The sequence below is a fragment of the Protomyctophum bolini genome (genome assembly GCF_963924005.1).
Source record: "Protomyctophum bolini genome assembly, chromosome: 6".
NCBI lineage: Eukaryota > Metazoa > Chordata > Actinopteri > Myctophiformes > Myctophidae > Protomyctophum > Protomyctophum bolini.
Window position 1 is genome coordinate 39,801,249 of NC_137867.1, and position 144,179 is coordinate 39,945,427.

Here is a 144,179-nt window from a genome sequence, read left to right on the forward strand (position 1 = left end):
TAACCCATTCTGACCTGAGATCAGATTCATACGAGGTTTCCACTGGACTACACTGGTCTGATGAACCCATTCTGACCTGAGATCAGATTCTAAAAAATGTCAGTCGTTCTTCGATTTTTCAAAAATAGCAGACCTACAAGCTCATATCGCGCCACTCGGTGGCGCGATATGAGCTTGTAGATCTGCTATTTTTCAATAGGTAAAGCATAACATGATGCTAACACCAAAATGGGTGCCCGGTCAGAATGGGTTAATTTTCCCCGCGCGTTTTCTTTTTTTTTTTTTTTTCATTAGAGGTGTCGACCAGGCAGGAGACATTTTTTCCCTGACACTTTGAGCAAGCCCGCCGACACAATCCTGCACCGTTTGCTCGAAAAGAAAATCCCATTTGTCCTTTGTCAGCACAAACACTTTAATTTGAGGCTTTCACTCCTGAGTAAGCAGCCGATCCCCTCAGAAGCCCGGAGAGACACAGGAAATGCATGTGGGTCCTTCTCTCTCTCTCTCTCCCTCATCAGCAGAGGAGCTGCTGCCTCATACCACACATGGCCTCCATGTTTTATCAATCAGCGATGCCATGCATAAGTCAAAAGGAAGGGTTAAAAAGAAGTGCAGGCGTGTCCGTTTATACTATAGTCAACGGCCCTTTTTTTTAAAGAAGTGATGTATCATCCTACATCATCATAAAATGCTCCATTCATTGTCAATGGGAATAGAGTGCCGAAGTCCTGACGTCACTCACTCATCCCCTGGTTCACGGAAGTTTTTCTCTATGGAGAATAACATGGGGTCATCTTAAAATCGTCTCATATAAGCATTGTGGTCCAAAAATAAGCAAACTGTCTCTCTGTATCGTTTGACAGTCAGCCCCCCATATTTGATACAGTCTGTTTCTAGCGAAAATGTATCTAATTCAGTAGCAGTGACAATAGCTATTTAGTTTAATAATAATAGTTTTCTCAGTCAGTTCCTCATATCTATAGACTATAGGAGTGAAATAGCCGGGATGATTTGCTTATTCTTCAATCACAGTTCTTATAGGCGATCTAAAATTCCCCCATGGGGATTACATTGCAAATAAAAAGTACATGAACCCGTGGACTTAGTGCCCTCTACCGATATTGACGTCAGACTTCGGTGCTATCTAATGTTTGTGTAGGACAACGTTTGTGGACAGACTGCCAAAAGCTGGATATAGGAGGGGCCCTCAAAAACATTGTAACATGACCGACATGAACGCAAGGTGGCAATTGTATTTTGAATGTAAAACACCAAAGATTTTGATGACTATTACTTTACGTTTTGATTCGTTGGCTTAGTCGTTTTGTATCAATTCAATTCAATTCAACCTTTATTCAAGACACTCACAGGGGGGTCCATAGGGCGGAACACATAAAACATAAAAACACAAAATTAAACAAACTATAAATAAACAAAGCATAAACAAACAAACAGGGGGGACTTATCTCTGTACATACAGGCTAGAACGCCAGTGGCTCCACAGCTTAGCCTTAGATGATAGTCTGACAGAGCTCTTAGCAGGGTTAGAAAGTGATGCAATGATGCTGTTCCCCGAGTCTGTTAACCTGCACATAAATCTATACATCAGGTTTCTAGTCATGTGTCTATGGAACGTCATGATCATTTCATGAAGCAATTTGTATTTGTGCTGAACGGTTGCATTTTCCCACCCACGTCCAATGTTATCAACCGATAATCGCCAACCATCAAGACCACGCATTCTGCCTACTAGACCTGTACGTGCCCGTCGTGCACGTGCTACTTGACAAAGTATAATGATGTAAATCAATTTATAAAAATATGGAGATGCAATGTTTCTGCCCCGACCGTGAGAATATGCAAAGTGTCGCCTTGTGGGAAGCAAGTTATTTTCATCACGATATGGGTACCTCACGATACGATATCTGTGGCGATATTAGGCCCTCGATAATGATAATATCACAATATTCGAAATATGGTAGGTAGCCTGGCACTACCTGGGCCCTCCTCATCAAAGCCTGTACACTCAAGACACTGCCACCGCTGCCACCCTTAGATCTCCATATGGAGCTGACCTGTTCTGACATTCCATATGTTGATCTGACCTCATCAAACCCTGTACACTCAAGACACACTCCATATGGCCAGTGCGACCTCGGGCGTCTTACTGGGTATTATCATGGTTAACGTCACTTAGAAGGCATCTAAAGTGTGTGTGTGTGTGTGTGTGTGTGTGTGTGTGTGTGTGTGTGTGTGTGTGTGTGTGTGTGTGCCATGCCATGCCATGCATAGGTCACTGAGCTCAATATGTGCCATTTTATATAGATGTGCACAGCAAGAATCTTCAGTGTTTAGTTTGACTCAGAGGTTAACAGTGATGATTCTGCTGTGTGTTTGGCATATATCATTTTGAGACCCACCGTGTTGATTAGAACAGTGGTTCCCAAACCTTTTCACGTCAAGGACCCCCATAAGAGAATATTTTCACGGCTCTAGCAGTGATTCTCAACCATTTTAATTTCAAGCACCAGCAGTTTGACATGCATATTAGTCTACGGACATTTAATTGCATTTCTATTTTACAAATTATTGTAAATTTATATTGTAAAATAACGGGTCCACCCACTGTTCATGATCACTGTTGCTGTGTTTATGTGAATGCATTTTATATAGTATTTTAATGCATCTGTGTATTTTATGTAATGTTTTATTGTTGTAACTGACTGCCAGTGTGCCAAAGACAAATTTCCATTTCATGTAAATTTAATGGACAATAACGTTTTCCTTATCCTTATCCTGGGGGTCCCCGGACCCCACTGGATTAGAAGATTAGATTTCAGTACACTGATTTTGGTTTAAGCCAAAAACTAATTGTTTGTTTGTTTACCAATATGTCAATAACACAGTTGCAGTGGCTGAGGGTTATACTACTACTATACTTATACAAGAAGTTGATGATTCAGGCCTTATATGGTTTCACTCGAGCCCTGCATGGCTCCGTCAGAAATTCAGCATTCCTAGAGTACAACAGCTTGGGGTTTTAAATACGTAAGGTATTGGTTTTCAGCATCTTCTAGTGTGACGAACAGAGATTTTGACTTCCGACTTGTGTTTGCAGCGATCAGCATGTACCTCTCCAGGTGTGATGAGGACTTAATTAGCTGGCTGTTTGTTGGATTTGGCTGCTTCTTGTGCGGGCGGTGGTTGCATAATGCGCGCGGCGACGCCAGGGCAACGAGCGGGGCTAAGTGCAAACCTCTGTTCTCGTAATTGCACAGCTGTTTGGCGGCGCACCGCTCCCTGTAATTGCCTTCGCCGTCGTGGCGTCTCCGCGGAGTGGAGCAGAGCAGCGGCCGCAGGTGACAGAGAGAGAGAGGGAGAGGGGGGGGAGAGAGAGAGAGAGAGGGGGGGGAGAGAGAGAGAGAGAGAGAGAGAGGGGGAGAGAGCCCAGGCAGGTAAAAACGGGACTGAGGAGGAATCTGTCTCCGCCATGATGATCGGCAGTGGAGGCATACGGGGACAAGTGGGACGGATGTTTTGACAGCAAGATGCCTCCAGGGCGCACCGGCATGCACCTTGGCTCGTAAAGGCACGCACTCGCACGCATGCACAGTACAGTACAGTATACACTGAACCGTATAGGCAGTGTGTGGCCATTAAGTCCTACACAACAGCACCACACAGTGGAGGAAGAGGAGCAAGGCAGATGATGCATGGGAGCAAGTGGTTAATGGGGACACAGTCCGTCGTGCACGCTCCAATACACACCTCACTCTCATCGGGTTGGCGGCGCGTTAAAACCGGAGCGGACAAAACATAAAATGTAACCGAATACGGCATGTTTTCTCTGCACGCACGCACGCACACGCAAGTGCACGCACGCACGCACGGTCATGAATCTAAGCTCGACAAGTGTTTTCAGGACCACGGACAGCGCCCTGGAGCATCCCTCGTTGGGATTGATGTATTTTCCCTTTAGAGGACCACTTCACCACTTTTCAACCTATCTTCATATAATTACTCGTTACTGCTCATAACATCATCAGCGCTAGCCCCTCCTATGTCCAGCTTTGTGCGTTAAAATGAAAGAAAAAAAGAAAAATCACACCCGTGTGAACATCAATTTATGTTAGAGGACATTTGACATTGCTACATAAGGTGATCCCTTATTGGCCAAGGGCTCCCACCATGATTGTTTAGCCGATTTGCTCGTTTAGGCTATATACGTAAGTTTTCCCTTCAACGTCAACGGCGTTTAATGTTTTGATGTTTAATATTTAGCGGAAGTATCAGCTCTTATCATCATACATCACCATGCATCATCTCATACTGGCCGTTGCCTGTGATTGGTTAGCTGATTTGCTCGTTTACATACGACGTAGAATTTTCCTTCAATGGCGTTTTCTTGTTTTGATGTTTAATTCATATTTAGCTAAATTCTGACATAATTTCTCCGTTCATTGTGAATGGCAAATATTGAGTCGTGTAGGGACAAAAGCTGTTGTATTTACGTGTGTGAGACATAATTATTTCCAAATGTATATTTCCCAGTTTCTTTAAATTTGTGTATTTATTTCCTCACCTTTTTCTTTATACCTTGGCCGAGCTTTGCATAGCGTTTGTGCCACATGGGCCCTATATAAGTGTGAAAAGAACGGTTGGCCTTAGACTAAAGACCACCTGCCGAAGCGCAGGTCAATGCAGGAGACGGGATTCAGTGGCAGTCAGTGTATGATTGCGGCCTTATGCCCCACCCGGACGAAGAGGATAAGTAACAGAGGAAGAAAGAGACAGAGGGAGGGAGGAGAGAGAGAGAGGAGGTAGACAGAGAGGTTACTAGATGTGAGAGAGGTTTCTCGTTCCGGATATTCAAACACACTTTAAGGCAAAGAAAACTAATCTCAGCACTATGGGGGACCGGGCCTTCTGCTCAGCTGCTCCTCGGCTGTGGAATGCCCTCTCGACCGCCTGAGAGAAAGCACCACAGTACGTTGATGCTTTCAAAAGGGGACTAAAGACCTTCCTTTTTAGGCTTTTGCCTTAATGGATTATATATGCCCTGTGTGCTTTTATAACCCTTTTAGCTGTGCAAATTTAACCACTGATTAGAATGCATTCATTGTTTTGATTCTTACCTTAGTCCTTTTAAATATGTCTTGTATATGTACAGTAGCACTTTGAGATATGATTCAAATGTGTTACAAATAAAATGTATTATGATAGATGAGTAAGTAGATATACAAACCTCTATCTTATATGCCAGCATTCTTCCTGGTGGGTGCTCTGCTTTGGGGTGGGGGCTTGTCTGCCTTTTTGTAATGAGTTGGTGCCTATGATAACTATTGTATAGTTATAGTTATAGATATACGAAGTACGAACCTCTAGTGTGTGTGTGTGTGTGTGTGTGTGTGTGTATATATATATATATATTTGCAATTTAGGCATTTAGCAGACGCTCTTAATCCAGAGCGATTTACATTAAGCAGTAACAAAAAGCATGGCATACATCACATATAAAACGTATATATAATATTATATAAAAGTAGTTATCATGAAACATGCGTAAGCTAAGAACGTAACAGTGGAGTATATGTAAACTATACCATATTATACATGTGTACTATAAAGTGCTATGACTACATGAAATGCAATTCTAGTGCTGTCTACGTAACATGTTTAAAATACTAATAAGTCTACATAAAGTGCTATATTTAAAATACTATCTAGTCTACATAAAGTGCTATCTAAGGGAATAGTGCTATGGGCAGGGCTGCACACAACTTTTTGGTCTAGTACTCAGAGGAGCACCTGGAGGAGTTTCTTGGTGCTCCTAAAATGCGGCGACCCGTCTCGCCGGATGGATAAAAGAGGATGAATAACTTATAGCGAAACGATATTTATTGGATAGTGGGGAGTCAATGGAGGGTATTGTAACTCTAGATCTAGCCCTAGAATGGCTCTTGTTGTAGATTCATCCCATTATTGAAAAAATCTAAATTTGCTAAAATCTAGGTCCATGTGTGGTCCAGCCCTATGGAATGCATATTATAATAAAAACAACTTAATACTTCCTAAGGATAATATGAGCGTCAAAGCAATATTTAGATTTTTTATTATTTTGTATTTAAATAACCGATCTACTAGCTCACAACGTGTTGCGACAGCACAAATTGGCCAGTAGCCACTTTGAGTGGCAGTCGGTGGAAAATGCTCTCACCACAGAATTGACTAGTATTCTGGCCATAATAATCATTCTAGGCGGCCCCGGCTGTTGGTACGCAGAAGCGCTTCCCGGCGCTTGATTGACAGCGCATTTTGAATTTTGACGACGCATGCGCGGTGGCGCACCACTTATGTGCAGCCCTGGCTATGGGCCATGGTGGAGTCTGAAGAGGTGGGTTTTCAGACTACGGCGGAAGATTGGGAGTGAGGCTACAGTTCTGATAGTGATGGGAAGTGCATTCCATAGTTTTGGAGCCAGAAGGGAGAAGAGTTTGGGACATGTGGAGCATTCCCTGCTTAAACGGACAGACAGATAAACATACACACAAAGCTGTTCATTGGTGCAGCTGCACCGCTCAAAAACACGATTGGGATGAAGGAGTCTTGTCACACATATGTCTCCTGACATGTGGGACAATGAAGGTTGGAGGGGGAGGAGGAAAGGGAGAGGGCCTCCAGTCAGTGGTCCAGGATGCAGAGGTTGCCGGACACAATTTTATTTTCCAGCAATGAGCCAGAGGGAATATTGATCCGGTCCCCCTGATTGGCTACGATGATTACCGTTCCCTTCAGCGAGACGTGTTTGCCGAAGGTGACATCCCCGGACACTGTGAGGTGGTCCAGCTCCATCATGTCGGGGATGCTCTGAAACCTCTTCAGGTACTCCTGCACATTCGTGAAGTAGCTGCCCAGTTTGACGTGGGGCGTGGCGGGGACCTCTCTCCTGACGTTCATGGCGAGAAAGCCCCCAGCCTCCAGGCTGTACAGGTTGGACATGACCAACAGCAGGTCCGAGGTGGTCTTCACGGGCAGGAAGCGGCTACGCGGCACCTTGATGCCCATGGCGTTGTGGAAGCACGCGACGGCAGCGCCCACGGCGGTCTCCAGCTGGATCACATTCTGACCCCCTGGGCGCAGTGTCTTGGGGTTGACTATGATCTCCATGTCTATGGCATTCCGTTCCTGCAGCCTCTTCATGGTGTTCAGAGAGAGCCACAGATTGTTGGTGTTGAAGATTTTGAACTTTCGGATGGATTTGAACTCCTCGATGTGAGCCTCCGGCACCTGGGAAATCTCCAACAGCCGCAGTTTACCCTCGTACTCGATCAGGGTTCCGCCCTTAGTGTCGGCTTTGGTTTTGTCCGTCACCTCCATGATGAAGTCGCAGTGCTTGCCATCGGACGGGCTTACCAGGCGGCGCAGTATGTGGAGGTCCACGGAGGCGCCCAGGTTGTCGATGTTGGACACAAAGACGTACTCCTTTCCCAGGGCTACGAGTTTGTTCAGCAGGCCGGAGTCGTAGAAACTGGTGAAGATATCTCCGTGGCCAGGCGGGTACCAGCCATCTGTGTTGTGCTGACCACCGGTCATGTTGTTGCCCGTCGTTGCCACCGGAAGGAGGGACTCCTTGTCGATACGTGGATACCTGCTCTGTTTGAACGTGTGTATCTTGACACGGCGATGAGCATACTTGTGCAGAGTCTTATCGGTGTCCTCGTCCGTGTTGAAAGAGTTCATGAGAACGAGAGGAATGTCCACACCGTACGTCTCATTCAAATGCTCTATCTGTTGCACGGTGAGGTCCAGGAAGGTGTTCATGTTGCGGACTGTGATGAGGCTCTTTGGGCCATTGCACCCCATGCTGGTCCCCAGACCCCCATTGAGTTTCAACACCACAAGCTTGTTGAGACTGTCGACCACTGCACTGTTGTCCGGGAGGCCGTGAGCAGCCATCTCATCGTAGGGCTGGATTAAGTGTTCGGTGGGTTGCTTTATCTTGTTCCATTCCACAGATGGTCCCTTCTTCGCCTGAAGGAACCTGTGGAACAGCTTCTCGAAGCGTTCAAGGTTTGTCCTGTCCAGCTCCCCCGCGTCCAGTAGCTTCTCCAGTTCTCCGTGCATGGAGCTCTCCAGCTGTTGCCGCATCACATCCATGAACTCGAACATACCGCCGCTGGCCGTGTCCATACCTTAAGACTGCTGTGTTTACTTGTTTCAATAACCCTTTGTGTTGGTGATGTCACAGTTACAGTGGTTCTTCCAACTATGATTCTGCAGTCTTGTGACATCAGGCATGCCCATATTTGGGCATAATCCAGGCAACTGGATTATGCTGATGTTGATTTTTCTTTGCATTGCTACGGTATATCAGGCCTATATGAGCATGCATGCACGCCAATGTGGCAATTTGCCATTGACAATGAAAGGAGAAATTAGGGTCATACAGTATGTGCCTCAAATATGACATAAATGTGTGGCAACACAAACATTAAATGCCATCGACAATGAAGGGAAAATTTACGTCATATGTAGACGAGCAAATCAGCTAACCAATCACATAAATGCAGTTGTTCATGAGATGATGTATGATGATGTATAATGATAAGAGCACTCCTCAATTTTTCAGTGGTGCAGCTATAGACAGCTATGTGTGTGTGTCCCTGTGTCCGTCCGTGTCTGAGCACGGAAGTAGCATATTGTCACCACCAAGTGTCACTGTTGTGCAGCCTAACACATACAGAGGCAAAGGAGGAGAGCTTGTGCAGTACAGTACAGCATCACTCACTTCAGACGGGTCTGATTATTTTTAAACAATGCAATACTGCCTCATCAAAGTTGGCACTGTGACTTTATATATTGTCAATTCCTTGACTGAGAGGGGTGTGTGTTTGAGGGGTGTGTTTGAGTTTCATTGGTTCAATATGTTTGAGGGGTGCTATAGCTCCTCCTATATGCATAGCATTATGTGTTTGTGTATGAGCACGGAATGTGTTCAGCTGATTGGCTGAGCACGGTGTGATGTATGATGATAAGAGCGTCCCTCACTTCACACGAGTGATTTTTTTTAAATTTATATCGTGAGAATGATGGCTTCCATTATCGTATTGCAACTTTTCAGGAATAGAAAGCCTGCAGTTTCTATTAGCTTGGTCTCCCAGCGATGATGTCACTGGAAGACGGGTTTCTGAACTGCCCACATGAGCCCTAGCTCCTATGAGACACAGACTGAGTTGTGACATCACATTCCGGCCAATCACTTTTGGCGTCCTCACTTTTCTGTCCGCACATTTTGAGGGGCGCTAGCCTCTCCTATGGCCAGGTTTGAATGTTTGTGTGAATTTTAGCAATTATTTGATTGGCTGAGCAAAGTACATTGTACGTTGAGGATAAAAACTGAGGGCAGTCAATATTGAAGACGGCAATTGTGATTGGCCGGGATGATAGAAAAGTGAGGACGTGTGTGATTTTTATCCTCACATTCCGTGCTCAGCCAATCAAATCATCGCTATGGGGTACACACAAACACACAAAGCTGGGCATAGGAGGTGCTAACGCCCCTCAATTTTTTTATTTATTAAGGACCAATTATATGAAGATATAAGTCCCTCTGTCCAATGCCCACCCTAGGATTCTGCAGCCCACATGCACCGCAGGGGTCTTCCTGTCCACATGACCTACACCAGTGGTTCCCAAAGTGGGGTCCGGGGACCCCCAGGGATCCTTGAGGGAGTTCCAGGGGGTCCCCAGCTAAATGATAATTAGGAACCAAATGGACCCTTATGGGTCTGTAACTCTGAGACCCGTTAGGGTCCACTTGGTTCCATTTGTTGGAACAGTTAAATTAACATTGATTTTACAACATAAATTGGGGTCCCAGAGATAGAAATTCCATTAAATGGGGGTCTATAGTCTAATATGCATGTCAAACTGGAGGGGTCCTTGAAATTAAACAGGTTGAGAATCACTGCTGTCTCTTCCCCCACCTCAGAGCCTCTGGTGTCCCACAATGGGAGATATCTGGTGTGGAGGGGCTTTCCTTCTTCACCTGGTACAGACACAATAAAGCCTTGATTTCCATGTATTATTCTTTGTATTCATCATGGTGCCATTTCTGTCTACAGAAATGTCCAACACGCATAAGGTTGAGATTGGAATGCTGCAGGGGAGTGTGGTAAGTCCTTATATCATTCTCTATTATTATAAATGACATCTTTGTATAATATGCATCAGTAGATGTTGGAAGATGGGTACTGTTGTAAAGTACTGGACCCTCGTCTGGTTTGACAGACAGGTAGTGTGTGCAGGCTGGGTGGTGTGTGATAATCCGGTTGATGTATTCCTTTGGTACGGCGACTGCGGTAGAGGGCCCGGGAGAACAATAACGCGACACGAGACAGTATCACGCTAAAGGTTCACAAAGTTTATTACACAAACAGGAACATATAGTGCTGGATCATAATGACGTGACAACAAGATATGAGACATAATAACGTGCCTATTGCAGCAAGGCTGACCTTGCTGTCACGGAGATGTCTCTCGTAGCCTAACTAAAGTATGCTACAGTTCAGGCAGTACACAATACATATCAAGTACACTGCGTCTCACGTTCAAGTACACAGACATGGGCAACTCATGCTTATCATAACAGGTACTGTAACCACTATAATTACTGCAAGTATAAGGCAAGGAAGGTGTGACGGGGCCTTTAGTCTACCCTGGGGATCTGTGTGTGTGTGGCTGTGCCTTTAACCAGTGCTCCATTGGAGGGTGGAGCCAGAGATGATTAGTGGGAGGGGAGACACCTGGCCATTGTCTCTCCAAACACTATTTAAGAGACCTGTGCTCTCACAACAGTTCAGATCTTTGTTTGTCCACAGGCTGAAGGAAGCGGCTGCAGAGGAGAACTCTGTTTGTTTTTGGTTCTAGATTTTGGGAAGCATGTTTCCCTGCCTATTCAAGTTGGATTGATACCTTGAGTATGTAAATATAATATATACTTTTATAATTTTTTGGATTGTCCTCCGGTGTGGTTTCCCCTTTTTCGTTATGGCCTCAGAGCCAGCCATAACATGGCGGCTCGCCTAAAGCTAAAAGTTTGGTAAGCTACAAAACGTTGTTGTTGTAGTTTGGGCTGCTTGTGTAGTCAACGAGCAAGCCGAGTTCAGGTTCGTACGTATCCTTGGTGGCACCAGGGGGGTTAGATCCGTGGGAATAGGGGAGTCTGCAGTGACGTCAGCATTGGGGATTCCCTATTCGGGTTCATTTGGATAACCATCGGAGGTTTGGCTTGTGGTCACGGTGCTTAGAAAGAAAGAGCAGATTTGTTCGCGGACCTGGTGACGAGGCCGTCGCGTTATGATGACGAAACCGGAAATCAAGACATGCTCTGGACTTCTAGGGCTTCTGGGAAAATTAGTTCAATGCAAGTGAACAGGGGGGTTTGTTTGGACTACAGCATGCTGTGTGCAACATGCATAAGGTTTAGATTGGGACGCTGCAGGGGCGTGTGGTAAGTCCTTATATCATTCTCTATTATTATAAATTAAATGTACATCTTTGTATAATATGCATCACTAGATTTTGGAAGATGGGTAGCCTACTATAACCACTATTGGTATATAATTACTGCAAGTATAAGGCAAGGAAGGAAAGTGTGGTTTTAGTAAATGAGTTCTATATTCATACAGAAAGTAAACACACAATAGTATGTATACTGTACAGATGTTCACAGACTGGAGGCGTGCACACATAGACATCAAAGGGGCTTCAGCCCCTGTCCATTTACCCGTCTGCAAAACAACTGCCCTCTCCAAGACCACGAATGCAGCATTTACTACGGCCGGTGAAAGAAATGCAAATGCCACTCCTTTCCATGCCAGCATTCTAGGAGAATTGCTTTTTTCCCCCGAAGTCTCCTGAACTTGAACACAGTGTTTTGCGTTTAACACATTTATTTAGAAATCCATGTCGTTACACCGCATCTCCACTAGCTAAAGAGTGCTGGGTTGCGCCCCGAAAATAGCTGATCTACAAGCTCTCGTTGTGAGCTTGTAGATCTGCTATTGGTCCAAAAGTGCCCTCTTACGGGATTTTAGCCCCTGCCCCTCTAATAGTACGTTTTAACAGCGGGCGACAGCCAGACAAGTGCATTATTTGTCAACTACTGGCGATAGAGGCGATAGCAGGCGATAGTGGGCAACTATCATCAAATAATTCATCTTTTGGGCGACGTCGCCCGGCGATAGTGGGCGATCGGGCGATAGCCGTTGTTCTCCCGCTGCTAAAACTTACTGTAACACACTGTGCACGTCCCTGTTCACAGATGGATCAAAAGACCCAATACGAGACCACGCTGGTGCTACAGTTGCTTGGTGGGGTCAACCTCTCTGTCTTTTCCCCCACCTCGGAGGCTCTGTGGTGTCCCACACTGAGAGATGTCCTGCAGGGGAGTGTGGCAAGCATGTCCTATATTTATATCATTCTCTATTATAATCTGTTGATTTTGGAAGATTGATATTTGCAGATGATGGGGCTTCTGTGGAAAAGAGGGAGACATCGGAGCCATATATATTTAAAAAACCACACCTGTGTGAAGTGAGGGGCGCTCTTATCATCGTACATCATCATGCACAAGATTAACATGCAGGCGGGAGAACATTTTTATGGATTGTTGTTGCAATACGAGGCAAAACGTTCTACACGTTATACACGCATCAGCTACCTGGTGCGGGTAGCTGATGCAGCATCCTTAACCCATTCTGGACGGGAACCCCATTTGGTGTTTTAACCACCAAAGTGCTGCACTATGAGCTTGTAATCTTTGAATATATATTCTTTTTTTTTAAAGTAGAGTTTAGGTCTAAATGGATAAACAGTATACTGTGTGTGTGTGTGTGTGTGTGTGTGTGTGTGTGTGTGTGTGTGTGTGTGTGTGTGTGTGTGTGTGTGTGTGTGTGTGTGTGTGTGTGTGTGTGTGTGTGTGTGTGTGTGTGTGTGTGTGTGTGTGTGTGTGTGTGTGTGTGTGTGTGTGTGGTACTGAGTATGTCAGGTCTGGATTATTGGAGGGTTAGAGGAGGTCCAGACCAGACCACAGCCTCCATGACTGTAAAGGAATACAACCTGTGTGTGCCCTACATGTCCATGCAGGATCAATGCTTGACTGTGTCTGTGTGCCTCAGCCTTCTCCAAGCAGACCAGTTGACTGCAAACTTGCCTTTGAACTGTGTGCTTTTTTTATTACTAAAATTGCACAGTTTACTTTAATATTACATTCTTTCTCCCAGATTTAAGCCACGGGAGCGCCCAGACCACAGTAATATAGTAAGAGAGCGTTGACTCCCATTGTAAGAATGGAATGCGGAACTGCTCATTCTATCTCAATGGGATAGTTCCAGCCATAGGAGAAATGTTTGGAACTATAGCCCATATAGTGTGGTACGAGGCGTCAAAAAAACAGCTCCCGTAGGATTTTTGTGCTAAAATTGTTTTTTTTGCAGATCTTGGTTCTATAGAGTCCAAACTATGAGAAAATGATGGGGTTCAAATTTTCCCGACCCCCACCCCGTTTCTGGGGGGGTCATCTATTTGGGACCTCCCAGAACAGTATGCCAGCCAGTTAATGTCCGATTTTCATAATATTAGAATAGTTTTGTATGTTTTAAAACATTCTGAGTTGATTTCTTAAACTTTTAAAGTGGTCAGAAGAATCTTTTTTGACTTTTGGTAGGGGTGTTTCCTCACCTGGGACCTCCCGTACTGACCCCTGGGCCTATTCCAGTTCTCATTACATTCCTCGCTCTGCTCCTGCTCCAGAATATTGTCAAATTAGATCATAAATGAAGCATAAAAGTATTTGTAGCTGGGCTCTGATATAAAACAATGGTAGTAGCCAATACGAGGGGTCTTCCACAGGGGGCCCATGACCCCTAGGGGGTCCTCAGAGTTACTATACAGGGGCCCACCAAATCATTGTGGGATAGGAACTTTTTTTCTTTTTTTACATTAAACCACTTGAACCATAGCATCCCTTTTCCAAGGAGAACTTTAGCCAACAATAGCTGATCTACAAGGTTGTAGTTTGAGCTTGTAGATCAGCTATTTTCAAAGTAAGGTGCCTCAGACCCAAGTGTAGCAAATATTGCTGCTAAATAAAGATCAGCCAACATCAGCCAGGCTGCTGCTGTCTTTCTCTTTTCTCTTTGTCTTTCTGTTGTCGGTCAGGTGACTGGGAGGGCTACTTGTCATCCTTAGAGGAACTCATCAAGTATTTCTTTGCTCGTGATCTCCTTAAATATGCTCGACTATCTTGCCCAAATGAACGCTCTTGAACAGGATGACCCAGAAACATGGAACGCACTGAAGTCAGGTGAATTTGTGGTGGCAACTGGCCAAGTCAGAGATACCGTTCACTCATCTCTTCACAGATCAAGCCCTTGAGCAGGAAATCAAGAAGCTAAAGGGACATGGGGTGGATGGTTGGACTCAGTAGAGATGAAGCAGCTCTGGACCGACTAGTCACTACCACACCTCATCTTTCTGGTCTAGTGAATCAGTACCTCAACAGCTTCCCAAAAGCTTCCAGGTCTTCAAGGAAAGAACATTATCAGCTCTCAGGAGAGATTGCATTGTGGTCAAGAGAAAATGCTCTCAAGCAATGTAAATTGATTGAGTTGCACTGTGGAGGCAATCTGATCAAAGACAACACACCATTGAAGAGTCTGGTTTCATCAGCGCTTGTGTCAGATGGGGCAAGAAATGACATTCTTCCTGGGCCTACACAATTTTCCTGGGCTTACACAATTTTTCTGGTGCTGACTGGGGAGGAAACTTAGTTGGAATCTCCAAGAAGACATGGGTCAATGCCTACTTGAGGCTTGATGATGATGATGATCCTGCCATTAATTGCTTCAAGGACCTTGGAATGGGTTCCATTCCTCCTGAGCTTGTTAACGGCAAGCTTCCATCACCATTGGAGTCATTGGAGCATTTTGCATGCCGTGTTTATAGTCCAAAAGGTCCAACAACCTTGCCATTACTCAGATTGGAACTATTTCGGTCAAAGAACTTGGAGGGTGAGATGCTACCTCCAACTCGTGCTGCACTGCTACCACATATCCTCTGTGCCAACTACGTCACAATGCGGGATAAGTCATTCATACCTGCCAAATTGCCCTGAGCTTCCACCAATCGAACATAATGGATGGAATTCAGATAGTGGAGGGAATGTTCCAGTCAGGTGTCTTGCCCTCCCTACTCCAAAAGCAATACTTGAGCTCATCAAATGTGGTTGCAAAGCAGGTTGCAAGGGACGGTGCAGCTGCTCAAACAATAACCTGCCTTGCACTCCTCTCTGCAAATGCTATGGTGGAGACTGTGTCAACACTATTAGGGAGGACATTCAAGATGATGATGACGAAGATGAATAGATCCTGCAAATAATGTATTGTAGGCATAATTGACCATGGGCTCTTTAAGAGGATAGGTGTGTGTGTGTGTGTGTGTGTGTGTGTGTGTGTGTGTGTGTGTGTGTGTGTGTGTGTGTGTGTGTGTGTGTGTGTGTGTGTGTGTGTGTGTGTGTGTGTGTGTGTGTGTGTGTGTGTGTGTGTGTGTGTGTGTGTGTGTGTGTGTGTGTGTGTGTGTTGTGTTGTTAGTGTGAGTGCAGTGTGTGAAATAAATGGACACATTCTGCATGCCCAAAGTGAGAAGTTGCAATACCTTTATTCCCTGCAGTAACATCTGTCAACAATAATGGTAGAATACTAATAAACTATCAAAGTACTTTACATAAACGCAAGATATTCCAATACTATTCGAAATACTTGCAAATCTGTATATATGGGTGCAAGAATAGGGGAAAAACTAGTCCCGGCCCCCTGTGGAAGACCCCTGGTATTAACTACTACTCATTTTTGTAATCAGTGCCCAGCTACAAAAGCTTTTAATGCTTTAAGTATTATCTAATTTGACATTGTTCTGGAACAGGAGCAGAGCGAGGAATGTAATGAGTACTGAGATGAGTCCGGGGGGTCCCGGTGAAGAAAGACCCCAACCTAAAGTCAGAAAAGATTATTCTGGCTACTTTCAAAGTGTAATAAATCAACTCAGAATATTTAAAAACCTATAAAACAACCCTAATATTATGAAAATCGGACATTAATTGTCTGGCGTACTATTATGGGAGGTCTCAAAATATATGACCCCCCCAAATAAGGGGTGGGGGTCGGGAAAATTTGAACCCCATCATTTTCTGACAGTTTGGTCCCTATGAAAGCCAAAAAAGCACTTTTAGCAAAAAAATAATCCTACGGAAATACACCTCGTACCACACTAATAGGGTAAAAACTGGTCCCGGACCCCCTGTGGAAGACCCCTGGTATTAGCTACCATTCATTTTTGTAATCAGTGACCAGCTACAAAAAAATGTAATGCTTATATTATTATCTAATTTGACATTGTTCTGGAACAGGAGCAGAGCGAGGAATGTAATGTGTAATGAGTACTGAGATGAGTCCGGGGGTCCCGGGTGAAGAAAGACCCCAACCAAAAGTCAGAAAATATTATTCTGGCTACTTTCAAAGTGTAAGAAATCAACTCAGAATATAAAAAAACCTATAAAACAACACTAATATTATGAAAATCGGACATTCATTGTCTGGCGTACTATTATGGGAGGTCCCAAAATATATGACCCCCCAAAAAAGGGGTGGGGGTCGGGAAAATTTGAACCCCATCATTTTCAGACTTTTTGGTCCCTATGAAAGCCAAAAAAGCAAAAAAATCACTTTTAGCAAAAAAATCCTACGGAAATACGCCTCGTACCACACTAATAGATCAAAGCATGTCGCTACTCTCCTACTATACACTCTGGCCCAGATCCATTGAGATGAGAAGAATTGTGCTAACTCAGATTCAAGTACACAGTGGTTCCATACTTAGTTCATACGATAGGATTATTTATTAGGCCGAACAATTCTCTGATTTCCATCTGAATTGTATACATCGCTGCTGTTTATGTTCATGCTGTGACATGATTTGTCATTCCGTCTTCTGGCGGCAGACAGCGGCACAAGGGTGTGCTCTTTCCCCCCATGAATTAATTAAATGCCATCTGGTTGTTTGTTGTAGCTTGATCGTAAGCCATAAATATTTATATTAATGATATATTTATACTCATGTGCATGTGTAATGATGACACAGACGAGATGCTACCGTAGACAACGGTCTCTTGACTGTAACCGCTACAGTCAAGAGACCGTTGTCTGTGTTCTGACCGTGGTGCCTGCTGCTGTGAAACAGCATCTAGAAACAATATAGTCTCGGGTAGCCGGACAACTGTTCCACAATCTCCGATTGTGCGAGACTAAGGGTCAATATAGCAGTTAAAATACAAAAAAGGCCTGGAATTCAAAAGTATGATACCAATACTTTTGTACAAAAGTATTTGTATCAAAAGTACCGAAAGTAGAAAGTATACATTATGCGGTTGAATGTTCCAATTCACAAGGTACTATAATGTATAACATTATTTTTTGAAAATAGCAGATCTACGTAAGTGCTCACAAAGTGTGGCATTGTGACGTGCTGTGAGCTTTTAGATCTACCAGTGGTTCGTATAGGGGGTTCCAGGTGGTCCCAAGCTAAATGACGGAGAGGTGGTAACCAAATGGACCCTAATAGGGCTTTAACTCTTGAGAGCTTAAAATGGACCCTTACGGTTCCATTTGGTTTCATTTTCATTTTTAAAAAGAAACATATGAGTGGTGTGGGTGATGGCTCATTTTGCAAGCCACTCCTGACCTGTCTCCAAACTAATGTGAGTGTACAGTAGGTGCGACTGCCACCTGTGCATCGACTTGATGCACAGGTGGCAATAGGAAGAATCAGCCATCCTCACACTCACTTGAGAGATGAGAGCAATCCAATCTGCTCTGGCTTGTACCATTTTGCCACACTCTAATTAACGTTTATACCCCCTTGTGTCGGATGGTAGCACCAAGCCACAGTGGTGGCTGGTAGCATCACCTTGCTACACATACCTAGACGGCAAAATTAAACTTTCCCAAGAGTAAGGAAAGGCATGGACCTTTCCTTGCCTCGAGTCTACAGTACATATACTGTATATGTTCTATGGCAGCTCAAACAAAAATAGTCGTAACTCGCTCAAATAAAAAAAAAGACGGATTTAATAACGGGTTGGTTTATTACAAATGTTATCAACGTGGCTATGATTCAGGATAATATCTACTTAATATATATTTTTTAATATGAACGTCATATAAAAGCATATATACATAATATATACACGACAACCACATGCAATACAAAATGGGTATTGGGAGGAAGTAGGACGGGGATGAAGTGGAAAAGGGAAGGTAGTGATCGATGACTCTCAGACTATATGAATAGGATGCAGTAACCTCAACGGGACCTTCTCCACATTTTAGGGAAGCAGCTGATCAGTGTCCAACAGGTTCCACAAAGTGGACCACACAAAGGATGCAGCTGCCATTAAAAGCCCAAAGAAGTAAGTCTATTTAGATTTTCTGCTGCACTTTTGTTCCAAATTAACTCAAACCTTGGTACATATATGATATGAGAAGGTTATCAGACCTTCCATATTCAATACTGTTTTGTTTTTTTTAAGTTGGGTGGTATCAACAAAAATGGCCATAATCCAAAGAACACGACGAACCACATTCAGGAGGCTTCAATGAACATTTCTACGAAAGCCTGTTGACTTCTGCATTTAAGGTATTGGGTTTTCAATTACTTATTGCGATTTGGGACAGCCATTGTATTCATCCCGAACCGTGGCCGTGGTTGCAATGTGTGTTTGTGTTTTTGTTAAATGTGATGTTTTCTGCATTAGTTATTCAATACAGACACATGTCCCTAGGCCTCAGTCACACATTGGAAACAGAGACAGAACTTGTGTCTTCTGGGGGGGAGAGGGTCCTGCCACTTGGCTTTGCCAATTTACAATGTTTATACTGTATAATGATGCAATCTATATACTGTTATAGCCTGTGCAGTTTTACCAGAGCCCTGTCTGTCAGCATTTAGTGCTTCCACACCTCTCCGTCACAACGAGGACGTAGTAAGGGTTGGATTTTTGAGAGGCAAAGTTTAGGTTGTGTTGAGCGGCAACTAAAGCTGGGTCACTGGAGTAAGAGCAAAGAGTGCATGCTATATAAAAGAGAATATAGTCCTTCATGCAGCTGAAATCAATTGGAATTTGACCCGAGGCACTTTACTGCATGTCATCGTGGTATGCACTTTTACTCAGTGAGCCACACCAGCTACAGTACTTTTTAGTATTTTTCTAATAGATTTGTTTTTGGTATTAATCTACTGTCTGCCACCCACAGTTGGCAGGAGATTTAATATTTTCCCCACTGCTTGCGTGTGCATGCTTGCGTGTGTATGCTTGCGTGTGCATGCTTGCGTGCGTGTGCGTGTGCGTGTGTGTGTGTGTGTGTGTGTGTGTGTGTGTGTGTGTGTGTGCGTGTACACGGTAATAAAATCTATACAACTTTACCCTCTACGGACTCACCTCTTCAAACTCCACCTTAGCCCGCCCCGTAGCACTTACTTGTCTTTCTTTTTTAAATGTTTTTTTTTGCAGCTTTTATTTTATATTTTTATAGAGGGACAGACAGTAGGCTGACAGGAACTTCAACTGCGCCGTGGCTCCGCCCTGTCGGTTGTCACGTGCATTGTTTTTTAGCCATTAAGAAATTGAAGAATGTATTGAATGAAAAGTAGAAAGATTGCCATCTGTAAGTTATATTTGTCTTTTTGTCTTTATTGATAGATTTGTACACTATTACGACAGGAAAGGCGGAGAGAGATGGGGGGGAAGACATATGTCGTCAGGATCGGGACTCGAACGTGCGACACGCAGCCTAGGTGCATGGACCGCTCGACCACAGCCCAGGCTCATTTGTAAGTTTTTATCTTTGTTATCTGTGTTGTCTCCAACAACACAACAACTGCACTAATGACTGTCATGATTATTCATTGACAGTCATGTTCCAGGGCTAGCTCCTACAATCGACCTACTGCATGCAGTAGGTCAGGAATCCTGAAAAGTTAAAATTTTATGTTAATTCAAATGCATTTATGTTAACTTTCTTAACTTTCTGAACTACAAATACATTGCATTGGACATACAAAAAGACAATGATGTTGTAATACTAATCATTCCGCTACTAATATAGAAGTAATTCAAGTGGATCATGTTTGCATGTCTGGACTGTGGGCCGCATTAAGTGAAGGTGGGGCCGCATGTAGCCCCCGGGCCGCCAGTTGCCCATGTACTGTATGCTCTATTATACAGCAAATCTACAGGTATGTAGAGGTCCCAATTGTACTAAGTTAAATATGCAAGGCCCCCTGCTGTGGCTGCTTCCTACCAGTCACACCTCTTGGGCATGAATCCCTCCAACCCCCCACAATCCCCTCCCAATTCAATTCAATGGAGCTTCATTGGCATGAAGAAAACACATTGTAGGTCTGCTATTTTTGAATGGCAAAAAGTACTCTAAAATAGTACACACACACACACACACACACACACACACACACACACACACACACACACACGCACACTGTCTGTGTGTGTGTCACACACACAGACACAGACTAGTCATTGGTTAGACTAGTCATTAGTCCTACAACCTATCTCAAACCCCCACCCTAACCCTAACCTCCCAAGGGGCAGCACACCTAAACCTAACCTTAACCCTCTCCCAACCGGTCGTCTTAACGCACCCCTCATCAACCGTATGTCTAACCAATGCTATGTCTAACCAAAGGATGCCTCCCACACAGACACGCTCACACACACACGTACGTTGCACTGACTCCTACGCACACTCACAGACACGGAGAGAGTTATCAGCATTGCTCCTGTTTTTTTTTTTAAGTCGAAGGCTAAAACTAAAAGGTCAACAAAAAAGGGGTGTATCGATTTCTGTAGGGTAGTATTAACCATTGCATATACTGTATGGGTCAGACCATAAACCCATCAGATGCTGTTTATATAGTGCTGTGACTGCTATACCAGTCTAATTGTAAAAGTAAAAAAAAAAACTTGATAAACATGGCTGTTATTTTACTTTCTAGAAAAGTAAGAACATAATATACATACTCAGGTGGGCGATAACATTATTTACGACACAGTATTTACGAGAGAGAGAGAGAGATAGAGAGAGAGAGAGAGAGAGACTTGAATAAAGTAATTATTCTGAATGTAAAAAATAGGGCTATGAGGCGGTTTGAGCCATAGCATAATTATTGGTAGTTATTACGAACCAGGGCCCCCACACAAGCCCTTATTTGCCCCCACAATAAGCGCATGTTGACCACACTGGCCACACATTGGCCCCCCACATGCCTTTATGTTTTTGTTTGTTTGTTTTTTCAGTCCACATAAAGGCATGTGTGGCCAATGTGGTCAACACGCGCTTATTGTGGGGGCCAATTAGGGCTTGTGTGGGGGCCCTGGTTCAATTTATATTAGTTAACTAAAATGTATTTTGTCGGGCCTTAATGCTGTCGTAATGGCTATATACATCTGAAAATAGCAGATATACAAGCTCACAACACGTCGTGTTGCGACACGTTGTGGGCTTGTAGATCTGCTATTTTCAGCATTCAACCAAGTGTAAAATGACTTATCTTATACTGGATCTCTTGTCCACTAGTCCCTTGTCTATAGTTTTTATTTGTTGATGAAATTGTCAATATATTAAAGTCTTACTTTTTGTCATCATAGCTTAGTTTTCATGTAGCCTAGTTTCCATTCAGTCAGTGAAAAAGGTTAGCCAACGAACATTTTTCGCCATAGTATTATTCGACTAAATCAACACTGCGGTGCAATACTGTAATACAATTTACAATTTAGGCATTTAGCAGACGCTCTTAATCCAGAGCGACTTACATTAAGCAAGAACAAAAGCATGGGAATACATCACATAAAAACATTCATCATGAAACATGCGTAAGCTAAGAAAGTAACAGTGGAATATCTATATAATGAAATTTATACGTATAAACTTTACATATATACTACTATGCTATACATATGTACTATGGCGTGCTATGACTATATACAATGCAATTCTAGTGCTGTCTACATAACATGCTATAAGTCTGTTTCAAATGCTATCTAAGTCTACAGAAGTGCTATCTAGGGTAGAGTAAGTGCAATAGTAAGTGTAATACTGTATCACCCTAATATATCAACATAAACACCCTTTACATCTATACTGTAATACTGTATCACCCTATATCAACATAAACACCCTTTACATCTGTGTGTTAAAAATATATTTAACCAATGAAAAGTATCTCCTAACTCCAATTGAGTTGGTTGTTTTTTAGTTTTTTTTGTTCATTTCCTGGCAAATGAACAATAGGTGCTTTCTTCCATGCAGACAGAAGAGATATTATGTTGATATTATGTTGCAGCAGAGTTGTGCCTCATGCTGCCACATGGTGGCGGTGTGTCAGTATGTATGTATCAGTCTAGACCTGAGTTAAAAACATTCACTTTGAAAGAATATATATTCAAAGATTTGCGCCACATTTTTACGATTTTTCAAAAAGGCAGGAGGCCAAGGACCAGTTAGCCCAGTAGTTCCCAAAGTTGGGATCCCGGGACCCCCAGGGGTCCTTGAGGGAGTTCCAGGTGGACCCCAGCTAAATGATAGTTTGGAACTCTGAGAGTATACAAATGGAACCAAATGGACTCTCAGAGTTAAATTAACATTGAGTTAAGTTAAATGAACATTGATTTTACAATATGATATAAATTGGGGGTCCCAGAGATACTGGGGGTCCTTGTATTTAATAATGGGTTGAGAATCACTGCCATAAAAATCTTCTCTTATGGGGGGATTTCAATTCAGTATTATTATGCAATGTGGTCCCCTGGAGTGAATGTGGAAATATAGTGGCCCTCTCCATATTCACAGTTGCCCACCCCTGGCTTAGCGGACAAAGGGTTGAAGCAGGGACCCCCACAGTAATACAGAACATGGAATTGTTTCATTGATAGCTTCATAGACTTGTTTGACAGCAGTGTTTTATTGTGTATAGAGGATATGCACGTGACATCATCATCATACCCAAGAAGTTTACACCCTCAATACTCGGTACTTGGTCTGCTCTATGTTAATCTGAGTTCCCACAAGTTTCCGCGAGCTAGCTCCCGCATTACAAACGGAAAGGGCGAGGAAGCTGATCTAGCCTACAAGCTCACTGTGAGTTGTAGATCGGCTATTTTTGGCTATTGTTCCCCTCAAAATTGGCATGCTAGGGTTGAAGTGAATCATTTAAAAACAAGAATTGATAACAGGATCTGTCCAGGTGACTCTGTAACTCTGAGAGTGTAGCCTACTACAAACTCTGAGACTGTACAAATGGACTCTTATGTGTCCATTTGGTTGTATCTCTCAGGCAGCCCATTCTGGGCGACTGTGGCTCAGGAGGTAGAGCAGGTCGTCCAATGATCCGTGGGTCGGCGGTTCGAATCCCGGCTCCTCTTGTCTACATGTCTAAGTGTCCTTGGGCAAGACACTGAACCCAAAATTGCTCCCGATGTGCTGGTTGGTGCCTTGCATGGCTTCTGCCGCAATCAGTGTATGAATGTGTGTGTGAATAGATAGATAGATAGATACTTCATTTGTCCTTTCAGAAATTTGTTTTGTGCACAGCAGTGCATAAAACATATGCAAACAAACAGATCACACAGTACATAGACAATAAAGAAACAGTGCCAACAGAAGGCCACCAGTCATAGTTACAAGAGGCATCACATCACACTTTATGCACGGAACTGAGATGGGGCCTGCTTGTTCATAAGTCCTATACTTATGGGAACAAACGATCTTGAGGCCCTTTAGCCTGCAGGGAAGGTACCATGTACCGTCGCCCTGATGGTAAAAGATGGTATTGGCTGTGTAACAGGTGCGTGTTGTCCCTAGTCTCATACATTGAGGTCATACTCTCAAATCGTACCCCAGCTATTTTGCTGGACACGCTGATGATTTTATGGAGTTTGTTCTTATTGACCAATGATAATGAGCCATACCATGAAACAAAACTAAATGTCAAGGCACTCTCCACAAAGGATCGATGGAAAAGTGCCATAATATTTTTTTCAACGTTATTCTGTCTCAGTCTGCGCATAAAATGCAGCCTCTGCTGACCTTTCTTGTAGATGGAATGAGTGTTGGAATTCCATGTCAGCTTGGAATCAATCGTTGTACCAAAGTACTTATATTCCTCCACAATCACTACCCCATCCCCACCAATGACAATTTCCTGGTGTGCATGAGCACCAGTCCTAAGGTCCAATATGACCTCCTTAGTTTCTTTTATATTAAGCTGGAGGAATTTACTCCTGCACCAACTGGAAAACTTGTCCACTGTTCTTCTATAGCTTATCTCATCATCCTCAATCAGAACAACAATAGCTGTGTCGTCTGCGAATTTAACAATACAGGTGTTATCTGACTCACTCCTACAGTCGCTTGTGTACAGCGTGAACAATACCGGTGAAATCACGCTCCCTTGCGGAGCCCCCGTGTTGGTCGTAATGGGGAGAGATATTGCTTTATTCACCTTGACCTGTTGTACCCGCTCAGTCAGGAATGACTCCACCCACCTGATGATATTGGTGTTAACACCCATATCAAAGAGTTTCCTCATCAAAATATGAGGTCTCATTGTGTTAAATGCAGAGGAGAAGTCTACAAAGAGTACCCGAGCATATCGTTTCTTTTGAGGTTTATCTAGATGGTAGTAGATTTTATTAAGCATAAGAAGAAGAGCATCATCAGTGCCCCTCCCCTTTCTATATGCAAATTGCAAGGGGTCCATTTCATGTTGCGCATTATTAAGGAGGTTATTTAAGATAATGCGCTCCAAGCTTTTTATTAACAATGTTGTCAAGGCAACTGGCCGATAGTCGTTAAGGACTTTGGGATTAGACATTTTCGGCACTGGAACTATAAGCGAGGTCTTCCACGCTTTTGGTATATAGTGTGTATCTAGCGATACCTGGAACATGTGTCTCAGTACAGGGCTGAGCTGCTCCCTACACTCCTTAAGCACATAACCCCTTATAACCCGGTGCTTTGCGTGGGTTAATTCTATTGAGGGTTCTACGCTATTATAATAGTAATTGACTCACTACTGCTGAATTGTTCCCTTAACAGATTGCGTTCAGTGGAAAAATCTGAAGTGTCAGATCTGCCATAAAAGGTATTTAGCTCATTGGCAAAAGACATATCATCACTAGTGTTGGGTCTGTGAATGGGTCTATGTACAGCGGGGGTCCCCGCGGAGGTCAGCGCGGGGGTCCACTCGGAGGTCAGCGTGGGGGTCCACGGACTAGAATCTCTTGGTGAAATAACATTGGCGAGCGACGTGATAAAGACTAGGGTGTTGTTGTTGCAACTTGCTGGCTGCAATGCTATCCCAATCTCATTGGCTGAGCTATCCCCTTGGCTGAGAGGTCGCTATAGAGGCAAAAAGTGTCTGGTTGCCTAACTTGCTGGCTGCGCGCGACCGTTTAGACGATGGGTTGTTGCTGGCATTAAAAGTGTCTGGTTGCCTATAGAGACGAGGCAGCCAATCAGGACGCCAGGTCGTGACTACAGCATCCAATGAGAAATTGGTCGCGGAAGCCATCCCGAGAGGAAAGAAAAAGTAACGTTCCAATAAAGATTTGGCTGCCCCACGTTAACTCTACAGGACCCCCTGTTGAAGACCCTTGTGTTACTGTATGTCCCATTAGCAACAGTAACATTTACTGTAAACCCGCTAACATTTACTGTAAACCCCCCCCCCCCGGCCCCCACCCTGTTAACTTGGGGTTGTTGATGAGGCTTTACATTTAGTTTGACTTGGTTCCACAGATAAATAATGTGAAGCATGACTACAACCTCACAACGCCTCGCAATGCAAAAGGCCCCACACTCAAAGTAAAGATACAGTTGTGCTACAAAAACAAAGACAAGATGTTTCAGGGCAAATAATGGCAAAGTTAGTGTGACAAAATGTTCTTCACAATTCTCTTATTGTGTTGTGTCTCAAAACCCATCTTGGTGCAGGAGGTAACAGGATATATGCTTCTGTAAAACCTTCCCTTTTTTTATTGAAAGTTTATTTTCTTTAATAACTTTCCCATTGCCAGATTTTTCATCTTGGAGTGAGCGAGACATTTTGAGGTTGACTGTAGAAGTACAAACTCTTGCCAAGGCGTTACAATAGGACAGACACACAGGAGGGGAAGGTCATAAAGAAAATTAACCAGGCTGTCAGAATTTCAAACCTTTCAGCCCATGTGTCTATTGTGTGGGTTTGTTCGTCATTTTACACACACGTCCCATAATGTTTACGTAAATGCTCGGGATACATTTTTATAACTAACCGTACATTAAATTAGATTGACATGCAGTGACCTTGGGGAAGTACTGTATACTGTACCAAATGTACAGCTTGCACTCCGAAAGAAGAACTCTGTGTTTTATTGTAGGCTATCTCTGTTGTCAGTGGGGGAAAGTAACTATTAAAGTAGCCTACATTTGTCATTAATATACCTTAGAGTAGTTGTGTGGAAATAATAAAAAAAAGTCCCCCCATTCTGTGTTTCCTAGAACTGTAAGTATGAAAAAAATCATACTTCTAAAAATGTCCCCAAAGGACCCCCAGAATTATCTGTATTTGGCCACGGACCCCCATCTGAAAATATGTTGTTCCAGGGACCCCCCCAGAAGCAAAGATTGTCCATAGACACCTGCTACTGTACATGACGAGGTGGCAGGCTGGCAGCCAAGGATATGGAGTTTGTATTAAGTATTCCCACCCGGGGCGTCATGTTTCTTTCCTTTATCACGTTCTGGCTTGTTTCTTGTCTGTATAAGTTACAAGATGTATTTATATCAGCCACATGACATGAAGAATCCCATATACTTGGCTGCTATATGACGTAATGTTCAACAGCCATGTACTGGCTGGGTTGTCCGTGTTCTAGAAATGCACAGCAGATGTTGCGTGGGTCTCACTTGCAAGCATCTTGTGTGTTTTGTGTCGTGTGGAGATACAAAACAAAAGGCCTGTGTGTGAACAACACATTATATCATAGCCTACAGCGGATATTATGTTTGTGTGCCGCGCGGCATAGGGGTTGACTCAGGACAGACAAAGCTAGGGCACAGTCACGTTGACGTTCGACAGAGGCAACTAAAGTTAGTGCGAAGCGCCCGTATGCCTCGTCCCTCTGTCTCTCCTCCCTTTGTTTCACCTCAACGCCTCCTCCGCAGTACTGTTTATGTGGCTGCTTTTAACGGCGGTCTCCGGGGCGACGCTGTGACCCCTGCTGTGGCTGACCAGGTCCCCCAGTAGCAGGTCCCTTGATTGATGGTCAAAATGGGCCGTCGTAAAGACTATCTGCAATGGCCAGATTAGGCCAGACAAACATGGCCTCCAATGGCAGAGGCGGGCAGCTAGGAATGTTTGTTTATGAGGGAACATTCCGCCATTTTCTGTGCTGCACAGTTTTACCCCTGCAGAGTACCCCGCCTCCCCGGCCCTTTAATAATGATCTGTGGATGTAGCACACATTAGTGTGGTCCATATCGTGTAAATTGGTCAGGTTTAGGTGAACCATCCATTTACATTTGCATCGCTGCATTTCAGAAATGGTATGAATTGCCCACTTCTCCCAAAGTACTCACAAAACGGATAAAAAGAAAAGCCTCCCTCTCCACATACATCACGTGGTAATATGAGTGCTTTCTTTCCGAGACTTGGAGCCCTATTTTCGCCAGTGCCTTACACCTTATCTCTAAACTACTTTGCCTTTATTTACTATTTTGAAAAACATTTTAACTGTTGTTGTTTTTCAACTAGCTGATCGACAGTTTATAGATCAGCTACATTTGAAATATACAAAAATCACCATCGATCATTGTCATCGTACATCATCATGACGTAACATGTCGATCTGCTCGTCCACATTCTCCTTTCATTGTCAATGGGAATTTAATGTTTGTGTAAAACAAAAATACCGATTTGCTCGTCCACATATGACGTAAATTCTCCATTCAAATCTTTGTGTAAGACGAAAATCTACACTAATAGCTGAATATAGGAGCGATTAAAAAAAAAAAAGTTTAAACATTAAAAAAAGGCAAATAAGTTTAGGAATAAGGGGTAAGGTACTGATGACAATAGGCCCTTTGATCTATTTCCCATGTAATTATTCAGTATGTTAACATGCTATGCCAGTCAGTCTCATTCCATGGCTGCCTTCCAGATGAGCAGTTGGGTGAGACGAAACCAATTGTGTGTGTGTGTGTGTGTGTGTGTGTGTGTGTGTGTGTGTGTGTGTGTGTGTGTGTGTGTGTGTGTGTGTGTGTGTGTGTGTGTGTGTGTGTGTGTGTGTGTGTGTGTGTGTGTGTGTGTGTGTGTGTGTGTGTGTGTGTGTGTGTGTGTGTGTGTGTGTGTGTGTGTGTGTGTGTGTGTGTGTGTGTGTGTGTGTGTGTGTGTGGAGGTGGTCCACCCGCGTGCGTGCGCGGGTGGAGGTGGTCCAAGACTGCACCAGTGATGGACCGATCGCTTCTGGGAAACGCGTTCATCCTCTCCCTCCACATGTAGGTCACCAGCTCTTTTGTCTCTGACGGTTTGAGAGCCCCAGCCAAGTTGTTTGGCGTTTCCATACCATTCATAGAGTCCCTGGGTTGTCATGGAAATACAATGGGTGGCAATGGCAGCAGAGATACAGTGGAAAGAGAGAGGGGGGAAAAAAGTGCAGTAGGAGGCAGCTCAATGACTCCCCCCGGGTTCCCTTTGTCCACTCTCACTCACTGTGCCCAAAATCTGTTGTTTAAATGGAAGCTATTGACCATATAGTTTTTTTCCCGCAAGAACAGTATGTGTTGACTCGGGGCAAAAAGCAGGAGAGGTCATATAATGCAAAGTGATCATAATAGATGTGCAATTTAGAAGTTGTTATTTATTGCACGGCTGTGTCGTAAATGACCGCAATCTGTTGAATTCGGTCAAACGTGCGGATAAAGGGATTCTAGATTTACGCGTGGTCGTGGAGTTTGTTACGTTGTTTTAAAGCCCTTGAATGGCTTCCCAGTCTTTTTTTTTCCCAACGTCGCCCGCTCAGTCTTGTCTCGATCGTCCCCTGAAGAGAGTGGTGGTGTTTACTGAGAGGGGAACAGGGCCTACACATGGCGCCTCTGAAAGGGGTCTCGAATACGCAGCTGTTTGCAGACGGAACACAGAGCCAAGAATTTATATACCTAAAGAGACATGTATTCAGTGCCAGCACAAACACAAAGGCGCAATCATTTACTAATGTAGTGTTGGTGTTGTATCTGTGCAGATTATAATGGTAGCGGGCCGGCCTGCATGTCATGGATCAATATCTAAGAAAAATAATTTTGAATACAAATAAACCTAAGCCTTTAATTGATTTGTCTTCTTAAAAAAAGCCTTGTTATGAGTGAAGCCTGTAGCCGCGATTCATATAGGTCATGTTTTGCAGTCTTGTTGATTAAGTATAATTTAGGAGAACTGCATGCGCCGGTGTTTGTCGACCCATTGTTTTATTGATGGTTGCATAACATTACAAATCATACCAGTATGTATGCCAGTTACTGTATGCCGTATACCCTAATTGAAATGGATTGACATCATTGCATGCAATTTGTAGTTTATAACTGCTTATGCTGAAATATCGCCCCTGTAGTCACAATGTGTTTACAGTACATGCCTATCTAGATGTACAGTATATTATCTTCTAATAAACGTGTGCAGACTCATCTGCTGGAAAGTACTCATAGTCAGTTATGGCAGCTCTTAAAACCAGGGCCAGCAGGACTTAGGGCTGATTTCCAACTCTGACAGTCTTGATCAATCCAGCCATCTCCCAGTTGCATCCAACCTCCACCATTGATTCTAAAAACGATATGGTTTTTCTGCAATCCAGCTGGAGGATTCCATATTCATGTTGTAATATGAATTATGAATGCAAATAAAGTAAGACATTTAGCCAAACTAGCACATTTCCCACCCCCCGTTTAAATGTTACAGCTGACTCTTCTGTCTAGTCCCTCTGATGGTGTCTGTCACTTGAATGAACCAAAGTTCTTTTCAAAAGGTTGATTTGCATTAGAAACAGACGCCATGACGTCAGTCCGTTGGCAGGGAGCTCCACTCAAGAAAAGGATGCTTCCGCTTCCGCTAGATTCAAAACCCTGACACGTCTTCGCTTTGACATATTTAGGCTCCCTTTGCCATACACAAGCATGTTTTTATGTCGTTTTTATACATATCAACGAAAGAGTCAAAGTCATATTGTGTTTTATAATCAATTAAAATGATTAGTCTGATTAACCACTTAAGGCCTGTGTCACACAAGTGTGTCCGAAAATAGCTGATCTACAAGCTCGCAAGCATCACAACATGATGCATTGTGAGTTTATAGATGTGCTCTGTGATGAAGGGCAGTGATGCAGATCAGCCAGTTAATGCTCGCAATGGTGCCGCTATATAGGACGTCCTTAGGATGCCGGGAGGGACTGAATTTCTTCAGCCGGCTGAGCCGACTATACCCGGTTATTAAGTTAGGAAGGGATCTGCTCTACCACAAGCATGCACACACACACACACACACACACACACACACGCACACCACACTTCAATTAATGTTCTAGTTGCCAACTTTTAGTTTACATCATATAGCTGAAGGTCGGATTGGAGAATTTGAATAGATGGAAGAGTAAGAGTTGGTTTCTAATAGCCTGGGCATATCTTCCTCATAACATTTTGAACTAAATTGACTGGCCAGGGTTGGTACAAGATGGCTTGAATCTTATTGTGAAGATCATGTGAGGCATTTCTATTTGAGAAGAGTGCTTAAACTGTTAATTAACTAGAAGCTTGTACGCCTGCGGCACGCTCATGTCTAACGCTGCGCATGTGGCAGTGCGATCTGAGTGAGACACACGCACGCACGCGCGAGCACACACACACACACACACACAAACACACACAAACACAAACCGTACATTTTGAAGGAAGGCAGACATCGATGTCTCTTTGGCTATTTTTTCCATGCTGGGCAGGTTGTGTGTGTGTGTGCTCTGTAATCGGTCCATCACATCACTAACGGGGAAATTGCGAACAGCCACAAAGCTGGGTTGAAAGCGTAGAGGTAAAGTCAGTGACGTATCACGGCCACAAAGCACAGGCGGAAATGGCACTCATACTCCTCAATGTCCGCATACGTCACAGTCTATGACTTGGCCAACCGAACCGTGCACAAAGTGCACTCTTCTCAATTGTAATAATAGATAGCTTGTGTTCTTAACTTCTTTGTAGGGACTTCATTCAGAAAATACATGTACCTCTCCCTGGTTGGAAGGTGCCTGACCTCCAACTCAAATGCCGGTTGTGGCATCAAGCTTATTTATACTTTTTTGAGTGCCTTTTCTTTAGCAAACGTAGCAGCTGAAGGTTGGAGGAGCCCCTAGCTCCTCCTTGCCTGCCGTTCCCCCTCCAAATAACGTTTTATCAACACTGTAAATGGTGCATTTATATAGCGCTTTTATCCAAATCGCTTTATTGTGCAATACATTCACCCATTCACACGCACACAATCATAAACCGATGGTCGGTGGAAACCATGCAAGGAACCAAGCTGCACATCAGGATAGCAATTAGGTTAAGGGTTCAGAGTCTTGCTCAAGGACACTTCGACACTTACTCCTACCCATGAATCAGCCTAATCCTAATCCTAAACCTAATCCACACCCACAACACCAGATAGAGCTCAACAAACCATGTGCAACCCAGATTCGCCACAAACAAGCGACAACATTTATTTCGCTCCTATGCCACCAAAATGTGGAACGCTCTACCAACAGTCATTAAGACATGTGAATCCCTTGACTCCTTCAAAACCGCTCTCAAAGGGCACCTACGGACGGCTGCAATTCGTAACTGGCCCCCGTAAAATCTGAATCCCCCACCCGCCCCCTTTTTCCCCTCACTGTATATGTTTTATTTTTCTCTTTTTACCTCCTCTATGATGATTTCCGGTTTTTAGCTATATGGAAGTGTATATTTGTATGTCTGTTATTCAACATTTTGGTTTTAAGATGTTGATATTCATTTTGTATTCATCCTTAGACCCCAAATCACACCTTGGAAAGCATGAGTGTCTATTTCAAACAGTGTCAAACAAAAGTGTTTTTTGACTGGGGGGTCATATTTGACAGCAGGAATTGCCTGTCATAATTTGACCCCCCAGTATTAGGTGGATTAGGATGTTGTTATTCATTCATCAGCCAACACTCCCCACTCACAGGTAGTTACCCCCCCCCCTTTGATTTACATCAAAAGGGCATGTGAGCTCAAACCCACAATTCAACATTTTGGTTTTAAGATGTTGATATTAATTGCCTGTCATAATTTGACCCCCAGTATTAGGATGTATTAGGATGTTGATATTCATTCATCAGCCAACACTCCCCACTGACAGGTTGTACCACCCACCCCCCAGAGAGAATGTATGGGGCCTTAGTCTTACTCCTCCCAGCCAACAGACACATAATAAAACTTCAAAAACTAAAAACTACTATAAACACAAGTTTTCAAATACATGTAGTGGAGTAGAGGTACAAGTTTGCCTCTGAGATGTAGTGGAGTAGAAGTACAAGTATTGGACATTGGAAATACAGTAAAGTACAAATACCTCAGCAAGGATCCTTTTTTTGTCTAATCAGAGTGTAAAGACCAGGTGGTGGCTTTTAATGTGGTGGTTAAGTTTTATATCTAAACCTCTAATGTCTTTTACTGCAGTGCAGACACTGGGGAAGGTATGTGGAACTGTGCTATCTATTGTCTGCAGTCGAAGCAAAGCAGAGCTGGACGCTGGCTGCCTAATTCCACTGCTCAGTGAGACCATTACTATGTTTACATGCAGCACTAAAAAACAGCTTAACTCTGGGTAATGTAGTTAAGGTATAGGAGGACGTCAAGCTAGCCATGGCATACGTTGACATTTAGTCCTCTGTAATTTCATTTAAACTTCCAACACTTGCAGTTTAGCAGTCACTGCGTTGGCTGAATTAAACTCCTTTATGTGCTTTATTCACTGAATTAAAGACAGGTTTTCTCTCTGATATTTGTATATTTAATATACTGTCTGTAGGCCTATAATATAGAGTTTCATCAAGGTCTGACAGTGAGTGATCACTAGTGAAGACTTTTTAGAGTTTTGTCGAGTTTGTCACATCAATGCATGACAAGGCATCTGGCATTTGTCCATTTGAATCTTACACTGAAGAAGCATTTAAGAAAGTATTTGTTTCCAAAATAAATACAAGAAGAAAAATTGGCAAGTAAAATGCTGACGTTGTCACAGCAATGTTTAAGCTTAGGATGAGTTGCTTGTGATTTCAAAAAGCTGACATCCCATAGGAGCGGATCGAGGACTATGGCGCCAGTGAGCGAGGGGCTCCCCGGGCAGCCCTTCTCAGCTTAGATCCCACATTTGTTGATGTGCGCCTGTGGAGTGTCTTTCACGCAAGTTCAGACACACAGAGAATACTAATAGCTTCCTTTGTCTTAATCAGGGTTTTTCGTTTTTTTTTAGTTTGATCAGTTTACTCTGGGAATTAGTGATGGCTTTTTTGTGAGAGAGAGAGAGAGAGAGAGAGAGAGAAGATTTTCCAACTTTAGATGTCTTTAGATTTGTGTATACAGACCGTATCCATACAGCATAATCCATGAATGTCTGTATACACACCAGTGTATGGTCTAATAAGACACTATTGTTCCGTGAACAGATTCCTCAAGAGCTGTCTAAAGCAGGTCACACAAGTGTCGGACAAAAGCGGTCCCAACTTTACTGGCGTACTGTACACTGATTACACGAGTAGTAACACACTTTTATTGACCGTGAAGTACACCAATAAAGACATCTTTAAATTAACTTTAGAGTGTCCTTATAGTACGGCATAAATAAGGCACAATGTGGTAAAAATGCCTGCCTCCCCGCCGTGCTTGATGAACTCTCTGAGCCTGAATGCTTGACACTGCTTGCGTAAGTAAGGTTCTTTTAAAAAATGACCCTATTTGCACGACAAAGCCCTGGCTGGATTCAGGGTGCTGGGAGGTGGTGTGGTGTGTGTGTGTGTGTGCTGGGTGGGGTGGGGTGGGACGGTGGTGTGAGGGGTGGTGGTTATTGGGGGAGAGCCAGGAGGTACACGGGGGCCGCTGGATAGACACACACACACACACACACACACCACTGTGATCTCTGCTCTGTTCTGTTGTATAGCGGTCTGCTTCCACGGACGGAACCCCTCCTGGAGTTTGGGAGAACAGAACAGGCACTCTGGACATGCTGAACGTCAGGCTGGGCAGACATTTGACTAGGCGACTGGACTGGATTGGGGTGGTCTGCTCGTCCCGTGCATGTGGAATTATTATCGTGGCCAGATTACAAACCACCAGAGTCTTTGCCATCTTGAAGTAACATTGAAATTCTTCAACCAGGGGAACGTGGTTACTTCAGATCTACAGTAAGCCTGGACTCTCGCTATTATTATTATCCCATTCTGGGCGGGGAACCCCTTTTGGTGTTTTAAGCATTATGTTATACTTTAGCTATTGAAAAATAGCAGATCTACAAGCTCATAGTGCGGCACGTTTTAAACAAAAATCTTTGCTTCTGGGGGGTCTCTGGAACACCATAGGGTCGGTGGCCAATTACAAATAATTTGTGGGGTCGTTGACATGAAATATTGAGCACCACTGATACAGAAACATTAGGTATTTCAGAAAACTGTCATGATTTAGAAGACTTATTTTTTGTATTTCGACATCGGGCCTAAATGGGTTATGGAATATCTCGTCCTGTCCTGTAGTCTAAGGTATTCTAATAGGCTGTAGTGTATTCTGCATGTCTTGTCAGTTTCATTTAAAGAGTGCTATTGAATTTGAGTGACCAAATACAGTATACGGCTAGACCGCTTTTGATTTGGTACTCCTGTGGATCTGACTGTGAAATACAGTTCACAGATGTCTGGTTTGAAATGATATTAAAATATTCTTTCTGACATAAACTCTTAAGTTGTTTTGTTTCAGTCTGGGATCACACCAGCTCAGAGATGACTGCTGCTATGCTGATTGGGCTACTGCTCTTTTCAATTCTGGTAACTCCTTTCCACATACTACAATATATATATACAGTTACAGTATGACAAAAAGAAAAATGTCTGTTCCGGAATGCTTTATTATTTGCTATGAAGATAATTGTATTAACATTTAAATGTAGGTCCGAATTCCTAATCAATACTGGTAACTGTTTCATACAGAACTAGTGTCAAACATGATTGGCAACATTAAACCATAATGCAGGGGTTCTCAACGTTTTTGGCTGGGGACCCCCGGAAATGCTTTTTTTATAATGATAAATCTGTTCACATATCAAGTCTGAATGTATACTATAATCTGTTGCACGGCGACATTTACTGTAATAAAATAAAGCGTACTGTAAGTGCAGGTGCTGTGCACTGGAGAACCAACACATGCTGCAGCAGACAGAGGGACGGGCCCACATGGTGAGTGATGCTCCTGGCATTGCATTACTAAATACTGCTTATTCAACTGTTTGGACTTCCCAAACACAGTCTTTAATAATTCGTTTTTTACATTTTAGCTGTCCACCCATAACGTGTGTGTGTGTGTGTGTGTGTGTGTGTGTGTGTGTGTGTGTGTGTGTGTGTGTGTGTGTGTGTGTGTGTGTGTGTGTGTGTGTGTGTGTGTGTGTGTGTGTGTGTGTGTGTGTGTGTGTGTGTGTGTGTGTGTGTGTGTGTGTGTGTGTGTGTGTGTGTGTGTGTGTGTGTGTGTGTGTGTGTGTGTGTGTGTGTGTGTGTGTGTGTGTGTGTGTGTGTGTGTGTGTGTGTGTGTGTGTGTGTGTGTGTGTGTGTGTGTGTGTGTCCCCTTGCCCATGCAGAAGACAAGCGGCTGGTCCACCTCACATCGGAATGGGCCTACCAGCTCATCAACGACTCCTTGCCCCTGTCCCGGGCGGACGCGTTCTGCGTGGGACATTTCAGCTCCCTGGTCACCCCCGGTCAGCTGGAGGAGCAGCAGGGGGTCTGGGAGCTGCACAAGCAGGCTGGCCTGCACTCCCCGGTCTGGGTCAGGGACCCCAGCAGAGCTCAGCTCTCCAAGCCCGTCGCCCTCGCACGCCAATGTGAGTGGAGCCTCTGTGCAGTGCTTATATGCTGTATAGTTCAGGGGTTCTCAAACCTTTTCAGGTCAAGGACCCCCACATTGACACTTATTAGACCGCAGACCCCCATTTGAAGAGACATGCCAGGGACCCCCATAAGAGAAGATTTTGACGGCTCTAGCAGTGATTCCGAAGCATATTAATTTCATGGACCCCCAGTTTGACATGCATTAGGCTACGGGCACCCATTTAATGGCATTTCTAATCTCTGGCACACCAATTTATATTTTAAAAGCCTATGTTAATTTAACTCTGAGAGTGTACAAATGGAACGGGTCCATTTGGACACTCTCAGAGTTAGTCCCATAAATGGTCCATTTGGTTCCTAACTATCATTTAGCTGGGGACCCCCTGGAACTCCCTCAAGGACCCCTGGGGGTCCCCGGACCCCACTTTGAGAACCACTGTAGTTGGAGTATATTTGGGCATGGGGGTCATTATGGACTTGAGATATTTCTAATATAGCATAAATATCAGATATACAGAGTCACAATGCATCACAATTTGCTCTATTGTCAAAAGAAAACATATGTTTTACATTACCAAAGTGTGGCAAGTGTCATAGTGTCAAGTGTATATTCATAGGGTGTAAGTGGTTGAACAAATCACTTAGCCTCCAATTGCAGTAGATGGACTGCTCAGTATACACTAGTAGTGTGGCTGGAGACCGTGGTTGTGCTTGGCAGCTCCCCGATGACATAGCTGAATGTGGTGACGTGACTGTGAGGCAGAACCTTGTACACTTTGTACCAGCTCAGTGGCCTTGTGGTTAGAGTGTTAGCCCTTTGACTGGGAGGTCGGGGTTCGATCCCTGGCCGGCCGAGCAAATACTATGAAAAATGGGACCCAATGCTTGGCACTCAGCATCAAGGGTTGGATTAGGTGTAAGTCCCTACGACATACTAGTGTCAAGGGGTGTACTTGTACATCAAGCTGCCTCAAGCTACATAAACAGGAGATAGGCTCCTGCCTTATGGGCCTCATGGCTCGGCAAGGTTTACTTACTTTACTTATATATGTACACTTTGTACAGATGAGTCAATGATTCTCCTTCATGCCCTTGCTTGTAGATTCGCAGTTTCCAGCTCTGAACTTCCCCAAGGAATCCCCAAAGGGCTTCGCCCGCGTCAACATGTCCTTCCCGGCGCTGCCGGCCGTGAGCGTGTGCATGCGCGTCCAGTGGGACCCCGAGTGGGACCAGGTGTCCACCATCTTCTCCTACGCCGCGCCCGTCTTCACCAACGAGTTCCAGCTGCGCGGCCAGGTTGACAAGAAGGGCCAGCGCATCCTGCTGGCACTCATCATCCAGGGCCAGCACCGCCCGTACAAGTCGTTCCTGCCCAACGACGGGGCGTGGCACCACCTGTGCGTCACCTGGCGCAGGAGCGACGGCTACTGGGCAATCTACGTGGACGGCCAGAGGAGGGACACGGGCTCCGGTGCGGACACGCCCCGGGACATCCACGCAGACGGGATACTCATCCTGGGGCAGGACCAGGACTCGTTCGGCGGAAATTTCACGGAACCCTTTGTTGGAAATGTGACGGACCTGAACATTTGGAATATCTCCCTGGAGAAAGGGCAGCTGCAGGCGCTCAACACGTGCCTGCCCCTGACGCAGGAGGTGCTTTTCAGGTGGAACACCAACAACATCAGTTTTGATTCCGTGGTGAAGGAGGTTCCAGCCATGATCTTCTGCCCAGGTACAGTCGGCCTCCCTACACACACACACACACACACACACACACACATATACATCACACACGTTTTATTAACACGACAACAAGAGAGAGAGAGAGAGAGACTATAAGTGTAAACACATCTCTTTGCATAAGTGATGCGCATCCCATAGGTTGTGATGGCCCTTCATGGCCCTTTGACTTTTATTGTAGACGGATTGTGACAAATCTAGCTAATCTGTTACTAATCTATTATCAGTCAGGTCCTCCTCCTTTTGCAATGTAAAATCCATCTATACGGTACTACACAGTGTTAGGGCTGTCACGATTATGCATTTAAGTTAATGATTCATTGTCACACGTGTATACACGTCTTTAGAATCAAAACCACGGGGTCCCTTGGACGTGTACGTCTTTTTTCATTCATATCAAACAGTTTTATATATATCTTTTATTATTATTATTTTCGATCTTCAGTGATCTCCTTGTGTTTCACACATGCTTGCTGCCATTCACATCCTTGTTTACGGCCCTAAAGTGGCTCATAACTCTCAATCTATGGTGCGAATAACATAAAAAAAGTTGCCTGGAATTGTCTGAGGGGAAAGTTTTGAAAATTGTCTGTACAGTCAGTATGGCCACCATTGACATCCTAAAAAGTTTCCTTTTGCATGTGACAATCCATTCAAATAATTAGTTTTGCATAAAAACACTTATTGGGCTAAATTTGGCCATAGCCACTTGTGCTGACCTCATCACATTTGTGATGACGGCTATGGCCGTTTTTAGCCCAAAGAGTTTTTTTATGCAAAACTAATGCTTGGAATGGATTCAGCATCATGAAAACCCTCTAGTCACATGCTACTTAAAGCACATGTATGCATATATACTATATACAGTAGTGCTATGTCTACATAAAATGCTATAAGTCTACATAAAATGCTATCTAAGTTACATAAGTTGAGCCTTTGCATACGCCTGTATTAAGGTCGTCGGGGCTAGGACAAGTGCAGTTCTGATTGTAATTGGAAGTGCATTCCATAATTTTGGAGCCAGAATAGAGAAGAGTTATGGACGTGTGGAGCGTTGTCCCGGTGTTTTAGTGAAGGTTTTTAGTGAAGCTTCCCTATATGTAATAATTGTGACAGGCCTAGTCTTTCGGGAGAAGTAGAAAACATTTAATTGGAATTTGAATTCAGACCTTCATCAGCCATGAAGGATGCCTAAACAACCGAAACGTTGCTCAATGAAATGCTGTAAGTGAAGACAGTGTGTGTGGGATTCCATTTTTTCTACTTATCCAGTTCCAGTTATCCGACGCACCTGTCCTTTTTCCTTCTAGGCCTATATAGGGCTCCAATTTCGTCACCCTTATCCCTAAACTTCTTTGCCTTTTTTTTACTATTGTGCAAATCATTTTTGAATAGTTAAAATGGCCAGTCTACAAGCTCACAATGTGTCAATGTAGATTGGCTAGTTGAACTATTCCATTTTTCTTTTCAAAATAGTAAAAAAAAAAGGCAAAGAATTTTAGGGATAAGGGGTTTAGCGGTGACTAAAATGGAGCCCAGAGTGTTTCTGAAATGTCTCAACCAGTGGCATGAACACTGAAGTGACACAGACACGTACGCACGCACACGCGGAATCCGTATTGTCCAGCTCCTCCTCCTCCTTGTGTGTCTCTGACCGTCTCGCCAATGAAATCATTCTGGGTGATTTCCCCCCTAAAGAGCCCCTGTTAACCCAGTTATAGTGTGAGACCCTCACCATAACACACCACCACCACCACCCCGAGACCCTCTTATCTCTCAGTCACCGGAGGAGACATGATGTTAGCATGGATGACTACCCACAGTGGAGCACACAGCTGGGAGGCATTGTTGCCTCCCAGTAGAAGTAGAAGTAGAAATGGAAATACTCCACTAAAGTAAAACGACCTAAATAATATTGTACTTTATAATCCCTTTAGACCTGCGAACTGATTCTCCAAATGTCTTCTAAATCATGACAGTTTTCAGGAAAAAAAACTCTGTTTCTATGTCAGTGGTGCTCAACCTTTTCTACGTCAAGGACCCCCAGGATTATCTGTATTTGGCTGCATCTGAAAATATGTTGTTCCAGGGACCCCCTCAGAAGCAAAGATTTGAGTTAAAAACGTTCGCTCTGAAAGAATATAATTATATTCAAAGATTTGTAATCACGATTTTTAATAGCTAAAGTATGACTTCATGCGTAAAACACCAAAAGGGGTTCCCGTCCTTCCTGAATGAGTTTTACTACAGTACTTGAGTAAATGTACTTATGCACTCCACCACTGGGTAGGGGGGATTCCCACATGCCAGATGCAAGAAGAAGAATAGGGTTTGAGACATTCGGGGCATAACAAAAGCTTGTCTCACTAACTGTGTGCACGGAGAGGTTTATGACCATGTGAAGAGCATACCCATTTAGCTAACTTGTTTGGTGCTTTGTTTTAGTCGGCGTGACAATGACAGATTGAGGTAGTTTTCTGTGTTTTTTTTTTGTTTTATTACTTTCAACCAGTGTTTCTGCTGCCATGTCTGCTTATTCTAAGCCAGTGGTTCTCAAACGTATTCATGTCAAGGACCCCCACATTTACACGTATTAGCCCACATTGGACCCCCGTTTCAGTTGAAAAGATATGGCATGCAGTGACCCCCATAAAATAAGTTTTTAAGGCTCTAGCAGTAGCAGCAATGATTATCAAAGAAATATATTTCAAGGACCCCCATTGACATTGACAGTGATTAATCGGTCAACACATCGGTATTGGCCGATTTTTGTTGTTTTTAGATTAATGGGCATCGGTTCGATTAATCAATCAGACCGATTCATTAATCGGTCCGATTAATCGGTCTGTCTTTACAGATAAACAAGCCCAAAGTAACAGCTTGAACAGATCTACAACTCACAGCTCACAATATTAAATAAAAAGGTATTTAGGTTAAATCTGACTTGCCTAAGCCTGCAGTGCAGACACCCCGTTACGTGTATTTTTCAGAATGGACAAAATTATTATAATTTTTCAATACAGAATGAGTAATATCGGTAATATCAGTTATCGGCCCATTACAGCAATTAATTATATCGGATATCGATATCGGCCAAAATGTCTCATCGGCACATAATTGACATGCATTAGATTACGGACCCCCATTGAATAGCATTTCCATCTCTGGGACCCCAATTCATATTGTAACATTAATAAAATAAATCAAAGTTTCTTGACTTTGAAAAGGACTTTTTGGCACAAGCTTCCGTGTGTGTCACCAAAGCTTGCCTAGGATCCTCTGGAGATACAGACGCCCCAGAGCCGATGTCTATGTGTGTCACCCATTTTTGGCGGGAACCCCTTTTGGTGTTAGCATTATGTTATGCTATTGAAAAATAGCAGATCTACAAGCTCATAGTGCGCCACCGAGTGGCGCGCTATGAGCTTGTAGGTCTGCTATTTTTGAAAAATCGAAGAACAACTGACATAGAAACATGGCTTTTTCAGAAAACTGTTAGGATGTAGAAGACATTTTTAGAATCTGATATTAGGTGAAAATTGATTAATTCAACTGAGAGAGACACGGCCAGCTCGCCATGTTTGCCACTACGTGGCTTTCTGCTTGGTGGATTTCTAACCTATAATGTTTTCAGATGCATATGTTAGCGTGCTGATTACATTTAAAATGAGTAATACTAATACACTGTCTGGATGTTGTCTTGTTGTCGTCATATGTTAGCGTGCTGATTACATTTAAAATGAGTAACACTAATTAATGCACTGTCTGGATGTCATCTTGAATTAGATTAAAAACGTATTAGTTCTGTAATCAAAATGATTTACAATTCAGGCAGTGATTCAGCTGTGATTGCAGGAACGTGCAGCTATATGGGAATCAAACAGGCGAATGGAATCAAGATTAATTTATATTCATAAGGGTACTTATCACGCTGCACGTTTTCATTCAAAGGAAGTAATTAAACTGGGCTTTTTATGGACTTTTGATGGACTGCATAAGTATGTGCATTTCTGTATAGTGTATACTGTATACTGTACGTGCATGCTTGTGTTTAGGAGAGAGGAACATGTGTTTGTCAGTTTGTCAGAGATTGTGCGCTGGAATAAAGTAATGTTCCATTGTGTGTGTGTGTGTGTGTGTGTGTGTGTGTGTGTGTGTGTGTGTGCAGTAGTGGGTCCACAGCAGAGACAGCTGCAGGGCTGCAGGGTGCTGGGCAACTGGACAGAACTACAGCATCCTCTGTATGGTTTGGCGGACTGCTCCAAACCGCTGCCTTTCATCTGCAGGAGCAGCCGAGGTGAGCACACTGTTAACTGGCTTTAGAAAGATTGGTTGATTGATTGAAAACACGCTCAATCGTCACCTCCTAAAGGTAACCTCAGTAAAACTATGCCTAAACCTAACCTTATTCCTAAACCAACCCGACTTCACAGAAATGCGTAAATAATTACGGAGTTGCAATTCCGTACATACACGCCCAGAAAAACCCCAAAGGTCCAGAGGGCAAAGAGCAGGTGCTCTAGCACCACCTAGTGTCTATCTGTGCACGCCACTGTCGGACGGGGCTGAGTCGGCCCTACCGACCTTCGCAACGCTCGACACGGCAACTCGCAGGCGATTGTGGTGTCTCCCATGGCTAAAGTTTGGTTGAGACGGCGCGGTAGTTTGGTAGAGACGGCGTACGGAATTGCAATTCTGTACATATTTGCTTATTTCTGTGAGAATGGGTAGTAGTCCTAAACATAAACTCAGTAAAACTATGCATATAAACCATACCTATTCCTAATCTTAACCTCATTGAAACTATGCCTAACCCTAAACGTATTTCTAACCTAAACATGTAAAACAAGAATACGCTGGGGGCGGGTGATCCGAGAAATAATTGGGGGCGAGTGTGTTTCAGGGTGAGCCTTCCGGTTGACCATTGATTTAATACTGTATTAGTCAGAAATGTAGATAATGTATAGGACCAAGGTACAGTCAGACATTAAGGCTAAAATGATCCACATGAACCCTAGAAGCCCTGGTCTAAGCATGTCATAAAATGCAATGCTTTAGTGTAAAAGCGTAAAAGGAGGAGACCAATTATAGCCCCCTGGGGCAACCCTGGTCAACTAGGGTTTAAGTGGTTCATATATTAAAAGCCTCTGTCTGCTTCTTTGTACCCTCATGTGCCCCTCCCTCCCTGGCCTGTAGAACACAGCATTATAGTGGCAGTAGCTAATGACATGTCGTCACATTCTTAAACCTAATGGCAAGGTCATTTTGTGAGGAATTTTATTGTTTTTGGCCTAAGTCAGCTCCTCATGACACTGGCCAATTAACTCTGGTAAAAAAAAATCACCAAAGTGCTAATTGAAAAGGAGCATGCTGATCCGGCCCCTTTTAGTAAAACAAATGCCTATCTCAACAGTGTGACTTGGGTCAAAATAAGAAAAAGCCACTTTTCTTTTCTTTTTTTTAATTAGGCAAAAAACCCTTACGGGTCCATTTGATCTCATTTCACACTCATGAGTTAATGATCTACACGGATTCTTATACTGGATCCATCCATAAGGATCCATTTGGTTACCAACTCCAGCATTTAGCTGGGGACCAGCTGGAACCTCAAGAAGGACCACTAGTTGAAAACCACTGACCTAAAGCATGGTGTGTGTGTGTGTGTGTATATATATATATAGCTCCCGCATATACCATATAGATGTTACAGTATGTGGTCTTTCTCATAGAGCGTTACCTCAAGATTACGGAGATAGCGAAGAATCAGAGCTCTCAACCTACTGCCTTCATGGACCACCTGATGAGTCTAACCAACAACTCCAACGTAAGACAAATCAATTAACACCTCCTTTTTTTCTTTTCTAAAGCTCTCCAAAGTTCTATATGAGCACTATTGATCCAATAGGTGTGATGGAAATATGTTTTAATAATGTATTTAAAACTATGATTGACTATGATTTTGACCTCGGCCAGGATATTTCAAAGCAAATCCTTGGTTCAAATCCTTGGTCAGTTATTAGCTCAAGGTTTTGCTTTATTGTTACATCTTGGGTTAATGGTGCATTTATATAGCGCCTTTATCCAAGGCATACTTGGATTGTGCATTACTTTCACCCATTCACACACACATTCACACACCGATGGCGGAGGAAACCATGCAAGGCACCAACCTGCACATAGGGAGCAATTAGGGGTTCAAAGTCTTGCTCAAGGACACTTTGACACTAACTCTGGGGGAGCCCGGGTTCGAACTGGGAACCTTGCGGGTTCCCATTCGGGCACTCTACCACCCTACCCCTGAGCTTACTGCCCCTGTGTACAGGTACATAAGAGTGAAACTTATTTTGGTTTGGCTGAGAGTGTAAAAAAAGAGCAAACAAGGAATAAAAAAGTATCATCATGCATGTACATGTGCATATGTTTTCCTTGTAGTAGCAAAGGTAGGTGAACTTTGTGTGAACATCTTCACAGTAGCGTTTTCCTTTGCCCTGGCTCGCTCTGGTTCTTATCAATTCCTTCACGTATCAGATTGTTTGGGGAATGAATCTGATATGTTGCTTTTTTGTCTATTGTCCAGTAGCTTTAAGAGTGCGAGAGCGTTTTCCATGCGGCAGCATATCTCAAGCAGTCTGCGGTTACTTGGGATGGCTTGAATCCTTCATTTTATTCCTTCTAATTAATGAATTACACTGCAAAAAAAGGGAAGCCAATAACTCGTGTGATACAGTATTAGCACTGTGAAAGTCAAGGTCTCCTGGCTGGTTGTATGAATGTGGCATATATATATGAATAGGCCTTGATGGGTGGTCTAGTCTCTGTGGATGTGCTGCTCAGCCTTCCAGTGGCAGGGTGAAGGTTTCCCCATATGAATGTACAACACCTGCCATTTTTAGGTAGCACTGGCCTCTAGATCAGCCAAAACAAACATGATGAGGTGCATGTGCACAGGTCAGGACCGCCCATGCCTGCCACCAGTCACACTCACAGGCTGTTCAATTTGACCCATGGCTGCAAAGCATTTTTCTACCCTCGTACCAACGACTGGGACCAGGTATCCAGCCATTAGTACTTCACAACAGGTATTGAATTTGCACCAAAATGTGGCTTTCACCCTGAAGTCAGGCAGGGGCGTGCAGAGAGTGTTAGAGATCGAGGCAGGAGCTGAAATCCCGTCATGCTGCAATGCATGACGTACCTGTCCTGTACCTGTGTCTACTTCTCACGATGCTTTGTGGGCTCAAATTAGTCCACTAAATAGGGTCACTATACATTCGAACACCACTATAAAATGGCATAACGTGTAATCACTATACAGAGCGAGTAGGGAGTGATTTGGGACACTTGTCTCAGTCGATCATGTCAACTTATTGACCACACACAGGCGCTCACATCGTAGTTCACCCCAAAAAATACTTATGTTCTATCAAGTGTTGTTTTTGGCAGCACATTTTGATTTTAGATTTGGTCTTTTGAAAAGTTTTCATTCAGTTTTAGTCACATTTTAGTCATCTGGATTTTAGTCTAGTAGTTTTAGTCGACTAAATGACATGAGATTTCAGTCGACTAAATCTACAGTTGATTTATTCGAACAAAATGTGTTTGATACCGTCGTAATAACTTTATTTTTTTCACTTGAAAATAGACAATCTACAAGCTCACAACGCGTCACAGTGCGACGCGTTGTGAGCTTGTGGATCTATTTTCAGCATGCAACCAAGTGTAAAATTACTTATACTGGATCTCTTGTCCACTAGTCCCTTCCTAAAAATTTTGTCTAGTTTTTATTTGTTGACGAAATCGTCAGTATATTTAGTCTTAGTTTTAGTCATCATAGTTTAGTTGTCATGTAGTTTCCATTTAGTTTTCGTCAGTGAAAAAAGGTAGTCGACGAACATTTTTCGTCTTAGTCAACGAAAACAACACTGGTTCTATTAATTACACAAGCCTTGAATTCATGGAGCCTAAGCCAATAATTTGATGACCGGCAGAGGCTCCGGTAGGATTTACTAAAAATCATTAACATGGTGAATCACATCTTGATGACATTATCAAGATGTGATTCACCATGTTAAAGATTTCTTTCAGACCTCCATTTATATAGGACACACAGAATGGGAAATGTTGAACATGAGTGGAATGCCCCTTTAACCATGTAACACCCGGATTAATTTCTACTAAAAATAGATTTCAACCTTACTACTACTTTTTACTACTAGGACTTATCAGAGGTTTGCCTGGTGGGTGGTGATGGGTGGTGATCCACCTGAACTGAAGCAGTTGTTGTATGATAGGGGAGGGGTTAGTCACTATATCACTGCTTTTTTCATTGGCACGTTTTGAATGTTTGAAGGTTTCAGCCTCCAGGAAGAAACCCTAAATACAAAGGGAAGACATCATTGCACATAAACAACCACACCAAGGGGTCTCATGAAGTAGCCTACTGTCACCTCATAAACACATGGAAAACTGGAAAAAAATGCAAAGATCATGGCACTCCATTTAATAGATTGTTACAGGTTCAACCCAACCGATTAATTAACAGCATTTAATAATAATAATACCCGTGTAAAGTTGTGATCCCATCATAGCATCAGAACAACATGCTTCTCCGTTGATTATACTACTAGTAAAGGAACTTGAATTTCCGCACTCATGCATGTGTGGTGCACGTGTTTCTGTTTAGTTTCTGTGTTCAGGAAGTGAATGTGATATTGTTTATTGATGTTTTTTGGTGTCTTATAGTCCCATAAGGGATGGGTATTTATGACAAGAGACGAAAATAATTCATTCATTGTTAATAATAATAATAAGTGTGTGTGTGTGTGTGTGTGTGTGTGTGTGTGTGTGTGTGTGTGTGTGTGTGTGTGTGTGTGTGTGTGTGTGTGTGTGTGTGTGTGTGTGTGTGTGTGTGACGCTGTGCGTGCGTGTTTCTCCAATCCCAGGCGATGGGGGAGACATCGACACTGAGCCTGGGTGGCATGTGTCATCTGCTGGACATGTCCAGGCAGGCCCTGGAGGACACCGCCCAGGCAGAGGGAGAGGGGGGCGGCGGGCTGCAGCCGGCCGACATGCTGTCCCTCGTCCAGCTGCTGTCCTTGGCCGCGGAGCTCCCTTCCGGAGGAGGAGGAGGAGGGGTCAATGACAGCAGCAACGCGGAGGAGCTCAGCCGGCACTTTGTCAGCCTGGCGGACGGCATCATCAGCCAGGACAACGCCCCCAAGTGGCAGGCCATCAAAGAGGTATAGGTTGTTTTTTTATTAAGTGGCTTTGTGTGTGCCTGGCTGGGTGGCTACCTGTGTCTGAGCACGGAAATAGAATTTGCGCAGCAAAGGTCGGATCGGGAGTCGAACACGCGACACGCTGGATTACCAGCCTATAGGTGCCCGGACCGCTGGGCCGGCCCGGGCCCAGGTATGTTTTATTATTATCCACCATTATGGCGGAAAGTGGGCTACATTTACTCGATTACTGTGTACACTGAGGCTGAGGCCGATTCTTTAAATACGATAAATCGGATCGTGAGAAATCGGTATTGGCAGTCTGGCAGATGTAATAGTCCAAAAACATTCTGAACTGTGCATTCTGCATAATGAGTACTAGCTACTTTTAAGTACATGTTGATGCTACTACTGTACCTTTGTACATACTTTTGAATGTTTTTACATTGTGGTATTTTCACTTTAAATTCATACGATTTGTCACACACGTTACCGCAATGAAATTTGTTCTCCGCATTTGACATCATCTCTTGGAGCCGTGCCGCGCTCGGGAATCATTTTGATTTGTTGATTTGACCCCCTCAATCCAACCCATTGATGCTGAGTGCCAAGCAGGGAGGCATTGGCCCTTTCTGAAACCAGTCCCTTGACTTGAAGTGCTCTCGGGAGGTTCCCTCGTCAGGATTTCATTAATATGGAAAAAGGAAATACAACGTGACTGTCAAAAATGACATGTCATATACATCCATGGTGTTTATAAATCATTGTTAAAAGTTGTTTTGTTTGTGTGGTTTCATTTATAGTTTTTCACGGTGGGGTAAATAAAGAGCCCTTGTGAACATCAGTTGGAGCGTTGCCTATTCTGCATCAGATGAAGATTGTTTAGGAGGAGTTTATTTATCAATTATTTGTGGTGGTACTTACATTTGTAGTTCACGGTTTCCATGCGGACAGAGAGCAGGGCTGCACAAGGCAATCGAGTCTAGATCGGCACAGACTCGCTCTTGAGGGCTTTATAAGCCACTTACACTCAAAGCTGCTTGGTTTCGGACGACACTTAATATGGCGCAGCCTCGCGTGAACGTGCATATCGAGTGCAAGTGTGTATAGGGCGAGTGGCGAGGAGCTGGTTTCAGAAAGGGGGATTGGGTCCCATTTTCACAGTCTTTGGTATGACCCGGCCGGAGATCGAACCCCCGACCTCCCAGTTTCAAGGCGGACACTCTAACCACAAGGCCACGGTCTGGTTGAGTGCAAAATCAGAGTAGGCTACTAGTTCTTTCACCACCGGTATCCACACTGCAGTGAGATTCAGAGTAGGTTGTCGTTTCAGTTTCGAGCCACTAGAGGTCAGTAGGGTTACATGCATATACATGTTTTTTTTTTTTTACATCACTGTCTTTCACCAGACCCCAGGGGTCCTTGAGGGAGTTCCAGGGGGTCCCCAGCTAAATGATAGCTTGGAACCAAATGGACCCTTAACTCTGAGAGTGTACACATCAAACCATTCCATTTGTACACTCTCAGAGTTAAATTAACAGTGATTTTACTAAATAAATTGTGGTCCCAGAGATAGAAATGCCATTAAATGGGTGTCCGTGGAATAATGCATGTCAAACTGCGGATCCTTGAAATTAAAATGGTAGAGAATCACTGCTAGAGCCATAAAAATGGGGGGTCCCTGGTGTATGTTTTCAAATGGGGGTCTGCGGGCTAATTATTGTCAATTTGGGGGTCCTTGACATGAAAAGGTTTGGGAACCCCTGGTTTAATACACATTCAAACTAAACTATATATTTCACCAGCCCCTGTAAACTCCAGCAAATGCCTGCTTGCCTGGCTAAAATGATGCATCGAAACATTTCATTTTCACATGCAGTGCATGCATATATGGCACTAAAATAAAAATACACGTCAGGAAAAAGTAATCCTGCAGGCCTGCTATTGGTTCACAATTGGTATAGATTGCGTCCATTCGCAAGCCTCTTAATACGGCAACTCTTTTCAAATACAGTACAACTAAAAGACAAATCTATATATATAAAAATGAATGGATCCGTGATCGATATTACTGTTACTTATATGGCAAGTGCTCTGCCTATATGGTCTCCTCTATCAGCGTTCACCTCTAGCCAATACTCCCCCCCCCACCCCCACCCTCCCCAAGGACTCTCAGAGCTCCAAGGCCACCTTTGCCCAGACTGAATGGATAAGAACACTGAAACACTGTGGTTCATACACACTCTCTGTCTGTCTGTCTGTCTGTCTGTCTGTCTCTCTGTCTGTCTATGTCTCTGTCTATCTCTCTCTCTCTCTCTCTCTCTCTCTCTCTCTCTCTCCTCTCTCTCTCCCCCACACACACTCTCTCTCTGTCTGTGTCTGTGTCGCTCTCTCTTGCAGAGTACTTTCTGTGCAAGGGCTGAGCTCTTAGGTGAGGTGTATTGAATTGGTGAAGGGGGGAGTTCAAAACAGACAAGGGCTAAAAAAGAAAAATCAATGATTGTGCCACACATTATAGGCCCTCTTCATTGAAATGGCGCGTGCGTGCGTGCATGAGCGAGCGCACCCTCTCCAGCCAACTGTTGTCGACTGTTGCAGGCCGTACAACAACAAAAATGTCCATTGAAAGCGGCTGCCGATTGTGCCTTGTCGTTTTGAAAGGCCGTAATGAAATAAAGCTCTCCCATCCATCCATCCATCCATCTCTCGTAGCTGCATGCTTTCGAGGAGGAGGGCAGATCGGTTGAGTGCGTTGTGCAGCCTGTGACCGCTGCGCTGCTCTGTGTGTTTCAGGTGGTCAGCGGGCCCATGGACGTGGTCAAGAGCATTGACCGCATGGTAGCCAGCCTGATGCCTCAGCTGATGGCGCGGGACGACAGCCTGCTCATTCACACGCCCAACATCAGTGAGTTAAGACTGTGTGCGTGCGGCGCGCGAACACAAACGCACGCACGCGTACACACATTCTCTATTTAAGAAATTCTTGAACACAAACATTAGTAGCTTTACAATTGCTTTAGGTTACAGAGCACGGATATAGGAAGCATACGCACGCTCAGAAATTGGCATATCAGGTCGATGATATTAATTTTAAAATATTGGTCAGGTGTCATGCGATGAGTCACTTATTGTGATACGTTGTATGTACCCTTACTGTTTACATCAACACATTAAGTTATAGGCTAAATAAAATAAATATAGGTCACCAGTGTTAAAGAATAACAGCAGTTATTATCATGAAATGTTCATGTATGATACCTACTTAATTGTGACTTTCCTGTGATGATTATTGTGATGGTTTAGGAGGCTTTATGATCCAAGGGAAATATTTAGCCTATATCTAAAATATGAAAGCATCATGATATAATAACGTACTGAATTCACAGTGCATTATATGGTGATATTTTGTGAGCTTCAGCTATTAGAGTTAGGCTTTTGATGTGCTTGCTTATGATGCCGTATTCCTGTATGTCCAACCATTATGCTAACCAATTTGTATGGTTGAGTATGTTAATACAATTTAATTAGTGCATCATCAGTGGTTCACATTTCAACCCTGTTGCAGTGTTGATTTTGACATAGTTTTGGTCACATTTTTGTCACCTAGAATGTTTTAGTAAGATTTTAGTCCGCTAAATCTACAGTTGATTTAGTCGACTAAAGTGTATCTTGGCGGGCCTTAATGCCGTCCTAATGACTGATTTTATACTTGCTGAAAATAGCTGACCTACAAGCTCACAACACGTCGCAGCGCGATGCATTGTTTGCCATATCTCTGCTGTCGGGAGGAAACCTCATAACTCCAAAATGTAAAAAATTCAGGAAATAAAAAATATACATTTTTCAGGAAATAAAAAAAACCTTATATTTTTAAAACAAAGCATCAAAGTTGGTGTTGTAACTTTATATATTGTCAATTACTTCCATGAGAGGGGGAGAGGTGGTGGTGTTAGTTCCTTTAGCAGACATTTTGAGGGTCCAATGGAGTTGAGAGGTTTTGTCCAAAGCACTTTTTACATAAAGGGTGTTCAATAGCACTGATTTATGCCAAAAAAAAAATCAAAACCCTCAAAAATGGAGTTATGAGGTTTCCTCCCGACAGCAACGATAGTATTAGTCGACGAAATCAACACTGTTATTATGTTAAATAAAGTGTCACCTGAGCTCACGTGACCTTGTCATTCAGAGTTGGAGGTCCGGCAGAAGACTCTGGAGGAAGGGTCCGGGGGTTCGACCTTCTGCGGTCCAGAGGTGGAGAGAGAGAGCATCAGCCTGGACTGCATCTCCGTGCCAGTACAGATGATTCACAATCTCCATAACAACGGTACGGTGTAGCTCGCCATTAAGACCGCCATGTGTTCTGCAACACAGTGGAGGAAAGAAAACACTTATCAATCCCTCCACTGATGAGGTTTCTTGCGCTACAAACACTTATTAACCTCTATCTTACAGATGATGCACACAGCCGCACCCAGTGCACTAACGACAATTCTGAGCGATTGAATGAATGTGTGGCATGTCTTCTTCACCCACTTACACTCCCCAAGGTCTCCCATTGAAGTGCAGATGGAGGCATATTGTTGTTGGGGTTATTTTTCCTCTTTTTAAAACACAACTATTCACACTGGGTGGTTGTCACCGCTAATATGACTAATATTCTGAATTCAACTATTCTTCTACTCACTCAGCGCTGTTTTCCATGCGGCTTTCCGGTGCTATAGTTACACAACCACTCACGCAACCGTTCATTGTTGTTGTTATTCGTTGACCCCCATGCAGGCTTCCGTAAGCTCACGTTGATCAACACGTGGTACGGGTCACTACGTCCGCTCTTCAACTCCGAGGAGAACATCACCATGTTTCCTATCGTCACCGATGGCAGTCAAAGGTAGGCTTTAATAATAATAACCAGAGATGGGGGCACGGTGGAACCGTCGGTGGTGCTGCTGTCGCCTTACAGCTAGAAGGTCCTGGGTTCGATTCCCGCTGGGGACGCTGTGGGCGCTGGGGGCGTGTTCTCTCCTCCACGTCATCAGTGCCCATACCCGAGGCGAGGTTGGCGAAAGGGCCTTTCTGTTGCATGTTGCATGTTCTCCTCGTGTCCCCTAGGGTAGGTACCCTCACAAAAAACATGCAGTAATACTGGTCTCTAAAACTACCTCCCCCTGGCCAGCTGGGGCGCCTGATGGAGGGGAAAGGAACTGGTCGAAATAACGTGTTCCTTCCACGCACTACATCCGGCCGGGGAAACTCTCCCCTGTCAGGTGAAAAGAAGCAGCTTGGACTCCTCATGCATAGAAGGGAGCATGAGGTCAGTCCCGCTGCCCTCCTCAGGTTGGCAGAGGAAGTGTAGCGCACAGGATTACATTAGATAATTGACACTGGGTGAAAAAAATGGATTACAAAATCGTGGGATAAAAAACATTGAAAGAACAGGGTGGCTGTGGCTCAGAGGTAGAGTGGCCGGTAGAGCAGCCAGATGGAGAACCGTGTGAGGTTCCCAGTTCAGTCCCGGGCTCCCCCAGAGTTGGTGTCAAAGTGTCCTTGAGCAAGACTCTGAACCCCTAATTGCTGCCGGTGTGCAGGTTGGTGCCTTGCACGGTTTCCCCTGCCATCGGTGTATGAATGTGTGCGTGAATGGGTGAATGTAATGCACAATCTATGTAAAGCGCCTTGGATAAAAGCAACTATATAAATGCAGTCTAAATGGGGTCTTGATGGGTTGATCATGCCTTTCTCCACCTGTAGTCCGGCAGCCCCAGGGGGGTAAACTTTCCTTTTGCTTTAAGTAACATGTGACATGTCAAACTAGGGGTTTTTCATGATTCTGAAGCATTAGTTTTGCACAACACAGTTTTGCTCAAAGCAACCCTAGCCACTTGCCCAAATGTGCCCAAAATGTGCTGACCTCATCACATTTGTCATAACGTCTATGGCCGTTTTTAGCCCAAGGAGTGTATTTCATGCAAAACTAATGCTTGGAATGGATTACAAATCATGAAAAATCCCTAGTTCTATTTCGTCCCTGCTGACCGCCAGAGGCGGTGCTTTAAGCATGAATATGTCCTTCGCGCATGCGTCGTCGAGTGTTGTATACAAACAAAGTCAATTTTGACCCCGTGATGACCCGAAGTAGTCTATATCTTCCGGCAGTCTGCAGGGGATCAGTCTCTAAATTTTTCTCGCGCGTCGTGGTGAGAAATTTGCACTGGGCTGCGAGGTATTGCTATGCAATACAATATGCAGCTACGGTGCCTGTACCTGGTCGCCGGTAGTTCTGTGACGGCGTGACTGCCTGTCGGAGTAGCGTTTGTTCGCCCTCCAGGAACTGCGACTATGGTTTTCTATCTCCTCGATGAATGGAGTTTATTTCGCGGATTCACGTGGACGCAGGAGCGTCCAATCTCTCTCGCCGGTAAAGAAGGCTAACCCCCCTCGGACAAAAGGTACGTTATCGTTTAAAGTGGTGCTATCCCCGCTAAACAGACGTCCAAATGATATGATATATATTTTTATCATGGCATAACCTCTTGTGAGTATAGGCTGCGTTCGCGCCGCCTCCCTGCTCTGCATACAAGTTTTGTTCGACTGTGAACGCTAACAGACGTTCAAATTATATGATTATTGTATCATGGCATAACCTCTTGTAAGTATAGGCTGCGTTCGCGCCGCCTCCCTGCTCTGCATACAAAGTTTTGTTCAACTGTGAACGCTAGCGCTTATTATAAGCGACTATAAGACCTGCCGAAGGATAAGAACACTGTCATAATATTACCTTCGTTTGATAAACACGCTACTGTCAAGCTTTGGTTAGCCCCTGCTGATGGCAAGCATTGTCGCTACATACTCTCAGCAGTCGACATATAACTTATGACTTAAGTTAGTTAAGGCTAACCGGCATTTTCTGTTGACAAGCCCCGCTGGCCAAAGCCATATACCAATATTGGCAGCATTCAAGCTTAACTGCTTTTGCGAATAGCTTGTATTCTTGTTGTTATTATTAGCCCGGTACAGGAGCAGCTACCTGCGTCCTCCCAGGGTATTGATGTTGCTACCAGTATAGTCTGTAGCTAAATAGCTATTGGTGTACATAGCTTGTCTGGTTGTTAACCCAGCTGGCCCCCAGCAGTGGGCCTAGCTGAAGCTGCTACCAGTATGTATTATTATACAGTATTATTTTATATTATTTATTTTAATGTGAAGCACTTTGAGTTACATTTTATGTATGAAAATGTGCTATATAAATAAAGTTTATTATTATTATTATTATTAGGTCTGGAGCTCAAAGCTCCATTAACAGTTTCTTGCATATACAGTGGGTAGGCCTACAACTTGGTTTGTCCACCTGTAGGTCCCATTAACCCAGCTGGTCCCCAGCACAGGGTATCTGGCACTGCTGCCAGCGTAGCTCACAGCAGCTACCAGTAGTTTAAAGTTAAAGCTGTTTATGAACAGGCTATAGCTTGTCTGGTTTTTTAGTAGCCCAGCTGGTCTCCAGCATAGATCTCTAACTGGCGCTGCTACCTGTAGTTGTAGCCCAAGCGCTTATTATACTATCTAGGATAAAAAAAGCTATCTGTGTATAGCTTGCTTTACTGTTTGTTGGCCCAGCTGGTACAGGGCAGGCAGCGTATGCGCTCCGCTCCTCCAGCATACGGCCAGCTTGATGTTACTTACTACTAATGTTTGTTAGCTCAAGCATTTATTAACAGCTATCGGTGTATAGCTTGTTCTGTTCTTAGCTGCAGCTGATACAGGCAGCGTACGCGCTCCCTTCCTTCGGCAGGCGGCCCCTATTGGTGGAGCCATCGGTTGTAGCCTTTTCTCCAAAACTAGCTTGTGTCGGTTTATTTAACCAAACTTCTGGCTGGGGTAGGCAGTGTTAGTGCTCCCTCCTCCCAGCATGAATGCGTAGTAGTGCACACTTGACTAGTGTATTGGAAGTGTCTTTTGTTTCGCTCTGGACTAGCAAACATAAATTACAATAGTCTGGTTGCCCTTTTAGGGCAACCACACTAATAATAATGCACTTGGAGTTTGGATAAATGTCATAGTGCTGGGATAAGCGTTCGCATAGGAAACACTACAGCTGCTACATAGCAGCGTCCAAACCTTGACTGGAGGCTACTTTATTATCATAATTTATAAGTAAGCCTCCGCCGGGGGTACAGGTAGCGTACGAGCTCCCCTCCCCCACCGCGACCATGCAGGTCGCACAGTCTATCTAACAGCAACATTTGTGTGCTGTTTCTATGATGCACTTTACATCTGGTTGAATCTCAAAGTGCTACAATGAGCATTTGCATAAAGCGTAAATGCATGCTGCGGCAGGTATAGCAGCATTCAGTTTTTCGATTAAGTCATTAGATGCCGATCTAAGTTAAAGCCTCTGCTGGTACAGGCAGCGTCCGCGCTCCCTTCCTACAGCATACGGCCCCACCCCTAGCAACCAGTAGCGTCCGCGCCCTGGGCTAGTTGGGACTGGTGTGCACCGGCCGGCCCAAAGGAACCGGTGCCACCACAACGGAAAGTTCCCACTTTTGTACCTCGAAAGCCTCTGCTGGTACAGGCAGCGTACGCGCCTCCTCCCCCCAGCATACGGCCAACACCTAGCAACCAGCAGCGTCCGCGCCCTGGGCTAGTTGGGACTTGTGCGCACCGGCCGGTCCAGAGTAACCGGTGCCACCACAATGGAGAGCTCCCACTTTTGTACCTCGTGTGAAGCTCTCCTTCAGCCGTGAGCCGACCTTGGTCCTGCCCCGTGTGCCAGGAGGAAAAGGTCTGACCGCTGGCTACAGCAGATCCGAGAGGGCTCAGCTATCTGCGGAGTTGGCCCACATGAGGTCCATGCTCACTTCGGATGACACCTAGGCACCTCGGAGGGTGCCGAAGCGCCTCCCTCTCTGATGCCACAGCTGACTCGAGGTTGATGTGCTCTCCCCGACAGCTTAAGCTATGCACTTCCATGACTATGAGGAAGATGCAGAAGGCAGTGCCTCCCAGGCATCAGAGCCAGCCTCCCACTTCTCAGCTCATGCGCATAGCCGTGGAACGCATACTAAAGCAGGCAGTCGGCTCCTCCAAGCGCCTTCTGCAGACGCGGCTTTGCTGTCTTCGCCGTCCCCCACGCCTGTACCTGAGTCAGCTACAGGCCTGCCGGGCGGACGATCAGGGCCTTCTCCCATCTCTATACCGAGGGTGAAATCCTGGCAGCCCTGCCCTGATTGGAAAAAGTGTCCCGAGACAACCCGTTGCGACTTGACACTTTAATAGATTGGAACGCACAAGGCGATAAGGGCTGGCCTGGGTTACATGCCAGCCACCAAGCCTGTCACTGCATCCCTCATGGTGTTCTCCAGCGAGGCCCGGCGGCAGAACGCTAGGTGACCTCGACCCCAGGACAGGAGCACAGGCAACCTGCTCACTGGGGCCTCCTTTTCACACCTAATAGTGGCAACGTTAATACTGGCTCAGCCACCTTTGGTGTATCACTGGAGGCATTGGCGTCATGTCCTCAGAGCGCGGACGGCTGATGTCCATCGTATCTCTAGCCCGTCGCCAAGCCGGGTTTTCACAGTCAAGCTTGACTGATGAGACTAGGCCAACTCTCCGTAGTCTCCCTGAGGAGCCAGGAGCACTAGGTGGTTCAGCTGGGCGAGAAGCGCTGGAGCGAACCATCCAGGTGGGGAAGACCAGGCTGCAGCTTGCAGGCCTATGACACATCACGCCTCCCAAAGGGCCGAGCTCCAACATTGATGAAATCATCTTGACTGCCCTCGGAGCTCACATATCACCGCCGGCCCACACTAGAGGCCAGCGTGTTCCCTGGCGTCCCACGCAGGGACCTGACTGTGACTTTCCGGGCTGTGCAGCGCCTTCTGACGCCAGCCCCCCCATATCCGGCGGGTCAAATTGGCCATTTTCAGCAACATGACGAGAGCCCTACTATCAGACCAGGAGTGAGGTGTCCTCCTGCCCAAGGGCGCAACAGAGGCTGTATATCCTCAGTCACACTAAGGGAAGTCCGATCTACATACTTCCTTGTGACGCAAGACAGACGGGTGTCGACATGTCTTGAATCTGATGGGACCCAACAGGTCTATGAAGTTCGTGCCAGTCTACTGGGCCGAACACGGCAATGTGCTGGAGCGGCAAGTGGTGTGCTCCGCTCTACAGCACTTCCTGCCGTACAGGAGAGGCGAGCACATTCTCATACGTTCGGGCAACACCTCGATCGTGTATCACGTAAGTCATCGGGCAGGGCCACGTTTGCTCGGCTGCTGTAGGTGTCTATGGACCCCCTCCTGACTTGGGCAGCCTCCCCGCCCGATCAGCCTATAGGCAAGTTGTCTGAGTGGAGAGCGGGACTACACGGTAGGCTCTCCCTCCCATCGAAAGCTTCCATGAGGGGAGCGGTACCCCATCCAGTGGTGGTGAACACTAATCAGAGGCTACCCCGGCAGAGCGGAGGTGGACCTCCTCACCCTGGACCTCACTAACCTCCCTGGTTCTCCCTAACGGAGACACCCAGCCCACCGGGCCAGGACGCAAGGGTCCGACGGTTTCATAGAACCTGAACGCCACAAATGGCTGTCAGCCTGCTGGACTTCTTAGGCTTCCTGCCACATGGCCAGTATGAACGGAACGACCTACATTGTTCCTGACACACATGGCCCTAAGCAGACCACTGCCCACAGGGCACTATCCTTTTAAATGCGCACTGCCAGAGGCACTGCATATGCCTTGCCACTGCCTCTCTGATACGACCAGCGCCTCAGAGTTATTTAGGAGGGTCACACCATACTGCTGGTTGCCCCCCCCAGCCAAGAAGTACTTGGTCTCCTCTGCCGAACAGACCCAGTCGGAGGACGCCATGGCGTCTCCCCGACAGAGGTCTCCCCCAACTGGGAGGCGGTCGGATACGGCATCCAAATGCTCAACGCCCCCAACTGTGCGCTTGGCCACCGGCGGCCCTGAACCGCTGTGTGGAACCAGCCAGGCATGCCACCCTGAATTCAAGGGTGACATCCATGACATCCATCAGGCTACTGTACGATAACCGATGGAACCTATTTCCAACTGAGGCCAGAGCAAAGACCTAGTGCGCTGCCCTGCCTACCTGTCTGGAGTTCCGCAGTCCCTCCTAGACAAGGGCCGATCTCCTACTCTAAAAGCATAAGTAGGGGCAATATCATGTTGATATGCTAGAATCAATATTGCTGTAACGAAGCGTGTCCGTGAGCGGCACGTCCTGTCTGTTAGTGACTTGCGTCCGAAGCAAAGCTCAGACGGCCTGAGTGTCTCTGTGGCCGAACAGTGTTCCTCCTGAGGGTGCTGTCACATACACACCTCAACCAGCCTATACGGCTAGCATAGTTTTACCCTCCACCAGGAGAGTGGATGGACGAGCGGGAACTATTGCGCCCAGTGTGGGCCCTGAGAGCCGCTTGTTAGACCTGCCGAATGCTTTCGGCGGTCAGAATGGCTGTTCCGTTGTGACGATGGCCCTTTCAAAGGTAGCGCTCTCTCCAGACAGCGCCCGCCCCACACTATTGTGGATGCCATCAACCACGTTTATGGGGCGAGTGATCGTACCTTACCATTTGGCGTGAGGTGCCACTCTTAACGGGAGCGTCCCCACATAAGGGGCTGCCCCGAGGGAAGTACCCCTGGAATATATCTGTGCCGCTGCCTCATGGGCATCACAGCGAGTTGTTTATGTTCCTCTGGGTGAGTGTTGCCACTCCCCATCCGCTGGACGTGGTCCTCTTACGAGACTCCTCCAAGCCTACTCCTTATGGTTTGTGATCAGGATCCCTCGTGACTTGGCTGGCATAAGTCATTCATGCTTAAAGCACCGCCTCTGGCGGTCAGCAGGGACGAAATAGAACGATAGTTACGTATGTAACTACGGTTCTATGAGTCCCGAATGACCGCCAGAGGCACTCTGTCACTCAGAATCCTCGTTTTCGCGCGAGAAAATTCTGTAGAGACTGATCCCCTGCAGACTGCCGGAAGATATAGACTACTTCGGGTCATCACGGGGTCAAAATTGACTTTGTTTGTATACAACACTCGACGACGCATGCGCGAAGGACATATTCATGCTTAAAGCACCGCCTCTGGCGGTCATTCGGGACTCATAGAACCGTAGTTACATACGTAACTATCGTTTGACATGTCACATGCTACGATATTTTGTTAATGGTAGGGTTACAAGAAACCCCTATATAAATGTTGCCCAATAGTGACAGCCGGTTTAGCAAGTGGATTCGTGAATGTATATTATATAGACAATATTTTAGGCCAATAAAAAATACTATATATACCAAATTCCCACCCGTCCACCTCGGCTGCCGGACTACGGTCATGTTTCTGTAGCTACTTGCTTTGCTCCAATGCATGGTCTCGATGAGAAACCTCCTGGTGACTCTGGGTTGATTAGCATTGGAAGCAGGTGAGCGTGCACACATAGACATCAAAGGGGTCTTCAGCCCCTGCTTTTTTACTGCCCTCTCCAGACCACAAATGCAGCATTTACTATGGTGAAAGAAATGCAAAATGCTTTCCATGCCATACCGGAAGCAGCATTCAGGAAAATATTATTTTTTCCCGAAGTTGAACAAATTTTGTCTCTAAATCCATGTTGTTACACCGCATCTCCACTAGCTAAAGACTGCTGGGTTGCGCCCCGAAAATAGCAGATCTACAAGCTCTCAACATGTCACGCTGTGACGCGTTGAGAGCTTGTAGATCTGCTATTGTCTGCTATTTTTGTCCAAAAGTGCAGCCTCTTACGGGCTTTCTGTTGAACCAGGTACATGGGCACTGTTCTGGGCTCCTCCGTCATCAGCACCACAGTTCTGGGGGACGATCAGCCCATCAGCATGGCTGTACACTTCCAGCTCAAACACAAGCCTCAGGTTGGTAAATGTAGTAACAATTTACACATATACATTCATAAAATAATTTGATTCTTTATAAATTCCATACAGATTCTGTACAGGAAATGCTTTATTTTTTTTCTGTATTTTTTTCTGTATTATTTAAATTATTTTTAATATGAATCTAAAATATACCTACATTTATATGTAGGCCTATCTATCTAAACGTTTTGCATTGTGTGAATCTAGATAGTTTATATTCTCTATGGAATAATGATAATGACTTTACGTCGTCCACAGAATCCCTCCCATTCATACGAGCCAGTGTGTGCCTACTGGGATTTTGATCTCACGTAAGTACCAGTGAATATGTGTAGAAGGACATTTGAACACCTAAACGTCGTCAATATCACCAAGGCTGTCTCCCTGCTCCCTGCACCAAGGAGCAGAACACCACACATACCATACCAAGGGTTGTCTGGGAAACATTCCCATTCTCTGCATTCCTATATGAGTGTGAGTGCATATACTCTCTGTGTGTGTGTGTGTGTGTGTGTGTGTGTGTGTGTGTGTGTGTGTGTGTGTGTGTGGAGAGGGAGAGACTAATGTAAACCAGTGATAATGATGTGTTGTTGTTGTTGCAGTCCGGACACTGGTGGCTGGTGGAACACGAGGGGTTGTGAGGTGGTGTCTAAACAACGTGGCTCCACCGTGTGCTACTGCAACCACACCACCAACTTCGCCCTGCTCCTACAGGTCTATGAAGTCCAGGTATAACAGCACACACACACACAATATATCTGAACGGGAACCCCTGTTGGTGTTTTGAGCACTATATGTTATGCTTTAGCTATGGAAAAATAGCAGATCTACAAGCTCATAGCGCGGCACTGAGTGCCGTGCTACGAGCTTGACGGTCTGCTATTTTTGAAAGAAATCGTGAAAATGTGGCGCAAATCTTTGAATATATATTCTTTCTGAGCTAATGTTTTTCACTCAAATCTTTGCTTCTGGACGGTCCCTGGAACAACATATTTGATAGGGGTCGGCGGCCATATACATATATTTTTGGGGGTCCTTAACATGAAATATTACCACTGATATAGAAACATGAGTTTGTTTTTTGGTCAGGCCTAAATTGGTTAAGGCTAGGTTAACCCATTCTGACCTGAGATCAGATTCATACGAGGTTTCCACTAGGACACACACTGGTCTGATTAACCCATTCTGACCTGAGATCAGATTCTAAAAATGTCAGTCGCTCTTCGATTTTTCTAAAATAGCAGACCTACAAGCTCGTAGCGCGCCACTCGGTGGCGCGCTATGAGCTTGTAGATCTGCTATTTTTCAATAGCTAAAGCATAACATGATGCTAACACCAAAATGGGTGCCCGGTCAGAATGGGTTAAGGTTAGTTTAGTGGTTAGGCATGTATTATGTTGGATCGTTTTCTTGTTGTATGTTGTGCCCTGGGGGGGGACCTCCTCGAAAACGAGTTTCGTCAACTCAAGGGGCTTATCCTCTAGTGGTGCATGACATTTCAAATGTGAGGGTTAGGGGTTGGGAAATACATGTTGTCAACACACCCCTGCGTGTGTGTGTGCGTGCGCACGCGGTCGTGCATGTACTAAACACCTGTGTACATGTGCGTGTGTGCGTGCGCGTGTCAGAGGAGCGCGGAGGACGAGAGAGCCCTGCAGATTCTGACGTTGGTCGGCAGTGGAGTGTCTCTGTGTGGCCTCCTCTTCACCTTCATCCTCTTCATCGCCGTCGGGTGAGTTACGAGCGTCGGCTGGGACAATGCGCAGTGTGCGGCGGTGGATTTGTGTTGCTAGGGAACAGAAGTTTATTCCTTAACACACCGACATTCAGCAAATAAACTTCATTTTGAGTGTGTGTTTACACTTAAACCCATTTGGTATGTTTATGTTGTCATGATTGTGTGAAAAGGTCCACGGAAAAAACATCCTAGGGTGAAAAAATCATTTCGATCATCGAGATTCTGCTGGGGTCACATTTTAGCACATTCATAATGGGATAATAAAAAAAGAGAGGAAAAAGAAGAGAACTAATTTGTATAGACGAGAATAGCACAACAACACTGAGGTATTAACCCAACGTGTGTGTGTGTGTGTGTGTGTGTGTGTGTGTGTGTGTGTGTGTGTGTGTGTGTGTGTGTGTGTGTGTGTGTGTGTGTGTGTGTGTGTGTGCGTGTGCGTGTGTGCGTGTGCGTGTGTGTGTGTGTATTTGCAGGGTCCCTAAGTCAGACCGCACCACAGTGCATAAGAACCTGATCGTGGCACTGGGGACCGCGCAGCTGCTGTTAATGTGCAGTGACTGGGCTTCTGCCAATGAGGTGAGACCACAGTTCACAGTGTAGGAAATAAACAGTGTTTGACCCTGCAGGTCTATAACCAAATGTTTGATTCCATTTTGTACAGTTTAATTAACACTGATACGGGAAACATAGCAAGGTGGAAATCTATGGGAAAAAGCACATTGACGACATAAAGTTCATGTCAGAAGTTCTGAATGGATTCTGAATGGAATGGTCTCAGTCATTGACATTTTAAAGTTGTGTTAATAATATATTTCCATGAAGGGAAATGACAAAACGGTTGACAATGTCTTGTCCCAACTTTTGCTACTCCCCGTAGCATTCCAAGGTTGTAGAAGAGTTCTCTGTTTCGAGAGACGTATCCCCTGGGTTTTAGCCTTACTTTTTTCTAGAACGGTGGTTTTCAATCTATTTCATATCAAGGCCCATTATTGTCTCCACCAGAGAGTATGTTTTGCACTCTGTCCGTGTGTCCGTCCGTCCGTTACCAGCTAATCTCCGGCAGCGTTGGCCCGGTCGATGCCAAACTTTGCACACACACTCCGTGGATCATGCCAACGACAAACCTCTGCCCCAAATAACGGCCTGTTATAGCACCACTAACCCATGAGGCAGATTTTCAAAATGTTTTCTATAACTGCACCGATCTGCATGAAACATTGAATGCACACTCCCTACAGGCCAAGGAAAAACCTTTGACGTCAATTTTTCACATCTGCCTGTTATAGCGCCACCAGGAGGCTGACTTTTGTAAAACATTTTTTTTTAAATATTATACTCCTCCATATTCTGTCCAAAAGTCCTGCACGTCGTTACACAGTATCTCTATAGTCATGTGCTCAAAACGGATCTGTCAATCGGACACCCCATGAATCCTTTAATTCATGGTGATTTTCTTTTGTTTAATTTTTGTCGCATTCCTGAGCCAATAATTTGATGACCGGTGGAGTCAAAGCTATTGATCGATGAACCACTCATGAAATGATCGACTCAAAATCTCCATGAATCCAAGGCTTCATGGGGTGTGTAATTGAGAGAACATTATACATTGTTTGGGTGAACTACTCCCTTAAGGCCGATTTTGTGTCAAGCCTGTAGATCGGCTATTCTTTTTTTTTCTTTTTTACAAAAATATGTCCATGATGTGAAAATGATTGAGAACCACATGCAAACATGCAAAGTATGGCAATATCATCTAGATCAGGGGTTCTCAACATTTTTGCCTGGGAACCCCCGGATCTCGTGACCCCCTCCCCACATTTTGTTACCGGGGCGGACTGGGTGGTTTTCCAAATCACCCAAATCACTGAATGCTCCTTTAATAATAGAGAAAATACATCCTAAATAAATACTAAAAACAGATATAATCATTAAGGAAAGCTAGCTAGATGCAACTTGCTATAGCTCTGTCCCTGACCTCCCTCCTTCCATGTTGTGGCCACCAGGCGGCGTGCTTGACGGTGACGGCCCTGCTCCATCTGTTCTTCATGGCGTCCTTCTCGTGGATGCTGGTGGAGGGCCTGCTGCTCTGGAGCAAAGTGGTCACGGTCAACATGAACGAGCACCGCCGGATGAAGCTCTACTACGTCATCGGCTGGGGTAAGAACACCTACTGTCACTCACTAAGAGGAAGCGTTTAGAACTGTGGGGTGAAGCTCTACCATGTCATCTGCTGGGGTAAGAAGACCTACTGTCACTAAGAGGAAGAGTTTAGAACGGTGGGGTGAAGCTCTACCATGACATCTGCTGGGGTAAGAAGACCTACTGTCACTAAGAGGAAGCGTTTAGAACGGTGGGGTGAAGCTCTACCATGTCATCTGCTGGGGTAAGAACACCTACTGTCACTAAGAGGAAGAGTTTAGAACGGTGGGGTGAAGCTCTACCATGACATCTGCTGGGGTAAGAAGACCTACTGTCACTAAGAGGAAGCGTTTAGAACGGTGGGGTGAAGCTCTACCATGTCATCTGCTGGGGTAAGAACACCTACTGTCACTAAGAGGAAGCGTTTAGAACGGTGGGGTGAAGCTCTACCATGTCATCGGCTGGGGTAAGAACACCTACTGTCTACCAGTAGATCACAAAGGCTGTGCAGGTCGACCACATGACATGGCCCTAAAAATATATATCATTAAAAAGGTGACTTGATTGATTGACATAAGGGTTACCAAACATTTCAGGCCGCAATTTCACCCCCACCCAATAATCATATTGGAACTGGGGACTCCCCAAAATGATCATATTGGAACGGGGGACTCCCCAAAATGATCATATTGGAACTGGGGACTCCCCAAAATGATCATATTGGAACTGGGGACTCCCCAAAATAATCATATTGGAACTGGGGACTCCCCGAAATAATCATATTGGAACTGGGGACTCCCAAAAATGATCATATTGGAACTGGGATCTCCCCAAAATAATAATATTGGAACTAGGGACTCATGTTTTGAAACTGGGGACTCTCTGGGGAAAAGAATGTTGCATAGTATGCTACCGGTATTCATCTGGGGGCCAATGCAGTAGTACAGTACAGTAGTACAGTACGTAAATATCAGAAGTTGTCCCTTATCTGTTCCCTGAGCTTTAAGAGTTGGCTTTGTCCAAGATGGTGGCAGGGCTGGGACAAAAAATTTGGCCCGGTCATTTTCGTGCAAATTTGGCCCAGACCAGCACACCACAACCAGCGCGCAGATTGCAGAAACTATACCGCCCGCTCCGTCGAGGCACACACAAACAAACAAGCCCTAATACCACCACTTTTACAGAACAACATAAATGATACAAAGACCAACAGACAACTACACAACCCTTTGTTGCTCTCACAAGAATGATTCAAGGATTCAAGGATTCAAGATAGAAGAGGGTATATTTGTCACTCACTGATACAGGTACAGTGAAATTATCATGATGGCACTGGCAGAATGGCAGCACGCCCGGACCTTTGCTGTTGGCCTGCCGCCTATTGGCCTGCCTGCCTGTGCAAAAAATAATAACTGCCCGGTAAGTCCAGCCCTGGATGGTGGTAGACACAGACACAGTCTTCTGCCTCCTTTTAGTTTATACAGTGAAATCCATACCTAATAGGAAAATGTTTTCTTTCTTGGTATTAGTTTTTCTTTGGTCATTAGCGTGTCATCGAGATATAGCACTGAGTGACCTCTACCCTAGAGTGACAGAGTCCCATGTGTCTGGAAAAACATCCTGCTACATGCTTACTGTTTTTCATTCCCAAATCTCTCTGCGGTATAATGTGATATAAATTATATAATGTCTCTGTCGGGCAGAAACCACGCATCTCCATACCTCTAACGTTTACAGTTTTTCTCTTCCTGTCACTTAATTAAGACCAGAGGGCGATTCTACAAATGCCTTCTAAATGAGTACCGGTAGTTCTCACACTTTCAAGAATGCAAAAAAATAGCAGATGTACATGCTCGCAGCACAGCATGAAGTGACGCGCTGTGAGCTTGTACGTTTTCTTTTTTGAATAGCCAACGCAAAAATCTAAAATGCCACGGATGCTTTCCCGTTTTTCTACTTTGTCGTGTCAAGCAAAAGTACTGGAAAAAATAGCCGGTCTACAAGTTCCCAACGCATCGCGTCAGAACTCATCGGGAGTTCGTAGACCTGCTATTTCACAGTTATTGCTGACCATTTTCCTTCCATTCCCGGGAAAAGTAACGTTCTTGGACGTACATGTACAAGGTTTTTCCACCTGACAGCGATGGTGACTAAGGCAGGAACACCACGTTCTCTTTCACGCCGACACATACGCACTCTGTATTTAGGTGCCTGTGTGACGACAGCTGTCCCAAATGTTCGCCAGCAGACAGACTAAATAAGACTAGCCTGCCAAGTGCACTGTAGCAAGCAGCCCCTGTTCTGCCTCTGTGTAAACACTTCTTCTTCTTTTAAAACATACTGCTTTTAATCAGTGTTAACATTTAGGGGGAAGGTGTTGAATCGTTGTTTTTTGTTTAATTGTTTTACAGGACTGCCTGTTCTTATTGTGGGCGTTACGCTGTCGGTATCACTGGACAAGTACAAGGCAGATAGCCACTGCTGGCTCAACGTAAAGACCGATATGATCTGGGCGTTCGTAGGCCCTGTCATATTCGTGTTGGCGGTATGCACTGTTCCTTTTTCTATATTCTGCGTGTGTGCGTGTGTGCAGTGGTGGAAAGTAACTAAGTACATTTACTTAAGTACAATTTTGAGGTATTGTTTTTTGAGGGCCCCTCCTATGTCTAGCTTTGAGGACAAAGTGCATTCCCATAGACAGTTTGAGGGTTTGTGTAAACACAAACATTGAAGACAAAAGTGAGGACGCAAATTGTGATCGGCCAGAATGAGATGATGTTTGATGACATGTGATGATAAGAGCGCCCCTCACAGAACTGGTTGGAATAACGTGTTCCTTCCACGCTCTACGTCCAACCATGGCTTCCATTGGAAATGAATGGCAGACTGTATCTTTGCATCTCCCCGTGTGAACGCAGCATTATACGTTGCATGTTGACTCCATGCATGTCAGTTTGCATGATGCGGGGGCACCGGATCGCTGCTTTGTTGATTTGACACATGATTATCCCATTTAGACCAGTTTTCTGAAATATGTTTCTATATCAGTGGTGCTGAAACTATTTCATGTCAAGGACCCCTAGAATGTTCTGAATATGGGCGCTGACCCCCATCTGAAAATATGACCCCCCCAGAAGCAAAGATTTGTGTTAAAAACATTCGCTCTGAAAGAATATACATTCAAAGATTTGCGCCACATTTCTATGATTTTTTTGAGCTTTTAGATCTGCTATTTTTCAACAGCTAGAGCATAACATAATGCTTAAAACACCAAAAGGGGTTCCCGCCCAAAATGGGTTATTCATTCATTCTGCTATAACCCTGATGGATGCACGCCTCCTATAGGTCAACGCAGTGGTGCTCGGTCGCGTTGTCATGGTGACCGTTTCCAGCGCTCGTCGGCGCACCAAGATGCTCACTCCAAGCTCCGCCTCCAAGATGCACACCTTTGACCTCACCTGGTGAGTCATAATGTAATGCCCCCCCCCACTCCTCTCTCTCTCTATTTCATCCTATTTCTGTCTTGCTCTGGGCTCCAGTCTCTCTTAGCCTTTGTCTTTTCTCCATAATGCTTCCTTCATTAGGCTCTTCAGAGTAAAAGCGGCCATGTCTTTCCAGCACCCCAGAGCTCCTATTTTGAAGGAATCCCGGCACCGATTGTGTTTTAAGAATCCTTACCTCTCACTTTGTCTATCTGTGTACAAATGGTTCCATTTGTACACTCTCAGAGATACATTAACATTGATTTTACAATATAAATTGGGGGTCCCAGTGATAGAAGTGCCATTAAATGGGGGGTCCGTAAACTAATTCAGGGTCAAACTGGGGGTCCTTGAAATGAAATGGGTTGAGAATCACTGCTAGAGCCGTACAAATCTTCTCTTATGGGGGCTGGCATATCTTTTCAAATGGGGGTCCGCGGGGCTAATTAGTGTCAATTTGAGGGTCCTTGACATGGAAAAGCTTGGGAACCTCTGCCCTATAGGGGACACGGTGGAGAACATGCAAAAGCAAGGCCCTTTTCACCAACCCCACCTTGTACTTTTTCTTCACGACTCTTCCCTCTGCCCCATTCTCCCTTACTCTCTCACTCACCCTCTCTCTCTCTCTCTCCTCCCTGTGTGACATGGGTTTGAACCTCTCTCTCTCCTCCCTGTGTCACTGGGGTTGAACCAGCCAGTCGATACGGTGTGTGTGTGTGAGAGAGAGAGAGAGAGAGAGAGAGAGCGAGAGAGAGAGAGAGAGGAGTCATGCGGTTCAGCAGTCCACTGCCTGTGGGAGCTGTACGGGCTTATCAGCCCAACACCTGGTCTGAGCACAACAGAGTGTGTGTGTGTGTGTGTGTGTGTGTGTGTGTGCACATGTCTTGTTAGCGCATTAACAGGTGTAACATTTTGTCCTACAAATAACGCCATTGTTCAGCATACTGATATATTAACGCTTAAAGGGACCCTTTTTGACGTTTAAAAGATTTCGATTTTCACTTTCCTGGGGGTCTTTATGTGTGTAATTTGTGGTTTTAGATATTTTAGATTTTAGCAGTGAGCCCAGTGTCTCTGATGTCATTGACACTGGGCTCACTTACTTCCTGCATGGACTACATCAAGGTTAATTAAATAAAGTTAGGAAGTGAAGACCGTACGGTGGACTCCATGTTGCTCCCTGGAAGGAAAGAAACCTGCGCAATGGGCTATATGCAGCCAACACTTCCGTGTTCAGCTTCCTTGGTCTCAATTGCGCATGTTTCTTTCCTTCCAGGGAGCAACATGGAGTCCACCGTACGGTCTTCGCTTCCTAACCTTATTTAATTAACCTTGGACTACATGTTGTCTCAGTAAGACAGCCCTCCCCCTATCCACAAGGAGGAGCAGTGCACCAAAGCATTATGGGAATTGTAGTCCAGGATGGAAGTGAGCCCAGTGTCCATGACATCAGAGACACTATAGGCTCACTGCTAAAATCTAAAATATCTAAAACCACAAATTACACACATAAAGACCCCCAGGAAAGTGTTCTAAATCTTCTAAACGTCATTAACATATATTCTTTTGCAAAAAGGTTGAAGTTTCCCTTTAACTGATACAAGCTCACAACGTCTTGCATCAGGCTCTCAACCCATTAAGTCACCTTAGCTTTTAACCACTTTCACAATTAGGCTATTTTAAACTTTAGCTGTAGAAAAATAGCAGATACGATCTTGTAGATCTGCTGAAAAATCGTGAAATCCTGGCACAAATCTTTGAATATAATTATATTCTTTCACAGCGAACGTTATGAACTCAGACATTTGCTTCTGGGGGGGGGGGGGGGGGGGTGTCCTGGAACAACATATTATTCTCAAATGGGGGTCGACGTCCAAATACATAATTCGGGGGGGTTGCTTGACATGAAAAAGTTTGAGCGCAATCGATATAGTATAGGTTTTCTATGTACGGTACTGTACGTAGGATATACGATTTAAGAAGACATTTGTAGAATCGGGTCCTCGGGTCTCAATCTCTCGTTAAACGGAGAGAGAGGTGCAGTTCACTGTGTCGTGTTGGGCCCATCAATCCCAAAGTGTCTGTTGTAACGCCGTCACTGAAGTGTCAGTGTCACTGGGTCACATGACCCAGTGTCACTGGGTCAAGGCTAAAGGCTTCAATGTTTTGTCCGTGACCAGTGTAAAGCAGGGGTTCCCAAAGTGGGGTCCGGGGACCCCCAGGGGTCCTTGAGGGAGTTCCAGGGGGTCCCCAGCTAAATGGGAATCACTGCTAGAGCTGTAAGGATCTTCTCTTATTGGGGTCCCTGGCATATCTTTTCAAATGAGGGTCCGTGGGGCTAATTAGTGTCAATTTGGGGGTCCTTGACATGAAAAGTTTTGGGAACCGCTGGTGTAAAGTAACTAAGTACATTTACTCAAGTACTCTACCTCGGTACAATTTTGAGGTATTTTCTTTATTTTTTACTTTACTGAAGTATTTGCGCTTTGCAGTACTTCCACTCCACTACTCCACAACTTTAGTTTAGTTTACTATAGTTACTTTGTAGATTTGTATTATTTTTACAAACCACACTAACCACACTAACACTTCAGCCATTTCGGCCATTTGATCTTCAATGTGATCCTGTAGATGGGATGAGATTTATACAGGATTAGGTTAGATTTATGCAATTTGAACTTGTGAAAATGTGACATTCTGCACATTAAGTACTTTTGGTACTTAAAGTATATTTTGATGCTGATACTTTTGTACTTTGAATACTTAATTACACTTTGAATACAGGACTTCTACTTGTAACAGAGTATATCTACATTGCAGGATTGATACTTGTACTTAAGTAAAACATGTCAGTACATTTTCCGTTCTGTTCTGATTGGATCAATGTAATGTAAACCCCCGTTATCAAAATCAAATGATACCAGATACTGAAAACGATATGATTACCGTAAGTCGTTATAATCTATAACGATAATAACCTATAACCTATTATGGGGCTAACAATTTGCAAAAATAGCAGATCTGCAAGCCCACAACGAGTTGTGAGCTTGGAGATCAGCTATTTTTGGTGAAGATGTATGAAAGAGATATTTTCTATAGTCTCCCCCTTCCCGTGTAAACCCCTTGCAATTTCAAAGAACATTTTCATTTAAAACACCTGTCCTTGGTTCCCCTCACCTACTGTATGACAATGTCAGTCACCAGAACCAAATTTAAATTGTTTTCCATTTTCCAAATATCGTATTATATTAAAACATATTTTTTGGGGGGAAAATAATCAACTTGGAGGTGCCCACTCTTCCTTAGAGCCCTTCTGGTTGCTGTATGGATTCCGTGACATTATCATTCCCTCCCTGGGGATGTGAGAGTAGCCCTCTGCTCTGGAGTACGAGTTATGGCCCTGCGGTTGGAGTGTACAATGTGATTTAAAAAAATAATACAAAAAATGAAAGGCTAGGAAAGGAAGTGCTTCCTTTGTCCTTGTGGTCACAATGCTGAGTGAGAACCCAATCCTTGCACCCAGGTGCAGCAGTAGTGGCAACAATGACGGCAAGAACAAAGGCCGGCCGACCATTTCTGCCTTGCCTGCTGAAAGTGTGTGTGTGTGTGTGTGTGTGTGTGTGTGTGTGTGTGTGTGTTGGCCAATTTAAGCACCAAGATGATTGAAAGAGCGACTGCAAAGAGAGAGAGTATGTGACGGTGTGCAGTCTAAATGTCTGATGAATTGAAAATTCCGACATCCCGGACCCTTATGTAAACAAGTCTAATACAATTATCAATCAATCAATCAATCAACTCATGATGACATTTGGAGGAGGACATGTTAATTACTAACTTCTTCAGCCCTGGTATGCCCGGGGGGAATATTCGTTGAAAAGAGACGGACATTTACAAGCTCACTTTGGTGTAGATGGAAAATAGGGAGAACAAGTACAGCACCAACTCAGGTCCGTTTTACTGAGTATAGATGAGTGGTTATAAAAAGGGGGGGGAGAATCCACATTAGGATGCCTTGTGAAGTTCCCACACTGCATTATGCATGACGTGCTACTGTACAGTATACAGTATACAGTATCTGTTCAAGTTGATAAAAATTGAAAAATGAGTAAAACTAAAGTAATCTCTGAATTTGCAACAACACAGTTTGAAATATTGTGTCTATCAAACAAGAATGGCTTTGCATGCGTGTGTGTGTGTTCGTGTTCGTGCGTGCATGTGTGATCCATGCCTGTATGTGTGTGTATCATTTTATATTTTAGCGTTGGCTATTAAAACATAGCAACTCAACAAGCTTTGTGCTGTGTAAGCTTGCATGCATGCTATTCTTTTTTGTTACATTTTGAATCTTGAAAGTTTTGAATAATTTCGAATTATAAAAATGTCTGAGAAGCACAGGTTTAGTGTAGAATGGGCCTCATGCATGTATAATTTAGGCCTGACGTCAAAATAAAAAAACTTCTGTTTCAGTGGTGCTCAATATTTCACGTCAAGGACCCCCAAAAATATATGTAATTGGCCGCTGCCCCCTATCTGAAAATATGTTGTTCCAGGGACCCCCCCAGAAGCAAAGATTTGAGTTAAAAATGTTCGTTCTGAAAGAATATAATATTAAAAGATTTGCGCCACATAAAAAAAAAATAGCAGACCTACAAGCTCATAGCGTGGCACTTGGTGCCGCGCTATGAGCTTGTAGATCTGCTATTTTTCAACAGCTAAAGCATAACATAATGCTTAAATTCTTAAAACACCGCCCAGAATGGATGAATGGGTGAATAAGTGTCCCCGCTGCATGTGTCCAGGGCCGTGACGCGTCCGGTGCTCATCCTGCTGCCGGTGTTGGGCCTGACCTGGCTGTGTGGAGTCCTGGTGCATCTCTCCATAGTGGTGGCTTACGTCTTCATCGCCCTCAATGCTTTCCAGGTAAACACTATACTCTCACCCTAGAGTGTCGCGTTGCCAGACTGTTGCCTCTCGCATACTGTATTTCCAAATGCTTCCTTCATACAGTCTGGAGCAAACGGAAGAAGCTCTTATCACGAGTAAAATATAAAGTGGAAGTGGAGCCTTACCTCCCCACTTCCGTTTCGTAGCACATTTATCCTAATATAAATAGATAACGTCTAAGCATATAGTATAGCTTGTTGCTTAGCAGAAAAGGAAATACAAAAATAAAATATGTTTTCGTGAACGGAAATAGCAGCTTCCTTACTCAGGCAAACATTTTTTGTATCAAATGATCTACAAGCTCTCAACGTGCACTTGTAGATTGTCTATTTTCACTAGAGTCCTGGGCAAACGTTTAATCTCTCTTTTGGGTCTTGAGTGTGTGCGTGCGTGTGTGCATGTGCATGTGTGTGTGTGTGTGTGTGTGTGTGCGCGCGCGCAGCACATTGCAGCCTATATACAGGTAACTCCCCTCCAAAGTTATTCATTTTTATCTTATCGCTGTCCGGTGACAGCGGAGACCAACAGACATTTTAAAGGCTTTACTGGACAGTAAAAGATTACATAGTTACATAAAATGTACGTAAAAGACATTTTCCTGAAGAAGAAAAAGAATCGGTTTCACCCTCGTCATCTCACTCTGATAACCAGGGATGGAAGAAGTATACTCCTGTGTTTTACTTTAGTAAAAGTATCAATATTGCAGATGGGCTAATTCAGGATGACTCCTACTTAATTTTACTGGTAGCAAGCAAAAAAGCTATTTCAAGAAATTGGTTACAAAAGAACTGTCCTACTGCTGACCTATTTATCAACATTGTGAACTTAGAACAGAATGATGACCTACTCTTTAAGACTGCAAAAAGAGCTGGGTGAAAGAAGATGGAAGAAATGGACAGAGTATTTAGCTGGGGGGGTGGATATGGAGTGAATATGGGCTGTGTCTTTTCCGATTGTCAATGAATGTAAGGAATCCAAAAGTCTGTAATATGTATTGTTGTTGCTGTACATCCCTTATGACCTCTTGTTTTTCAGTTTTTTTGTCTTTTACTTTTATTCAGTTTTTTTACTGTTGATGTTTCTGTTCTATTGTATGCCTTGTCTTTTGTGTCTGTCTTGCATATTCAAAAATTCAAAAATAAAGAGTTTAAAAAATATATATATATTGCAGTGTAGATATACTCTGTTAGAGAAGACCTGTGTACAAAATGTACCTGAGTAAAAGTACAAAACCATCGGCATCATAATAGGCTTGCCAAAAGCAATAGTATAGTCAGAATGTTTAATTTCACAAGTAAAAAATGTATAAGACATGTATTTAGAAAATAGCCAATAATCTACAAGCTTGAGCTTGTAGATCTGCTATTTTCAAATGGCCATTTTTTTCCCCCTCCAAATGGCCATATCTGCCTCTGTAGTGGAGTAGAAGTAAAAGTATTGAAATGTGTACTTCATAGTTACTTCACACCACTGCTGATAACACATGCTGAATCAACAACTTCCTCTTTCATCTCTCGCTTCCCAACGTTTGCCCTGCAGTTCCTTTACTGTTCCTTGAAACCTTCCTTGTGTTCTTAAAAAACCCTCACTATCTCTTCTGTATCTCTGCGTCGTTCGTCCCCCCTCTCTCTCTCTCTCCATAACTCACCCGTAAAGGTCCTCTTTCTCCTGTTGCTTTTACTTCTCTCACCCTCCTGCGCGCCTCCTTCTCCTTCCGGGGTCTTTAATTAATCAGGATGATGAGCTAGCCCTTGCGTGACCCCCACGGGGCGGCTAGTTAATTTAGATTTACTGTGGGTGTCCGGCTGGGGGCCGATAAGAGACTACAGTAGGAGTCTTCCATGCGTGCTATTTGTGTGCAAATAATACTGTATATGCAACTTCATGCATTTCATTCTATGTTATATCCTGTCTTTAATCTAGACCCTGAGTCTGAAATTACGTTAGAATTGAATTTAAATTGGGTTGAATTATGATACAGAATATACAGTATTTTATCATATCTGTATGGGCAAATACAGATATTAGGATTCATTAGTCCCAACATACAGTAGCCTAAGGTGTGCTATAGAAAGGGTGTTTGCCTGTATATTTATTTATAATCTTATAGTTCAATATGTTTTCAAACGGCTTCTAACACTTCCAACCTTACATTTTTGTTGTACAATGTTTTCCATCTCCACAGGGCCTGTACATATTTCTGGTGTATGCAGTTTACAATAGTGAGGTAAGACGGAGGACTTTCTTGACCACTGTTACACTATATACTGAACATCAGAATGCGTATCTTTTTGTTTTGATGTCATGCCATGTGTGTACGTGTCCACGTGCACACTGTGCATTTAGCACAGTCTTAACATACCAGTGTGGTGTTAGACCATTTAGAGCTGAGGTCGATTCTACACATGCCTTCTAAATCCTGAGTTTTCTGTGTTTCTATGTGTCAGTCGTTATCAAACATTTTCACGTCAAGGACCCCCAAAAATATATGTAATTGTAGAACCGCAGACCCCCATCTGAAAATATGTTGTTCCCCCAGAAGCAAAGAGATGAGTTCAAAATGTTCGCTCTGAAAGAATATATATTCAAAGATTTGCGCCACATTTTCACGGTTAAAAATAAAACAGCAGACCTACAAGCTCATAGCTATGAGCTTGTAGATCTGCTATTTTTCAATAGCTAAAGTATAACATAATGCTTTAAAACACCAAAAGGGGTTCCCGCCCAGAATGGGTTAAACCTGCCTCTCTCTTACAGGTGAGGAATGCCATTAAGAGGATCAAAGAAAAGAGGAAAGCCTTATCTTTCACGGTGAGAGTAAAAAAAAAAAAGAAAACATACAACCATCATACAACTCATATATTCATCAACTCTTTATTTCAAGGACCCCCCCCATAACTCTGAGAGTGTACAAATGGAACAAATGGACCCCTAAGGAACGGTCCATTTGGTTCTGCTCTCAGAGTTACACACCTGTAAAGGCCTTTTCATACTCCAGGTTTAGTTGATAAGGTCTTGGTCGTTAGTAAAAAACAGAGAGATGTTTTTGGGTGAGTCAGTTACCACCGTGGCTCAGTGATGTCATTTTGTAGTTTTCGGTGGTCACCTTATCACCTAAAACTGGAGTATGAATTGGCCTTAAGGGTCCATTTGGAAACCCAAATAAGGAACTCTAATGTTCCATATGACTTTCACTTTGAGAACTGAACTCCTGCTATACGCAAATCTGGATATGTCTCCAAAATATCCGTCCTTAGCGTACTGCAGTAGACTGTCTTGTCTTTGTTGTTTAATGAACACCAGTTGTGCTTCAACCTGATGGGATCGTCCTGTATCATTCCAGAACTGCTCTCAGCCCATCAATTTCTTGCCGTCCCAGAAGGCTCCGTCAGCCATGTCCTGGGGCCACCGTGCGCTCGCTCCCTCCTCCAGTCCTGAGACCAGCGACACCTCTGGAGGACTCCGCAGCTCTACTACCTCCACCTCCCTGGTGATCAAAAACGGTACTACTAGTCCATACATTACATACCTGCCATTTCCACCCACCGCGACCACGACTACGGATCCTATAGCTTGGCTAATAAACAGCTTGAATTTGGGAAAGGTGAAGAATTGGCTTTGTCACTTGCCAGAGCCTGCCATCGTGCAACCTCCAGCTTTTCACCAGAGGAGAAAAAAAGTATTTCTTTATTTTTTTAACCAAAATGAGTTAATAGCACAGGCAGACTCTTCACATACTAGAGCATGTCTCAAATAAGTGTCAAGCTGAAATATGTAAATATGATAGTTGATGATATGATAGTTAGGTGTAATGTTAGAGACCACTGAAGTGAACCTTTTAAGCCTGTTTTCTCAACTCGCTGTTTTCTGCAAGACATTACTCTATAAGCTATATCTCCGAAACTGGTGGGGGTCAATCTCCCAGGGGTCTAGTGGAAGTACTGATGCTAGGTACAGTATAGGTGTGGCGCTCCACCTCAGCATCCATCTCCCAGGGGTCTAGTGCATTGAAACCGGGTACAATTCCAGGCCAAGTCAGCAATGACCAACAATCGTTTTTTTGCCACTGGCATTCGAAGGCTTTTTTGTGTGTGCCTCCGTGTTCATATTGTAATATAAACTTGTCGGACCCCTCATTTGAAACGGTAAGCCAGGGACCCTCATAAGAGAAGATCTTTACGGCTCTAGCAGTGATTCTCAACCCGTAAAATTTCAAAGACCCTCAGTTCTACATGCATTAGACTACGGACCCCCATTTAATGGCATTTCTATCTGGGACCCCCAATTCTTATTGTAAAATCAATGTTAATTTAACTCTGAGAGTGTACACTCTCAGAGTTACAGACCCATAAGGGTCCATTTGGTTCCAAACTATCATTTAGCTGGAGACCCCCTGGAACTCTCTCAATGACCCCACTTTTGGAACCACTGCATTAGGTCACACCTGAAAACTTTGTTTGGACTTTTTTGAAAACTTTTAGCCTTGCCTTTTATCTCCATTTATTTGCTTTTATCATGTCCATTTAATCTAAATCGAATGTATACATTTTGCACGTCGCTATGTTTATTGGCTGCCTATACTACTTACGTAGGCCTGTCTATTTACTACTATCTACAGAAACAGCATAATTATCTAATTAATCATAGCATTGTCCTTGGAGCTGTCATCGAAGTTATGAAATGCTTGTATCTTGAGTGCAACATAACCGTGTGACGTCAAAGCTGGTGTGTGTGTGTGTGTGTGTGTGTGTGTGTGTGTGTGTGTGTGTGTGTGTGTGTGTGTGTGTGTGTGTGTGTGTGTGTGTGTGTGTGTGTGTGTGTGTGTGCGCGTGCGTCATTTTGCATAGGTTTATGCAATACCCCAAATAATCTATTTTAGTTATGAAGAGTATATTGTCTCCACCAGGACATAGGCATGGAGGAGATGGTTCGTACCCTGTCCGTCGGTTTGTCCGTGCGTGTGTCCGTCTGTCTGCGAGCAGCTAATCTCCGGCACTGAGCTGGAGACTCGGCCCAGACAGACAGAGAGCTCAACTGCCATATCTTTGTCTTTCAGAGAGTTTCAGACAGGAGCACTTTGTGAGCTTCACCTTTAAACCAGTTTCCGGAAACCAAGTGAGTGTGACAATCTCAATGTGAACGTTGCACAATGTAACGCTGCGGAGAAATGTTCTGTCAATTCCACAGCTGAATCTTTGTGTACAGTGTCTGATATATCTGTGTGTGTGTTTCTATTTTTTCCAGGTGGTTGAGCTTACTGGCTTCAAGCCATCAGGTACTGTTAACTTCTTGTCTATTGCTTAGATTTTTTTTTAAATGTATCCAATGTTTTCACTTTTGCCTCTTTCCAGCCACTAATATTAGTATGTAGGCCTCTGTATTATGTCTCTGCTAAATGCACCAAAATAACTAACTATCATGACTAAGGTTCACATGGTTGAGTTATCACTACATATCACTACATAGATATTATTCTGGAACTTCGGTTTGGAAGATTTACTTCCAAGGGGCGGTTACAAACGGATTAAAAGTCTCACTTGGAATAGTGGGCTCCGATTGGTCACCCACAACTCTGGGGTGAGCGAAATGTAATTCAAACTGAGACGTGCCAGGCCAATCTCCAGATTCAATCTAAATAATTCACCAGTGGAAATTAACAAGACCTCTTTGCGTCAGTAAAGAGCATCTATATGCAGTAGAGTATAGCTCAAACAGTCACTGGTGAAATATGGTCATAATATCATGGGTTCATGTTTTTATTATTAAAGAGCATACAGAACATCACAGTAGACTCAATAATGAAAGATAAGGAGGGAGTGGCTTGGAAATGAGAATTTTATTTGCATTTAGACATTGTGCAGTGGTTTTTAGAGCATTTAGACATTGTGTGGTGGTTGTTAGAGCATTTAGACATTGTGTGGTGGTTGTTAGAGCATTTAGACATTGTGCAGTGGTTTTTAGACATTGTGCAGTGGTTGTTAGAGCATTTAGACATTGTGTGGTGGTTGTTAGAGCATTTAGACATTGTGTGGTGGTTGTTAGAGCAACAATGACCGTGGAGACGACTTAAACTCAACCCAAAAGTTACAAAAAGTTGAAACCACAGAGTAACATATAATCTTAGGCTGCACATCTCGTGCGTCCTGAAACATATCGTGTCATATAATAGGGACGTGTTACGGAGCTAAAGGGAATTAGCCGATGCACATGTGAAGATCTACAAAAGGTCCATTTATTCCCTAAGCGATCTCCATTTATCAATTTGGTGTTTTGTGTGAATTGCGGTACTTTCTTTTATTATTTCTAAAGCACTCTCTGCCAGTTTAGCAACAGATGGTCCCTCCCTGTATAAAAAAAAATCCAAATCATTTTAAATTGCTTCCAAATTGGCCCAGTAGTATAGCATCACCAGGGACGCAGTTTTGTAATGGATTTGCTAAATGTTTTCCCCCTCCTTTGTATTGTCCACTGTGTCTGATAAGAGGTGTTTCAGTGGTGCTTGGCGTCCATTGTTGACCGACCAAAACAAAACAGAAGTTCATCCCCCCTCTCATCGGGTTAGACAGGGCTAGCTATTCAGGCTATTAGGCATTAAACCACTCAAACACCTGCTCTCTCTCTCACCCGCTCGCTCTCTCATACTCCCTCTGTATGTGGTATACATGCCCTCTCTCTCTCTCTCTCTCTCTCTCTCACGTTCAACCTGGAGTCCATGTCATTAAAGGGAAAGAAAAAAAAACATTCATAAATGTACAACATTTTTCAAACATTAACCCATTAAGAACTGAGGCCGATGTCTTCTAAATCCTAACCGTTTTCTGGAAAAACTATGTCAGTGGTGCTCAAACCTTTTCATGTCAAGGACTCCCAAAATGACGTGTATAATGTATTTGGCCGCGGACCCACATACACATAATATGTTGTTCCAGGGACCCCCAGAAGCAAAGATTTGAGTAAAAAATATATATATATTGAAAGATATGCGCAAATGTTCATGATTTTTCAAAAATACCTTGTATATCTGCTAGCCGAAGTATAAAGTAATGGTTAACGTGGTTAAAATGACTTTCCCAGATCAAATGGGTTAATTGGTTCATGGATGAGGAAAGTATATTTCTGAACGGTACCAATTTGACACTTCTAATTTTTCCTTTTTTTTACCACAGGTTGCTGAAATGCAGAGCGACTGGATCCTCAGTGGATGCTGGACAAGACTATTGAGTGTAAATATTCTGTATTTAACGCGGTAAAGGATGTGAACCACAGAATGCTTACTGTACCATCTGTACTGTAAAGGATGGGACCACAGAATACTTGTACCATGTGTACAACGCACAATCGCTGTTTGTGTTACTCAAGTGCAACACGTATGTATCCAAACATGCAGCTCAGACACTACACACGCACGCACGCACGCACAACACAGGTTGTTTGGAGTGTGATTGATGGTTGACAGCAGGCACTTCAGGGCCACACACACACACACGCATACACGCGCACACACACACACACACACACACACACACACACACACACACACACACACACACACACACACCATATTAGAGCATATAGCCACAGCTCGCTCACTCTGTTTGGATTGAGTGTTTGAATCGGCTGTAACGACACGATTCAGAGGAAATTGAACGTAAAGCAGTGGTTCTCAAAGTGGGGTCCGGGGAACCCAATGTGGGCCCTGCCTTGCCTCGAGGGGGTCCCAGGGGGGTCCGCGGCAAAGAACATAAAAGCTATAAAAGCGACCACTGTTATTAGTTTAACCATGTTAAACCTATTTTATACTTTTGGTATTCAAAAAATAGCTGATCTAGCTTGTAGATCTACTACGTGACGTGTACCCTATTTTTGAAGATTTTTAACGTCACAAATCTACTCTTATCGCACAAAACAATTTCAGATTGGCACACACGGCCAAATAGCCTACAAATCAATGTGGGGGTCCTTGAAATGCAAGTGTTTGAGAACCACTAACTGCATGGTGTACAGTGTTGTGTCATACAGTGAATTGAAAATTCTAACACTGCCTTGACTCAGATGTTGTTTGTCAATATTTTAAATGTTACACACATGTAACGTATGATCAGGGCTCAATTTGTAAAAACAAAAGCGGGAGGGTGGGCATTTTCTTAACGAATAATATGCCCTCTATAATTCTTCATGCAACAAATGGCTAAACCAGCTGATAACACATCATGTGTCATGATGTGTTGTGTGTGACCTTGTAGATGTAAAATGTGTTAAAACAATACTACTAAAAATGCTAATTCAATAAATATATGGACGCCATGGTTAAATGTGGTTAAAATACATTAAAACATTTCATTAAAATGTAAAAAAATATATATTATTATAAAACATAAATATAAAATGTATCATATTTCCCAGAAAAAGAAAATGCAAGTATTTAATTCAGTCTGACCAGAAGAAGGGATGAAACATCTCCCCCAACGATCATAAAAATGTCCTGGAAACCACACCAATGCAAAACAACCGCCTGCATGGTTGTGATTGGTCATGCCAGGCTAGACCGGACCAGACCAGACCAGAGGGGTATCAAAAGTAGAGGCATGAATTTAACCCTCCCCTCCCCCGCAAAACAAATGGAACCCTGAACATCTGCTTTGAGCTTCGCAACCCCTATACTGTAGTGTATATGTGCTCTGACTGACCAGACAGCAACGTTACGTTGTCAGCGTAGACTCTGACTGACCAGACAGCAACGTTACGTTGTCAGCGTAGACTCCAGAGAAACAAAATGATGCTAGCGACGACACGCGTGCTGCTATATGTGTATGTATATTTCAGAAAGAACGTGTTCATATTAAAGGCACCCTATCACTCGTTTGTCTATCTCGCTCTTATTTGGACACCATGCTAGCGTGTGCTATGCTAACTCAGTGGTTCTCAACCCCCCAACTGTGCTAACCTATAACAGACCACCAGCTTTTTACGGGCGAGCACTCCGTCGAATGACGAAACGTAAACCGGGCTCATATGGCTGCAGTCATCAGGGCTTGATGTGGACTGTATATGTGGAGCTGTGTTTAGGCAGGCTCCGTGGGCCTTTTCCTCCTTCAATTATAGAACTTAGCTGTATGTCTTAGCTGTATGTCTTACTGTATATTTGGAGCTGTGCATGTTTTGGCAGGCTCCGTGGGCCTTTTCCTATGTGCACTGTATATGTGGAGCTGTGTTTTGGCTGGCTCTGTGGGCCTTTTCCTCCTTCAATTATAGAACTTAGCTGTATGTCTTACTGTATATGTGGAGCTGTGCATGTTTTGGCTGGCTCTGTGGGCCTTTTCCTCCTTCAATTATAGAACTTAGCTGTATGTCTTAGCTGTATGTCTTACTGTATATGTGGAGCTGTGTTTTGGCAGGCTCCGTGGGCCTTTTCCTCCTTCAATTATAGAACTTAGCTGTATGTCTTAGCTGTATGTCTTAGCTGTATGTCTTACTGTATATGTGGAGCTGTGTTTTGGCAGGCTCCGCGGGCCTTTTCCTCCTTCAATTATAGAACTTAGCCAGCAGCCATGTTGGCTGTTCCCTATCTTTCCTGAGGGAGGGATGCACTCTCAACCAAGAGCCATTATTCACAAGGGCTTCTTGCTACACGGTACATGTTGAGTCTCTGTAGAGCAGGGGTGTCAAACTGGTGATCCGCGGGCCAGCTAAAATATAGGCTAATAAGTAAGGCTGCATGATATATCGAACATGTACCTTCATCAGAGTGGAGAATATAAGTATAAATCAAGTTGAGCAAAGCCACTCTTCTCTGCCCCTCTCTCTAACAGACACAGTTAACGATTGCTTGTTAAGTGCCTGCCAGACAGACAATCAGATGAAATGAAGTAACTAGCATACAATGAGAACTGAGAAGATCTCCACAAAGGTTTACTCATCAAAACTGATTATCAAAAAAACTGTAACCATCAAAGCATGCACTCAACATATAATGGTTATGTGACCATGGCATGTGCATAATATAAAATCTTATAAGTTGTATCTGATATTGATTAATATGGGGGGTGGGTTCAATTAATCGATTATTAATCGGCAGAGCTGTCGACTATTGTCAACATATTCCCAATTACCACTGAGATTATGGGGTGAATGAATGTGGCCAGACCCATCTTCTCGTTCTGTCATAGTGACATTGTCCTGCATCAGATCATGTCCAAATCGGGTTCTCCAATCTCCAGTAGCCTCTTCAGTTTTTTGAAGATTTTTTGAGTGGTGCAACCACTCCCTTACGGAGCTATGTGTGTGGCTGGCTGGGTCTGAGCACTATGTGTTTGTGTGTGTGTGTGGCTGGCTGGCTGGCTGGGTCTGAGCATACATAGACAGATAGATAGATAGATTATAGCAGTGACTGATTGTGACATCGAGCGTGCGTTCGCAACTGGTAGTGGCCCCCATCAAGTGACCTTTTGACCAATGCGGCCCTCGCCCCAAGTTGAGTTCGACACCCCTGCTGTAGAGTGTTGTAGACGCTCGGCAGTGGTTTGTTCGCCTTGTTCTTCTGTTGTTGTTGTTGTTGTTGTTGTTGTTGTACAATGTACACATTATGTAACTGTCCTGGGAAAACGTATTAGCCTATATGTGAATATTGTATGTTACATTGTAAAATACAGAAGAAAAACAAAAGATGTAAGCTGTTCTAATGCCCTGCTGTGGTAAGAAGGGTTTACTTTCACACCACAAATATATCATTTAGAATGTTTTTTATTTTATTTTTTATTACTGCTTACAGCTGGTTGCTATGTACAGTATGTTAAAGTATGTTATGTTTTCTTCTCATGCATCACATTTCTAAAATGGGGGTGTTTACACCTGGAATGAAATAGCCATTGACATGACAGTGACACCAACAAAACGGACCCTAAATTAAAACAATTTATGGTACTTAATAATTGCTTGTGTCCTTGGCTGAAGAAATTAACGCTTTGCGGCCAGATTACATTTTAGATACATTGACCAATGACTTTATTCTGAATTATTTTTTTTGTTCATAATGTATGAATGATATTTTCTTCTGTAGGTTTCATAGTAGGTTAATATGCACGGTAGACGAGACATTTCACTGGATTAGTCTGTATATAACTGCATTTTTCATTTATGCACAGAAACTGCTAAATGGTTTGACAATAATCACCAACACAGTGGTGTTTTACTTAATTGAATTTTATTGGTTTGAAGCTATTACAATAAAATATATTTAAAAGGCAAACAAAATAATTTGGTCACTTTCTCTTTCTGTGGAGAAAAGCACTTCAGTAAAGACTGTCAGTGTCAACTCACAGGAAAATAATACAAAAGCAAAGAGCAGAAAAACAAAACAAAAGACAAAGGCAATATCAAGTGAAACAGTTTCACAATGGTAGCATTTTGACTATTAACATAAAAAAAACTGATACATTTGCCTGTGTTGAAGTTGATCTTTTTTCCCCCCACGATGTGATATTCACTTCACAATATAAATATTCTGTACAGGGTGACAATAATAACGAACATTTCCGTGTCTTTCATTATAAAACCGAGGTGACGGTTTGAGTTAAGGCAGGTGGAGTGATTGTCTCTACGACAACAAGCGGAAATGACTGACCCTGCCAAGTTAAATTGGGAGTACAGAGGAATGATTGGAACAGCCTCGACTGCACAATAATATACAAAGAACGGCACCGCTTAAACCCTATTACACGTTCTTGACCCCCAGGGGTCTGTACTTGGGCCCCCCTCCTTTTTTGCCTCTACCCCAAATCTCTTTGGCAAAAATAGCGTCTCTACAAGCTGAGCTGAGCTTGTGGGTCTGCCATTTTTTTTGTTACATTTTTATCCAGAATGCTTGCCTATTATTAATGACATGCCCAGAACAGGGACGCTAGGGTTCACGTGGTTGAAGATGGATGTAAATGATATTATTTTGTCTTCAACTCTTTTCAACCTTCAATATAATTGGTCTGCATCTCATAGGAGTTCTGTGGGCAGTTCAGAAACCCATCTAACAGTGATGTCATCGTTAGGCAGATTTGTATTAAAACATTATATATAAATAATAATATAAATATATATATATTTAGATTTGTATTATCGTGAGAACGATGGCTTCCGTTATCGCATTGCAACTTTTCAGGAATAGAAAGCCTGCAGTTTCTATTGGCTTGGGCTCCCCTTTTGGGTTTCTGAAGTGCCCACAGCCCTCCTAGACACAGACTGAGTGGAGAAGAATCACACCCGTGTGAAGTGAGGGGCACTCTTATCATCATACATCACATTTACACACTTTTGTCTTCAATGTTTGTGTTTAAACTATAGGGATGTCCCAATTCACTTTTTTTGTTTCCGATCCGATCCCGATAACACAATTTCTGTGTTAGCCGATACCGAATACCGATACCAGAGAATAATATTTATAATAATAGAAAAAGAATGAAGATCTTATTTTGAAGTCCACCGACCGGGAATAGTGTTTATAGCTATCTAGCTAGTGTTGTGTTTATAGCAGTCTCCTCACTCAAATGTGCACTTGCGGTTTGAGCAACTCGAAAGCAAACTCCACATGCCCCAACATTGTATTTACCTGCCATAGTGTCAACCGCTTACCCCTGTGTCGGATCGGTGGTTAGACTGGCATATTTGCAGATACCGATGACCCGATTTGACCAAATAAGAGCCGATCCGATTTTTTTCCGATACCAAAACAGTATCGGGACATCTCTAGTTTAAACAGATCCTCAAAGCTGGACATAGGAGGGGCTAGCAGCCCTCAATAATTGTGGTATTTTCTCATGAACATGAGTGAGGAGCAGTTATATGAAGATAGGTTGAAAAGTGGTGAAGTGGTCCTTCGCGTAGCTCTATATTCTGATAGAGTTCAGTGACGGGGGTCTCTTCTCTTTAGTAAACTAATTCAAGACTCATGAATCAGGATAAATGAGTCAAATTGTATAAGTGATGTTTGAAATCTTCAGCAACATACTCTGTTACAAGTAAAAGTCCTGGAATTACAAATGTACTTGAGTAAAAGTACAAAAGTATTGGCATTACATACATACTTAAAGTAACAGTAAAAAATACTCATTATGTAGGATGTCTCGTTGCAAGTTTAAAAATGTATAACAATCTTTTGAAAATAGCAGATCTGCTATTTTCCAATGGCTGAAATGTATATAGGGCTGAAGTGGTTAATGTATGTTTTGTAAAAAATAATGAAAATCTACAAAGTAACTAAAGTATTCAAATAATTCTAGTGGAGTAAAAGTATAGTATTTGCCTCTGAGATGTAGTGGAGTAGAAGTAAAAGTATTGGAAATTTGAAATACTCAAGTAATCAAACTAAAGAAAAGGAGAGATGGGGAGACCCCTGTTACTGAACACTATAGCAATGAATGATTGCTATAGAATCAGAGGGTAACAATGTGTATTTGTTACACATACACCACCTTTAAGATTGTGTTTCTAAATGATTCTCGGTGATTATTACAGGTATCACATTTAATGGTTTGATTACGCTAGAATCTCTGTGGCTGTTGAGCACTTACAAAAAGTCGTCTTCAACATAATATATATAGCTACGAGCGTTTTAGTGTTAAATTCTCAACACATGTCCATGACAAAACAGTTTGGCACAACATACATTGTTATTAAGAAGGTTTTGCAGAGCAGTAACACAGATGTGTATTGTCCCCAAAGTAGAAGCATGTAATCCCTTGTAGGCGCAGTGCTTTGTCTATCCTAAAGCCTGATTTTCGTATTTTCCATAGTTTCCATAGTACAATAGTGTCGTCTGACAACCAGAACCAGAAACTCTTTTCGGCAAGCAACACCACCATGCAATGGAGACTAAATGAAACGTAATAATGCTCACTTTGTCTTCTTCACCCATCACAAAGTGAGCATACTTTAGAGGCTGATTTTAAAAATGCCTTCTAAATCCTAGTTCCAAGTTTTCTGACTGTGTTGGCTATTCAAAAATTACACAAATACAAGCTCACAGCAAGTCACTTCATGCCATGTATTGTAATGCTGCAAGCTTGTACATCTGCTATTTTCAAACAATTTTTTTGGAGAAAAAATATCTAAACAAATTTAGACATTTTTGTATAATCTATGCTATACATTCTGGGGGTCGCCCTGGAACAAAACATTTTCAGATGGAGGTCCGCGGCCACATGTGTATATAGGCTATAATACACACATTATGTGGGAGTCCTTGACCAAAAAGAATGACCGATGCTTTCCCAGATTGAAAGGTGTAACAAACGTACAGGCTTTCCAGGTCTAATGGTTTAGAGATGTCTGCAACCATCATTTCTTTTTAGAGCTTCCATTCTCATGCCTAGTTTACACTTCATCGTGTGACGGCGGCGTCGTGTGCCAACAGCAGATACACAAAGCATGCGTGCGTTTTCAGCTTGATCTTTTGTGCTCTCGGGGCCGGCCGTGGGCAGTGAGGCTGTCTGTCTGCTAATCAGAACTTCAGAAGGTCGCTGGCTCGCCTCCCGGCCCGCCGGGCTATTGCTGCATTCACACGGGCAGATGCAAAGACACAGTCTACCATTCATTGTCAATGGAAGGAAGCCCAGCGGCATGAAGATGCAAAGATGCATCCGACGTTTCCAACTACAAAGCCATACAAACTGTATACGTCCCTGTGAGATACAGATTTTTACAAAGCGACAAATGTGATCTTTGCATCTTTGCATCTGCCCGTGTGAACGCAGCGTTAGTATCGAATTGTCCCACTCATCATCAATCACATCCATCTGAGCAGCCGTCAGCTGGGTGAAGATGAAACAGAATTTCCCCAGTCGGGGAATAATATAAGCTATTCAAATCATCAGACAAGTTTGTATAGCTTGGCTATTTTTTGACGCACAACAAACCAGCCTGCCATTACGATGAAGTATAAGTCAGGATTCACTTGGTGGGAAATGTGGTCGTGTTCCATGCATGGCCGGATACATGTTTTCCCTCACTGCGTGTGTGTGTGTGTGTGTGTGTCTGTGTGTGTGTGTGTGTGTGTGTATGTGTGTGTGTGTGTGTGTGTGTGTCTCTCTCTCTTTTGGAAGCTGTCCATGGTCTTGTCACTGACCCTACAATCTGCCCCTCCTCTTTCAGGCTTGGGTGGCTTCTTGGTGAAAACTGAAGGACAAACACTTGCCAATATTTGCCTTTTGGGCATTCTGCTCAATAAAGGACACAGCTGTGTCTTTGTTGATCATTTCTGTCCTCTCCGTTCACACATGCTGCTGATGCATCTAATGTATCTTTTATGTTTTATTTAATATTTCTTAACGTAGCTTCGCCTCCCTCTCTCCCCTCGATCCGCTGCACTCCCTCAGTGGTCTGGCCAAGAGATGGCTTCCTTTCACTCTCTCCCACACAATATACACACTATGCTCTGTCTCTCTCTCGCTCTCTCTCTCACTCTCTCTCTCACTCTCTCCCACACAATATACTGTATACACACTATGCTCTGTCTCTCTCTGGCTCTCTCTCTCACTCTCTCACTCTCTCTCTCACTTTCTCACTCTCTCACGCGCGCACGCGCGCACGCGCACACACACACACACACACACGCTGTCTCTCTATTGCTTTCCGTCAGTCTGTCTCTTCTCCCATTCCCACCATCTCTCTCGCTCTTCCTTGCCTGGTTGCTCGCTCTCTCTCTCTCTGAGTCTCTGTATCTATCACGTGCGTGCGTGCGTTCATTCGCTCCCTCGTTCTCTTGGCAAAACACATCAAAGAGTCAGATGATTAAGTGAATAAGAATGTGCTCTCGTAAACATGTGTGGCTTTGATATATCAATATATTAACATCTAAACAGATTAGACAAAAATGACGCTGGACACATTTCGTGTTCATCTTAAGGTTGGGTGCTGTAAAGGTTGGTGACGAAAATGCCAAGTGAGAGATATTTTGACTGAAGAATGTCATCCATTTTGAAGCCCGTCTTCCTACAAAGAATCCCGAGTAATGACACAGCCTTGAGATTATGAGGTTCCATCTGACATTTTGTTGAAAATTGAGTTCACACAAAGTTACTGTACAATCAGGGGGGGGGGGGGTCGTCAAAAACATTACATAAGTGGGCTATAAAAAAAGGTAACATAAAAACATAGTACAATATTAGCTTTGCTAACTAAAGGGTTCGGTATCTCAAAACGACACTGTAAGCAGATGGAACCATATAATTCTCTAATGTTTCTTTTGTACATGAGCTGACCCCAGCGCAACCAGACAAAAAAAAAGATCAATTGATTGAACCTGCAAAAACTAGCAGCTCACACAGCCCCACTGCCTCCACAGAGTCAATTGTCATTTCTCTCTCACTCTAATATGCGTGCAAACGCACACACGCACGCACACATCGCAAGCATTAAAGGAGTGTGCTTGTGTGCGTGCGTGTGTGTGTGTGTGTGTGTCTCTCTCTCTGTGTGTCCTCACACGCAGGCTCTCTTGGCATGCATCATCTCAATGAGCAGGTTGTTGCAGGGTACCTCTCCGCTCAGGTGCATGTAGCACAGGTAGTCCTCGGCCTGGGTGCTGAGGGTGCGCAGCTCGGTGAGGTGCAGCACCATCTGGCAGAACTTCTCCTGGAACTGCGGGTAGCCGGAGAGTGTGTACTCCAGCAGCGCGCCGTTCACCTGCTCCTGCACGCCCTCCACGAACGCCTGGTTCTCCAACAGCTTCACGTCTGCGAGAAACGAGCGGACAGACGGCAGGACGTTACATGCAGGCGAGAGAGGCAGACGCATAGATGCGTACAGTACATGTATGTAGGTGGGCACATGGGGGATGCGCACACAAAGTAGGCACGGACGGACACAAAGGACAGGAATCAGTTATAACGTACTAGCAAGAATGAAACATTCTCAAGAAAGCACTCTCTGACAATTAGTGAGCGAATGTTCTTCTAAAGGACATCAATACAAAATCGGTAATGATCATATCAATTGATCATCAATCAAAGCTGTCTGTCTGTCTGTCTGTCTGTCTGTCTGTCTGTCTGTCTGTCTGTCTGTCTGTCTGTCTGTCTGTCTGTCTGTCTGTCTGTCTGTCTGTCTGTCTGTGTGTGTGTGTGTGTGTGTGTGTGTGTGTGTGCTTGCACTACATTTGGTTGCTGTGCAAACAGTGCACAATGTAAGATGTATTTGCGTGGCAGGAGTGAGCATAAGGCCAACAATAAGCTGACACGCCAGTGGTCTTTGCATTCAGCATCAGCTGAGTCCTGCCAGGAGACTCTATTCATGCCGTAATTAAATGTTTTAGAATCAACGCTCTGAATCATCTTTTCAAACTGCTTAAGGGCAATTAAATTACCCCCGACAAACCTGACTCCGAAAGACGAGGGAGCGAGAGGCAGAGCAAAGAACCGACGGCAGAGACGAACAAAATATTTCCCGGCTCTGCCAAGTGCTCTCGTCATTCAAAAGGTCTTTGTTCCCTGCTTTTCTGCCGCTAAATAGCAATCACTTCTGGGAATCTGGGCCGAGCCACGTCTATGCTCTCTCTCTCTCTCGTCTCTCCTCCGATGTACGACTCGCCACGGAATGAATGTAGGTCCACGCAGTCGAATGATAGACCCATCCATTACGCTTTTCTATTTTAATGCCATTAGTGGACAATGGGAGAGGTAGTCTTTGTTAATGTTGCCTTTTGTCAACCCCAGAAATTTAATTAAGTGAGTTTATTTGAGAAGATATACGGCTAGTTTAGAAAACACTTACAACCTCCCAGATAAATAGATACTGCAAATTATACGATCATTTATGCCATTAATATTGTCTGTGTTGCTATTCAAATGCCGTCAGAAAATAGCATCAGTATGTCAACGTGTACCCAGTTGAGCCTAACTTTTACATTTAAATTCTACGTTGTTTTTTAAGGAGGGGGGGGGATATTTAAGCTGCAGTCCAAGTCCTCTTTTGATATGGCCTGGGGGAGATGAGAGTATCATATCACAGGGCTGACACAGCCCTGTCACATCAGGCCCCACTCACTCACAGCACTATAGTGACAGTCATACCCTGTGACCGGGGCGGACTGACTGACATCCCTGCATGTGACACTGGGCTGCTGTTACCATGGTAACTCAGCTTTATTTGCAGATACTAATAGGCTATTGACCGATAACTATAGGGATGCACCGACATGGAAATTATTGGCCGATTAAAAGTTAAAGTAACAATTTAGCCGATAGCCGATACTAATACCGATATGTTTATTTCATTTTTGTTTTTGTTTCCCGCTTTTGTGCCAGGGAAACAAATACATCTTCAACAAGAAATAAATGTTCCGAATCTACAGCTTGGTATAGGCTGTAGATAACCAACTAACACACCAACATAGCCAATGCAAAATGTACCAACAACAGATAAATATCGGCTACTGCCATGATGCCATCGGTTAATGTCAGATAACGGCAAATATCGGCCGATACCGATATGTGGCCGATATATCGGTGCCTCGATTCCTATCAAGTATAATGAGGTGCACTCACTTGGGTTAAAGAGGAGGAGGAACTTGAGACAGGCGATCTCCCTACGGTCCACCTGCAGTGCCAGGAGGCGTCCAGCGAGCTCCTGGCCTCTCTGGACCAGCCCTGACAACGTCCCCTCTGCTTGGGACAAGATGGCCGACAGCTCCACCTGAGACAAGAAAAGAAAAACTTTTGGTGGGTTCCAAATCATGGCCCCAAACTTATAGAAGACAGATGTGACAAGTATGTCTAATGTTTGAAGAAGTCCCATCTTGTCTCCCCCCCCCCCCCCCCCTTTAACTGATAATACATCAAATATTCTCCATAGTCTCCATGTTTCATAACTATATTATTGAACTAATGTGTATGTGTATTAACAAGAGCTTGTGACTAAATGTGACCCAGGGAGCTGTAATTGATTGTTAGCATTGATAGCTGTTGCTATAGCAATAACATTATACCTATTACCTAGCTACCTGTTTAAACTTTTATTTCATATTTACATACTGATTTCAGCACTGACATTTATTCCAGACATTAGTATATAGAGTTTGCCTGTGCTTTTCTCATTTTGGATAATCCTCTCAATCACTAGTGAAAAACTGTCAACTGTGCAATGACACAAATAATTACTATTGGAAGGAACACAGGTCCTTTTTTCCCCCATATCTTTAGGACATATTCTACAAGGTATCTGATCCACAGTGACGATATTCTTAAGGCTAATTCATATTATATGAATTGCAAAAAGGATATGAATCATTTGTTGCATTTGTGTGTCATTCAACATGAATTGGTGACTGTGATAAGCAAAAGATGCCGTTCAACCATTGAAAATAATCAACTAATATCAACTAAGCAGACTTATAAATGTTTCTGATATATCTAATGATGTCCTGTCTTAGTGTTGCCATTAGTTGTATAGTATACAAGTATACAAGCTACTCGACGCTTGGTGTACTACTGTACTTTACCTCCTGGCCCGTCACCAGCAGTAGGCTGTCTTCCTTCCCATGTTGCACCTGTCTGAAGATGTGGTCCAGGACCAGAAGCTCAGACCAACAGTTGTGAAGCAGCTTCATCTGATCGCCCACCTACAGACAGACAGACAGAAAAAGAGACGGTCAGAGGACATAAACACATCAGAGTTTGTGCCTGTTTTGATCCCACGTAAAACACGCACGCACGCGCACGCACACACACACGCACGCATGCACACACGCACACAGATATAAATGGAGTGACCATAAAGACGAGATAAGATAAGATGTAAAGGTCCTTGTATCATATCTGTGGGCCGGTTCTGCGGCAGGTTCAGTGTCTCATATGTCTCATCTCGTTGTATTTATGAGCCTCACTGGTGACCTCTGCAACCTCTTCACCTCTCCCCGTCCTCCGACACCCCACACTACATCAGCCGTGAGAAGGGGACACTCTCTCTGTGTGGGTGCGTGCGTGCGCGCGCAATGCATGCACTGCATGCGTGTGTGTCAAATTGCCCCTCACTGCAAGTACATATTAGTCTGTAAACCGAAGGACACCACAGTCAGTAACTCTACGGCTGGTGACATGCCACCGTCACAATGCTATTAGAGGGGCTACGACGACACTCGCGGTGGGGCCACCGAATGTGGGCCCCCTAATAGCGTCGTCCAGAGCCCACAGATGCACATTCATCTGACATGGGGTCGGTGACAGAATTACTGTCCCCCGAATGAAACTATATATCTGTCCAAAAGGAGAGGTCCAATCTCGTGCCCCATGTATGTATGCAGGCCCCCGGCCCGCACACAACATCTTGATTCATGGAGGGGGTGGGGGAGGTTTCCAGAGAGAGAGGAGGAAGCGGGAGGTCTCGGTGACCTGCCGCGTTTCCTCTCCGAGAGGAATTGGACGTAGCCAAGAGAGTACTTCAAAAATAATAATACTAATCCTCTCGCACATTTACAACGGTGGTGGAAATCCTGTTGTAGTATAGAGCTGAGGCCCCCATGTGCAGCGCCTATGCTTTCCTGCGTGGAAGAAACCACCTAACTCAATTTTTTACGTTTCTGCTATTGAACACCCTTTACATGATGATATACTTTATTAGTCTCCCGAGGAAGAAATGTGTCTTAGACAAAGGGCCCGCATAAGCGTAGCCCTAGTCCATGTCGCCGCAGTGCAGCGCCAACATCTGTGTGTTGGTTTGAAAAGAATATTGAACCAATGAAAAGTATTAAAAAGCGCTAAGACAAAAACCTCCTAACTCCACAGCAGAGACATGGTTTCTCTTGACAATGTTCTTTACATTTCTATTTTATTTATTTTCCTTGTATAGTGTTGTACATCTGTATCCACTACTGTGTGTTGCAGTGCTGCAAACCTGCTATTTGTAACGTGTTTAACGCCTCTGTATTGTGGGAATGTCATTATAGGCAATGTCCACATTACTGTGAACATTTTCAAAGATCTTAGAGGTTCACTGTCGTGACCCTATTTCCACATCCTATTTAGTTGGAACCTATATGTGGTTCAATCACCCATCTATATGGGCTCTGAATGTAGATTATGCACATCATGGCCTTCATGTGCACTTCATGTGCTCTGTGTTGTTGAACAGGTGAATATTGGGTGCAACGCATGACAAAGACCGCCTCGGCAGAAAAACACGGCAAGCAGGCAATGCCCGCAATCAATAAGCCTCCTCCGCCCATGCTCTGTATTCTGTAACAATGTAGTCGTCCACAATGCTGAACAAGCTGCTGTGGAAAGCTGACATTCCCCTGTTATCGTCTGCAACTCTGCATGGAATGTAATTACCCAGGCGAGGGAAGCAACGCTTTCTGCCGGAGACTCTCTATTGGCAAATGTGCACAGCATTGTTCTCATGCTGTTCGTGATGTTTGCAATGCTAAAAGAAATGGGCCGCAATTCACCTACAGATACATCGGCGATACTCAAGGGGGGATATAGAGTGCGCTGAAATTTTGAGTGGCAGGCGCATGCAAACAAAGGGGCACTCGTGAACCAAATGGGTCACAGGGCCACAGTTCTGCTTTTAAGATGGACTCGTATAATTCCTTTCATTGCCCTGAATCAGGCGCAGGCAATATAGCACAAAAGACGTATAGTCAATATGCGAATGGTGTTTTGATGAAAAACATTTTGCCCATCAATGGTAGGCTATATTATATGGGATATTAGAAGATCCACCTTTAAGGACTCAAGTGTATCCCTGCTGTCCTACTAGGACTGAATCATGCCAGGCACTGTCACGTTCGTTCTGTGACTGAATGTTCTGTATTTTCATGTGCTCCTTGGGTTTTTAGTATAGTTAGTGTTTTACTTTACTGTTTTCCTGTGATTTTGTTTTATTGTTTTCCTTGCATCTTAAATCCAGTTTGAGTTTACTTTACACCTGTGTACTGTACTTTTATTTTGTAGTATGTTTTGTCTCCTGGTTTCCTCTGTTGCTTTTGTTACCTGTGTTGTATCAACAGTAGCCTACTGTGATTAGCCTAGTGTTTCCACCTTGTCCTGTTAGTTCCCCAGCCTATCCCAGTATTGATGGAAGTTATTTTCACCTGTGACCCCTGTGTGTCTATATACTCCCCTGGTGTTTCAGTCATTTCATTGTTGAATGTCAAAGCTTGATGCTGTTCCTGGATTTTTGGTAAATAAACCTCCTGCATTTAGACTTCTCTGTCCTGTGTTTGGATCATCACCGTGACAAGCACTACTTTATACCCCCTAATTATCTCCCTAAAAATACATGGGAAGTTCAGCCATAGGTTTTAATTAATTTCTTCTAGCTACCTTAATTAATTGACAGATGTACACAGTATTTTTGAACAAGGAGTGCCCTTGATGATTTTGAGCACAAGTCCAGAATGATTAATATAGTGACTAAAGGTGACTCCATGACTTCTACTGAATGACTCAAACAACTGTATGGCATGCTAGTAAAATGTCCATCCAAATGTGCCTATCTAGATTAAGAAAGATGAAGCCATGCAAGTACAAACGGTTTGTACTGTGTGTTAGTACTTAGTGAGTGTGTGTGTGTGTGTGTGTGTGTGTGTGTGTGTGTGTGTGTGTGTGTGCACGCATATATATATTGTGAGCTCAGATTTTCTGCCTGCAGTACCCATTTACCTTTGAGCACAATAATTTGACCTTGAGTCAATATGTCTGAGAAATATTGATGTGACTACACTAGACTATTTAATGGATGCCCCGAAAGGCAACATGTTACACACACACACACACACACACACACACACACACACACACACACACACACACACACACACACACACACACAGATCATACTCAATAAGTCACACTAAAAAGTAGACAAATAAGAGGAGGAATCAAGAGTTATGAAAGAGGTACAGGGTTCAAACTGGTTTGTCAGTCACTTCGTAGCCAGGAGGGATAAGATACGATTGTAGCATATTTTGGCCAGGGTGCTATATGGAAGGGAGGTGCACAGATGTCCTGCGTTAGCTGATCTAAGTGTGTGGGAACTGGGGAGTGGTGTAGGGGTGGATTGTGTCCTGGATGTAAGGGGGGGGGGATGCCCTCCATTGCCTTGTAGGTCATCACCAATGTTTTGAATTGGTTGCAGGCAGCAACGGTGATGTTGCGTTCACACGACACGAGGCAGGTGCAAAGATGCAAAGATCTCTTGCTCACACGGTCGTTGACGTCATCAAACGTGCGCCCGTAGTGATGTGTGTCAGAGGCGCGGCGGCCAGCTGGGGAGATTGAGGGAAAAAACAACAATATCCAGCATGTAGCTTTGTATCTGGAAGTTGAACCCAGCTCAGCTTACAATTTGTAGCTGTTGTAGCACTGTTTGTTGGATGTGTCTTTGTATCTTCATGTCGCTAGCTTCCATTGACAATGAATTTTGATATACTGTATCTTTGCATCTGCCCGTATGAATGCAGCATCTGTCATTGAGGGGAACACAGAATGGGGAGGCGTGTTGAAGACCAGGTGTGCTGCAGCATTCTGGGGTTTGAGAGAGCCTGCCGGCAGATCAGCAAAGACTCAGGGAGTTGCAAATCGCAATAGTCAAGCCTGGAGACGACTAAAGCTTGAATAAGGAGCTGGCCAGACTTGGTGAGTTAAGTTCTGAACCCCCCCAGCTGTATACACAGTGCAAACCTACAGGTGTGCTTGATTGCTGCAATGTACCTGACAGTCTAAAATTACTAAGAAGTCCTTTCTCCTTCCCTCAGAAGCTATCATTGATTTATAGTCTCTAAATCACTATTGCACTATTGAAAATCGGTTAAGGGTCTAATACTGGACTACTCGCCCCGGTGCTTGCCTGTTTTTCCTCCCGGAATTTTCCCCAGTGAGGGGGATAACTTTGTAATATGCTATTGGCTGTTTGTATTCTTTTTGGAAAAATATAAAAAGATACTGCTGTGGAAAGGCTATATTATTTGACTTATATTGAACCTATAAACAATTTAGTATTATTTAGTATATGTAAGGTTTTGCCCCCTCAAATGGTACCTCGTCAGATAATCCCCACATATCCTACAACAACTTCTGTGAACAGACTTCACTGTAGTAGATTTTCATAAATTATATTTGTACTTAGGCTGTTCTGCTGTCATGAAAGTTTATAGTTAGAGAAATTCAAAGTCCAGCCGTCTGCTGTCCAGCCTCTCCCACCCCTCACTGGGGAAAATTCTGGGAGGAAAACAGAAACGGGGCGAGTAGTCTTAATTGTTACCCTAAGACTGAGCTAGTTGTGACAGACTCTGAACACGGAATGCTGTGATTATCTTCATGGTTGTGGTGTTGCTGGGCTTGTGCTGTGGCCTATGCTCCATGAAGAGGAGGAATATAGGGATATAAGTTTACTAATGTGCAACAGAATGTACAAAAATAATAGTAATAATTAATCCAATATATTGTTGTTTTACAAACAAACTTACAAACGTACATGACTTTACGTGACATGACCCGTAACCTCCAATATAGACGTACCGGTATAGTGGACTAGAGGAAAACAATTCACCTTATCTCAGCAGTAAAACAGTTGTTTGATGACCTCTACCAATTGGTTCTATCTTGACAAGTGATTGTCAGTACTTAGATAAATTAAAATGTTATCAATTGCCATTTGTGTCGCACAAACAAGGCATTCGGAGTGAGACCCATATGCTATTTGTGTCACAAAAACAAAACTTTGTGAGACCAATCATGAGCTGATTACAACAACGCAAAACAAACTTGACTCCTATTTCTTGGCACCACAACGATGCATCCACAACAACTATATCTCTCACATCATCTCGACGACAACAATATCTCTAACTTGGTATTTTGATTTGACATGTACAGCACAGTTATTCATAATATTCTATCTAAATTACATAAATTTAGCCTTTGCAGACGACCTTACAGTCGTGTGTGATAGAATATTATGTAGACATAGCACTCTATAGTGTATACTAGTTTCATTGTATAGATATTCTACTGTCAGATGGATGTTAGGTTCTTTGCTTGCTTATGACTCTTGATGACTATTTCTATGTATTTCCATGTGCTGTTCTTGCTTAAATCGCTCTGGATTAAGAGTGTCTGCTAAATGCCCTAAACTGTAAATTGTCTAATTTGGGATTTGAATTTGACATGTAGAGCACAGCACAGTTACACCACCCAAATGACAAAAGGAATTGGTTGGACTGGCACGGGGATATTATGTCCAGTTATTATCCTGCATGCGTGCACAGTGGCGTGTGCATTGTAGCGATCCTGTACACATTGTCTTTGCACTGAAAGGATACTTCCACATCACCCCAGCAGCTATAATAGAGTAGAAGAAGTGCTCCTCAGAGCACAGGTCTCCACCAGGTCAGGAACGTTTGTTGTTGTGGCCGTGCATTGTCAACTGACAATGACTTACAGTAGATGGAACTTGTAATAATTAAGAGGATTTATTATGGCAGCATCACAAAGAACAACAGGACAAGGACACTGCGTTCATCATTTCAGGCATTTTGTTCAAAACGGGCCACACCTGCAAATTTAGATTCTTAGCCAACCATGATAGAATAGAACAAATCAGAGCGATCGGTCTTGATCACATGTGTACCAATACACGTGATATTTGGATAGCAATTTGGATAAAAGAATGTGTTTTACCTCAACATTTTGTTACATTTGTATATAAATATATCAGTAAATGTATATCTGATAGTAATTTGTTACTGGTCTAATGTTGCTTGCTATTTTAAGTCTGGCAAAGGTCAAGGATGTACAGTACATAAAAATATGAATTATTGTGGCGTGCATGAGTGTGGTGGCGAGAGGGCTTGCGTGTGTGCGTGCGTGTGTGTGGGTCTGTGTGTTTGGTGGGAGGTGGGGGGTGGGGCGTGGGGCATTACATGCTGTCTATAGCGGAGGCATTCACTCTGAGTTCCTTGAAGAAGATGCAGCACCTAGCCCCACTCCACTATGGTGAACTGTCTGTGTGTGTGTGTGTGTGCGTCCGTGCGTGCGCACTCACCCTGAGCTCCTTGAAGAAGATGCAGCTCCTGGCCCACTCCACGATGGTGAACAGCGTCTGGTCGGCCATGCGACACATCACGCTGAAGGTGCTTGGCTTGTCCGCGCGGCAGCGGCCGCCGCTCTGCTCCTGCTGCAGGTGGGCCACGATCTTGTTCTGCACCGCCAGCTCGTCGGGGTCGCAGCGCAGCAGCTCCAGCACCAGCGGTGGCAGCTGGCTGTGGGGGGGGGGCTGGTGGGGGGACGCCGAGTGGGGGTACATGTCGGGGTACGAGGAGTAGGACGCGGTGAGGGACTCCGGAGAGCTGGTGGTGGTGTAGTCGGGGCACTCGGCCTTGATGGCCCGGCCGGAGAAGGCCGTCGTGTACTGTTGGTACTGGGCGGCCGTCAGTGGCACGGTGTGGTGGTGCGACTGCATGGCCATGCCCAGCGACGGGGGTCCGTAGAGGCCGGCCTCGTAGTCCGTGGGGGTCATGGGGATGGGGCTGGAGCCGGGCATGAGGCCCTTGTTGGACACGACGGTGGCGGGCGGAAGGCCGTGGAGCGAGCCCGTGAAGCCATAGTCGCCCTGGAGAGTGGGGGAGGGCATGGAGGGGATGCCGGTGGTCACGGCCGACGACGTTTCCAGCTTGAAGCCGGTGGAGCGTATCAGAGCCTTCTTCTGCTGCTTGAGGGCTCTGTCCCGCTTGTACATGGGGCCAAACTTATTCCGGCCCCCACGCATGCGGTCCGCCCGCACGGCTGTCACAGCAAGAGACAAGAGGTGGAGGAAAATAAATGGATTTAGGGCCTACAGATGCAGATACTGACTGAGGCTTACTGCATTCTGTTGCCGTGCCAAACAATGTCTGTCTCTTGCAAAATTCCTTAATGAGCACGAGAGAATTCCAATTATTATTAACGTTATTTATGGAATATTTAATCCTTAACCCCAACTATTTGGGTGGGATATATTTTTTGTATATAATAATTTGCCAATAGATGGTAAACAGCATGCAGGCTTAGCTTGTCATTTTCATGTTTCCCTTTTTGGATTCATTTTTAAAACTCTGCTGTGCCTCTAGCAGTTTGACTTCTCGCTGTAGCCTAAATACGGCCTTTGATTTAAAACAGGGAGTCTCTGGGGTTTTATCAGCGAGTGAAGAATGTGTCGTTTTTCTACGACGGAAGCAGGTGCTTTTCTGCACACTGCTGTCTGTCTGGGAATAACTAACTATCCCCTTTGTATATAGGCATTGTGATGAGACTTAGCACTGGCCTGCATATCAGGAAATGTTTATCAAGACAGGGCCTCATATTATATATTACACGCTACTGTAATAGCCTAAATATGTTTTTAGGTTTTTTTGTAACAGCGAAATTAAACAAATTACAAGAATAATTAGGTTGATTTTTTTTAAACGTAATGTGCCCGAATCAACTTGGCCCGTTAATCCTCAGTGTTAATTTAACTCAGAGTGTATTCAAATGGACGTGTAAATTTAGCGTATATTTGGTGTTATTTTGATCCGTAAGGGTTTCACAGTATATATGGAATAAATGGATAAAGCCTTATAATTACCTTCCAATCTCATTCCGACGTTGAGACATTTCTGAAACCGACAGAATGGGCATCTCTTTCGCTGGGTCTTGTCTATTTTGCATTCCTGGTTCTCTGCACACGTGTACCTCTTGTTGTTCTGAACTGTCCTCTTGAAGAAGCCCTGTGATGCAGGAATTATAATAATGGCACGAAAAACTGATAAATATACAGGAAAAGGACAATACACACTGTGTGTGTGTGTGTGTGTGTGTGTGTGTGTGTGTGTGTGTGTGTGTGTGTGTGTGTGTGTGTGTGTGTGTGTGTGTGTGTGTGTGTGTGTGGTGTGACCGTGTGGTGTGGTGTGTGTTTGTTTGCACATGCGTGCGTGTGCGCATGCATGCGTGCGTGTGTGTGCTGCATAATGCACAACTAACCCCTATGAGATCTCATGAGATCTTTGAGCAAGAATCGTGCAGCACTAGTTGGATAATTAATTCATTTTAGTTACTCTTATGTTTTTGCTACAAGAGAGAGACTTTAAGAGAGGTTTAAGTCAACCACTTTGATATTGTCTTTTTATATAATGCACAGTAGTTGGCTCCTGTATGTAGTATAGTGTTCAGCAACTACAAACTAAAGACAATAAATATTTTCATCATGGAAAAAATTATAATCGTGTGAGAATCGTGTGCGTGTGTGTAGGCTACCTACCTTGCAGCTCTCGCAGGTGAGAAGCCCGTAGTGATAGCCTGAGACCTTGTCTCCACATACAGGACACAGCTCTTCCAGATCATCATCATACGTGTATTCCATAACCTTCAACGAGATGCCTGTCTCGCACACACACACACACACACACACACACACACACACACACACACACACACACACACACACACACACACACACACACACACACACACACACACACACACACACACACACACACAGTTAAAATGGCCAATACAAGCTCACAACGTGTCAATGTAGATTGGCTATAATTGAACTATTGAAAAATGTTTTTCAAAATAGTAAAAAAGAAAAAGGCGAAGAACACACACACACGCACACGCACACGCACACGCACACGCACACTTAACGTTAATGTGTTTGCTAGCCAGTGCATGTAGAGCAAAAACATAATGATTGACACTATAGGCCTAGTAGTAGTTGTTTTTTTATGACTTTTTTTTAAAGAAAAATAATTGAAACTTTTGAAAGCCCAAATTGTTTCAGAAGCCCAATGATAGCTTTGACGTTGATATCTGGATATGTTTAATGAAGGTCATTAGAAAGTATATGCTACGATTAGCTATAATACTTTTTTGCATTAATTAGGCTAAAATAACTTTTGACATAACGAAGAATGCAGGTCATGATGACATTTTTTTTTTTTTTAAACATGTTTGCTTAATTGAGTAATTACATTTAAATTAGACCTATATAGACATGAAGAGTGGATTATTGGCCTTGTGGTTGCGGCTAATTCGTCACACGTACCCGACGTTGCTGATGGACGGTTATTCCAATGAACGAGTGAAGAATAAGATGATTTAATTTATATTATAATGCCCGACTCTCTCCGATCTTTGTGTTCCAAGTTCCAACGCAAGCAGTGGGTATTAATTTAATAAAAAAATAAAAATAAAAAACGTGTGTCTGTCCACCAATCCACGCGACGCAAGAAGTCAGTGCTGCCCGCAACGAGTGCCGTGGTGCGTGCACTGTCGTGGTGGTGCGTGCACTACCTAGGGATAGCGGAGCAGCAATGCATAGGTGTTCCCTCACGCGCTCAACTCATCATCGACCATATACAGCACGGCGGCCAATGAACGACGGCTGTGCAGGCAACAGTGGCATGCACGCGCGTTGAAGCGTTTAACATAATAGGCCTATGTTGGGGAGGGATTTATTCAGGTGCGTTGAAGGAAAAGGACAGCATCCATGCATGGGAACTTATTATTATTATTGTTATTATAGCCCGTGATTTGTCAACTATAGGCCTGGCTGCATGGCTGTCGGTAATAACAAACCTTTATACTATAAAGGATTGTTATTACCTATACAGTTTATAGGTTGCAATAATTAATTCTGGCGCTTTCAGGTCCAGAGTCAGACATAATATATATACCGGTAGGCAAAAGGTGCACAGCACACATGGTCCATGTGAGGTGCCATGCAGCCAACGGGAAATATTGTCAAAGAGAGTCAGACATAGCCATTACATTTATCATTATGAGCAGCCTAATAAAGATTGCAGACTTGCAGTTATAGTATAGTCTTATTAAGTTATAGCTAGGCATATGAGTTATAGTATTATAATAATTATTATTATAACAAATTATTATTAGTCATATGTATTATTATCATTATTAAAGCTTATTGTAGGAGGCCATATTATAATTTATATGGCATGAATTATAACGACAGGTTGCTGTATTATTTGATTCACTGAAAGTTATCATATGGGATTGTACAAATTATACATTATTATTATGATTATGCTATTATAATCATTATTATTAGGCATGTTATTAGACTATACTGTATGCATTATCACCAACCTATGCAGGCTACAGCGTGATTTCAAATCGATTAAGCAAATGCAAATCAAATATATTTTACTCCCATAAAACTGGGAAGATGAAGATTATGTTTTGTTTAAAACTGCATCTCTAAAGCAGAGCTCGTTTCAGTAACGATAACGGAATATATATATATATATATATATAGCCTGTCCTTTCTTTATTAAATGAAATGAAATCCACTTAATTCCGTTCAGCGAGCGTTCAACGTTCCGTTCAGGCTCACGTCAAAAACTCGACAGGTTATAGATTTGTAATTGTAATAGTCACTCAGAATAGTTATTTTATTGCTCATTATAAATGCATTTCCCATGCAGCCTTTTAGTCGCAAGCTAAAGGCGGTAGTATAGCTATATCCTAATAAGTCTTTGTCTGGTGGTTTAATGAAAACTGTTTATTCCGAGGCATAAAATATACAATCTGTAGCCTATATTTAGTAATTTACATTAAGATTTAGAATATCAGTTGTATATGAGTTTAGTGGAGATTGCAGACTATAGATTGAATGGGCCTTCATTAATTATGGTAATCTTTTTTTAAAAATATGGATATTGTACATAATATGCAATATATAAAATGCAACGCAAACAAATAAATCAAATGAAAGGTTTGGGAATCTTTCTATAGAAAACAATACACCCAAGACATTGCAGAGAGAGAGAGAGAGAGAGAGAGAGAGAGAGAGAGAGAGAGAGAGAGAGAGAGAGAAGGGGGGAGAGAGAGAGAGAGAGAGAGAGAGAGAGAGAGAGAGAGCGAGAGAGCGAGAGAGCTGTGTGACTTACCCTGAGCCTTGTCTCCCAACATCTGAACCCACAGCAACGGAATTAAGAAGCAGAGACGCGGAGATTTCTCTCCAACGACAGCTCAAAAACGACGTATGTCTGGACTGGAGAGAGTCTGTATGAATAGGCTATGCTTCAACTTGGCATATATATATATAGGCCAGTGACGAGAGAGAAATGTAATGTTCAATCCAAATAGAAAAGCGTGTGTTGTTTTGTGTTGTGTTAACTTGTGGGCACTCGGCGGTGACCACCTAATAAGTGAAACTCCGTCTCGCCGTGTCTCGCTCTTTAGCTGCATGCTCTTCTCCTTATCGCAAAGTTAAGCAACAAAAACTTCTATTGGTCCGTTTATGAAAACCATGTGACGCACGCACACGCACGCACGCCGGCCGGGTATACGGTGATGCATGCGCGTCCAAGACAGCAGCTGCAGTGTGTATATGGACAGTATCTAATAAGAATTACATTTACCATAAAAGTAGCCTTACTTAAGTATAATTTTGAAGTATTTGCACTTGACTTATACATTTTCTGTATTAGCTTTAAGTTCTACCCACTACATTTCAGAGGCAAATATTGTACATATATACTCCACAGCAATTATTTGAAAACTTTAGTTGCTAGTTACTTTGCATATTATTACAATACATAACCATTTGAAAATAGCCATATCTATACCTCCGAAGAAATTTGAAAGAGAAATTAGACATATATATATACTCATTCTGCATAATGAGTATATAGCCAGTATACTTTTAGTTTTGGTACTTTAGGTACATTTTGATGTCAATATTTTTGTACTTTTACTAAGTAAAGTTAGTGAATTTCGGACTTTTATAACAAAGTATTTCTTTCCAGCAGTATACCTCGATGCCTTTAGTGGTTTTCAACCCTTTTTATATCAAGGTCATTTGGGCATCTAGCCATTTGGACCACCATTTGACGACATTAGCCTTACAGCCTACAGATACAAACGTTGATCAAAAATAACAATTATTCTATACATTAGTCGACTTCTTGTAAATTAAGTAATTATGTCTAACAATGACTTAACTCTTCTTGAGAGCGTAAAATGTTTGGTTTCATTTCACGCTCTCGAGATTTAAAGATCTATTAAGGTAATTTAAGGGTTCATGGTTACCAACCAGCAAGGACCACATGGTGGTCCCGGCCCCGGACCACTGGATGAAAACTGCACAGGGTCAACGCACTCGTCTTCTGATGATTTTATTTTTCAGCATGGATCTTATAGCCTAAATTAACCCATTTTAGCCTGAATAAATGCGGCATAAGACTCATGTCTATAATTATTCTCCATAATCTCCACATTGTGTTATGTGATGTCAGTGAAAATCAGATAGGCCTATAGGCTATAGCTGTATAGCTAAATCAGTGAGTGAAAGCCATATCAGTCAGATCACCGGATGTGGTTAGTTATAGGCCTATAGTGCCAATGCCATTATAACATTTAGCCTATACATAAAAAAAACATTTTTGTTTCTTCTTAGGCCCTATCAGTGTCACTGTGTCAGAATGCATGACACGTACGTTATATATACTCCATTGGACATTGCGTGTACCTATAATTTCGACATAGCCTGCCCTACAGAATGATTGATTGATTGATTTATTAACAGTTTGCAGAATTACAGTATACATTTCAAGCACAACTCGGCCTATATCGGCTTATTCTGGTATAATAGTACATGCATGCATGTGTGTGTGTGTGTGTGTGTGTGTGTGTGTGTGTGTGTGTGTCCGTGCGCGCTTGCGTGCGTGTGCGAGAGAGAGAGTGCGCGCTTGTGCGATTCCAGTAATCATTTTTCAATAACGTCTGAAAAGACATTTTGCTTTGTAAGCGAAGAGTAAAACGAACTATTCTTAGATTTTTACAGGAAATTGTGGGTTGTTTTTAAGGATCTCTCAGCCCGGCCAGTGTGTGTGTCGTGTTTGTGTGTGTGTGTGTGTGTGTGTATGTGTGTGTGTGTGTGTGTGTGTGTGTGTGTGTGTGTGTGTGTGTGTGTGTGTGTGTGTCGTGTGTGTGTGTGTGTGTGTGTGTGTGTGTGTGTGTGTGTGTGTGTGTGTGTGTGTGTGTGTGTGTGTGTGTGTGTGTGTCGTGTGTGTGTGTGTGTGTGTGTGTGTGTGTGTGTGTGTGTGTGTGTGTGTGTGTGTGTGTGTGTGTGTGTGTGTGTGTGTGTGTGTGTGTGTGTGTGTGTGTGTGTGCGTTTGCGCGCGTTTGTGACTGTGAGTGCATACATGCATGCGTGCAGCGTGCGTGAGGTTATTGCGCGGAGGCATATGATTTGTTACCATGAGCTATAAGTGTTCTCAAGTAGGCCTTCTATGTCATTCCATTTATAAGACAGGAAAGGACAAAGCTACGTTAACAAAACGGTGGCTCCGACTTTGCTGATTCTTTGTTGGCTGTCGAGATTTTTTTGGTATTATAAAAATGACTTTATTATAACCACCAAATAAGCAAGGCTGTCAAGATCTGATGATGTTGTTGTTGACAATGATATGATCCATGTAGCCAATGTTTTGACTCAAATACATTTCATATGCCTTGCATGAAATGAAAGTATGAAACAGAATAATAATTGTGGATGCCTTGTTGCCTATTATACAACATGCTGGCATGAAGAACCATGACTTTTCTGCCGTGGTGGAAGAACAAGAAGTATATATAGGCTAGCCTAAAAGTAGGCTATACCAAAATAAATAGGCCTATACTCCACAAGGAAAACGCATTGCCTGCAGCCCTATATATTCAATATATTACTTGAGTAATTAAGTATAGGCCTAAAAGCATTGTCATGAAAATAGCATGTAGCAAGTAAAAGTATTAATTAATGCCCCCTCCATCACGCCTTGTGACATTACGTGACATCATGAAGACCCTTACATCTCCATATATGGCGCCTTGTGACACGTCACGCCACCATATATGGCCATCTCCATATATAAAGATCATGACACTGACCTCATCTAACCCTGGATATTATAACCATTTATGGAGAAGACTATCATCACCCATATATTGTATATGGAGCCGGCCAGCAAACTCATAGATCTCCATATATGGAGTTGACCTGTTCTGACATTTCATTTCATTTGATCCTGTGTATACCACACCTGTCCTTCCTGTTCTGACATTCCATATGTTGATCTAACCTGATCTTAGAGTATATAATTAATAATAAAGTCGGCACCCGGAGGAAACCCTGAACGGAAATGGACATAGTGGCCGAATTTGGTATTGCAGCGCTGGGCCAGCGCTGGTCCGTTGACTATCATTGCGCACGTTCATGATGACACATGAACGCTGTTTCATGCATGAACGCGTGCAATGATAGTCAACGGCCAGCGCGTTCACGATTTGGCCCAATCCATCCCAGAATGCACTCTGTTCCTACCCGGAAGGAGGAGTGAAATCGCCTCATGCGCTTTTTAGCAACTTAATGCAAGTGGATCGGAGGTGAATTCCGGTGCCGTCTCTATTAATATATACTCTAAGGACCTGATCAAACCCTGTACACTCAAGACACGCTCCATATATGGCCAGTAGCCTACAGAATTCATTCCATATATTGATCGGTCGCTTTTCACCCTCAGGGCGTCTTACTGGTAATAATAACAAGGTGTGACAGACTGACGGCCATATTGTGAGGGGTCACGATTTGAGACGTGACGGACTGACGGGATCGCAGATTACTATGAAAACCTGCAAAACCTGTCAGTCAGTCAGTCCGTCCGTCAGTCAGTCAGTCCGTCCGTCACGCCACCACATATGGCCGTCAGTCCGTCACGCCTCGTGACACGTTCCATGGCCGTCTCCATAATTATGAAGATCATGACACTGACCTCATCAAACGCTGGATAGCCATACATGGAGAAGACTGGATCATCACCTATAGATCTGCATATATATGGAGCCGGCCAGCAACTCTATACATCTGACCTCAAATCTCAAACCCTTAGATCTCCATATATGGAGCTGACCTGATTGGACATTCCATATGTTGATCCTAAATACATATCAACATACCGGTACTTCAATTCTTGAAATGAAAAATCGATTTTTCGATACAGTTACTATATCGTTACACCCCTACTAGCCACTGCCGTGTCGCCCAGAAAAGTTGCTCAGCGCATCATCTCCCATATAAAATGAACACTACACTGAAAGGGGTAAATAGCCTTAGGACAGTAGGTGAGCTCTCCACCAGGGGGAGCTCCTTGGTATATGTGTAGGATTACTTCCCTGCATTGCTCTGGCTTCCGACAGAGAGAGACATATGTGGAAAGAGTTGAAAGAACAAAGATCTGCTGATACAAATATAAGTAATAATACTCACAGAAGTTGAGTAAATAACTTCTGAGTTATTATTTTCCACCAGATGACCTGGGAGGATCGTTTTTTATTTATTTTAATGAAGATTCTCTGGTGAGTGTAATTGCCTGTTGTTTGCCTTGCTTATCAGGGCTGCTAAAGCTAATCCTTTTAGCATGAAGCTGCAGCTAGTACATAAGGGAAGGGGGTTTGCAGGCCTGACTTGTGTGTATGGTTGTATGAGTAAATGTCAAACGTAAAAAAAACAACCAGAGGTGTTCTATGTTGTGTTTATATTAGATCAGCAAAGCTGATCAGAACTGTCATATGAATAGTAGCCTATATACAACACAAATTGTAATGTTATGTGACGGCTGAATGTATCACCAGTGTTCTGCTACAGTGTGAATGCTTACTATATGAAGTACTTTTATTTTGAAAAGATGATGATACATAACGAATAGAAAATGCCATTGAAACAGATTAATGTTGAAATTAATTAAGTTCATGTCTGCTACTATGCAGGTTGGTTTTTTGTATTCCTTGATTCCAAGAGAAGAAGAGCATGTATGTGAACACAAGTCAAGAGTGAGTGACTAACGCCCACGTCTCAAACTTTCCTTGTTACACAGCGGGTAGTCTCTCGTTGCCTAACTTCAAATTATACTATTGGGCTTTCACTCTTCGCCCCCTGTTCTCGACTCAACTTTAAAGGTCTGTTGGCGAGAGCTTGAGGAGAGTTTGGTTCATCCTGTTGAATTGAGAGATCTGATCTATTCAAACATAACAAATAGTCAATGCAAAGTTCGCTTGATTTGAAATGGAATTCGTTTTCCCCAGTGTTCAACAATGATGGTTTGCTTTTGGACAATCGTCCTATTCGTTTTCCCAGATGGAGTTCCAAGGGGATTCATACTTTGGGTGATTTATTTGATAATTACACGTTGGTTTACCTAACCACCTAACCACCTAAATGGTTTAACGTTCTTTCCAGAATTTATGTGATATTTTTAACTTGCCTGGTAACTCTTTTTTTTTTCTATTTACAATTGAGAACTGCCATGAGGACATACAGGGTTCCATGGCAGACCCCCCTTGCAATGCACCTTTTGCATAGACTTATCTGTGATGTTAGGTCAAGAGGTTTTGTTTCCATATTGTATGATTATTTATTAGAATCTAGTTATGGGACCTTGGCTGTCGATACTGTATGGAGGAATGACATACCAAATCTAGATCCAGATTGGAGCTGGGATACAGTGTGGTCTAATGTTGTCCTGTCTTCTAGGAATCCTGATCATCAACAAATTAATCTAAATTTTGTTCATCGGACATACTTAACAGATTGTGTGCTTTGCGGATTTTAAATAATCACAACTGCACTTTTTGCACTCCGAACACCATAGGTACATTCTTTCATATGGTGTAGGAGTGTCCGAGTGTCCTCACATTTTGGAATCTGGTTGCTGCTAAGCTTTCGATTATTCTACAAATTAACATCACACCCATCTCTATTCTTATTAAATTATGTATCCCAGTTACCATTAAATAATACCCGTATTCGTGTCTTCTTTGCTGGCGTAACGGCCGCAAAGAAGATGGTTGCTTCGCACTGGAAACCTCCTCGTACATTGTCATTTCGCCAATGGGCTTTGACCTTTTTAGATATAATTTATTTAGAAATGTCTACAGCAAGATTGCATGGTGCAAAAGAGGAAAACATTGAGATTTGGTCTGGTATTGCAGATTTGGTTAAGGGCATGATTTAGTAATTATTATTATCATTATTTATTTTTTGTTCCCATTGCACAGTAGTAGGAGTACTGACATTTTATGGCATCTTTGGTCTCGGGGGGGGGGGGGGGGGGGGGGGGGGGAGGGGTGGGTGGGATTGTTTGTTTTTGTGTTCCTTGCTTTTGCTGTTATGTGTTGTGTTTATGTGTTTTCTTTAGTCATTCATGATGTTAACATGTCTTATTGTGATTTTTTGTCTTTAATAAAAAACATTTGATAACAAAAATGAGTGAGTGACTGAGAAGAGAGAATCCAGGACCCTGTCCATAATTCCACTTCACATCTCAACACTCCTCAGCTTCATCAGCGGACTGTCCTGTGGATCTCAGATAAGAAAGAACACTGACAAACAAAGAGGCCTCTAATTGATAGACACAAACAAACTATCCATATTGACTTTGGGGGAAAACAGAGCTCTATAGGCCTATTATAATTTTATTTCTTCACTTTTATTTTGTGAGTCATTTTTCATTTTGTCTGCACACATTTGTAATAAATTGTTCCATTATTATTTTACAAGGAGTTGGTTTACTTTAATTCCTCCTCGTTCCTGACATTAGTGTGTTCCTTCTATTTGGTCTATCACAGTGGTTACATCATTGCTCAGCAGAAATGTGTCGGGGGAGATAAGATAGATGTATCTATCCATCAGTCTTACCCATGACCTTCCCCGGAGAACGACAAGGTCCTCGATTAGACATAGCCTTACATCTACATCCCGCCTGTGTGTGTGAACTGTGAACATTCACGATGCACATCATCTGTCTATTAGGGAGAGCAGGGGCTGCAGAAAACAAACAAGCACATGCTTCCCCCGTTCCTGACTGAAAGGTAAAGTGCGGAGGAGGAGACCAGACCTTCTGTCACTGTCACTGAAGAGCCACGCACTAATATGTCCAGTGATGTTTGTCTCCAAGTCCAACCACCATTTGTTTTGGTATGTGTGCGGATACACGTTGCAATGACAAATAAAGATCTATCTCTATCAGCTCAGCGGGGCCCCTATACCTTATATATGGCGTCACGTCAGACAAGCTCTGTCAAAGTCTCCAAAGATCCTATTTGTACAATAAATAAAGAAGAATCTAAATGGGTCATTGAGGTAACGGGTACGGTCGCCCCTTTTCCATCTCGCCCCACTACTCTACGTAGCTGTAAATAACAAACATAATTCATGTTGGTGATTATATAAAAGGTATCATATTCATTTATAATTGTTGAGTTCACTCTGTATATCCATGGACATAATAATAGCATGATGATGCAATTACAAAACATGGGCTACATGGAAGAAATGTGTTTAAGGCTGGCGCGCGCGCGCACACACACACACACACACACACACACACTTAACGTTAATTTGTTTGCTAGCCAATGCATGTAGAGCAAAAACATAATGATTGACACTATAGTCCCCGTTTACTGGTCCTTCAAATCCCTCAGTCTCCTGATGGCCGACTTGACTGTGACATATATGGGCTATAGCCCATGGTCCAAAATGATGAGAAACCCATCGTTTTTGTCATTTTGTCATTTTTTTCAAATCCTCAAAAATGATGAAAAACTGCGCGCTATAGTATGCCGTACGATATGGGCTATAGCCCACGGTCCAAAATGATGAGAAACGAGGCTAACTTTCTTTTTCAAAATTTCAAAAAACATGGGCTATAACCCATCGTTTTTGTCATTTCGTCATTTTTTTCAAATCCTCAAAAATGATGAAAAACGGCGCGCTATAGTATGCCGTACGATATGGGCTATAGCCCATGGTCCAAAATGATGAGAAACGAGGATAACTTTTTTTTTCAAAATTTCAAAAAACATGGGCTATAACCCATCGTTTTTGTCATTTCGTCATTTTTTCCAATCCTCAAAAATGATGAAAAACTGCGCGCTATAGTATGCCGTACGATATGGGCTATAGCCCACGGTCCAAAATGGTGAGAAACGAGGATAACTTTTTTTTCAAAATTTCAAAAAACATGGGCTATAACCCATCGTTTTTGTCATTTCGTCATTTTTTTCAAATCCTCAAAAAATGATGAAAAACGGCGCGCTATAGTATGCCGTACGATATGGGCTATAGCCCATGGTCCAAAATGATGAGAAACGAGGCTAACCTTTTTTTTCAAAATTTAAAAAAACATGGGCTATAACCCATAGTTTTTGTCATTTCGTCATTTTTTTCAAATCCTCAAAAATGATGAAAAACTGCGCGCTATAGTATGCCGTACGATATGGGCTATAGCCCACGGTCCAAAATGATGAGAAACGAGGCTAACTTTTTTTTTCAAAATTTCAAAAAACATGGGCTATAACCCATCGTTTTTGTCATTTCGTCATTTTTTTCAAATCCTCAAAAATGATGAAAAACGGCGCGCTATAGTATGCCGTACGATATGGGCTATAGCCCACGGTCCAAAATGATGAGAAACGAGGCTAACTTTTTTTTTCAAAATTTCAAAAAACATGGGCTATAACCCATCGTTTTTGTCATTTCGTCATTTTTTTCAAATCCTCAAAAATGATGGAAAAACTGCGCGCTATAGTATGCCGTACGATATGGGCTATAGCCCATGGTCCAAAATGATGAGAAACGAGGCTAACTTTTTTTTTCAAAATTTTAAAAAACATGGGCTATAACCCATCGTTTTTGTCATTTCGTCATTTTTTTCAAATCCTCAAAAATGATGAAAAACTGCGCGCTATAGTATGCCGTACGATATGGGCTATAGCCCACGGTCAAAAATGATGAGAAACGAGGCTAACTTTTTTTTTCAAAATTTCAAAAAACATGGGCTATAACCCATCGTTTTTGTCATTTCGTCATTTTTTTCAAATCCTCAAAAATGATGAAAAACTGCGCGCTATAGTATGCCGTACGATATGGGCTATAGCCCACGGTCCAAAATGATGAGAAACGAGGCTAACTTTTTTTTTCAAAATTTCAAAAAACATGGGCTATAACCCATCGTTTTTGTCATTTCGTCATTTATTTCAAATCCTCAAAAATGATGAAAAACTGCGCGCTATAGTATGCCGTACGATATGGGCTATAGCCCACGGTCCAAAATGATGAGAAACGAGGCTAACTTTTTTTTCCAAAATTTCAAAAAACATGGGCTATAACCCATCGTTTTTGTCATTTCGTCATTTTTTTCAAATCCTCAAAAATGATGAAAAACGGCGCGCTATAGTATGCCGTACGATATGGGCTATAGCCCACGGTCCAAAATGATGAGAAACGAGGCTAACTTTTTTTTCCAAAATTTCAAAAAACATGGGCTATAACCCATCGTTTTTGTCATTTCGTCATTTTTTTCAAATCCTCAAAAATGATGAAAAACGGCGCGCTATAGTATGCCGTACGATATGGGCTATAGCCCATGGTCCAAAATGATGAGAAACGAGGATAACTTTTTTTTTCAAAATTTCAAAAAACATGGGCTATAACCCATCGTTTTTGTCATTTCGTCATTTTTTTCAAATCCTCAAAAATGATGAAAAACTGCGCGCTATAGTATGCCGTACGATATGGGCTATAGCCCACGGTCCAAAATGATGAGAAACGAGGCTAACTTTTTTTTTCAAAATTTCAAAAAACATGGGCTATAACCCATCGTTTTTGTCATTTCGTCATTTTTTTTCAAATCCTCAAAAATGATGAAAAACGGCGCGCTATAGTATGCCGTACGATATGGGCTATAGCCCACGGTCCAAAATGATGAGAAACGAGGCTAACTTTTTTTTTCAAAATTTCAAAAAACATGGGCTATAACCCATCGTTTTTGTCATTTCGTCATTTTTTTCAAATCCTCAAAAATGATGAAAAACGGCGCGCTATAGTATGCCGTACGATATGGGCTATAGCCCACGGTCCAAAATGATGAGAAACGAGGCTAACTTTTTTTTTCAAAATTTCAAAAAACATGGGCTATAACCCATCGTTTTTGTCATTTCGTCATTTTTTTCGAATCCTCAAAAATGATGAAAAACTGCGCGCTATAGTATGCCGTACGATATGGGCTATAGCCCACGGTCCAAAATGATGAGAAACGAGGCTAACTTTTTTTTTCAAAATTTCAAAAAACATGGGCTATAACCCATCGTTTTTGTCATTTCGTCATTTTTTTCAAATCCTCAAAAATGATGAAAAACGGCGCGCTATAGTATGCCGTACGATATGGGCTATAGCCCACGGTCCAAAATGATGAGAAACGAGGCTAACTTTTTTTTCCAAAATTTCAAAAAACATGGGCTATAACCCATCGTTTTTGTCATTTCGTCATTTTTTTCAAATCCTCAAAAATGATGAAAAACGGCGCGCTATAGTATGCCGTACGATATGGGCTATAGCCCACGGTCCAAAATGATGAGAAACGAGGCTAACTTTCTTTTTCAAAATTTCAAAAAACATGGGCTATAACCCATCGTTTTTGTCATTTCGTCATTTTTTTCAAATCCTCAAAAATGATGAAAAACGGCGCGCTATAGTATGCCGTACGATATGGGCTATAGCCCACGGTCCAAAATGATGAGAAACGAGGCTAACTTTTTTTTTCAAAATTTCAAAAAACATGGGCTATAACCCATCGTTTTTGTCATTTCGTCATTTTTTTCAAATCCTCAAAAATGATGAAAAACTGCGCGCTATAGTATGCCGTACGATATGGGCTATAGCCCACGGTCCAAAATGATGAGAAACGAGGCTAACTTTTTTTTTCAAAATTTCAAAAAACATGGGCTATAACCCATCGTTTTTGTCATTTCGTCATTTTTTTTCAAATCCTCAAAAATGATGAAAAACGGCGCGCTATAGTATGCCGTACGATATGGGCTATAGCCCACGGTCCAAAATGATGAGAAACGAGGCTAACTTTTTTTTTCAAAATTTCAAAAAACATGGGCTATAACCCATCGTTTTTGTCATTTTGTCATTTTTTTCAAATCCTCAAAAATGATGAAAAACGGCGCGCTATAGTATGCCGTACGATATGGGCTATAGCCCACGGTCCAAAATGATGAGAAACGAGGCTAACTTTTTTTTTCAAAATTTCAAAAAACATGGGCTATAACCCATCGTTTTTGTCATTTCGTCATTTTTTTCGAATCCTCAAAAATGATGAAAAACTGCGCGCTATAGTATGCCGTACGATATGGGCTATAGCCCACGGTCCAAAATGATGAGAAACGAGGCTAACTTTTTTTTTCAAAATTTCAAAAAACATGGGCTATAACCCATCGTTTTTGTCATTTCGTCATTTTTTTCAAATCCTCAAAAATGATGAAAAACGGCGCGCTATAGTATGCCGTACGATATGGGCTATAGCCCACGGTCCAAAATGATGAGAAACGAGGCTAACTTTTTTTTCCAAAATTTCAAAAAACATGGGCTATAACCCATCGTTTTTGTCATTTCGTCATTTTTTTCCAATCCTCAAAAATGATGAAAAACGGCGCGCTATAGTATGCCGTACGATATGGGCTATAGCCCACGGTCCAAAATGGTGAGAAACGAGGATAACTTTTTTTTCAAAATTTCAAAAAACATGGGCTATAACCCATCGTTTTTGTCATTTCGTCATTTTTTTCAAATCCTCAAAAAATGATGAAAAACGGCGCGCTATAGTATGCCGTACGATATGGGCTATAGCCCATGGTCCAAAATGATGAGAAACGAGGCTAACTTTTTTTTTCAAAATTTAAAAAAACATGGGCTATAACCCATAGTTTTTGTCATTTCGTCATTTTTTTCAAATCCTCAAAAATGATGAAAAACTGCGCGCTATAGTATGCCGTACGATATGGGCTATAGCCCACGGTCCAAAATGATGAGAAACGAGGCTAACTTTTTTTTTCAAAATTTCAAAAAACATGGGCTATAACCCATCGTTTTTGTCATTTCGTCATTTTTTTCAAATCCTCAAAAATGATTAAAAACGGCGCGCTATAGTATGCCGTACGATATGGGCTATAGCCCACGGTCCAAAATGATGAGAAACGAGGCTAACTTTTTTTTCCAAAATTTCAAAAAACATGGGCTATAACCCATCGTTTTTGTCATTTCGTCATTTTTTTCCAATCCTCAAAAATGATGAAAAACGGCGCGCTATAGTATGCCGTACGATATGGGCTATAGCCCACGGTCCAAAATGGTGAGAAACGAGGATAACTTTTTTTTCAAAATTTCAAAAAACATGGGCTATAACCCATCGTTTTTGTCATTTCGTCATTTTTTTCAAATCCTCAAAAAATGATGAAAAACGGCGCGCTATAGTATGCCGTACGATATGAGCTATAGCCCATGGTCCAAAATGATGAGAAACGAGGCTAACTTTTTTTTTCAAAATTTAAAAAAACATGGGCTATAACCCATCGTTTTTGTCATTTCGTCATTTTTTTCAAATCCTCAAAAATGATGAAAAACTGCGCGCTATAGTATGCCGTACGATATGGGCTATAGCCCACGGTCCAAAATGATGAGAAACGAGGCTAACTTTCTTTTTCAAAATTTCAAAAAACATGGGCTATAACCCATCGTTTTTGTCATTTCGTCATTTTTTTCAAATCCTCAAAAATGATGAAAAACGGCGCGCTATAGTATGCCGTACGATATGGGCTATAGCCCACGGTCCAAAATGATGAGAAACGAGGCTAACTTTTTTTTCAAAATTTCAAAAAACATGGGCTATAACCCATCGTTTTTGTCATTTCGTCATTTTTTTCAAATCCTCAAAAATGATGGAAAAACTGCGCGCTATAGTATGCCGTACGATATGGGCTATAGCCCATGGTCCAAAATGATGAGAAACGAGGCTAACTTTTTTTTTCAAAATTTTAAAAAACATGGGCTATAACCCATCGTTTTTGTCATTTCGTCATTTTTTTCAAATCCTCAAAAATGATGAAAAACTGCGCGCTATAGTATGCCGTACGATATGGGCTATAGCCCACGGTCCAAAATGATGAGAAACGAGGCTAACTTTTTTTTTCAAAATTTCAAAAAACATGGGCTATAACCCATCGTTTTTGTCATTTCGTCATTTTTTTCAAATCCTCAAAAATGATGAAAAACTGCGCGCTATAGTATGCCGTACGATATGGGCTATAGCCCACGGTCCAAAATGATGAGAAACGAGGCTAACCTTTTTTTTCAAAATTTCAAAAAACATGGGCTATAACCCATCGTTTTTGTCATTTCGTCATTTTTTTCAAATCCTCAAAAATGATGAAAAACGGCGCGCTATAGTATGCCGTACGATATGGGCTATAGCCCACGGTCCAAAATGATGAGAAACGAGGCTAACTTTTTTTTTCAAAATTTCAAAAAACATGGGCTATAACCCATCGTTTTTGTCATTTCGTCATTTTTTTCAAATCCTCAAAAATGATGAAAAACTGCGCGCTATAGTATGCCGTACGATATGGGCTATAGCCCACGGTCCAAAATGATGAGAAACGAGGCTAACTTTTTTTTTCAAAATTTCAAAAAACATGGGCTATAACCCATCGTTTTTGTCATTTCGTCATTTTTTTCAAATCCTCAAAAATGATGAAAAACGGCGCGCTATAGTATGCCGTACGATATGGGCTATAGCCCACGGTCCAAAATGATGAGAAACGAGGCTAACTTTTTTTTTCAAAATTTCAAAAAACATGGGCTATAACCCATCGTTTTTGTCATTTCGTCATTTTTTTCAAATCCTCAAAAATGATGGAAAAACTGCGCGCTATAGTATGCCGTACGATATGGGCTATAGCCCATGGTCCAAAATGATGAGAAACGAGGCTAACTTTTTTTTTCAAAATTTTAAAAAACATGGGCTATAACCCATCGTTTTTGTCATTTCGTCATTTTTTTCAAATCCTCAAAAATGATGAAAAACTGCGCGCTATAGTATGCCGTACGATATGGGCTATAGCCCACGGTCCAAAATGATGAGAAACGAGGCTAACTTTTTTTTTCAAAATTTCAAAAAACATGGGCTATAACCCATCGTTTTTGTCATTTCGTCATTTTTTTCAAATCCTCAAAAATGATGAAAAACTGCGCGCTATAGTATGCCGTACGATATGGGCTATAGCCCACGGTCCAAAATGATGAGAAACGAGGCTAATTTTTTTTTCAAAATTTCAAAAAACATGGGCTATAACCCATCGTTTTTGTCATTTCGTCATTTTTTTCAAATCCTCAAAAATGATGAAAAACGGCGCGCTATAGTATGCCGTACGATATGGGCTATAGCCCACGGTCCAAAATGATGAGAAACGAGGCTAACTTTTTTTTTCAAAATTTCAAAAAACATGGGCTATAACCCATCGTTTTTGTCATTTCGTAATTTCTTTTCAAATCCTCAAAAATGATGGAAAAACTGCGCGCTATAGTATGCCGTACGATATGGGCTATAGCCCACGGTCCAAAATGATGAGAAACGAGGCTAACTTTTTTTTTCAAAATTTCAAAAAACATGGGCTATAACCCATCGTTTTTGTCATTTCGTCATTTTTTTCAAATCCTCAAAAATGATGGAAAAACTGCGCGCTATAGTATGCCGTACGATATGGGCTATAGCCCATGGTCCAAAATGATGAGAAACGAGGCTAACTTTTTTTTTCAAAATTTTAAAAAACATGGGCTATAACCCATCGTTTTTGTCATTTCGTCATTTTTTTCAAATCCTCAAAAATGATGAAAAACTGCGCGCTATAGTATGCCGTACGATATGGGCTATAGCCCACGGTCCAAAATGATGAGAAACGAGGCTAACTTTTTTTTTCAAAATTTCAAAAAACATGGGCTATAACCCATCGTTTTTGTCATTTCGTCATTTTTTTCAAATCCTCAAAAATGATGAAAAACTGCGCGCTATAGTATGCCGTACGATATGGGCTATAGCCCACGGTCCAAAATGATGAGAAACGAGGCTAACTTTTTTTTTCAAATTTTCAAAAAACATGGGCTATAACCCATCGTTTTTGTCATTTCGTCATTTTTTTCAAATCCTCAAAAATGATGAAAAACGGCGCGCTATAGTATGCCGTACGATATGGGCTATAGCCCACGGTCCAAAATGATGAGAAACGAGGCTAACTTTTTTTTTCAAAATTTCAAAAAACATGGGCTATAACCCATCGTTTTTGTCATTTCGTCATTTTTTTCAAATCCTCAAAAATGATGAAAAACTGCGCGCTATAGTATGCCGTACGATATGGGCTATAGCCCACGGTCCAAAATGATGAGAAACGAGGCTAACTTTTTTTTTCAAAATTTCAAAAAACACGGGCTATAACCCATCGTTTTTGTCATTTCGTCATTTTTTTCAAATCCTCAAAAATGATGAAAAACTGCGCGCTATAGTATGCCGTACGATATGGGCTATAGCCCACGGTCCAAAATGATGAGAAATGAGGCTAACTTTTTTTTTCAAAATTTCAAAAAACATGGGCTATAACCCATCGTTTTTGTCATTTCGTCATTTTTTTCAAATCCTCAAAAATGATGAAAAACTGCGCGCTATAGTATGCCGTACGATATGGGCTATAGCCCATGGTCCAAAATGATGAGAAACGAGGATAACTTTTTTTTTCAAAATTTTAAAAAACATGGGCTATAACCCATCGTTTTTGTCATTTCGTCATTTTTTTCAAATCCTCAAAAATGATGAAAAACTGCGCGCTATAGTATGCCGTACGATATGGGCTATAGCCCACGGTCCAAAATGATGAGAAACGAGGCTAACTTTTTTTTTCAAAATTTCAAAAAACATGGGCTATAACCCATCGTTTTTGTCATTTCGTCATTTTTTTCAAATCCTCAAAAATGATGAAAAACTGCGCGCTATAGTATGCCGTACGATATGGGCTATAGCCCACGGTCCAAAATGATGAGAAACGAGGCTAACTTTTTTTTTCAAAATTTCAAAAAACATGGGTATAACCCATCGTTTTTGTCATTTTGTCATTTTTTTCAAATCCTCAAAAATGATGAAAAACGGCGCGCTATAGTATGCCGTACGATATGGGCTATAGCCCACAGTCCAAAATGATGAGAAACGAGGCTAACTTTTTTTTTCAAAATTTCAAAAAACATGGGCTATAACCCATCGTTTTTGTCATTTCGTAATTTTTTTCAAATCCTCAAAAATGATGGAAAAACTGCGCGCTATAGTATGCCGTACGATATGGGCTATAGCCCATGGTCCAAAATGATGAGAAACGAGGCTAACTTTTTTTTCCAAAATTTTAAAAAACATGGGCTATAACCCATCGTTTTTGTCATTTCGTCATTTTTTTCAAATCCTCAAAAATGATGAAAAACTGCGCGCTATAGTATGCCGTACGATATGGGCTATAGCCCACGGTCCAAAATGATGAGAAACGAGGCTAACTTTTTTTTCCAAAATTTCAAAAAACATGGGCTATAACCCATCGTTTTTGTCATTTCGTCATTTTTTTCAAATCCTCAAAAATGATGAAAAACGGCGCGCTATAGTATGCCGTACGATATGGGCTATAGCCCACGGTCCAAAATGATGAGAAACGAGGTTAACTTTTTTTTTCAAAATTTCAAAAAACATGGGCTATAACCCATCGTTTTTGTCATTTCGTCATTTTTTTCAAATCCTCAAAAATGATGAAAAACTGCGCGCTATAGTATGCCGTACGATATGGGCTATAGCCCACGGTCCAAAATGATGAGAAACGAGGCTAACTTTTTTTTTCAAATTTTCAAAAAACATGGGCTATAACCCATCGTTTTTGTCATTTCGTCATTTTTTTCAAATCCTCAAAAATGATGAAAAACGGCGCGCTATAGTATGCCGTACGATATGGGCTATAGCCCACGGTCCAAAATGATGAGAAACGAGGCTAACTTTTTTTTTCAAAATTTCAAAAAACATGGGCTATAACCCATCGTTTTTGTCATTTCGTCATTTTTTTCAAATCCTCAAAAATGATGAAAAACTGCGCGCTATAGTATGCCGTACGATATGGGCTATAGCCCACGGTCCAAAATGATGAGAAACGAGGCTAACTTTTTTTTTCAAAATTTCAAAAAACATGGGCTATAACCCATCGTTTTTGTCATTTCGTCATTTTTTTCAAATCCTCAAAAATGATGAAAAACTGCGCGCTATAGTATGCCGTACGATATGGGCTATAGCCCACGGTCCAAAATGATGAGAAACGAGGCTAACTTTTTTTTTCAAATTTTCAAAAAACATGGGCTATAACCCATCGTTTTTGTCATTTCGTCATTTTTTTCAAATCCTCAAAAATGATGAAAAACGGCGCGCTATAGTATGCCGTACGATATGGGCTATAGCCCACGGTCCAAAATGATGAGAAACGAGGCTAACTTTTTTTTTCAAAATTTCAAAAAACATGGGCTATAACCCATCGTTTTTGTCATTTCGTAATTTCTTTTCAAATCCTCAAAAATGATGGAAAAACTGCGCGCTATAGTATGCCGTACGATATGGGCTATAGCCCATGGTCCAAAATGATGAGAAACGAGGCTAACTTTTTTTTTCAAAATTTAAAAAAACATGGGCTATAACCCATAGTTTTTGTCATTTCGTCATTTTTTTCAAATCCTCAAAAATGATGAAAAACTGCGCGCTATAGTATGCCGTACGATATGGGCTATAGCCCACGGTCCAAAATGATGAGAAACGAGGCTAACTTTTTTTTCCAAAATTTCAAAAAACATGGGCTATAACCCATCGTTTTTGTCATTTCGTCATTTTTTTCCAATCCTCAAAAATGATGAAAAACGGCGCGCTATAGTATGCCGTACGATATGGGCTATAGCCCACGGTCCAAAATGGTGAGAAACGAGGATAACTTTTTTTTCAAAATTTCAAAAAACATGGGCTATAACCCATCGTTTTTGTCATTTCGTCATTTTTTTCAAATCCTCAAAAAATGATGAAAAACGGCGCGCTATAGTATGCCGTACGATATGAGCTATAGCCCATGGTCCAAAATGATGAGAAACGAGGCTAACTTTTTTTTTCAAAATTTAAAAAAACATGGGCTATAACCCATAGTTTTTGTCATTTCGTCATTTTTTTCAAATCCTCAAAAATGATGAAAAACTGCGCGCTATAGTATGCCGTACGATATGGGCTATAGCCCACGGTCCAAAATGATGAGAAACGAGGCTAACTTTCTTTTTCAAAATTTCAAAAAACATGGGCTATAACCCATCGTTTTTGTCATTTCGTCATTTTTTTCAAATCCTCAAAAATGATGAAAAACGGCGCGCTATAGTATGCCGTACGATATGGGCTATAGCCCACGGTCCAAAATGATGAGAAACGAGGCTAACTTTTTTTTTCAAAATTTCAAAAAACATGGGCTATAACCCATCGTTTTTGTCATTTCGTCATTTTTTTCAAATCCTCAAAAATGATGGAAAAACTGCGCGCTATAGTATGCCGTACGATATGGGCTATAGCCCATGGTCCAAAATGATGAGAAACGAGGCTAACTTTTTTTTTCAAAATTTTAAAAAACATGGGCTATAACCCATCGTTTTTGTCATTTCGTCATTTTTTTCAAATCCTCAAAAATGATGAAAAACTGCGCGCTATAGTATGCCGTACGATATGGGCTATAGCCCACGGTCCAAAATGATGAGAAACGAGGCTAACTTTTTTTTTCAAAATTTCAAAAAACATGGGCTATAACCCATCGTTTTTGTCATTTCGTCATTTTTTTCAAATCCTCAAAAATGATGAAAAACTGCGCGCTATAGTATGCCGTACGATATGGGCTATAGCCCACGGTCCAAAATAATGAGAAACGAGGCTAACTTTTTTTTTCAAAATTTCAAAAAACATGGGCTATAACCCATCGTTTTTGTCATTTCGTCATTTTTTTCAAATCCTCAAAAATGATGAAAAACGGCGCGCTATAGTATGCCGTACGATATGGGCTATAGCCCATGGTCCAAAATGATGAGAAACGAGGATAACTTTTTTTTTCAAAATTTCAAAAAACATGGGCTATAACCCATCGTTTTTGTCATTTCGTCATTTTTTTCAAATCCTCAAAAATGATGAAAAACTGCGCGCTATAGTATGCCGTACGATATGGGCTATAGCCCACGGTCCAAAATGATGAGAAATGAGGCTAACTTTTTTTTTCAAAATTTCAAAAAACATGGGCTATAACCCATCGTTTTTGTCATTTCGTCATTTTTTTCAAATCCTCAAAAATGATGAAAAACTGCGCGCTATAGTATGCCGTACGATATGGGCTATAGCCCACGGTCCAAAATGATGAGAAACGAGGCTAACTTTTTTTTTCAAAATTTCAAAAAACATGGGCTATAACCCATCGTTTTTGTCATTTCGTCATTTTTTTCAAATCCTCAAAAATGATGAAAAACTGCGCGCTATAGTATGCCGTACGATATGGGCTATAGCCCACGGTCCAAAATGATGAGAAACGAGGCTAACTTTTTTTTTCAAAATTTCAAAAAACATGGGTATAACCCATCGTTTTTGTCATTTCGTCATTTTTTTCAAATCCTCAAAAATGATGAAAAACGGCGCGCTATAGTATGCCGTACGATATGGGCTATAGCCCACAGTCCAAAATGATGAGAAACGAGGCTAACTTTTTTTTCCAAAATTTCAAAAAACATGGGCTATAACCCATCGTTTTTGTCATTTCGTAATTTTTTTCAAATCCTCAAAAATGATGGAAAAACTGCGCGCTATAGTATGCCGTACGATATGGGCTATAGCCCATGGTCCAAAATGATGAGAAACGAGGCTAACTTTTTTTTCCAAAATTTTAAAAAACATGGGCTATAACCCATCGTTTTTGTCATTTCGTCATTTTTTTCAAATCCTCAAAAATGATGAAAAACTGCGCGCTATAGTATGCCGTACGATATGGGCTATAGCCCACGGTCCAAAATGATGAGAAACGAGGCTAACTTTTTTTTCCAAAATTTCAAAAAACATGGGCTATAACCCATCGTTTTTGTCATTTCGTCATTTTTTTCAAATCCTCAAAAATGATGAAAAACGGCGCGCTATAGTATGCCGTACGATATAGGCTATAGCCCACGGTCCAAAATGATGAGAAACGAGGTTAACTTTTTTTTTCAAAATTTCAAAAAACATGGGCTATAACCCATCGTTTTTGTCATTTCGTCATTTTTTTCAAATCCTCAAAAATGATGAAAAACTGCGCGCTATAGTATGCCGTACGATATGGGCTATAGCCCACGGTCCAAAATGATGAGAAACGAGGCTAACTTTTTTTTTCAAAATTTCAAAAAACATGGGTATAACCCATCGTTTTTGTCATTTCGTCATTTTTTTCAAATCCTCAAAAATGATGAAAAACGGCGCGCTATAGTATGCCGTACGATATGGGCTATAGCCCACAGTCCAAAATGATGAGAAACGAGGCTAACTTTTTTTTCCAAAATTTCAAAAAACATGGGCTATAACCCATCGTTTTTGTCATTTCGTAATTTTTTTCAAATCCTCAAAAATGATGGAAAAACTGCGCGCTATAGTATGCCGTACGATATGGGCTATAGCCCATGGTCCAAAATGATGAGAAACGAGGCTAACTTTTTTTTCCAAAATTTTAAAAAACATGGGCTATAACCCATCGTTTTTGTCATTTCGTCATTTTTTTCAAATCCTCAAAAATGATGAAAAACTGCGCGCTATAGTATGCCGTACGATATGGGCTATAGCCCACGGTCCAAAATGATGAGAAACGAGGCTAACTTTTTTTTCCAAAATTTCAAAAAACATGGGCTATAACCCATCGTTTTTGTCATTTCGTCATTTTTTTCAAATCCTCAAAAATGATGAAAAACGGCGCGCTATAGTATGCCGTACGATATAGGCTATAGCCCACGGTCCAAAATGATGAGAAACGAGGTTAACTTTTTTTTTCAAAATTTCAAAAAACATGGGCTATAACCCATCGTTTTTGTCATTTCGTCATTTTTTTCAAATCCTCAAAAATGATGAAAAACTGCGCGCTATAGTATGCCGTACGATATGGGCTATAGCCCACGGTCCAAAATGATGAGAAACGAGGCTAACTTTTTTTTTCAAATTTTCAAAAAACATGGGCTATAACCCATCGTTTTTGTCATTTCGTCATTTTTTTCAAATCCTCAAAAATGATGAAAAACGGCGCGCTATAGTATGCCGTACGATATGGGCTATAGCCCACGGTCCAAAATGATGAGAAACGAGGCTAACTTTTTTTTTCAAAATTTCAAAAAACATGGGCTATAACCCATCGTTTTTGTCATTTCGTCATTTTTTTCAAATCCTCAAAAATGATGGAAAAACTGCGCGCTATAGTATGCCGTACGATATGGGCTATAGCCCATGGTCCAAAATGATGAGAAACGAGGCTAACTTTTTTTTTCAAAATTTTAAAAAACATGGGCTATAACCCATCGTTTTTGTCATTTCGTCATTTTTTTCAAATCCTCAAAAATGATGAAAAACTGCGCGCTATAGTATGCCGTACGATATGGGCTATAGCCCACGGTCCAAAATGATGAGAAACGAGGCTAACTTTTTTTTTCAAAATTTCAAAAAACATGGGCTATAACCCATCGTTTTTGTCATTTCGTCATTTTTTTCAAATCCTCAAAAATGATGAAAAACTGCGCGCTATAGTATGCCGTACGATATGGGCTATAGCCCACGGTCCAAAATGATGAGAAACGAGGCTAATCTTTTTTTCAAAATTTCAAAAAACATGGGCTATAACCCATCGTTTTTGTCATTTCGTCATTTTTTTCAAATCCTCAAAAATGATGGAAAAACTGCGCGCTATAGTATGCCGTACGATATGGGCTATAGCCCATGGTCCAAAATGATGAGAAACGAGGCTAACTTTTTTTTTCAAAATTTTAAAAAACATGGGCTATAACCCATCGTTTTTGTCATTTCGTCATTTTTTTCAAATCCTCAAAAATGATGAAAAACTGCGCGCTATAGTATGCCGTACGATATGGGCTATAGCCCACGGTCCAAAATGATGAGAAACGAGGCTAACTTTTTTTTTCAAAATTTCAAAAAACATGGGCTATAACCCATCGTTTTTGTCATTTCGTCATTTTTTTCAAATCCTCAAAAATGATGAAAAACGGCGCGCTATAGTATGCCGTACGATATGGGCTATAGCCCACGGTCCAAAATGATGAGAAACGAGGCTAACTTTTTTTTTCAAAATTTCAAAAAACATGGGCTATAACCCATCGTTTTTGTCATTTCGTCATTTTTTTTAAATCCTCAAAAATGATGAAAAACGGCGCGCTATAGTATGCCGTACGATATGGGCTATAGCCCATGGTCCAAAATGATGAGAAACGAGGATAACTTTTTTTTTCAAAATTTCAAAAAACATGGGCTATAACCCATCGTTTTTGTCATTTCGTCATTTTTTTCAAATCCTCAAAAATGATGAAAAACTGCGCGCTATAGTATGCCGTACGATATGGGCTATAGCCCACGGTCCAAAATGATGAGAAATGAGGCTAACTTTTTTTTTCAAAATTTCAAAAAACATGGGCTATAACCCATCGTTTTTGTCATTTCGTCATTTTTTTCAAATCCTCAAAAATGATGAAAAACTGCGCGCTATAGTATGCCGTACGATATGGGCTATAGCCCATGGTCCAAAATGATGAGAAACGAGGATAACTTTTTTTTTCAAAATTTTAAAAAACATGGGCTATAACCCATCGTTTTTGTCATTTCGTCATTTTTTTCAAATCCTCAAAAATGATGAAAAACTGCGCGCTATAGTATGCCGTACGATATGGGCTATAGCCCACGGTCCAAAATGATGAGAAACGAGGCTAACTTTCTTTTTCAAAATTTCAAAAAACATGGGCTATAACCCATCGTTTTTGTCATTTCGTCATTTTTTTCAAATCCTCAAAAATGATGAAAAACTGCGCGCTATAGTATGCCGTACGATATGGGCTATAGCCCACGGTCCAAAATGATGAGAAACGAGGCTAACTTTTTTTTTTTCAAAATTTCAAAAAACATGGGTATAACCCATCGTTTTTGTCATTTCGTCATTTTTTTCAAATCCTCAAAAATGATGATAAACGGCGCGCTATAGTATGCCGTACGATATGGGCTATAGCCCACAGTCCAAAATGATGAGAAACGAGGCTAACTTTTTTTTTCAAAATTTCAAAAAACATGGGCTATAACCCATCGTTTTTGTCATTTCGTAATTTTTTTCAAATCCTCAAAAATGATGGAAAAACTGCGCGCTATAGTATGCCGTACGATATGGGCTATAGCCCATGGTCCAAAATGATGAGAAACGAGGCTAACTTTTTTTTCCAAAATTTTAAAAAACATGGGCTATAACCCATCGTTTTTGTCATTTCGTCATTTTTTTCAAATCCTCAAAAATGATGAAAAACTGCGCGCTATAGTATGCCGTACGATATGGGCTATAGCCCACGGTCCAAAATGATGAGAAACGAGGCTAACTTTTTTTTTCAAAATTTCAAAAAACATGGGCTATAACCCATCGTTTTTGTCATTTCGTAATTTCTTTTCAAATCCTCAAAAATGATGGAAAAACTGCGCGCTATAGTATGCCGTACGATATGGGCTATAGCCCATGGTCCAAAATGATGAGAAACGAGGCTAACTTTTTTTTTCAAAATTTTAAAAAACATGGGCTATAACCCATCGTTTTTGTCATTTCGTCATTTTTTTCAAATCCTCAAAAATGATGAAAAACTGCGCGCTATAGTATGCCGTACGATATGGGCTATAGCCCACGGTCCAAAATGATGAGAAACGAGGCTAACTTTTTTTTCCAAAATTTCAAAAAACATGGGCTATAACCCATCGTTTTTGTCATTTCGTCATTTTTTTCAAATCCTCAAAAATGATGAAAAACGGCGCGCTATAGTATGCCGTACGATATGGGCTATAGCCCACGGTCCAAAATGATGAGAAACGAGGTTAACTTTTTTTTTCAAAATTTCAAAAAACATGGGCTATAACCCATCGTTTTTGTCATTTCGTCATTTTTTTCAAATCCTCAAAAATGATGGAAAAACTGCGCGCTATAGTATGCCGTACGATATGGGCTATAGCCCATGGTCCAAAATGATGAGAAACGAGGCTAACTTTTTTTTTCAAAATTTTAAAAAACATGGGCTATAACCCATCGTTTTTGTCATTTCGTCATTTTTTTCAAATCCTCAAAAATGATGAAAAACGGCGCGCTATAGTATGCCGTACGATATGGGCTATAGCCCACGGTCCAAAATGATGAGAAACGAGGCTAACTTTTTTTTTCAAAATTTCAAAAAACATGGGCTATAACCCATCGTTTTTGTCATTTCGTCATTTTTTTCAAATCCTCAAAAATGATGAAAAACGGCACGCTATAGTATGCCGTACGATATGGGCTATAGCCCACGGTCCAAAATGATGAGAAACGAGGCTAACTTTTTTTTTCAAAATTTCAAAAAACATGGCCTATAACCCATCGTTTTTGTCATTTCGTCATTTTTTTCAAATCCTCAAAAATGATGAAAAACTGCGCGCTATAGTATGCCGTACGATATGGGCTATAGCCCACGGTCCAAAATGATGAGAAACGAGGCTAACTTTTTTTTTCAAAATTTCAAAAAACATGGGCTATAACCCATCGTTTTTGTCATTTCGTCATTTTTTTCAAATCCTCAAAAATGATGGAAAAACTGCGCGTTATACTATGCCGTACGATATGGGCTATAGCCCATGGTCCAAAATGATGAGAAACGAGGCTAACTTTTTTTTTCAAAATTTAAAAAAACATGGGCTATAACCCATCGTTTTTGTCATTTCGTCATTTTTTTCAAATCCTCAAAAATGATGAAAAACTGCGCGTTAGTATGCCGTACGATATGGGCTATAGCCCACGGTCCAAAATGATGAGAAACGAGGCTAACTTTTCTTTTCAAAATTTCAAAAAACATGGGCTATAACCCATCGTTTTTGTCATTTCGTCATTTTTTTCAAATCCTCAAAAATGATGAAAAACTGCGCGCTATAGTATGCCGTACGATATGGGCTATAGCCCACGGTCCAAAATGATGAGAAACGAGGCTAACTTTCTTTTTCAAAATTTCAAAAAACATGGGCTATAACCCATCGTTTTTGTCATTTCGTCATTTTTTTCAAATCCTCAAAAATGATGAAAAACTGCGCGTTAGTATGCCGTACGATATGGGCTATAGCCCACGGTCCAAAATGATGAGAAACGAGGCTAACTTTTCTTTTCAAAATTTCAAAAAACATGGGCTATAACCCATCGTTTTTGTCATTTCGTCATTTTTTTCAAATCCTCAAAAATGATGAAAAACTGCGCGCTATAGTATGCCGTACGATATGGGCTATAGCCCACGGTCCAAAATGATGAGAAACGAGGCTAACTTTTTTTTTCAAAATTTCAAAAAACATGGGCTATAACCCATCGTTTTTGTCATTTCGTCATTTTTTTCAAATCCTCAAAAATGATGAAAAACTGCGCGCTATAGTATGCCGTACGATATGGGCTATAGCCCACGGTCCAAAATGATGAGAAACGAGGCTAACTTTTTTTTTCAAAATTTCAAAAAACATGGGTATAACCCATCGTTTTTGTCATTTCGTCATTTTTTTCAAATCCTCAAAAATGATGAAAAACGGCGCGCTATAGTATGCCGTACGATATGGGCTATAGCCCACAGTCCAAAATGATGAGAAACGAGGCTAACTTTTTTTTCCAAAATTTCAAAAAACATGGGCTATAACCCATCGTTTTTGTCATTTCGTAATTTTTTTCAAATCCTCAAAAATGATGGAAAAACTGCGCGCTATAGTATGCCGTACGATATGGGCTATAGCCCATGGTCCAAAATGATGAGAAACGAGGCTAACTTTTTTTTCCAAAATTTAAAAAAACATGGGCTATAACCCATCGTTTTTGTCATTTCGTCATTTTTTTCAAATCCTCAAAAATGATGAAAAACTGCGCGCTATAGTATGCCGTACGATATGGGCTATAGCCCACGGTCCAAAATGATGAGAAACGAGGCTAACTTTTTTTTTCAAAATTTCAAAAAACATGGGCTATAACCCATCGTTTTTGTCATTTCGTCATTTTTTTCAAATCCTCAAAAATGATGAAAAACTGCGCGCTATAGTATGCCGTACGATATGGGCTATAGCCCACGGTCCAAAATGATGAGAAACGAGGCAAATTTTTTTTTCAAAATTTCAAAAAACATGGGCTATAACCCATCGTTTTTGTCATTTCGTCATTTTTTTCAAATCCTCAAAAATGATGAAAAACGGCGCGCTATAGTATGCCGTACGATATGGGCTATAGCCCACGGTCCAAAATGATGAGAAACGAGGCTAACTTTTTTTTTCAAAATTTCAAAAAACATGGGCTATAACCCATCGTTTTTGTCATTTCGTAATTTCTTTTCAAATCCTCAAAAATGATGGAAAAACTGCGCGCTATAGTATGCCGTACGATATGGGCTATAGCCCATGGTCCAAAATGATGAGAAACGAGGCTAACTTTTTTTTTCAAAATTTTAAAAAACATGGGCTATAACCCATCGTTTTTGTCATTTCGTCATTTTTTTCAAATCCTCAAAAATGATGAAAAACTGCGCGCTATAGTATGCCGTACGATATGGGCTATAGCCCACGGTCCAAAATGATGAGAAACGAGGCTAACTTTTTTTTCCAAAATTTCAAAAAACATGGGCTATAACCCATCGTTTTTGTCATTTCGTCATTTTTTTCAAATCCTCAAAAATGATGAAAAACGGCGCGCTATAGTATGCCGTACGATATGGGCTATAGCCCACGGTCCAAAATGATGAGAAACGAGGTTAACTTTTTTTTTCAAAATTTCAAAAAACATGGGCTATAACCCATCGTTTTTGTCATTTCGTAATTTTTTTCAAATCCTCAAAAATGATGAAAAACTGCGCGCTATAGTATGCCGTACGATATGGGCTATAGCCCACGGTCCAAAATGATGAGAAACGAGGCTAACTTTTTTTTTCAAAATTTCAAAAAACATGGGCTATAACCCATCGTTTTTGTCATTTCGTCATTTTTTTCAAATCCTCAAAAATGATGAAAAACGGCGCGCTATAGTATGCCGTACGATATGGGCTATAGCCCACGGTCCAAAATGATGAGAAACGAGGCTAACTTTTTTTTTCAAAATTTCAAAAAACATGGGCTATAACCCATCGTTTTTGTCATTTCGTCATTTTTTTCAAATCCTCAAAAATGATGAAAAACTGCGCGCTATAGTATGCCGTACGATATGGGCTATAGCCCACGGTCCAAAATGATGAGAAACGAGGCTAACTTTCTTTTTCAAAATTTCAAAAAACATGGGCTATAACCCATCGTTTTTGTCATTTCGTCATTTTTTTCAAATCCTCAAAAATGATGAAAAACGGCACGCTATAGTATGCCGTACGATATGGGCTATAGCCCACGGTCCAAAATGATGAGAAACGAGGCTAACTTTTTTTTTCAAAATTTCAAAAAACATGGCCTATAACCCATCGTTTTTGTCATTTCGTCATTTTTTTCAAATCCTCAAAAATGATGAAAAACTGCGCGCTATAGTATGCCGTACGATATGGGCTATAGCCCACGGTCCAAAATGATGAGAAACGAGGCTAACTTTTTTTTTCAAAATTTCAAAAAACATGGGCTATAACCCATCGTTTTTGTCATTTCGTCATTTTTTTCAAATCCTCAAAAATGATGGAAAAACTGCGCGTTATACTATGCCGTACGATATGGGCTATAGCCCATGGTCCAAAATGATGAGAAACGAGGCTAACTTTTTTTTTCAAAATTTAAAAAAACATGGGCTATAACCCATCGTTTTTGTCATTTCGTCATTTTTTTCAAATCCTCAAAAATGATGAAAAACTGCGCGTTAGTATGCCGTACGATATGGGCTATAGCCCACGGTCCAAAATGATGAGAAACGAGGCTAACTTTTCTTTTCAAAATTTCAAAAAACATGGGCTATAACCCATCGTTTTTGTCATTTCGTCATTTTTTTCAAATCCTCAAAAATGATGAAAAACTGCGCGCTATAGTATGCCGTACGATATGGGCTATAGCCCACGGTCCAAAATGATGAGAAACGAGGCTAACTTTCTTTTTCAAAATTTCAAAAAACATGGGCTATAACCCATCGTTTTTGTCATTTCGTCATTTTTTTCAAATCCTCAAAAATGATGAAAAACTGCGCGCTATAGTATGCCGTACGATATGGGCTATAGCCCACGGTCCAAAATGATGAGAAACGAGGCTAACTTTTTTTTTCAAAATTTCAAAAAACATGGGCTATAACCCATCGTTTTTGTCATTTCGTCATTTTTTTCAAATCCTCAAAAATGATGGAAAAACTGCGCGTTATACTATGCCGTACGATATGGGCTATAGCCCATGGTCCAAAATGATGAGAAACGAGGCTAACTTTTTTTTTCAAAATTTAAAAAAACATGGGCTATAACCCATCGTTTTTGTCATTTCGTCATTTTTTTCAAATCCTCAAAAATGATGAAAAACTGCGCGTTAGTATGCCGTACGATATGGGCTATAGCCCACGGTCCAAAATGATGAGAAACGAGGCTAACTTTTCTTTTCAAAATTTCAAAAAACATGGGCTATAACCCATCGTTTTTGTCATTTCGTCATTTTTTTCAAATCCTCAAAAATGATGAAAAACTGCGCGCTATAGTATGCCGTACGATATGGGCTATAGCCCACGGTCCAAAATGATGAGAAACGAGGCTAACTTTCTTTTTCAAAATTTCAAAAAACATGGGCTATAACCCATCGTTTTTGTCATTTCGTCATTTTTTTCAAATCCTCAAAAATGATGAAAAACTGCGCGTTAGTATGCCGTACGATATGGGCTATAGCCCACGGTCCAAAATGATGAGAAACGAGGCTAACTTTTCTTTTCAAAATTTCAAAAAACATGGGCTATAACCCATCGTTTTTGTCATTTCGTCATTTTTTTCAAATCCTCAAAAATGATGAAAAACTGCGCGCTATAGTATGCCGTACGATATGGGCTATAGCCCACGGTCCAAAATGATGAGAAACGAGGCTAACTTTTTTTTTCAAAATTTCAAAAAACATGGGCTATAACCCATCGTTTTTGTCATTTCGTCATTTTTTTCAAATCCTCAAAAATGATGAAAAACTGCGCGCTATAGTATGCCGTACGATATGGGCTATAGCCCACGGTCCAAAATGATGAGAAACGAGGCTAACTTTTTTTTTCAAAATTTCAAAAAACATGGGTATAACCCATCGTTTTTGTCATTTCGTCATTTTTTTCAAATCCTCAAAAATGATAAAAAACGGCGCGCTATAGTATGCCGTACGATATGGGCTATAGCCCACAGTCCAAAATGATGAGAAACGAGGCTAACTTTTTTTTCCAAAATTTCAAAAAACATGGGCTATAACCCATCGTTTTTGTCATTTCGTAATTTTTTTCAAATCCTCAAAAATGATGGAAAAACTGCGCGCTATAGTATGCCGTACGATATGGGCTATAGCCCATGGTCCAAAATGATGAGAAACGAGGCTAACTTTTTTTTCCAAAATTTAAAAAAACATGGGCTATAACCCATCGTTTTTGTCATTTCGTCATTTTTTTCAAATCCTCAAAAATGATGAAAAACTGCGCGCTATAGTATGCCGTACGATATGGGCTATAGCCCACGGTCCAAAATGATGAGAAACGAGGCTAACTTTTTTTTTCAAAATTTCAAAAAACATGGGCTATAACCCATCGTTTTTGTCATTTCGTCATTTTTTTCAAATCCTCAAAAATGATGAAAAACTGCGCGCTATAGTATGCCGTACGATATGGGCTATAGCCCACGGTCCAAAATGATGAGAAACGAGGCAAATTTTTTTTTCAAAATTTCAAAAAACATGGGCTATAACCCATCGTTTTTGTCATTTCGTCATTTTTTTCAAATCCTCAAAAATGATGAAAAACGGCGCGCTATAGTATGCCGTACGATATGGGCTATAGCCCACGGTCCAAAATGATGAGAAACGAGGCTAACTTTTTTTTTCAAAATTTCAAAAAACATGGGCTATAACCCATCGTTTTTGTCATTTCGTAATTTCTTTTCAAATCCTCAAAAATGATGGAAAAACTGCGCGCTATAGTATGCCGTACGATATGGGCTATAGCCCATGGTCCAAAATGATGAGAAACGAGGCTAACTTTTTTTTTCAAAATTTTAAAAAACATGGGCTATAACCCATCGTTTTTGTCATTTCGTCATTTTTTTCAAATCCTCAAAAATGATGAAAAACTGCGCGCTATAGTATGCCGTACGATATGGGCTATAGCCCACGGTCCAAAATGATGAGAAACGAGGCTAACTTTTTTTTCCAAAATTTCAAAAAACATGGGCTATAACCCATCGTTTTTGTCATTTCGTCATTTTTTTCAAATCCTCAAAAATGATGAAAAACGGCGCGCTATAGTATGCCGTACGATATGGGCTATAGCCCACGGTCCAAAATGATGAGAAACGAGGTTAACTTTTTTTTTCAAAATTTCAAAAAACATGGGCTATAACCCATCGTTTTTGTCATTTCGTAATTTTTTTCAAATCCTCAAAAATGATGAAAAACTGCGCGCTATAGTATGCCGTACGATATGGGCTATAGCCCACGGTCCAAAATGATGAGAAACGAGGCTAACTTTTTTTTTCAAAATTTCAAAAAACATGGGCTATAACCCATCGTTTTTGTCATTTCGTCATTTTTTTCAAATCCTCAAAAATGATGAAAAACGGCGCGCTATAGTATGCCGTACGATATGGGCTATAGCCCACGGTCCAAAATGATGAGAAACGAGGCTAACTTTTTTTTTCAAAATTTCAAAAAACATGGGCTATAACCCATCGTTTTTGTCATTTCGTCATTTTTTTCAAATCCTCAAAAATGATGAAAAACTGCGCGCTATAGTATGCCGTACGATATGGGCTATAGCCCACGGTCCAAAATGATGAGAAACGAGGCTAACTTTCTTTTTCAAAATTTCAAAAAACATGGGCTATAACCCATCGTTTTTGTCATTTCGTCATTTTTTTCAAATCCTCAAAAATGATGAAAAACGGCACGCTATAGTATGCCGTACGATATGGGCTATAGCCCACGGTCCAAAATGATGAGAAACGAGGCTAACTTTTTTTTCCAAAATTTCAAAAAACATGGCCTATAACCCATCGTTTTTGTCATTTCGTCATTTTTTTCAAATCCTCAAAAATGATGAAAAACTGCGCGCTATAGTATGCCGTACGATATGGGCTATAGCCCACGGTCCAAAATGATGAGAAACGAGGCTAACTTTTTTTTTCAAAATTTCAAAAAACATGGGCTATAACCCATCGTTTTTGTCATTTCGTCATTTTTTTCAAATCCTCAAAAATGATGGAAAAACTGCGCGTTATACTATGCCGTACGATATGGGCTATAGCCCATGGTCCAAAATGATGAGAAACGAGGCTAACTTTTTTTTTCAAAATTTAAAAAAACATGGGCTATAACCCATCGTTTTTGTCATTTCGTCATTTTTTTCAAATCCTCAAAAATGATGAAAAACTGCGCGTTAGTATGCCGTACGATATGGGCTATAGCCCACGGTCCAAAATGATGAGAAACGAGGCTAACTTTTCTTTTCAAAATTTCAAAAAACATGGGCTATAACCCATCGTTTTTGTCATTTCGTCATTTTTTTCAAATCCTCAAAAATGATGAAAAACTGCGCGCTATAGTATGCCGTACGATATGGGCTATAGCCCACGGTCCAAAATGATGAGAAACGAGGCTAACTTTCTTTTTCAAAATTTCAAAAAACATGGGCTATAACCCATCGTTTTTGTCATTTCGTCATTTTTTTCAAATCCTCAAAAATGATGAAAAACTGCGCGTTAGTATGCCGTACGATATGGGCTATAGCCCACGGTCCAAAATGATGAGAAACGAGGCTAACTTTTCTTTTCAAAATTTCAAAAAACATGGGCTATAACCCATCGTTTTTGTCATTTCGTCATTTTTTTCAAATCCTCAAAAATGATGAAAAACTGCGCGCTATAGTATGCCGTACGATATGGGCTATAGCCCACGGTCCAAAATGATGAGAAACGAGGCTAACTTTCTTTTTCAAAATTTCAAAAAACATGGGCTATAACCCATCGTTTTTGTCATTTCGTCATTTTTTTCAAATCCTCAAAAATGATGAAAAACGGCACGCTATAGTATGCCGTACGATATGGGCTATAGCCCACGGTCCAAAATGATGAGAAACGAGGCTAACTTTTTTTTTCAAAATTTCAAAAAACATGGGCTATAACCCATCGTTTTTGTCATTTCGTCATTTTTTTCAAATCCTCAAAAATGATGAAAAACTGCGCGCTATAGTATGCCGTACGATATGGGCTATAGCCCACGGTCCAAAATGATGAGAAACGAGGCTAACTTTTTTTTCCAAAATTTCAAAAAACATGGGCTATAACCCATCGTTTTTGTCATTTCGTCATTTTTTTCAAATCCTCAAAAATGATGAAAAACGGCGCGCTATAGTATGCCGTACGATATGGGCTATAGCCCACGGTCCAAAATGATGAGAAACGAGGCTAACTTATTTTTTCAAAATTTAAAAAAACATGGGCTATAACCCATCGTTTTTGTCATTTCGTCATTTTTTTCAAATCGTCAAAAATGATGAAAAACTGCGCGCTATAGTATGCCGTACGATATGGGCTATAGCCCACGGTCCAAAATGATGAGAAACGAGGCTAACTTTTTTTTTCAAAATTTCAAAAAACATGGGCTATAACCCATCGTTTTTGTCATTTTGTCATTTTTTTCAAATCCTCAAAAATGATGAAAAACGGCGCGCTATAGTATGCCGTACGATATGGGCTATAGCCCACGGTCCAAAATGATGAGAAACGAGGCTAACTTTTTTTTTCAAAATTTCAAAAAACATGGGCTATAACCCATCGTTTTTGTCATTTCGTCATTTTTTTCAAATCCTCAAAAATGATGAAAAACGGCGCGCTATAGTATGCCGTACGATATGGGCTATAGCCCACGGTCCAAAATGATGAGAAACGAGGCTAACTTTTTTTTTCAAAATTTAAAAAAACATGGGCTATAACCCATCGTTTTTGTCATTTCGTCATTTTTTTCAAATCCTCAAAAAGGATGGAAAAACGGCGCGCTATAGTATGCCGTACGATATGGGCTATAGCCCACGGTCCAAAATGATGAGAAACGAGGCTAACTTTTTTTTTCAGAATTTAAAAAAACATGGGCTATAACCCATCGTTTTTGTCATTTCGTCATTTTTTTCAAATCCTCAAAAATGATGAAAAACTGCGCGCTATAGTATGCCGTACGATATGGGCTATAGCCCACGGTCCAAAATGATGAGAAACGAGGCTAACTTTTTTTTTCAAAATTTCAAAAAACATGGGCTATAACCCATCGTTTTTGTCATTTCGTCATTTTTTTCAAATCCTCAAAAATGATGGAAAAACTGCGCGCTATAGTATGCCGTACGATATGGGCTATAGCCCATGGTCCAAAATGATGAGAAACGAGGCTAACTTTTTTTTTCAAAATTTTAAAAAACATGGGCTATAACCCATCGTTTTTGTCATTTCGTCATTTTTTTCAAATCCTCAAAAATGATGAAAAACTGCGCGCTATAGTATGCCGTACGATATGCGCTATAGCCCACGGTCCAAAATGATGAGAAACGAGGCTAACTTTTTTTTTCAAAATTTCAAAAAACATGGGCTATAACCCATCGTTTTTGTCATTTCGTCATTTTTTTCAAATCCTCAAAAATGATGAAAAACGGCGCGCTATAGTATGCCGTACGATATGGGCTATAGCCCACGGTCCAAAATGATGAGAAACGAGGCTAACTTTTTTTTTCAAAATTTCAAAAAACATGGGCTATAACCCATCGTTTTTGTCATTTCGTCATTTTTTTCAAATCCTCAAAAATGATGAAAAACGGCGCGCTATAGTATGCCGTACGATATGGGCTATAGCCCACGGTCCAAAATGATGAGAAACGAGGCTAACTTTTTTTTTCAAAATTTCAAAAAACATGGGCTATAACCCATCGTTTTTGTCATTTCGTCATTTTTTTCAAATCCTCAAAAATGATGGAAAAACTGCGCGCTATAGTATGCCGTACGATATGGGCTATAGCCCATGGTCCAAAATGATGAGAAACGAGGCTAACTTTTTTTTTCAAAATTAAAAAAAACATGGGCTATAACCCATCGTTTTTGTCATTTCGTCATTTTTTTCAAATCCTCAAAAATGATGAAAAACTGCGCGCTATAGTATGCCGTACGATATGGGCTATAGCCCACAGTCCAAAATGATGAGAAACGAGGCTAACTTTTTTTTTCAAAATTTCAAAAAACATGGGCTATAACCCATCGTTTTTGTCATTTCGTCATTTTTTTCAAATCCTCAAAAATGATGAAAAACTGCGCGCTATAGTATGCCGTACGATATGGGCTATAGCCCACAGTCCAAAATGATGAGAAACGAGGCTAACTTTTTTTTTCAAAATAAAAAAAAACATGGGCTATAACCCATCGTTTTTGTCATTTCGTCATTTTTTTCAAATCCTCAAAAATGATGAAAAACTGCGCGTTATAGTATGCCGTACGATATGGGCTATAGCCCACGGTCCAAAATGATGAGAAACGAGGCTAACTTTTTTTTCAAAATTTCAAAAAACATGGGCTATAACCCATCGTTTTTGTCATTTCGTCATTTTTTTCAAATCCTCAAAAATGATGAAAAACTGCGCGCTATAGTATGCCGTACGATATGGGCTATAGCCCACGGTCCAAAATAATGAGAAACGAGGCTAACTTTTTTTCCCAAAATTTCAAAAAACATGGGCTATAACCCATCGTTTTTGTCATTTCGTCATTTTTTTCAAATCCTCAAAAATGATGAAAAACGGCGCGCTATAGTATGCCGTACGATATGGGCTATAGCCCATGGTCCAAAATGATGAGAAACGAGGCTAACTTTTTTTTTCAAAATTTTAAAAAACATGGGCTATAACCCATCGTTTTTGTCATTTCGTCATTTTTTTCAAATCCTCAAAAATGATGAAAAACTGCGCGCTATAGTATGCCGTACGATATGGGCTATAGCCCACGGTCCAAAATGATGAGAAACGAGGCTAACTTTTTTTTCCAAAATTTCAAAAAACATGGGCTATAACCCATCGTTTTTGTCATTTCGTCATTTTTTTCAAATCCTCAAAAATGATGAAAAACGGCGCGCTATAGTATGCCGTACGATATGGGCTATAGCCCACGGTCCAAAATGATGAGAAACGAGGCTAACTTTTTTTTTCAAAATTTCAAAAAACATGGGCTATAACCCATCGTTTTTGTCATTTCGTCATTTTTTTCAAATCCTCAAAAATGATGAAAAACGGCGCGCTATAGTATGCCGTACGATATGGGCTATAGCCCATGGTCCAAAATGATGAGAAACGAGGATAACTTTTTTTTTCAAAATTTTAAAAAACATGGGCTATAACCCATCGTTTTTGTCATTTCGTCATTTTTTTCAAATCCTCAAAAATGATGAAAAACTGCGCGCTATAGTATGCCGTACGATATGGGCTATAGCCCACGGTCCAAAATGATGAGAAACGAGGCTAACTTTTTTTTTCAAAATTTCTAAAAACATGGGCTATAACCCATCGTTTTTGTCATTTCGTCATTTTTTTCAAATCCTCAAAAATGATGAAAAACGGCGCGCTATAGTATGCCGTACGATATGGGCTATAGCCCACGGTCCAAAATGATGAGAAACGAGGCTAACCTTTTTTTTCAAAATTTCAAAAAACATGGGCTATAACCCAACGTTTTTGTCATTTCGTCATTTTTTTCAAATCCTCAAAAATGATGAAAAACGGCGCGCTATAGTATGCCGTACGATATGGGCTATAGCCCACGGTCCAAAATGATGAGAAACGAGGCTAACTTTTTTTTTCAAAATTAAAAAAAACATGGGCTATAACCCATCGTTTTTGTCATTTCGTCATTTTTTTCAAATCCTCAAAAAGGATGGAAAAACTGCGCGCTATAGTATGCTGTACGATATGGGCTATAGCCCATGGTCCAAAATGATGAGAAACGAGGCTAACTTTTTTTTTCAAAATTTAAAAAAACATGGGCTATAACCCATCGTTTTTGTCATTTCGTCATTTTTTTCAAATCCTCAAAAATGATGAAAAACTGCGCGTTAGTATGCCGTACGATATGGGCTATAGCCCACGGTCCAAAATGATGAGAAACGAGGCTAACTTTTCTTTTCAAAATTTCAAAAAACATGGGCTATAACCCATCGTTTTTGTCATTTCGTCATTTTTTTCAAATCCTCAAAAATGATGAAAAACGGCGCGCTATAGTATGCCGTACGATATGGGCTATAGCCCACGGTCCAAAATGATGAGAAACGAGGCTAACTTTTTTTTCAAAATTTCAAAAAACATGGGCTATAACCCATCGTTTTTGTCATTTCGTCATTTTTTTCAAATCCTCAAAAATGATGAAAAACTGCGCGCTATAGTATGCCGTACGATATGGGCTATAGACCACGGTCCAAAATGATGAGAAACGAGGCTAACTTTCTTTTTCAAAATTTCAAAAAACATGGGCTATAACCCATCGTTTTTGTCATTTCGTCATTTTTTTCAAATCCTCAAAAATGATGAAAAACGGCACGCTATAGTATGCCGTACGATATGGGCTATAGCCCACGGTCCAAAATGATGAGAAACGAGGCTAACTTTTTTTTTCAAAATTTCAAAAAACATGGGCTATAACCCATCGTTTTTGTCATTTCGTCATTTTTTTCAAATCCTCAAAAATGATGAAAAACTGCGCGTTAGTATGCCGTACGATATGGGCTATAGCCCACGGTCCAAAATGATGAGAAACGAGGCTAACTTTTCTTTTCAAAATTTCAAAAAACATGGGCTATAACCCATCGTTTTTGTCATTTCGTCATTTTTTTCAAATCCTCAAAAATGATGAAAAACGGCGCGCTATAGTATGCCGTACGATATGGGCTATAGCCCACGGTCCAAAATGATGAGAAACGAGGCTAACTTTTTTTTTCAAAATTTCAAAAAACATGGGCTATAACCCATCGTTTTTGTCATTTCGTCATTTTTTTCAAATCCTCAAAAATGATGAAAAACTGCGCGCTATAGTATGCCGTACGATATGGGCTATAGACCACGGTCCAAAATGATGAGAAACGAGGCTAACTTTCTTTTTCAAAATTTCAAAAAACATGGGCTATAACCCATCGTTTTTGTCATTTCGTCATTTTTTTCAAATCCTCAAAAATGATGAAAAACGGCACGCTATAGTATGCCGTACGATATGGGCTATAGCCCACGGTCCAAAATGATGAGAAACGAGGCTAACTTTTTTTTTCAAAATTTCAAAAAACATGGGCTATAACCCATCGTTTTTGTCATTTCGTCATTTTTTTCAAATCCTCAAAAATGATGAAAAACTGCGCGCTATAGTATGCCGTACGATATGGGCTATAGCCCACGCTCCAAAATGATGAGAAACGAGGCTAACTTTTGTTTTCAAAATTTATAAAAACATGGGCTATAACCCATCGTTTTTGTCATTTCGTCATTTTTTTCAAATCGTCAAAAATGATGAAAAACTGCGCGCTATAGTATGCCGTACGATATGGGCTATAGCCCACGGTCCAAAATGATGAGAAACGAGGCTAACTTTTTTTTTCAAAATTTCAAAAAACATGGGCTATAACCCATCGTTTTTGTCATTTCGTCATTTTTTTCAAATCCTCAAAAATGATGAAAAACTGCGCGCTATAGTATGCCGTACGATATGGGCTATAGACCACGGTCCAAAATGATGAGAAACGAGGCTAACTTTCTTTTTCAAAATTTCAAAAAACATGGGCTATAACCCATCGTTTTTGTCATTTCGTCATTTTTTTCAAATCCTCAAAAATGATGAAAAACGGCACGCTATAGTATGCCGTACGATATGGGCTATAGCCCACGGTCCAAAATGATGAGAAACGAGGCTAACTTTTTTTTTCAAAATTTCAAAAAACATGGGCTATAACCCATCGTTTTTGTCATTTCGTCATTTTTTTCAAATCCTCAAAAATGATGAAAAACTGCGCGCTATAGTATGCCGTACGATATGGGCTATAGCCCACGGTCCAAAATTATGAGAAACGAGGCTAACTTTTTTTTCCAAAATTTCAAAAAACATGGGCTATAACCCATCGTTTTTGTCATTTCGTCATTTTTTTCAAATCCTCAAAAATGATGAAAAACGGCGCGCTATAGTATGCCGTACGATATGGGCTATAGCCCACGGTCCAAAATGATGAGAAACGAGGCTAACTTTTTTTTTCAAAATTTAAAAAAACATGGGCTATAACCCATCGTTTTTGTCATTTCGTCATTTTTTTCAAATCCTCAAAAAGGATGGAAAAACGGCGCGCTATAGTATGCCGTACGATATGGGCTATAGCCCACGGTCCAAAATGATGAGAAACGAGGCTAACTTTTTTTTTCAAAATTTTAAAAAACATGGGCTATAACCCATCGTTTTTGTCATTTCGTCATTTTTTTCAAATCCTCAAAAATGATGAAAAACGGCGCGCTATAGTATGCCGTACGATATGGGCTATAGCCCACGGTCCAAAATGATGTGAAACGAGGCTAACTTTTTTTTTCAAAATTTAAAAAAACATGGGCTATAACCCATCGTTTTTGTCATTTCGTCATTTTTTTCAAATCCTCAAAAATGATGAAAAACTGCGCGTTAGTATGCCGTACGATATGGGCTATAGCCCACGGTCCAAAATGATGAGAAACGAGGCTAACTTTTCTTTTCAAAATTTCAAAAAACATGGGCTATAACCCATCGTTTTTGTCATTTCGTCATTTTTTTCAAATCCTCAAAAATGATGAAAAACTGCGCGCTATAGTATGCCGTACGATATGGGCTATAGCCCACGGTCCAAAATGATGAGAAACGAGGCTAACTTTCTTTTTCAAAATTTCAAAAAACATGGGCTATAACCCATCGTTTTTGTCATTTCGTCATTTTTTTCAAATCCTCAAAAATGATGAAAAACGGCACGCTATAGTATGCCGTACGATATGGGCTATAGCCCACGGTCCAAAATGATGAGAAACGAGGCTAACTTTTTTTTTCAAAATTTCAAAAAACATGGGCTATAACCCATCGTTTTTGTCATTTCGTCATTTTTTTCAAATCCTCAAAAATGATGAAAAACTGCGCGCTATAGTATGCCGTACGATATGGGCTATAGCCCACGGTCCAAAATGATGAGAAACGAGGCTAACTTTTTTTTCCAAAATTTCAAAAAACATGGGCTATAACCCATCGTTTTTGTCATTTCGTCATTTTTTTCAAATCCTCAAAAATGATGAAAAACGGCGCGCTATAGTATGCCGTACGATATGGGCTATAGCCCACGGTCCAAAATGATGAGAAACGAGGCTAACTTCTTTTTTCAAAATTTCAAAAAACATGGGCTATAACCCATCGTTTTTGTCATTTCGTCATTTTTTTCAAATCGTCAAAAATGATGAAAAACTGCGCGCTATAGTATGCCGTACGATATGGGCTATAGCCCACGGTCCAAAATGATGAGAAACGAGGCTAACTTCTTTTTTCAAAATTTCAAAAAACATGGGCTATAACCCATCGTTTTTGTCATTTCGTCATTTTTTTCAAATCCTCAAAAATGATGAAAAACTGCGCGCTATAGTATGCCGTACGATATGGGCTATAGCCCACGGTCCAAAATGATGAGAAACGAGGCTAACTTTTTTTTCCAAAATTTCAAAAAACATGGGCTATAACCCATCGTTTTTGTCATTTCGTCATTTTTTTCAAATCCTCAAAAATGATGAAAAACGGCGCGCTATAGTATGCCGTACGATATGGGCTATAGCCCACGGTCCAAAATGATGAGAAACGAGGCTAACTTTTTTTTCCAAAATTTCAAAAAACATGGGCTATAACCCATCGTTTTTGTCATTTCGTCATTTTTTTCAAATCCTCAAAAATGATGAAAAACGGCGCGCTATAGTATGCCGTACGATATGGGCTATAGCCCACGGTCCAAAATGATGAGAAACGAGGCTAACTTTTTTTTTCAAAATTTCAAAAAACATGGGCTATAACCCATCGTTTTTGTCATTTCGTCATTTTTTTCAAATCCTCAAAAATGATGAAAAACTGCGCGCTATAGTATGCCGTACGATATGGGCTATAGCCCACGGTCCAAAATGATGAGAAACGAGGCTAACTTTCTTTTTCAAAATTTCAAAAAACATGGGCTATAACCCATCGTTTTTGTCATTTCGTCATTTTTTTCAAATCCTCAAAAATGATGAAAAACTGCGCGCTATAGTATGCCGTACGATATG

The 144,179-nt window shown here is 41.9% G+C and overlaps 3 protein-coding genes across 3 annotated transcripts; 1 reads left to right on the forward strand and 2 right to left on the reverse strand.

The window, feature by feature from the left end:
- Positions 1–6,681: 6,681 nt before the first annotated feature.
- LOC308317009 (UTP--glucose-1-phosphate uridylyltransferase-like) lies at positions 6,682–8,190 on the reverse strand (the record flags this gene model as incomplete). Its single annotated transcript, XM_080765799.1, has 1 exon — positions 6,682–8,190. The coding sequence occupies one exon, from the start codon at positions 8,188–8,190 to the stop codon at positions 6,682–6,684; it is 1,509 nt and encodes a 502-aa protein (XP_080621925.1).
- Positions 8,191–10,126: 1,936 nt separating this feature from the next.
- On the forward strand, positions 10,127–77,802 carry adgrd2 (adhesion G protein-coupled receptor D2; the record flags this gene model as incomplete). Its single annotated transcript, XM_080765800.1, has 26 exons — positions 10,127–10,174; positions 12,326–12,452; positions 14,224–14,280; positions 26,127–26,129; positions 36,059–36,301; positions 37,411–38,043; positions 42,220–42,348; positions 43,781–43,875; positions 46,994–47,290; positions 50,063–50,174; positions 51,456–51,593; positions 52,049–52,157; positions 60,087–60,192; positions 60,454–60,506; positions 60,798–60,924; positions 61,824–61,927; positions 62,407–62,509; positions 63,937–64,090; positions 66,484–66,617; positions 67,418–67,533; positions 72,354–72,474; positions 74,684–74,725; positions 75,256–75,309; positions 75,842–76,001; positions 77,555–77,613; positions 77,743–77,802. The coding sequence occupies 26 exons, from the start codon at positions 10,127–10,129 to the stop codon at positions 77,800–77,802; spliced, it is 3,384 nt and encodes a 1,127-aa protein (XP_080621926.1).
- Positions 77,803–88,959: 11,157 nt separating this feature from the next.
- Positions 88,960–103,427, reverse strand: LOC308317222 (steroidogenic factor 1-like; the record flags this gene model as incomplete). Its single annotated transcript, XM_080766077.1, has 7 exons — positions 88,960–89,213; positions 91,020–91,167; positions 91,973–92,092; positions 98,518–99,257; positions 100,078–100,219; positions 100,750–100,868; positions 103,406–103,427. The coding sequence occupies 7 exons, from the start codon at positions 103,425–103,427 to the stop codon at positions 88,960–88,962; spliced, it is 1,545 nt and encodes a 514-aa protein (XP_080622203.1).
- Positions 103,428–144,179: the final 40,752 nt, after the last annotated feature.